The 127,935-nt window shown below is 55.3% G+C and overlaps 2 protein-coding genes across 3 annotated transcripts; both read right to left on the bottom strand.

Annotated features, from left to right (window-relative positions):
* Nucleotides 1–6,443: 6,443 nt before the first annotated feature.
* On the bottom strand, nt 6,444–30,180 carry LOC123816091 (myosin heavy chain, embryonic smooth muscle isoform-like). The gene is made up of 18 exons (XM_045834834.1): nt 30,054–30,180; nt 20,144–20,305; nt 19,667–19,795; nt 18,820–19,005; nt 18,480–18,584; nt 18,041–18,193; nt 16,747–16,974; nt 14,377–14,625; nt 13,144–13,356; nt 12,810–13,022; nt 12,348–12,509; nt 11,150–11,278; nt 10,207–10,295; nt 10,009–10,132; nt 9,565–9,773; nt 8,881–8,989; nt 8,612–8,784; nt 6,444–7,703 (listed from the first exon to the last, which is right to left on the bottom strand). Exons 2-18 carry the CDS (start codon nt 20,255–20,257, stop codon nt 7,616–7,618), a joined length of 2,673 nt encoding a protein of 890 aa, XP_045690790.1. The 5' UTR covers nt 20,258–20,305; nt 30,054–30,180; the 3' UTR covers nt 6,444–7,615.
* Nucleotides 30,181–33,218: 3,038 nt separating this feature from the next.
* On the bottom strand, nt 33,219–122,238 carry MYH9 (myosin heavy chain 9). 2 transcript variants are annotated; one of them, XM_045834833.1, is made up of 41 exons: nt 122,047–122,238; nt 92,515–92,866; nt 87,415–87,571; nt 74,012–74,039; nt 73,179–73,272; nt 69,100–69,192; nt 68,527–68,590; nt 67,864–67,962; nt 67,300–67,443; nt 66,393–66,488; nt 65,476–65,594; nt 63,714–63,866; nt 62,364–62,537; nt 60,551–60,724; nt 58,656–58,770; nt 56,356–56,549; nt 55,894–56,015; nt 54,838–54,907; nt 52,867–53,027; nt 51,938–52,046; nt 50,315–50,446; nt 49,666–49,872; nt 49,003–49,140; nt 47,830–47,953; nt 46,713–46,884; nt 45,670–45,882; nt 45,126–45,270; nt 43,604–43,810; nt 43,269–43,373; nt 42,829–42,981; nt 41,487–41,735; nt 40,190–40,402; nt 39,856–40,068; nt 39,400–39,561; nt 38,179–38,307; nt 37,220–37,323; nt 37,038–37,161; nt 36,594–36,802; nt 35,915–36,023; nt 35,646–35,818; nt 33,219–34,771 (listed from the first exon to the last, which is right to left on the bottom strand). In XM_045834833.1, exons 2-41 carry the CDS (start codon nt 92,845–92,847, stop codon nt 34,654–34,656), a joined length of 5,898 nt encoding a protein of 1,965 aa, XP_045690789.1. In that variant the 5' UTR covers nt 92,848–92,866; nt 122,047–122,238; the 3' UTR covers nt 33,219–34,653. The 2 variants fall into 2 exon arrangements, with proteins under 2 accessions (XP_045690789.1, XP_045690788.1); XM_045834832.1 differs by lacking the exons at nt 33,219–34,771; nt 35,646–35,818; nt 35,915–36,023 and having other exon boundaries at nt 36,662–36,802; nt 37,236–37,323.
* Between the last annotated feature and the right edge of the window lie 5,697 nt (nt 122,239–127,935).

Raw genomic sequence — 127,935 nt, 5'->3', positions numbered from 1 at the left:
GTGAGCTCTTCCAAGATACTGAGTCGAAGGTGCAGACAAACCACCCAGGCCCCTGGCCCTGTCAGATGTGCTGTCAGACTTGGGACAAGTGTAAGGTTTTCTTAGACCCTGCTGAGCAAATAAGCAACCAATTAGCCATGAAATCAGGCAGATGAGCTTTATTTTGGAAGTTTGTGCTCCCAAGAGAGATTTCTTCTGCCGGTGCAGAGAAAGGGCCAGGGAAAGTCTGCCTGGAGAATGGAAAGCCTGGGAGTTTTATATGGCTTCACTTGGTGTGGCAGCCAAGGATTGGTTCTTGGTGAACAAAGAAGAAACATATCACTGGTGGTTCCTGGTCTGACAACAGGCACCACTTCCGGGTCAGAGTTCAGCCGCCATATTACTTGTAGTCCAAACGGCGGCCATATTTGTAGACCAAACGCTATAATTGTAATTAGGTTCCCAATTGTCCTACCCGCCCATCCTGACACCCCAACATCTTTCTGATAGGCTAAGGGGCAAGGGACGGGGTGGTCTAATCTGCCTTTTTTCGGCTGTCAGAATGGGGGTGGAGGGGAGGGCCGAGAGGTCGGCCGTTTCTCCTCTATCAGGGATGTGGGGAGGTAGTTTTGGGCCTGAAGCAGCATCTGGTTGAAGGTAACCCAGGAGGCTTCACGAATTTTTTCCTGGAGAAAATTTAGGAAACAGGGCCAAACGTTAATAGATGCAGATTATTATCACTGGCCCTAGGACCAGGGCCAGGGTGGTAAAGAGTAAAGGATGTCAACATGGGGTTATTGTTTCGAGAGAGGCAGGGTCTTGGTGTAATTTGTCCCTGAGGTCCTGTAGGGTATTAACATTTCCCTCTACTAGGCCACTTTCATTCATATAGAAGCAGCACTGTCCCTTCAGAAAGACATACTCCTCCTTATTCTGCTGTTAGTCGGTCCAGGGCTCTGCAATTCTGGAGAGCTACCTCGGCTACCGAGGCTATCTGTCTCTGCAAAGATGCTAGAGAGGTGGTGAGGCAGGAGATAGTCAGGAAGGAAGCTCCAGAGGCCCCGCAGGGCTGAGGTAGAAAACATCTATACATGACAAAGACCCCCTAAGATGGGTTGTTCCTGTTTTCTGGGATAACTCTGAATCATGGAATGCACCTGCCTGCGCACTACCCCTGATTCATTATAATATCATTATAATGAAATAACATTGTGGGACTCCCTTCTCCAGTAGCCAATCAAGAAAATCATGGGAAACCACACATGCGCAGTAGCTTTGAAATCCAACTCCTTGTACCTGCGCAGGAAAAGCCCGCCAAAGACTAGCCAGGGAGCTTCTGCCCTATAAGAATAGAATCCCCCCAGCCCACGTGTGCCTTCTCTGTTCAGAGTTGGCCCACTCCCATGTCCTGTGGAGTGTACTATCACTTAATAAATCTTCCCTCTTTCTTTATGCTGTAAACTTTGTGTGTTTGGTTCAATTCTTTGTCCTCGATCACTAAGAACCTGCTTACCTGTGCACACCTGTGACAGTGGCAGAGGCATTAAGGACCTGCTTCAACTCAGCCTGTAGTTGGCGAGTGGCTTAGAGACTGTGTGCTAACCCAGCGCTGCCTATCCCAGTTGCTGGCAGGGTTGTGAAGGTTGTACCTACTAGTATGAGCAGGAAGACTGGCCCGTTTTTCTTCATGCCTGGTTAGTTTGTCCCTGAGCTTCCCCTCTCCATAAAGCATAAGCTGTGGGGTCAGCACGGTCAAGAAGCAGGGAAAGGCAAAGGCAGAGTTAAGGGTCCACAGCAGCATTCCATTGCACCAAAAAAAAAAGTACCAGGGTGCTGTTGGTGGTTCCTGATATGGGAATTATCGCAGGGGGAGGTGCTACCAGTGGCATAACATACCTGTAGCTGGCGTCCAGGATTTTGGAGAAGAGGTACATCCTTTAAGAGGAAAGGTGTGGGGGAGTCAGTGACCTTGAGAGGATTAGGGATGGAGACCGCTGTGATTGGAGAACAGTTGAGATAAGCACATAAGAAACAGTAATATTTCCTATATCAGTAAGGTTTAGGAGGGAAATACCTTGATGTGGGGTTTTAATCCATGGACCTGGAATGAGAGCTTGGTATATTTCAATAGAACTCCTGGGATGCAAATAGGAGAGGCTTTGGTACAGTTTTCCCTTTACTCCCTGCTCCCAACTGGGAGTCCCACGGGTTATTAATAGCAAAGCGCCAAGACTGGAGAGTACTCCATTCATGGAATTTGCAATAGTAGTAGGGGCAGCCTCCATATGTGTCTGGCCAGAGTGTGCAATTACTACCCATCTGATCATAGAGAAAGCAGAGAGCATGCCATCCATATGGGGCAATCCAGCTGTCTAGCCCTTTAAAGCTACTTTTGGAAGCAGAGAGAAGGATGGATGTAGAGCAACTGGAGGGAGAGAAATCCGAGGAAGTGACTGGGTGAGAAACCACCTGTCCATCTTTGTTACAGGTCTTACGTACGAAGAATCTCCAAATGTATTTGCTTTGTAGTTTAGGAATAGTCTCTGACAGGCATGGGTGACTAAGGAGGAGGAGAAGGAGGATCAGTAAAAACTTAATCGGGAGAACCTGGTGTTCGAGTAAAGCAGACTAGGGTATTTCTTATGAGCTGCGCTGACCACTTCTCTGAGACAGAGGCCGGCTTAAGGCAGATTTGGACTGATTGGGCAGTGCTGGCCTGGCCAGGAACTCCAGAGTTCCAAACTAAGGGATTTACTTTTTGTAAAATCTGCTTTGGGATATTATTTTCCTTCTTGTCTTTACAAGCTAGCATAATTATAAGGACCTTATCTGAGTCCTCCTGAAACTGTAAAATAGCTTCCAGTCTGGCCAAGAGGTTTTGTCCTAGCAGTGGTATAGGGCATTGTGGAATAATCAGAAAAGAATGCTTTAAAAAGTTGGCTTTTAAACTGACAAGTGATAGGGGGCATGTTGGAGTTCCGTCAACCCCCATGACTGAGATCTGGGAAGGGGTAAGGGGACCAGAATGTGATGGCAAGACCGACTAGGTAGTTCCCGTGTCCACTAGGAATGAGATGGCCTTACCCACTATTTGTAGCATTACCCTGGGCTTGGCAAGGGTGATGAGTGTCTTTGAGTCTGGGCCGTGTCAGTTACCCATGAAGCCAAGGAGCTTTAAGGCCTGAGAGGAGTCCTCACCTTGGCTAGCTGGTCACCCTCGTAGAGGCACCGGGAACAAGCCTTTAAGGGAACAGGCATCTCTCCAATGGCCGAGCTGCCAGCAGTCAGAGAATGGTTTTGTGGGCGGTTGAGGGTTTGGACATTGGCAGGCCCAATGTCCTTCCTTACCACATTTGAAGCAGGCTCCTGGCAGCATTCTTTTTGATGACCCAGACTTTGACTTGTGCCCTGGGATGATGTCCTGGGTTTTCGGTTAGCCTCAGAGCTGCTACTATAGCCTCGGTCTGCAAGGCTACCTTCTGCTGTAGGCGTGCTTCGCGAGCAGCCTCAGCATTTTTGTCCCGGTTGTTAAAAGCTTTGAATGCCATGTTTACCAGATCTCGGATGGAGGTTTGAGGACTGTCCTCTTTTTTTTTTTAGTTTTTTCGAATGTCTGGGGCTGACTGAGTTGTAAAGTGTTGACGTATTAATACCTGTCTCTCTGGAGACGATGGGTCTATACTAGTGTATTTCTGAAAGGCCTTTACCAGTTTGTTGCGGAAGAGTGCAGAGTTTTCTTCCCAAATTGCTTCGAACTATGTAAAGGTCTTTCCAGGCCATATTAAAGACAAGGGTTAAAATATGGAAGTTACTAATGAGTTGCAAGGGATTTTTAGAAAAGTTTCCTAGGCTTTCCTTGTACTACTGCTGGTCAGTGATTGAGAAAGGCACGTATACCCGAGTAGGGCCCTATTTAAAGGAGGGGAAAAAAACGCCATAATCTGCTGTTTGCCAGCATTACGAAAACTCTGAGTATTGCAGTGCCCCACCCCCTGCTCTTCTCAGGACAGAGGCTGGAAGAAAAAAACAAAGAAAAAAAACAACGCAGAGATGTTAGGCTTAGGACTCAGGCACAGCTAGGGAAAACAAAACAAAAACCACCTCAGTTTAAAATGTTACCTTCTCCACAGCACTGCAGAGGCAGGTACCCGGCTGTTTTTAGCAGCCAGTTAATTACTCTATTGTTTTGAGGACCTATGGTAGTTCCCAGGTTTAGAAGTTTACAGTGCTCCAAAGACTTAATTCCTCAGTTTCCTTTCTGAGTTTTACAGTTAAGGAGGGAATGAGATTTTCCTTTTTTGTACCCTTCTTTGTAAGCAATGTGGGCATAGTGGGGCCAAGCCCAATAGAAAGTTGAAATTGACTGCAAGGCTTGGGTTAGGCAGGTAAGGAATATCATCACCTCCTGCTGTGTATGCATTAAGAATGAAAGGCATGGTTTTACAGATTAGATGGCTGCCTGGCTAGAAAATAAACACAGCAGTTACTTGGTAAAGCAGACAGGCATGAGAGTAGTCCGAGATGCAAATGTAGTCAGAGAAAGGAGCCTGGGAAAGCCAGAACTTCCACTGCAGGCTAAAATCTCCATCTCTCTTCTCAAAGACTACACCTAAGTGGGGAATGTGCCACAGGGATGACACCGAGTGTGCTTTTACAGTGTGCCTCTAGCTGCGTGGACATTCACTTGCAGTTGCCGGGAAACCTAGTGTTCTTTCCCAGTTCACGTTTAACATAACCTCCCACAGGTGTTTTTGTTGCTGCGAGTGCCCCTGTGGCTTTTAAATGCTTGAACCCATGCCCACGGGGTGCAGTGATTTCTTGAGAGAGAGACAAAACAAGACATTTGCCCAGCAGACATAACATTGTCCACCCCCTTCAGTTTTTTTCAAGGGGTATTCGGATGCAAATTGAGTTGTTTGAAGTTACTGGGGTAGCTGCTGCAGGCTTACAACTGGCTAATAATTCAAACTGACTTTTTTTTTTCCTGGTCAGGTTTGGAGGCAGAAAAGGCTAAGAAATGCAAGTAGTGGGTTAGATTGTGTTGCTTGTGTGCAGGGCTTCCAAAAGCCATTATTCCTTTGGTTATCCCTCTAACTTTTTTTTACATGTTTTGGTTTCTCCAAAAGCTGTCTAATACAGCCAGGGGGGCTCAGAGTGCTGGGTGACCAGCCCTTAAGTGCACTTTCCCGGATGAGCTGGAGTTTAATTACCATGATTGGAATTTCCTGAGACCCCTGCACGTCTCAGGGATTGACCTCAGACACCCCAGTAAGGCCCCCACTTACCTAGGGCCACTCAAAGATTTGGGCCAGGGGGACGTGGGGAGCTGCCTCTTTTCTTCGGAGTCCGGCCAGAACCGGAGTACTCATTTAAGATCTCCTTGTGTTTACTTCCAAACATGGGCTTAGCACTTTGAAATTTCCAACCCCCACAGCATAGGATCTCCTTAACTCCGAAGGTGAGATTATACTCACTGTGTTTCAAAGGACTGGACACAAAGGGTTAAGTTTTCTGGCACAGCCTTAGCTTTTTCCCCCCTGGCACAGGCCTCTTACTGGGCGAACGAAGGCCGCTGGCTGGAGGGAGCTGATAAAGCAGTGGGTAAAGGAGGAGGGAGAAAGGCCCTCAGAGGGAGGGGGAGAATGAGGAGGGAAACAAGATGTTCAGGAGAGTCAGAAAAAGAAGATAGGAAGCTCTGGAGCAGTTAGTTTTGGAGAGAGTGCAGATTCAGAATATTTCCAGGGCAAGAGGACTTGTGCCATGGAACAAGGAGTGCACAAGTCCGGGCAGGAGCACAAAGTTCTGAAGCTCTGAATGTGGGGGAGCCTTAGACTATTTTTCCAGTCCGTCTGCAAAAGTTATTTAGGTAAGGGTAACGAAATCGAAAGTGAATTAAGGGGGGCCAGGTTTTGCAATTACTGAACTGATATAATGGCCAGGCCGTAGCGGACAGAAAAATCAGTCATTTCTGTTTGAGGCCAGACACCCTAGAGGCGACTTAGGTTCTGGTTTGAACCCCTGCCCTCCCATTCCTGGTCCCAAGGACGGAAGATCAGTGACTGAGAATAGGCGTTTCGCAACTCAAGTCACACACCAAATCAGACAGAAAGGGGAACCCAAGCCTACAGGACGTCTGCTCCTAGACATGAATCCCAGGAGAACAGTATCTCCCGGAAGGGCTACTCCCAATGCAGCGCCACCATTTTGGTTAGAAAAGCAGCCTTTCCCATGGATGGGGACCCAGAACGGAATCCAAGGACCAGGAAGTTGAGGGAGGGTGGCACTAACTCTGATTCGGTGCTCACACTGGTGGAGTATTCAGAAGGCTCCTCGAGGAGCCGGGAGAGGGGCAGTCTTCAGCAGACAATGACTCGTCCCAGGTTTCGGCACCAAATGTAAGGTTTTCTTAGACCCCGCCAAGGAAATAAACAGCCAATTAACCATGAAAACAGGCATATGAGCTTTATTTTGGAAGTTTGTGCTCGCGAGCAAGATTTCCTCTGCCCCTGCAGAGGAAGGGTGGAGGAAAGTCCAAACTGGAGAAGGATAACAGTGGGAGTTTTATATGGCTTGACTTCACGCATGAGCCAAGAATTGGTTCTTGGTGAACAAAGAAGCAACATATCATTGGTATTTCTTGGTCTGACGTCATCCACCTTTTCCGGGTCAGAATTCAGTCGCCATATTCCTTGTAGTCCGAACGGTGGCCATATTTGTAATCCAAACGCAATAATTGTAACTAGGTTCCCAATTATCCTACCCCGCCCATCCTGACAACACATCCCTTAACCATTACGTATATTTTGTCCCCAAGAGAGTTGGGAGAACACACTGCTGGCCTTTCCAGCTTGGCCCCTAGGCCCTCCCTGTCTGCTCGGCCCAAGACCCCCTGGTGACAGGGCTGGCCGCACTCAGCAAAGGAGGGATGGGGTCATCTTTGCACTTGAGACGTCTTAGGATCGGGAGGGGGACGGGGCACTGCCCAGTGTGATTGGGGAGGAGCTGCCTCCCTGCCCACGCCTGGCATTCTGTGCCCTGCACAGAGGGGGCACCCCTGGGTCTGCCCTCGCCAGGCCACCCAGAGCCCATGGGAGGGGGCTGATGGGGCAGAAGGTGTGAGGTCACCGCGTGTGATTGCCAACAGCAAAAACGGGGGTGGGGGAAGAGCTGGTGGTGGAGGCGAAGAGGTGACCACTCTTCGGGGGTGCTGGGCTCCCAAAACATCAGAGGGTGAATAAAATATAGATTTGTAGAAAACTCTCTGGCCCACCTCGGTGGCCTTCCTTCTTGCCTCACCAACTTGTGCTTTTGGCAAGAGAAGGCCGAAGGTCCGGCAGGCCTCCAGTTTCTGAGCCCAGGGCCAAGGACCCCAACTCTTTTGTAACGGATTCTGGGGTACAGGGAAGGGGAGCAGGAGAGCCTGCAGCAGTGAAGCCAAAGGCCCTCAACAGGGCCTGGGGGACCAGGGAAGGAAGCACAGGCATGAGGTCCCCAGGCCTGGTGGGAGGGGCTGAGAGTTTGATCACAGCAGTCCAAAGAGGGTGGGGGGCTGGGAAGGGGAGGCAGAGTCATCCCTCTGTAGGTCATCCTTTGTTGGTTGGTTGGTCAGTCTGTGCTTCTTGGGCAGCAGGAGAGGTTATTTGGCAGCTTTGGCCTCACGTCCCTTGACAATGCCATCCATCTCCTCATCTGAGCTTTCACCAGCCAATGGCAGGTCCGCACACCTGGGGGCAGAGGCAGAGGTCAGAGGGCTGGCTAGGGTGGCCCAAGCACAGCTCGCACATTCCACAGCGACCCCTAGAGAGAAACTGGTGCCTAACATCCCATGGGACAAACTATGCAGGGCCTCTGGGCCACTGTCTCCAGGCAGGACAGGGCAGCTACCAGAGCAGGCTGCTAAAGCTTTCCCTTCACCCCACGACACTAGCAAACACCTCCAGGAAGTCAGGACAGACGAAAAGGGGGGAAGGCAGAAGAATAGATGGAGTCGCCTCCCACAAAATGCCACCCTTTGTGCAACTAAGTATAAGACGGGAAACCGAGAGCTGCAGACCCAGTGTGCGCACACCGGCGCGTTCTTCCATCACCTGGAGAACATGAAATTAACCACTGATGAGAACGTCTGCTCGTGCTGACTTGGCTTTGAGAGAGGACTGTCATGAAAAGGTGGCAGAAATGAGGGTGGTGTGAGGGGAAGACCCCTGCCTCAGCCATTTCCCGCCTCCTGGACATCAACATGCCCTGGAGAAAGGAGGAGGCCCCTCTCTGTCCAGAGGCCCAGTGAGGTGACAGCAGCCTCTGCCAGCGAGCGCTCTCCCTGCACCAGGGCCAGTCCGGGGCTGCCTCTGCACAGCAGGGTGGGAGCAGCCCCACCAGCAGACTTCCCAGCAGGATGGGCTGAAAGACCCAGAGTTCATGGTTTATGCCACAGGCTGGGCCACAGCCCGGGAGGCAAGAAGATCCCCGAGGGGCAGCGAGCCCTGAACCCACTTTCTCCCCTCCAGCGCTATGCTCCCTGATGCCCATCTGAGAAAGGGAACCGCTTTCACGGGGGCTTCGCAGTCTGCACAACGAACGAGCATTTGGAGGGAGAAAGACGGGAGAAAGACATGCCAGGTGGAGGCAGGCTCACCTGAGCTTATTCTTCAAGAACGTGATCTCCCGGTTCAAGGCGTCTGCGGTCTCGGTGGCATCCTCCAGCTCGCGCTGCAGCTTCCTGCGGGAGGCGTTGGCCCTCTGGGCCTCCTCCTCAGCCTTCTCCAGCTGCCGCTTGAGCTGCTTCAGGCGGGTGGATGCCTTGTCAGCCTGTGGAGAGCAGTGGCCCAGGTTAGGGGCTCCTGGAGAGTGGGGCCCGCCCAGCCCCACCAGCCCCGGGCCAAACTGCTCTGCCCACAAGCACACCTGGTCCTTGAACTGCTCTGCGTTGTTGTGCTCGTCCTCCACCTGCAGCAACGTGTCCTTCAGCCTCTTCTCAGTCTGAAGCACCTGCTTGCACGCCGCCTGGCGCTCCCTGCCAGGTACAGAGTGGCTCAGAGGGGCACTGTCCTTCAGAGGGTGTGGCCCACAAACCGCAGTCTGGACCGCCCATCCCAGGGCCTCACTGGGACTTGCCCTCTGGGGAGGCCTTGATGCCCAGGTGGCCCTCCTTGACTGAACACCCACTGTGAGCTTGTTTCTCCCATGAGAAGGGTAATCGGCCCCATTTCTCAGATGGGGAAGCTGGGGCTTTGGGAAGGGAAGTGACACCTCACAGCATATGTGCAGTTAGGAAAAAGGGACAGTGAAACTGGGCTCCTGTGTGGCCTCTGTTACCTACAAACAAGTCTCTGTCTTGCTCAGCACAGTTATCCCCCAGGGGGCTGGGAGCCCCTACCTCTCTCTCAGAGAGGGTCCCCAAAACCCACCACTTGGCCATGGACAGCTACTCCAACTCCAAAGGACGCAGGGAAACAGTGGACAGTCCCGTCAGGAGGGGGAAACAGCCCCTGGGACTCAGGGACAGAGAGCTGTTTCCTGACTGGACTCAGGGACAGAACTGCAGATGGGCTTGGACACTGCTCCAGGCCACAGGACAGGGACACCTACTTGGTCTCCTTCTCCAGCTGCTCTTCCAGTTGTGCAATCTTGGCCTCCAGGGCAGTGATGGAGGCCTTGTACTTGGACTTGACAGTGCCCTCCATCTCCTGCAGCTTGGCCTTGAGCTCCTTGTTCTGGCGCTCGAGCTGCTGCCTGGCGTTCTCGTTCTTCTGAGCGTGGCTGCGCTCCAGGTTCAGGTCGGTGTTGATCTGGTCAATCTGTGGGAAGAAGGGCCAATGACCTTGAGGAAAGCTGGGGATCCTGCTGGGGACAGATGGGACAGCCAGGTCCTGCAGAGCTCCTGATAATAGTGGGTCCCCAAAACCTAACAGCAGCTAGGACCTCCTCCCCTAAGCAATCCAGAAGCTGCTGACTTTGCCCAGGTGGTGTTCAAAATCTGAAGCCCTGAGCCGGGTGCAGAGGAAATGCCCGGGAGACCCCTGCCCCGCCCACCTGCAGGTTGGCCTTCTTCAGCCTGTCGATCACCAGCTCCGTGTTGCCCTGAGCCTCCTCCAGCTCCTCCTCCAGCTGGGTGATGCGGGCCTTTAGGCGCTGCTTCTCCTCCAATGCCAGTGCCCTGGGGGAGGCCAGAGGAGTGAGCAGAGGCCCATCCCAGAGGACCCTTTCCCCACAACACCCGCCTCTGCTCACCCTTTCCCGCTGCTGTTGGCAATCTCATCAGCCAGCTCATCCCGCTCCTGCTGGGACTGACCCTTGGCACGCTCGGCAGCTGCCAGTTCCTGCCAGGAGAACCCAGAGTGTGACCTGCTGGGCAAGCCCACACCCTGAAAGGCCACATCTTCCAGGCCGGGCCCTCTGCGCTACCATCCTCCCCAAGCCCTGGCCCTCTCCTCCATGCTTTCCTGGGCCTGCCTCCTCCATGAATGAAGTCCTTTCAAAGGAGCCCCCCTGGCTCACAGGGCTGACTCCTCCCTCTGAGGTCAGAGCTGGGGCCCAACAGGTCTACAAAGCCCACTCATCTGAGTGCTAGGAACCAGGCCTGGTGCCAGGGATGTAGAGATAAGTCAGAAACCATCCTGGCCCAATGGGGCATGTTGGACCCTCTCCACCCCGGGCAGACCAGGCACTGGGAGTGACCAGAAAGATGTGTACTAGGACCTGGGACTGAGGACCCTGACACCCAAGGGAAGGAAAGGGGCCTCACCCCCAGGGCGAGCCCCCATGGACAAAGACCCAAATGTCACCAAAGGAGAGCACAGCCAATATGGCAAGGGCAGAAAAGGGCAGGACTGGATGTGGGGACCAGTGAGAAGCAGAATGCTTCCATATGTGCCTCCTGTGTGACAGACAAGGGGGCACTCAGGGCACAGGAGCCTGGGAGGGACCCCTCCTCTCCAGACCCCATTTCACAGCAGGAGGTAGTGATCACACAGTATCCTTCCCCTCCAGGGAGGCCTGCTACTTAGTGGAGCCCTGCAGGGACTTCTGTCACACAGAGCCACCCCCACTTGTCCCTGGAGCTCCACTACTGTGTTTCCATCCCCACCAAACACTGGCCCAGGGGAGGCCCTGAGCTGCCCTTCCCACCACAGGGCAGCAACCCCAAGTCTCCCACACTTTGGCCCCGGACCACCTCCTGTAGCTGATTCATCTCATCCTCCATGCTCTTCAGCTTCTTCTCGTTCTCCTTGGCCTGAGCCAGGATCTCCTCACGGGACGCACGCGTGTTGTCCAGCTCATGCATGTAGTCCTTTCTCTGGGCCTGGGGGCGGGGAGAAGATGCTTGACACCCCCACCCCAATGGCCACCATCCAGCCCCTGCCCCACCAGCTGCCCTCCCACCCCGTCCAGGCACAGCATGGAGCAGGACCTTCTGGCTACTTTTCACCCTGACACAACCATTAAAAAGGGTGAAGTAGTAGCTAAGGCAAAACATCCCTTTTCCCTCCACCACCTGGGCACTTTGTGGCCATTAGCACCCACCACCTCACCCTGGGCATGGGGGTCTTGGTGCACGTATTGGCCCCACTTTCGAGGCTTCCACTCCCTGCAGCCCCTGGGCACGGGGACCCCGCGCTGCTGCACCTTCCCCAGCTCACGCCTGCTCCCCTGCCAGATCCTCCCGACTACAGGGAGGGTGCAACTCCTTCCTTTCTCCGACTCATGCTGTTGCTTTCATTCCAAAGATTTTGTGAAACACCTTTTTTTCTTCTTGGGCAGAAAATCCCAGATTGACGCTCCCCATGTCAAAGGGTACGACTCTTGGTAGCGTCACCCAGGAGCCAGGAAGAGAATGCCAGCAGCCTGCGGGCATCTGTGCCCTGTGCCCTCACCAACCACGGACGTTTAAATGTGTTCTAGTGCTGCCAGGGGGCTGGGTGTGACAGGGCATCTCAGAACTCTTTTAAATTTGTTGTTTCTTAACTGGGGGTCAGGTGAGATTGTCCCGGTGTGTCCCTGCTCCGGCTGCTCCTCTGAACCTCCAGCCCCAACCTTCTATCATCGCCCATTAGGCTGCAGGGCGTCACCCAGGGCCACAGCAGGTTTCTTCTGAACAGGTGCCACTAGGTGACCCCCTCCCCTGACCCCACTACAGAGCCGGGTGTACACACTCCACTCTCGCACACACTCAAGGCACAGGCCGTCCTGCCATTTAGCCTCTGGGCGTGAGTCTCCAACTGTGAGACAGGCTAAGGGCACCAAGGCCTTCCCTGGCTGGGGGACAGCAGCACTTGCCAGCATTCACTGGACACCCACTAGTGTCCCAGCCCCACACTGAGCCCCAATCCACCAAGTCCGGCCAGCTCCGGTTTGTTCCGGCCTGACCTCACCTGCAGCTTCCGTAGTTGTTTGATGGCTTCGTCGCGGTCCTTGTTGGCAGTGTCCATCTGGGCCTCCAAGTCCTTCAGGTCCATCTCCAGCTTCTTCCAAGCGGCCACGGCCATAGAGCGCTGCTTCCTCTCATCCTCCAGCTCTGCCTCCATCTCCCGCACCTGGGGAGACACCAGCAGCTCCAGAAGCCGGACTCACACACACCCAACTCCAGCTCTGACCCAGGTAGCTTCGGCCAGTTCTGGGATCCATGCAGCCTCCAGTGGCTAATTGGAGGACTGAGCAGAAAACCCTGATAGAGCCACTGACTCCGCCGCCCTTCCTGAGGACAGAAGACTGGAAGAAATGGTCCAGGAGCCCTGGACAATCAGGTGGTAGGATAGAAAAGATGCCTGCCCGGAACATGGGGGCCAGACTGGGGGCATGTCCCTGTCCAGGGGAAGCAGGAGGGACATACACACCTGTCTGACCAGCTGCTGCTTCTTCTCCTCACTCTGCTCATCCCGGCCCTGCAGGTCCTGCTCGAACTGGGCTCTCATGGCCTGCAGGTTCACTTCCAGCCCAAGCTTGGCATCCTCGGTGGCCTGAAGCTGGTCCTCCAGTTCCTCGAGCTGGGTCTTCATCTCTTTGACTTGTTGCTCCAGGGCCCGCTTCGACTTCTCCAGCTCATGGACCTGCCACCCGAAGGAACCAGAGTCATGAGCAGAGGGACAAGAGGCCCCCGAGATCCCTGCCTCAGTGTCCGCTCACCTGGGCGACCTCTGCACTACCCCCTTGGCCCCTCCTGGGACTCACACTCTTGCCCAGGTCGTCCTTGGAGCTCCTGAGGTCCTCCATCTCCATGCGGAACTGCTTGTTGAGCTGCTCCAGCTCTGCCTTCTGCTCCACGGCCTCCTCCAGGGCCCGGGCCAGTGACAGCACCTTGGTCTCCCTCTCACGGGCTTCTGCCTTAGCCCGGTCCCGCTCCTCCGCATACTGGGCTGAGATGGTCTTCTCCTTGGCCAGGAGCTGGGACACATATGGGAACCATGAAGCTCAGGCTACAAACTCCTAGAAAAAGCTCAGAACCTGTAGACCATCCAGACCCAACTCCTTGAGGAAGGAAGAGCATGGTGCTGGCTCTGAGGGGTGGGGACCAGGAAGAGCAAGAACCAGGTGGCTCTGACACCTAGCTTTAAAGTCTGTCCTTGTTACCACTTAATGAGAGTTCTTTATGTCACGCAGCACCCCTCCCATGAGAACCCACAGGAATCTTCACTTGTACCCAATGGAGAAAGGCTTTGGAAGTTCTTCTGAATGAATGGACGGCAATTACCTTGAAGCCTGTGACTCTGGCTTCTTAGAAGCCTGAAGCCCAAGTGTGGCTGCCTCCAAGTACGTGAGTTTAAATCCCTTGGTCCACGTTGTGCGTGGGCTACCTTAGTTTGATCTTGTATTCCAACCTTCCTATGCCCTTTGCACAAACTATTTCTCAAAAGGACCAGGGAGGAAATGCTTTAGACTTTAGGGATCGTGTCTGCGTAGTAACGATGTGACTCTGCCCTGACCACACGACAATGGCCTGAGGTGACAGGAGAGGAGTCAGCAGGGCTGAGCCCCAGACACCTCCATTCACTATGATGAGCACCAGGTGGCAGGACCCTGGGCCCTGAGCCCCAGCTTATTCCATTTTGCTGTCCCAGCCCTGTGTCGGCATGACTGTAAGCCGCCTCAGATCCTCTAGAGTGAGGAGGAGGTATTGACACGTGAACCAAAATTCAAAGTACTTAAAATTGCATCATTATAAAAAGTGTGAATAATATAAGAAATAGAAGGCAGAACATTCGGTCCTGAACCTGCGGTGTGAAGACGGCCTGTTTGGAGCACATTCCTGGCAGACCCCTCAACCAGCAGGAAACCCAGCCAGACCTCCCAGTGCCTGCAGGAGGTGATGGGATCCCAGGGCCCGCTCCTGCTCAGTGGCCTTGGCCTGAGGCAATGGAGCTAGAGGAAGAGAAGAAATGAGGAAGAGCTGCAGGTAGCACACACCTGGTCAAACCTCTTCTGCTTCTTCTCCAGCTTGGAGATGCTCTGGCGCTGGTCCTCAAGGTCCATGACCTTGTGGTCCAGCTCCCGCTGCAGCCTCATCTTGGTCTTCTCCAGGTTGTCATAGGCGGTCACCTTCTCCTCGTAGCGCTGCCTCAGCCCCTCCAGGTCCTTCTGGATCTTCCTCTTGGCTTCCTCCACAGTCTCGAGACACCCCACGCCATCCTCCATCTTCTTCTTCATGTCAGTCACCTGGCCAGGAGCAAGGAATGAGGACACACCCAGGATGGCACCTGCTCAGGGAACAACCTGTGCCTGAGGCAGCTGGGAGCTGGGCTGCTCCTCATGAACACAGACCAGGGAGCCAGCCCAGGTGTGGGGCTCCCCCCTCCAGCAGGGCAGACACACGAACGTTGTGCCGAGGGCGCTTTCTCACTCCATGGAGCTGAGGGCAGGTCAGCTCTGGAGGGCCTCTCTGCTGAGACCTGCTCCAGGCTGCTAGTTTAGAAGGACCGATGCCCAAGCAGGAGCGTCCTTTACTCACTGTGCTCTGACAGCAAGGCCAGTGTGCACTGGGAAGTGTGACAACGGGGGGTGTGAGGACCATGGGCACCTGCCCTACAGCCGCACCCCTTTCCACATGGACAGAAAACTGCCACCCACAGCATGTGCTAGCTAATCCTACCCAGACCTTGGAGTAGACCGTGGGCCCATCCTGTGTGTAGGGCACATCTGGCCTGGCGCACTTAAGTCCCAGGACAGGATCTAGAATGGGGGCTCTTGGTCCACTTTAGGCCATGGACCCGATACAGTGTAGAGCAGACTGGGACTCCTCCTCCTCATCCCGATGTGACACACAAAATACACAGGACGATGGGGAAGGTGAATGCAGACAAAGGCGGCTGTCAGAGGTTCCACTGAACTGGTGAGTGACCCTCGTGCCTCTCCATGAGCACCATGGACAGCAGCCCCCTGAAGTGCAGGGAGCTCAGTGACACCCCCGAAGCCCTGCCATGTCTGGACGTGGTGACAGTGACCTGGTTCCTAGTGACCAGGGCGACAAGCACTGGGACTGCTCATGGTCTACATTTATCAGGAAGCAAATGCTAGATGGTCTTCTCCTCGGCCAGGAGCTGGGACAGATATGGGCGCCATGAGGCCAAGACAATGAAGTCTTACAAGGGGCTCTGAAACTGCAGACCATCCAGACCCAACTCCTTGAGGAATGAAGAGCATGGTGCTGGCTCTGAGGGGTGGGGACCAGGAAGAGCAAGCACCAGGCGGCTCTGACACCTAGCTTTAAAGTCTGTCCTTGTTATCACTTAATGAGAGTCCTTTATGTCACAGAGCACCCCTCCTCAAGAACTCAGAGGAAACACTGCATGGACCCAATGTGGAAAGGCTTTGGAAATTCTCCTGAATGAATGGATGGCATTTACCTTGAAGTGTATAATACTTGCTACTTAGAAGCCTATGACTCTGGCAGCTTAGGAGCCTGAAGCCTGAGTGAGGCCATTTCTAAGGATGTGCGATTAAATGCCCCTGGTCCACTCTCTCAGCCGGCCACCCCTCGTTCGGCCTTGTATGCCACCTTCCCGCTCCCAATGCCCGGAACTCTCCCTTAAAGCCCCGGAAGGAAATGCTGTAGCCCTTGCAGGCTGAGTCTACACAGCAAGCACGTGAGTCTGCCCTGACAGCACAACAACAGCCTGAGATGACAGGGGAGGAGGCACCGGGGCCCACTCCAAGACACCTCCTTCTAAAATGATGAACACTGGGTGGCTGAGGCAGGACCACGAGCCCCGACTTGTTCTATTTCGCTATCCCAGCCCTGTGTCAGCACATCGGAGCTGCCTCAGTTCCTTCAGAGCAGGGGTGTCAAACTCATTCTCTCTAGGGGCCTCATCAGACTTGCCATTGCCTTAAAAGGGCTCAAATGATTTCAGGACTATGTAACTGTAACTACTCCTTAACTTCTAAGGAACTGAAATGATATTCAGCCCTTTGAAGGCAACCTCAAGGCTGATGTGGCCCCCAGGGAAGATGAGTTAGACTCCCTTGCTTTAGAGTGAGGATGAGGTATTGACACATGAACCAAAATTCAAAGTATTTAAAATCAGATCATTTAAGAAATGTGACAAATATAAAAAGCAGAGAGCAGAAAACTCATTCCTAAACCTGCGGTGTGCAGACGCCCAGTTCCAGGCTCTACCTGAGCAGGCCCTTCAGTAAGCAGGGAGCCCAGCCAGACCTCTGAGGACCTGCTGGTGGTGATGGGTTCCCAGGGCCCGAGTCATGTCCATGGCCTTGGCCTGAGGCCCTGCTCTGTGAGGAAGAGAGGAAATGAGGAGCAGTGTGCCCACGACTGCACACCTGGTCAAACTTAATTTGCTTCTTCTCCAGGTCAGACAGTCTCTGCCGCTGGTGGTGCAGCTCCTGCTGCAGCCGCGTCCTGTCCTTCTCCAGCCTGTCGTAGGCGGCCACCTTCTCCTTGTAGCGCTGCCTCAGCCCCTCCAGGTCCTTCTCCAGTGTGCTCTTGTCCTCCTTGGCAATCTCGAGGCACCTCACACCATGCTCCATCTCCGTCTTCAAGTCACTCACCTGGCCAGGAGCAAGGAATGAGGACACACCCAGAATGGCACCTGCTCAAGGACCACACCTGTGCCTGAGGCAGCTGGGAGCTGGGCTGCTCCTCAGGAACAGACACCAGAGCCAAACCAGGTGTGGAAGACCCCCTTCCACCAGGCAAGAGGGACAAACTTTGTGGGAAGGGCAGGGAAGTTCTGGAGGGTCTCTCCTCAGTGCCCTGCTCCCAGCTGCTCCCTTACAAATACCAAGGCCAGACAGGAACATCCTACAGTTCACTCACAAAGTGAGCCGGGCAGGGACCTCTGGGGAATATGTGTTCTGGGAGCACAAGAACCCCAGGCACCTGCCCCGCAAACTCTTCTCTTTGCACATGGACAGAAAACTGTCACCCACAGCATGTCCTAGCTGCTCCTACCCAGACCATGGAGCAGACCATGGGCCCACCCAGTGCGTAGGGCACATCTGGCCTGGGGCACTACCTCCCAGGACAGGATCTAGAATGGGGGCTCTTGGTCCACTTTAGGCCCTGGACCCTGTGGCAGCACAGAGCAGACTGGGACTCCTCCTCCTCATTCCAATTTGACAGAAAATATGCAGGATGATGAGGAAAGTCAATGCGGACAAAGGCGGCTGTCAGAGGTTCCACTGAACTGATGAGTGACCCACGTGCCTCTCCGTGAGCACCACAGAGAGCAGCCTCCTGAAGTGCAGGGAGCACAGTGACACCCCTGAAGCCCTGCTGTGTCTGGACATGGTGACTGCTGGTTCCTAGTGACCAGGACGACAGGCACTGGGACTGCCGTGACTTGTGGTCTACATTCATCAGGGAGGAAATGCTAGGTGTCAGCTGGAGACTGGTGAAGGCAAGGGTGTTCAGTCTGGTCCCCCAAGGTCATGGATCCCAGAATTCTACCGGGGGACCCAGGGCTAAAAGGTCTGGGCTGGAGAGGATGGCAACTCCCTGGAGACAAAGGGTTCCTGGCTCAGGCAGACCAGGGCAGACCCATCCTGCAGAATCTGAGCAGTGTCCCTGAGCCACCTGGCACCCCGTGGGTCTCGAGGGGGATCTAAACCAAACCTGGGTGAACAGGGTGGCAACCTGCTTCTCCAGGTTGTGCTTGGCCTCCTCCTCCTGCTCCAGCTGCTCCTTCAGGGACCTGTTCTCCTCTTCCACCTGCTGCAGCCTGGTTCTCAGGCCCTGCTTCTGCCAGTCCTGCTGCTGCAGCAGCTCCTACTTTGAAGACAAGAGGCATGCAGGGCTCAGGAGGTGCAGCGCCAGACCCTCACTGTCCCCACAACCTTGGTGGGAGGGAGCGGCTGGTACCTCCAGTCAGGACTGAGATGGTGAAGACCCAGTGGGGAGCCGGGGGGACCCAGAGACCCCATGGATGCAGGGGAGGACTCAGAACCAGAGGAGCCCTGGGACGGGACACCCAGAGGTCTGGCAGGGGCTGCCATGTGGGCACCGCGTCCTTCCAGGGAAGGTCCAGCTGTAGAGCACTGCTGCCCCCGCTCACCTGCGTGTCCTGCAGCTGGGACTCCACAGTGGAGACGTCCTTGGTGAGCTGGCTGCACTTCTTGTCAGACTGCCTCAGAAGGCCCGTCACTCTGCCCAGCTCCGCCTGCTCAGGGATGGGACAGACAAAGGCCCAGGGTCTGGAGCATGACCCCTCTGGCCCCACCTGGGTGCCTCTAGGCTAAGGTGGACCTGAGTCCCAGGCCAAACCCAGAAGCCTCGCTGAGTGGCCACTGTGAAGCATGACACAGGGCAGGAGTCCTAGAGAACTGGAGGCGCTCCACACCCAGGAGCCCCTGAAGGCACCACCGCCCAGCCCCGGGTCCCAGCAGAGGCCTCACCTGCAGCTGTGTGCGCACTTGCTCTTCCTCCTTGAACTTCACCTGCAGCTCCTGCAGCTGGGCCTCTGCTTTCTGCTGCCTGTGCTCTGAGTCCCGTTTTTCCTGCAGGAGGACCTTCACCTCTTTGGCCAGCTCCCCTCTCTCATGCTCCAGAGTCTGCTTGGCCTTCTCAAGGCTGGCTTTCACCTGGCGGGGGAGGAAGCAGAGCTGTGAAGAGGGGCATCTGGGCCCTGCCACGAAGCTGCTCTTGCCAGTGTCCCAGGAAGGACCGCGGCGTTCGCAACCAGACACGGGGGCCTCTGCAGTAACAGGGATGTTGGGCAAGTTTGGGAGGTGGCGTGCTAGCAAGTGTCCTGGTCTCAGAAGTCCCACACCTGGCCTGTCCTCACTCAACTGGAAGATGACACCCAGCCTGCATCCTCCTCTCTGAAGGCCTCAGAGTGGATGAGAACATGCTTGGGTGTTGGCCAAAGTGACAGGGACATCAGGAGCCGTGACCCCACACTGCGGAAGACCGCCCGGAACCTGGGCCCCGCTTCCATGCGTGCCTAACGTGTGCCACGCAAAGGGGCCTCCCAGGGCACAAGCACCCGGGAGAGACGCCCACCTGTCCAGGCCCCATTGCACAGCAGGGGGTGGTGGTGACACACAGTCTCCTTCGCCCCAGGGAGCCCTGCTACTCAGTGAAGCCCTCAGGGGACTTCTGTCACAGAGAGCCACCCCCAGTCCTCCCTGGAGGTGCCCTGGCTTGTTTCCAGCCTTGCCCAAGGCTGGCCCAGGGGAGGCCCTGAGCTGCCCCTGCTGCCCAGTGGGCATCGACCCTGAGTGCCCCCTGACCCCAGACTACCTCCTGCAGATGAATCGTCTTGGCCTCCATGCTCTTCAGCTTCTTCCGGTTCTCCTTGGCCTGGGCCAGGATCTCCTCAAGGTGAGTTCGCACCCCCGGCAGTTTCCTCATGCAGTCCTTCATCTGGGCCTGGGGACGGGGAGGAGACCTTGGCACCAGCAAGCCGGTGGCCACCCACCTGCCCCAGCCCCACACTCTGCCCTCTAACTACATGGCATAGTTGGGCATAGACACTCTGCTCTCTAACGCACTCAAAGGCACACGCGGTCCTGCAGGTTTGCTCTCCGACTCTTTTTCCCCCTCAGCCTCTGGGCCTGAGTCTCCATCTGTGAGACGGCTACGGGCACCCAGACCTTTCCACCTTGGGGAGAGCAGCACTTCCCAGCATCCTCTGGACACCCCACTAGTGTCACAGACACAAGCTGAGCGAGTGCCACCGTGTGTGACCAGCTCTGGTTTGTTCCAGGCCGACCTCACCTGCAGCTTCTGAACCTCTTCAGTGTCTTCGTCATTGTTCTTGTTGGGTGAGTCGGTCTGGGCCTGCAGGTCCTTCAGGTCCATCTCCAGCTTCTTCCCAGCGGCCATGGCCATTGAGCGCTGGGTCCTCTCCTCCTCCAGCTCTGCCCTTAGGTCCTGCACCTGGGAGGAGACGCCAACAGCTCAGGAGGCCAGAGCCCCTCACAGACCCGCCTCCAGCTCTCAGCCCAGGTGCCTTTGGCCCTGCTGGAGCCACTGAATCTGCGCCCTTCCAGAGGACAGAGGACTGCAAGAAATGGTCAAGGCACCCTGGACAATCCAAGCACAGAAGGACAGAAGGGAAGCCTGCTGAAACGTGCATGGTACCTCTCCAGGGGGAGAGGGAGGGACATATGCACCTGTCTACCAGGTGCTTCTTCTCCTTGTCACCCTGATCATCCTGACCTGGTCAGACCTGTTTCAATTGACCTTCAAGGCCAGAAGCTTCACCTCTAGCCACAGGTTGGCTACCTTGATGGCATGAAGCTCATCCTCCAACTCCTGGAGCTGGGCCCTCACCCCTTCCATCTGCTGCTCCAGGGCCTGCATAGAATCCTTCACCTCATGGAGCTGCCACCCAAGGAAATCCAAGTCACAACCAGAGTGACAAGAGGCCCCCCAGTCCTCTGCCTCAGTGTCTGTTCAACCATTAGTCCCCTGTACTGTCCCCCTCGGCCCCTCGTGGGACTCACACTCTTGCCTATGCCAACCTTGTGGCCTGTTGCCAGAGTGGGCAGTGAGGGGCCGGGTCTCTGCTGCTGCCCTCTGGGACAGATGCAGGGGCCAAGGGGGGTCAACCCAACGTATCTCTCTGTGTGCTGGGCTCTGCCCACTCTGTTCCAGGGAAGTGGCTCACCTCCCTCCAGCGCACTCCTGCTGTCCTGTAGGGTCAGAAGGAGAAGACGACCAGACAAGGAGACAGACATCTGAGAGGTCTGATCCAAATGAGCAATAAAACCAAACACAGAAGAACAGACAGGAAGGGATGTTTTGGAGATTTCTTGAGGCTGGAACATTTGTGTTTACTAATCAATAAAGCCAACGCTGACCGTGATCTATGGCAGCGTCCCCTCCTAGTTCCCTCACCAAGTGCTCTCACACATTTCATGGGGTGGGCACCATGGTGGCTCCCATCTGACAGGGGAGGGAACCGGCAGAAAGTGCAGGTTTTCCTCTGCACTCAGGCTAGCGCAAGGCTTCACAGCAGTGCAGGGGCCGGCACTGGACCCGCAGTCTCTCTGACCCAGATCCTGTGTCCATGAGGACCATGCTCTACTCTCTCTGACACACCGCATGCTCACCCGTGTGCATCTGTTTACTTGTCAGTGACCCTCTCATTCCCAAACTGTCTTGCACTGCATGCCCTCTTCTCTGTCTTGATAAGTTTCCTGGTGCTGTCACTTCCCAAAATCTGTGCCCTCCTTGCTTCTGCAAGATCCTTGTCCCCTAGGGGCCTGGGGGCCTGCCGCCCTGGCTATATCCCTGCAGTGGCCAAGCCCTCCTGAGGAGGACCAGTCCTCTCTGCTGTCCTCCCCCGCTGCTGGGCAGTATCTTCTTTCTAATTCTTGATGAAAAGAGTGCAAAAACATTCTTCTTACATAAAAATTTTGCCTGCATTTACGATCACTTCCTTTAAGATATTTCTAGAAGTAGAATGACTGCATCAGAGCATATCAATATATAAAAATGCTTTCGTACCTAGAGCCTCACATTTATGCAAGCAAATCGTATCACTTTACACTTATTCTCACAGGATATGAGGGTGTCTATGTCTACTATCTTCCTCTTCAATAGTCTTTTCTAAAGAAACAGATTTCTTACGGTAAATGATGTACAGCAGGAATTTGCCGTCTCCCCCATGGGATGAGTGCTGTCCAGGAGCGCTCAGTCCTTTCCGCCCTCGTGCGTCTGGTCTCCAGACCCCGTTCCTTCTGTCCAACAGAAACTCTGCACCCACTCAACCCTAAGTCCCCACCCCCACCTCCCAGCCCCTGGAACCTGCCACCCACTTCTTGTCCCCCTGGACTGGACCCCTGTAAGTACCTCACGCACGAGGAATCCTAAGGTATTTGTGTTTCTGTGGTGGCTTGTTTCACTTAGCACCGGGTCCTCAAGGTTTGTGTGTGTGATAGTGCAGGAGGGTGCAGCCAGAGGGCCCCCAAAAGAAGGATTTGTAATGGGGTTCAGAACTCAAGGTGTCCAGGAAATATTAGAAAGATATATAGGGTGTCCTCACCCTCCACCACAGGTGTGAGTTGGGGGAAGGGCCACGTGGAGCAGGGCCATTCAGAGCTGTTTTGCATAACAACTAACCTTTGCAGCTAACCTCTGGCGTGGTCATTTAACATATCTATAACATTTAACTGGTTGCATAGATATGTTAAATAGCTGTGGCCATACTCTGAGCCAGGGGAATGGAAGGAACTTCCCCCCAAGATGTCACTGGGAGGCAACTCCCCCTAGTTATAGCACAAACGTGAGAGCTTGGAGATGATTGGCTCCACGACATGGGGCCACCCCTGCACAGACTCATGGATAACAGCCCAATAAATCTAGAAGGATATTTAAACCCAGACTCGGCAGCCCTTGAAAAGAAGCACGTGGCTGCAGCAATGTAAGGAGGACCATGCACTTTTGGCACAGGGGGACCCATGCCCCCCCAGAGCCATGAGAAGAATCACCACGTGGCTTTACCAGACAACCACCACACAGCTTTAGCAGAGGACCACCAACCAGCTTTAGCTAGAGATCCTGGCAACACAGCTGATGGTGCTGAGAACCGAGGAAGGTCTACCAGCCCAGCATGGATTACTGGGAAGAACCGGGAGCTGCCTGAGCCATGGACTTCTATTTCTTTTCCTGAGATATGGTACCCCAAACTGGGCAAAGGGGGGAAGGTAGGACTGTGTGTGTTTTGGGGGGTTTTAAGGGAATTTCAGATTTTGACAAAGACATTAAGTCATTACTCTTAAGTCTGTATAACTTGAATAAATAATTCCTTTTTTTTTTTTCACCAATCTCTAACATGGAGAGCTATAATTCTCTGGTGAAGGGAAAGATGAACCTAGTACAGGGAGACCCCAGGAGAAGGAGTGGTAGCTTTAAAGTAATACAACTACTTGTACATACTCAGTAAAAGCCCACCAAAACTAGCCAGGAAGGATCTGCCCTATAAGAATAGAGTCCCTCCAGCCCATGAGGTCAAACTCTGCTTGGAGTTGGCCTGCTCCCATGTTCTCTTCTATAAACTCTCAGTGTTTGATACAATTCTTTGTCCCAATCACTAAGAACCTGGTTACCTGTGCCCACCTGTGACAGTAGCATGGGCCAGGATTCCCATCCTTTTTAAGGCAGTAATAGATAGATAGATAGATAGATAGATAGACAGACTTTGAGAGTACATTCATTAAGGCTGGGGACAGTGAAAGGAGGAAGGCCTTAGGATAGAAGGAGCAACAGGAGAGCCCAGGCAGGGCTGCTGTCAGCTGACCGGGACGTCAGACAAGAGATGGCCCTGGAGACAGGGTCGGTGGTGAGCCCAGGAGGAGCGTCCATGCCCATCGTTCCCCTGGTGACCAGTCTCAGAGTGACCCTTAGAGTAGAGGACACAGGCACCCATGGGGGAAGAAAGGCGTGGGTGTGTCCCCCGAAAGGGAGGGCACCAAGGCAGTGATACTTTTTTGCGAATTTCTAGGGAAGTTTATTTGAGCCCAACTGAGCTCTGGAGAACAAAGTTTTGCACTTTCTTTTCTGCTTTTGAAATTCAGGAGGGGACACAGGGGAGATCACATGGAGGTGGGAGAAAGCAAGGTGCAGACTGGATAGCAGGAAGTTAACAACACTTACAATTATTTCAAATGTGTGTTAACCTAGATGCACAGGACAATGGACAGGGCTTCCTTATAGAGAAAATAAATCTTTTACTAAAATGTTAATTGCTTGGGGTCTGCCCATCCACCATGACCTGCCCAGTTAAGAATTTATGATGAACTTCCGGCCAAGATGGAGGCATAGGTACACACACTGTGCCTCCTTGCACAACCAAGATAGGGACAACAACAATTTAGAAACAGAATAACAACCAGAACTGACAGAAAATTAAACTGTTTGGAAGTTGGACAACCAAGACGTTAAAATAGACACATTCATCCAGACCAGTAGGAGGGGTGGAATCGGGCAGCAGGGCTCAGGTCGCAGCACAGAGAGCAGAGAGTGATGGCATGTAAGGCATCTGGGGCACTCAAGACCACAGCAGGTGGACCCTGAGCGGGCAAGCACCACCAGGTAGACCCTGGCTGAGGGGTGGCAACTGGCAGACCCAGCCAGGGAGGAATGGTGAAGCAAGGCTCTGTGGACAACCCAGGATCCCAGAGCTGGGAAATAGAGCCTCGGGACACTGATTGAAAACACCTTTGGGAGTTGAGGTGCAGGGGGACACTCCCAGCCTCACAGGAGAGGTTGTTGGAAAGACCCATGGGGTTCACAAGCCCACACACATGGGAATCAGCACGAGAAAAGATCCAGTTGCTTGAGGGAAGTGGCAGAAGGGATTGAAGTCCACAGAGAGCGGAGCAAGTGCCATTGTTCCCTCTTGGAACCTGCCTCCACATAGAGCATCACAACCCAGCCACTGGGTTGCCTCACCCTGGTGAATACCTACGGCTCCGCCCCTCATACATAACAGGCGTGACCAGACCACGCCCCCTCCAAAAAAAAAGATGGCTCAAACAGAAGAAATGAAAGCCCCAGAACCAATCCTTTTAAGCAACCAAGAGATAGCCAACCTATCAGATGCACAGTTCAAAACACTGAGAATCAGGATGCTCAAAGAATTGGTTGATTTCGGTCACAAATTAGATGAAAAAGTGAAGGCTACAATAATTGAAATTAAGAAAAATGCACAGGGAACCAATAGTGATGGAATGAAAGGCGGGTCTCACATCAATGGAGTGGACCAGAAGGAAGAAAAAAACATACAATCAGGAAAGAATGAAGAAATAAGAATTTAAAAAAAATGAGGAGAGGCTTAGGAACCTCCAGAACATCTTTAAACATCTCAACATTTGAATTATAGGGGTATAGAAGGAAAAGAGAAAGAGCAACAAGTGGAAAACTTATTTGAACAAATAAGAAAGGAGAACTTCCCCAATCTGGCCAAGGAAATAGACTTCCACAAAGTCCAGGAAGCTCAGAGAGTCCCCAAGAAGTTGGACCCAAGGAGGAACACACCAAGGCACATCATAATTACATTAGCCAAGATTAAAATGAAGGAGAGAATCCTAGAAGCAACAAGAGATAAGGAGACAGTAACCTACAAAGGAGTTCCCATCAGACTGTCAGCTGATTTCTCAAAACAGACCTTGCAGGCAAGAAGGGGCTGGAGAGAAGAATTCCAAGTCATGAAAGGCAAGGACCTACATCCCAGGTTGCTCTATCCAGCAAAGCTTTCATTTAGAATGGAAGGGCAGATACAGTGCTTCTCAGAGAAGGTCAAGTTAAAGGAGTTCATCATCACCAAGCCCTTATTTTATGAAACAGTAAAGGGACTTATCTAAGAAAAAGAAGATAAAAAACATGTATAGTAAAATGACAGCAAACTCACAATTATTAACACCCACACCTAAAACAAGAACAAACTAAGCAAATAACTAGAATAGGAACAGAACCACAGAAATGGAGATCACATGGAGGGTTAGCAACAGGGGAGTGGGAGGAGGAGAGAGGGAGAAAAGGTATGGAGAATAAGTAGCATAGATGGTAGGTAGAAAATAGACAGGGGGAGGGTGAGAACAGTATGGGAAATGTAGAAGCTAAAGAACTTACGACACATGGACATGAACTAAAGGGGGGAATGTGGATGGGAGGGGGTGTGCAGGGTGGAGGGGAATGAAGGGGACATAATGGGACAACTATAATAGCATAATCAATAAAATATATTTTTAAAAAATAATCTATGATGAGATCACCTCGTGCAGTTCTTTTTTCACAGACCCCCCTTTTCACCCACAGACCCCCTTTCAGTCACAAATGAATCTGAAGGAGGCATTGACGCCCAGCCTTTGGGTGGATGCTGTGGTCTCAGCACTAGAAGGCTCATCCCTAGGGAGGCTCAGGGTGGACATGGGCTTGACCCCTGGGGATGGGGCCACACTGTCACCATGGGGTCTGAGTTGAGGTCGAATTGACCCCAAACTCGAAGGGGAGGTGAATGGAAGGCAGTCAGGTCGTATGGCTGTCACCAGGGAAAAGCAAAGTGAATAATTTCCATTCTACACCCTGTCCACTCCCTGCTGCCCCTCCTGTCCCTGGGCCCTCCATCCACCGCCACAGCTGGGCTCAGTCCTCAGGTGGGACCCATCACCTGGAATACAGCCACCAGATTCACTGGCAATTGAATAATTCTATTTGTTTTTCCTGTGGATCTCAATGAAAAGCTCTTTCTGGCAGAAAACAGATAAAACTAGGGCTCAGATTTCACACACATTTCCCCACTGCTTCAGTGTACTCTTGACAGTTCCGTCACATTTCTGGGGGTTCCATTTATTTCCCCCGTCTCCTTCCTGCAGCCATGATGTCTTTATATGAGGAGGGAGAGGAACAGTGGAACGTGAAAAAACATGGGTCCCCCTCTTAAAACGTGATGACGATGGCCAGGCCTTGAGCAGGACACTCCATAGCCTCCCCTCCCCCAGATGGACAGCCCAGGTCTGGGGCTCCACCCAGTTCCCTGCAGCCCCTCCCACTGCTGCTCACTGAGGCTGCCAGGTGCAGTGCTCACTGCCCAGAGGCTCCTGTGAGGGCACATGACGGGCGCTGCTCCTTCTGCCCGCTGTGGGCACCCACTGAGTGTGTCCCACATTAGCCAGAAGATGAAGATGGAGACACAGAAGAGGAGGGGGAGAGGAAGGAGAGGAATCAAAAAGCTCCTATGAAACCAATCAATCGATGGATCCATCAATCCCAAGGGAATCTAAAGGTAACCCAGAAGGCACCAAGTACAGATGTGGGGGAAGAAATGATAAAACCAATGCTGAGATGCAGAAACATTTCGAATCAAGACGCAAACCCCAGAAGCCAGGAGGGGAGAGTGTGAGTGATTGGGCTCTGAAGAGTTAACTCTGCAGCGGCTGCCACCACCCAGTCAGACCCACGGGAGACCAGGAGCCACTGTGAGCAGCACGCCCGTAGACAAACGGTGACGGTCCCCCTCCCACTGGACCCTGCGGGTCAACGTGAAATGACCGACACCAAAATTTTATCATGGGTGACAGTGTCGTCCCTACACCGAAAAAGGTTGCAGGTTCGATCCCTGGTTGAGGCACATACAGGAGGCAACTGACCCATGCCTCTCTCTCACACGGGTGCTCCTCTCTCTCTCTCTCCCTCTCTATCTCTCTCTCTTCCTCTCTGCCTTCCCTGCTACCACTCTCTCTAAAATTAAAAAACATATCCCGGGTGAGGGTGAAAAAATACATAAGTAAAAAATAAAATGGGTGAGCGATAAATTCTCAGAGCAGTGACTTGCCCGGCATCTCACAGCTCTCAGAAGCCGGTGTAAAGGCCAACGCCTCCCGTTGCTGCTGGTACTTAGGAGGGAAGCGTGGCTTCAGTAACTCAGAAGGCTCCAGGTTTCCCTCTCCTGCATAAACACCGAGACGGAAGGCAAGACTCCTCCAGTCGCAGCCACATCTCCAGCCAGTTTGTTAAGGTGACAAAGCGGGGGCCGTACAACGCGCCCACCTCACTCCCTTCGTCTGGGACTGTGAAGGGTGTGGAAAGAGATTCGGAACCGGGCGTAGGCTGAGAAGGCACAAACTGCCCCCCACCACACACACACACACACACAAGCCTAGCAGCACAGTGATGGAGAGTCACTTTGCATGTCCATATTAGCAGACTAGCTTCGTAATAATTCTGAACAGTTTGTTAGATACCAGGAGACGGGTGTGACTCTGACCCACGAAGTAGCTGAGAGGAGGCTCCCCCTGTTACAGCACCTGCCTGAGAGCTTGCAGATGGGTCTCTCACCTCCACAGGGCCATGCCTGCCAGGACTAACAATGGCAGCCAGAAAGGCAGAAAATTCCGGAGTGCCAGCAGGTATAGCTAATTGTGAGAAAAGTCGGAAATGGGGTGATGCACAAGGACGCAGGCTGGGATTCAAAGTAAACTGGGGGCAGCCCTGTGTAGCGGAAGGTGAAAGGGCTGTTGCTGGGCGGCCATGGGGAGGTGCTGCGTGGTCTGGGGTTTGGAACTGGAGATCACGGCTACGGGGCTGATGGTGCTGGGAACCATGACACGCCTGCCCAGCCGAGCACCAGTTACTGGGAGGAACCGGGAGCAGCGAGCCGCAGACTTCTGTTCCTTTTGTTCTGGACGCCAGTGCTTCTCACTGGCCTGGGCTGAGATGCACCTGCCTGGGCAAAGGGCGAGGGCAGGACTCTGTGTGTGTTTGTGTGTGTTTGTGGGTGTTTTCGAGTGTTCAAAGGTAATGACACTTAACAGCAAAAATCAGCCATTACTCTAAACCTGTATAACTTTTAATTAAGTACTTCCCTTTTTACTAAATTCTGGCATTGAGAGCCACAATTTTTTATTGGTGGCGAGCACAAGAATCCCAGAGCAAAAGACCCACTGTGGGTTTCTGTTTCAGGACCAACTCTCCCTTCTCCCCTCACCCCATGGCCCCAGCTCCAGCCAAGGGCAGGGGGCAAAGTCCGGGCCATCTTCCTGCTCAGTCTGCCATCACGGTTCCCTGGGCTGGTCACTCCCCGCTCAAGGCCTCAGTTTCCCCACTCCTCACGGCCCAGCACTGAGCTGACGGTGGGAGAAACAACCTCTCAGGTTCCCAAATCTCAAAAGCAACCTTTTGCCCCCACCAGTCTCAGCAGCAGCCCTGGGGAGGCAGCCTCAGGATGGCCGGAACCCCACAAATGGGGGCAGGGGGAGGGCTGGGTCTGACCTGCCTGTCCTTCTCTACCTCCTCTACTTTGGGTAGGGGACCCGAGAGGGGGGAAATTCTAGTAAATAGTTATGAGCCTGGCAGGTGACACATATGGTAAAGTGTGGTTTCAGCAGCTGCAGAAAAGGCCGATCCTGACTCCCAGGAGACACAGTCGGCCTCCTGGGGCACAGCTGGGGACGTCCAAGCCATTGTGTCCCAGGGAGACACAGAAGCCTGCCCACCTGCCCAGGGACAGCTCACTGCCCAGGGGAAGAATGCTACAGTTGTTTTTTGAATCTAATTTTTCCCTGAATTCCAAAACCCCTCACCGCCCACACCTTCTTCTCTGGTACAGAAAGGCTGACTTGGAAGGAAATGTCACACTGTCCAGACCGTGAGGCCATCAGCCTGATTCTTCTCAGACCACGGTTTCTGGGGTGTGGACAACTGTCTGTTCCCGTGTGCCAGCGCACAGCTCTGGGGACCGTGGTCTCTGGGGAACTGACGGTGTTTATGCCCAGAAGCCCCACCTGCCACGGGCTCCTCTGAATAAAGCGCCCACAGAGATTCATCCCTGTCCCTGCCTATTGGGGTCCCTGGGTGACAGGGAGCAGGAACGCATTTCTTTTTCTCATTTCAGCCACCTTCTACCTGGGGTCCCTGCTCATGACTCAGGGAGCCCAGGACCCGAGCTCAGCTGGGGGGAGGTTTGTGAGCCCACCCCAGCCGTTTCCCCTCCTCTCCAGTGTCCAGGGCCCCAGGGGAGGGAGGAAGCCCTCAGACACAGCTGGGGGCAAACCCAGGCTCTGAGCTTCAGCTTCCCTCCTCTGCAGAATAGCGACACAGCCCCTGCCTCAGGGAGGTGTTGTGAGGATGGAAAGTGGGGGAAAGGGGTTTGGGGTAGGTGCTCCTACCCTCCCCAGCTTACCAAGGACCCTGCTCTGGCCGAGCTGGAACAAGACCTGGTTGCTCTTAGCTGTGCAGATCTGCTTGCCAAGTGAGTCTGAGCAAAAAAGAAACACCTCTTCTGGCCCCAGAGGTTTCAGAAAGCAAAAGGGAAAGCAAGTGCCCAATTGTGAGAAACTCACCACCAAACAAGCACGTCACCCAAATGGCGTCACCCCACTACACTGATCACAACCTCCCTGCTGACCCCTCTGAGGAGCAACCCCAGGGCCCACAGCCAGGGCTTTCTGGGTCCCTCCCATCCTGCCTTCTGCTTCTGGAAGACCTGCCCCCGACACACTGGGGGATCCCAGACACATTACGCCCCCCCCAAGGGGCTTATCCCCAGACTCCTGTCCTTTCATGCTCCCCACAGCCCTCAAAATGCCTGCCCCGTCCCCCTCTCTGTCAGCAGCAGTCGGCACCGTCTTGGACCCTGCAGGTGCTCCTTGCAGACCTGCTGCACTGCACTGTGCTCCTTCTACTATTGGAGGCCTCGAGCAGGCAGCTTCCAGACTTCTCTATGTGGGCCCTTCTGCCAGCAGCAGCAGCTTCCACAACATGGAAATTGATGCTCATCTTTCAAAGCCCAAATGTGGTATCACCTCCTCCAGTCAGCCCTCCAGCATTAACTCCACAGGGTCCCCTGTCCCCTGTTGGCTCTGCCCCCATGGCACCTGTAGGAGGGGCCTGAGCCCTCAGCAGGGCCACTGTGTAGATGTCTCCCCTGACCCCATTTGATCAGGTCCCTCTCTAGATTGTGCCTGGTGGCAGGGACAGTGCCTTGGTCTTTGAGCCCGTCCCTGGTGGTAAGTGCTGTTTGGGTGCAGACAGAAGTCTGTGGGAGCGCTCAGAGGGGCTGCTGTTGCCTTCCCTCCTGGCTCGGTTCCTCTCACCCCAGATCCCTTCCTCTCCTGTAAAAGGGACTTGTTTCCTATAAAACAAGACTTTTACAATAGGGCCATTGTCAAGGGAGCACAGGAAGGTCTGACAAAAGGAAGCAAGCCTGTTTTCCTGTTTGTTGTTACAATGTACTGGGGTGTGGAGGACCTAAGTCCCCGCCTGTGCCCGAGCAAAGAAGGGTCCTCACCAGCTGAAGACCTGAAGCAACTGAGGCACAGCCTCGGGCATCCTGCTGGAAAGGGTTTGCATCCTCACTGCCCCTCCCCTCTCCCTGGAGCTTCTCCAAGACACAAGGCCCATAAATCTCCCAGACTTTCACTGATCAGCCATCCCTGAGCAGAGGACTTTGTCTTGCAAACACCTATAGCCTGGACACCTGGGACAGGTGAGCAGGGTGACTTGCCCTCTCTGGGGGTCTGCTACACTCCCTTGAAAACCCTCCCACCTTCTCCCTTGCTGCCCCAGTCGTTAGGCTCTGCCCGCTGGGCCACTGTGTCCTGGCTCGAATAACAGCCAGTAATGGGATCTGGGCTCCCTAGTGCTCGACTCCTGGCTCCTGAGCAGAGCAGCCACCGAGCCGCAGCGCTGGGGGCACGCCGGGCTCCGTGCAGGTACCTGCATGCCTCTCCCATTCAATTCACACCCCAGCTCCAGGAGTCATCAACCCCATTTCACAGCTCAGGTGATGGAGGACGATGATCCACGGCCTGTACATCCTGCAGATGCTGGGCTTCTCTGCCTCCCCCCAGGCAGGGGTGGTGGGGCCGGGAGTGAACCACACAGGCCCACCTGGCCCTTCCTTCAGACACTGTTCATCATGGGGCAAGTGTCCATGGGCCATTACGGCACCCTGTGCCCTGCTCTATAGGGAGGGGCAGCAGAGGGATGGACAGTGTTGTGTGAGGACACACAGCCCAGTGTGCTCTCACACTGGCCCCACAGACTGCGCCAGGATGCGGCCTCCTTTGCAGAAGAGGAAGCCGCGGTGAGGGGAGAGGCCAGGGCTCCCACCAGGCAGCTCAGGGGAGGAGCCAAGACTCAATCCAAGGGTCCCATTTGACCTTTGATACTTGTTTCCAATTACTTTTTGTCATTTTCCCCCTGTAACCTCCCTGCTTCCTGGTTCTTCTCCCTTTCTCTAGCATGACGTCAGCTTCACACCCAGACAATCCCGTGTGAGATGCGGAACTCAGCTCAACATCCATCGGAGCTGCGGTCCTGGTACCGCGGGCGTCCTCTGGTGACAGTGCAGAATGGGCTCCAGAGGGACACCCCTGGCCTCGAGGGACACAGTCTCCTGGTGGGATGACAAAGGTGGGGGCTCCAAAGCCAAGCTGAGGTGAGAACTAGGCATCTCCTGCCTCTGGGGCCATAAGCGGAGATCACCCCACTGAGGGACCAGGGACCCAGTGTCGGGGAAATGGGACTCAGCTGGACAACCCACATCACAGAGGGTCACCTGGGATGGCAGAGGCCTCAGAGTCGGGGTCTGGGCGAAAGCTGTGGTTGACAGCTAGCAACGTTCAGCCCACTGTGAACAAAATCCAACTCAGGGGAAAAGTAACCCCAAAGTCGCTTAGAAAGGCATCCGGCCTGCACCAGCAGCATCGCCTGGTGGAGGCGGGAGGGGGCACCCAGCCAGAGGCACCCAGCGTGCACCCTCGGCCACCCCGGCCCATCCCAGGCTCTCCCACAGGAGGGGGGGCACACGTGGCTCAGACACGGTGGGCATGACAAGTGCTGTGCTCCAGAACAGGGGCCCTGTCTCCCGGTCACCCTCCCTGTCGTAGGGACGGTGGGGTGGGCAGGGAGCCTCACACTGACATGTGACAAAGGGGTGGCTTCCCCATGAAGGTCAAACAGGGGCCCAGGGCTCACTGCTTGGGTCCAACCTTCGGTCAGGTGGGTCCACATCCCAACCCTAAGGAGAGACGTTCCTCCCTCCCCCGACCTCTTGCTACTGTGGGGGCATCAGTCTTCATGGGCCAGGTCTCCACCTTGTGCCAGCTCGGTGTCAAGCACAGAGTAGGTACGCAGTAAGCAATGAGCCAAGGCTTATGGAGACGCGCTCAGCGTCCCTGGCCCTGGCCCCGCCTGCCTTTCTGGCGTCCTCCCCAATCAGACCTGTGCCCAGCCGCCCCGCACCACCACAGGCTCCCATGAGGCACAGGGCAGGCGCCTGCTGCCCAAAGTGGCTGTCTTCAGGCCGCCCTCTGCGGCGCACAGACACCACGAGACACGCGGCGCGGGGCACGTGGTACTCTTTATTGTGACGCCCAGTGGGAAACACGGTAAACCAGCTTCCTGTGGTGGTGACGGCTGCAACACACGCTAAGGCACTTTTATTCTATGAAACAGGGCGGGGCTGGGAGCGCAATTCGCTCCTTTGTGACAGCAACTGGGACCCGGATCAGAGCTCTGGAGGCACGTGCAGCTTGTATTCAGCTTCATGATTCGTTGAGTTTGTTTTCCTTAAAAAGAATGCCTTCTTTGCCGTGAGTAAGTCTACATGCAGCATATACAGAACAGTTGGGAATACAGGGAAATTCAGCAACCAGTGTAGACCAGTGCAGGGCACGCTACTCTCTTCTAAACGTGGTTCCGGAGGAAGGCAGTGACAAAGACTGGGGGTTTCATCAATTATCACAAGAAGGGGGAAGAGAGAAAACCTTTTTTTTCCTCCTTTCCAAAAAACATCTGTGCAGGTGGCGAGCTCTTCCACGATCCTGAGTCAACGGTGCAGACAAACCACCGGGCCCCAGTCCTGGAGCAGGTGCAGGGTGGTGTGGGCGGGCCTCTGGCCTGTCTGGTGCGCTGGCTGACAGACTTGGGACAAGTCCCTTAACCACTATGTGTATTTGGTCCCCAAGAGTTTTGGGAGAAGACACTGCTGGCCTTTCCAGCTTGGCCCCTAGGCCCTCCCCGTCTGCTCGGCCCAAGGACCGTCTGGTGACAGGGCTGGCTGCCCTCGGCAAAGGAGGGATGGGGTCATCATTGCACTTGAGACATCTTAGGATCGGGAAGGGGATGGGGCGCTGCCCAGTGTGATTGGGGAGGAGGTGCCTCCCTGCCCACGCCTGGCATTCTGTGCCCTGCACAGAGGGGGCGCCCCTGGGCCTGCCCTCGCCAGGCCACCCAGAGCCCACGGGAGGGGGCTGCTGGGGCAGAGGGTGTGAGGTCACCGCGTGTGATTGCCAACAGCAAAGACGGGGGTGGGGGAAGAGCCGGTGGTGGAGGCGGGAAGGTGGCCACATATCTGGGGTGCTGGGCTCCCAAAACTCCTGAGGGTGAATAAAAATAGACGTGTAGAAAACTCTCTGGCCCGCCCCGGTGGCCTTCCTTCTCGCCTCACAGCCTTGTGCTTTTGGCAAGAGAAGGCCGAAGGTCCGGCAGGCCCTGAGTTCCTGAGCCCGGGGCCCAGGACCCCGACTCTTTGGTATTGGATTCTGGGGTGCAGGGGAGGGGAGCAGGAGAGGCTGCAGCAGAGAAGCCGAAGGCCCTCAACAGGGCCTGGGGGGCCGGGGAAGGGAGCACAGGCCTGAGGTCCCCAGGCCTGGTGGGCGGGGCTGAGAGTTTGGTCACAGCAGTCCCAAGAGGGTGGGGGGCTGGGAAGGGGCGGCGGAGTCATCCCTTGGTCGTAGGTCGGTCTATCTGTCCATCTTCGGCACCAGGAGGAGAGGTTATTCGGCAGCTTTGGCTTCAGCCCCATCGGCTTTGCCATCCACCTCCTCATCTGAGCATTCACCAGCACCTTTCCGGGCCATTCGGCGGGGTACGACAAATGGCAGGTCTCCACGCCTGGGGGCAGAGGCAGAGGTCAGAGGGCTGGCCAGGGTGGCCCAAGCACAGCTCACACATTCCACAGCGACCCCTAGAGGGAAACTGGTGCCTAACATCCCATGGGACAAACCACACAGGGCCTCTGGGCCACTGCCTCCAGGCAGGACAGGGCAGCTACCAGAGCAGGCTGCTAAAGCTTTCCCTTCACGCCACGACACTAGCAAACACCTCCAGGAAATCAGCTCATATGAAAAGGGGGGAAGGCAGAAGAATAGATGGAGTCGCCTCCCGCAAAATGCCACTCTTAGTGCAACTAAGTATAAGACGGGAAACCGAGAGCTGCAGACACAGTGTGCACACACCGGCGCATTCTTCCATCACCTGGGGAACATGAATATTAACCACTGACGAGAACATCTGCTCATGCTGACTCAGCTTTGACAGAGGACTGTCATGAAAAGGAGGCAGAAATGAGGGTGGGGCTTGCTGGAAGACCCCTGCCTCAGCCATTTCCCGCCTCCTGGACGTCAACACGCCCTGGAGAAACGAGGAGGCCCCTCTCTCTCCCCAGGCCCAGTGAGGTGACAGCAGTCTCTGCCAGTGAGCGCTCTCCCCGCACCAGGGATGGGCCGGTGCTGCCTGTGCACATCAGGGTGGGAGCAGCCCCACTAGCAGACTTCCCAGGAGGATGGGCTGAAAGACCCAGGGTTTACGGTTTATGCCACAGGCTGGGCCACAGTCCGGGAGGCAAGAAGATCCCCCAGGGCCAGTGGCCCCTGAACCCACTTGATGCCCAGTTGAGAAAGGGAACCGCCTTCACAGGGGCTTTGCAGTCTGCACAATGAACAAGCGATTGGAGGGAGAAAGACGTGCGGGGTGGAGGCAGGCTCACCTGAGCTTGTTCTTCAGGGAGCTGACCTCACGGTTCATGGCGTCGGCGGTCTCGGTGGCGTCCTCCAGCTCGCGCTGCAGCTTCCTGCGGGAGGCATTGGCCCTCTGGGCCTCCTCCTCAGCCTCCTCCAGCTGCCGCTTTAACTGCTTCAGGCGGGTGGATGCCTTGTCAGCCTGTGGAGAGCAGTGGCCCAGGTTAGGGACTCCTGGAGAGTGGGGCCCGCCCAGCCCCGCCAGCCCAGGGCCCCACTGCTCTGCCCACAAGCACACCTGGTCCTTGAACTGCTCTGCATTCCTGCGCTCGTCATCCACCTGCAGCAACACGTCCTTCAGCTTCTTCTCAGCCCGACGCACCTGCTTGCACGCCGCCTGGCGCTCCCTGCCAGGTACAGAGTGGCTCAGAGGGGCACTGTCCTTCAGAGGGTCTGCCCACAAACCACAAGCTGGACCACCCATCCTGGGGCCTCACTGGGATTTGCCCTCTGGGGAGGCCTTGATGCCAAGGCCTCCCCTCCTGACTGAACACCCACTATCAGCTTGCTTCTCCCAGAAGAAGGGTAATCGGCCCCATTTCTCAGATGGGGAAGCTGGGGCTCTGGGAAGGGAAGTGACACCTCACAGCATATGTGCAGTTAGGAAAAAGGGACAGTGAGACTGGGCTCCTGTGTGGCCTCTGTTACCTACAAACAAGTCTCTGTCTTGCTCAGCACAGCTTTCCCTCAGGGGGCTGGGAGCCCCCTACCTCTCAGAGAGGGTCCCCAAAACCCACTGCTTGGCCATGAGCAGCTACTCCAACTCCAAAGGACCCAGCAAATCAGAGGACGGCCCCGTCAGGAGGGGGAACAGCCCCTGGGACTCGGGGACAGAGAGCTGCTTCCTGACTGGACTCAGGGATAGGACTGCAGATGGGCTTGGACACTGCTCCAGGCCACAGGACAGGGATACCTACTTGGTCTCGTTGTCCAGCTGCTCTTCCAGTTGTGCGATCTTGGCCTCCAGGGCAGTGATGGAGGCCTTGTACTTGGACTTGACAGTGCCCTCCATCTCCTGCAGCTTGACCTTGAGCTCCTTGTTCTGGCGCTCCAGCTGCTGCCTGGCGTTCTCGTTCTTCTGAGCGTGGCTGCGCTCCAGGTTCAGGTCAGTGTTGATCTGGTCAATCTGTGGGAAGAAGGGCCAATGACCTTGAGGAAAGCTGAAGATCCTGCTGGAGACAGATGGGACAGCTAGGTCCTGCAGAGCTCGTGATAATAGTGGGACCCCAAAACCTAACAGCAGCTACGACCTCCTCCCCTAAGCAATCCAGAAGCTGCTGACTTTGCCCAGGTGGTGTTCAAAATCTGTGGCCCTGAGCCGGGTGCAGAGGGAGAGCCCGGGAGACCCCCGCCCCGCCCACCTGCAGGTTGGCCTTCTTCAGCCTGTCGTTCACCAGCTCCGTGTTGCCCTGCTCCTCCTCCAGCTCCTCCTCCAGCTGGGCGATGCGGGCCTCCAGGCGCCTCTTCTCCTCCAATGCCAGGGCCCTGGGGGACACCAGAGGAGTGAGCAGAGGCCCATCCCAGAGGACCTTTCCCCCACAACACCCGCCTCTGCTCACCCTTTCCCCTGCTGTTGGCAATCTCATCAGCCAGCTCATCCCGCTCCTGCTGGGCCTGACGCTTGGCACGCTCGGCAGCTGCCAGTTCCTGCCATGAGAACCCAGAGTGTGACCTGCTGGGCAGCCCACACCCTGAAAGGCCACCTCTTCCATGCCAGGCCCTCTGCACTGCCATCCTCCCCAAGCCCTGGCCCTCTCCTCCATGCCTTCCTGGGCCTGCCTCCTCCATGAATGAAGTCCTTTCAAAGGAGCCCCCCTGGCTCACAGGGCTGACTCCTCCCTCTGAGGTCAGAGCTGGGGCCCCACATGTTTACAAAGCCCACTCATCTGAATGCTAGGAACCAGGCCTGGTGCCAGGGATGTAGAGATAAGTCAGAAACCATCCTGGCCCAATGGGGCATGCTGGACCCTCTCCACCCCGGGCAGACCAGGCACTGGGAGTGACCAGAAAGAGATGTGTGCTAGGACCTGGGACTGAGGACCCTGACACCCAAGGGAAGGAAAGGGGCCTCACCCCCAGGGCAAGCCCCCATGGACAAAGACACAAATGTCACCAAAGGAGAGCACAGCCAATATGGCAAGGGCAGAAAAGGGCAGGACTGGATGTGGGGACCAGCGAGAAGCAGAATGCTTCCATATGTGCCTCCTGTGTGACAGGCAAGGGGGCACTCAGGGCACAGGAGTCTGGGAGGGACCCCTCCTCTCCAGGCCCCATTTCACAGCAGGAGGTGGTGATCACACAGTCTCCTTCCCCTCCAGGGAGGCCTGCTACTTAGTGGAGCCCTGCAGGGACTTCTGTCACACAGAGCCACCCCCACTCCTCCCTGAAACTCCAGTACTGTGTTTCCATCCCCACCCAACACTGGCCCAGGGGAGGCCCCAAGCCGACCCTCCCACCACAGGGCAGCAACCCCAGGTCTCCCACACTTTGGCCCCAGACCACCTCCTGCAGCTGAATCATCTCGGCCTCCATGCTCTTCAGCTTCTTCTCGTTCTCCTTGGCCTGCGCCAGGATCTCCTCGCGGGACGCACGTGTGTCGTCCAGCTCACGCATGTAGTCCTTCATCTGGGCCTGGGGGTGGGGAGAAGATGCTTGACACCCCCATCCCAGTGGCCACCATCCAGCCCCTGCCCCACCATCTGCCCTTCCACCCCGTCCAGGCACAACATGGAGCAGGACCTTCTGGCTGCTTTTCACCCTGACACGACCATTAAAAAGGGTGAACTAGTAGCTAAGGCAAAACATCCCTTTGCCCCCCACCATTTGTGCACTTCGTGGCCATTAGCATCCACCAGCTCACTCTGGGCGTGGGGGTCTCGGCGCACGTATTGGCCCCAGTTGCGTGGCTTCCACTCCCTGCAGCCCCTGGGCACGGGGACCCCGAGCTGCTGCTCCTTCCCCAGTGTTGGCCTGCTCCCCTGCCAGGTCCTCCCGACCACAGGGAGGGCGAGAGTCCTTCCTTTTTCTGTCTCATGCTGTTGCTTTCATTCCAAAGATTTTGTGAAGCAGCTTTTTTTCTTCTTGGGCAGAAAATCCCAAATTGACACTCCCCATGTCAAAGGTTACGACTCTTGGTAGCATCACCCAGGAGCCAGGAAGAGAATGCCAGCAGCCTGCAGGCATCTGTGCCCTGTGCCCTCACCAGCCACGGACGTTTAAATGTGTTCTGGTTGCTGCCAGGGGGCTGGGTGTGACAGGGCATCTCAGAACTCTTTTAAATTTGTTGTTTCTTAACTGGGGGTCCAGTAAAAATGTCGTGGTGTGTCCCTGCTCCGGCTGCTCCTCTGAACCTTCAGCCCCAACCTTCCATCATCACCCATCAGGCTGCAGGGCGTCACCCGGGGCCACAGCAGGTTTCTTCTCAACAGATGCCACTAACTGACCCCCTCCCCTGACCCCACTGCAGGACCAGGTGTACACACTCTGCTCTCGCACACTCAAGGCGCAGGCCGTCCTGCAGGTTTGCTCTCAGGCTGTTTTCTCTTCAGCCTCTGGGCCTGAGTCTCCATCTGTGAGACAGGCTAAGGGCACCAAGGCCTTCCCTGGGCTGGGGGACAGCAGCACTTCCCAGCATTCACTGGACACCCACTAGTGTCCCAGCCCCACACTGAGCCCCGGGCCACCGAGTCTGGCCAGCTCTGGTTTGGTCCAGCCTGACCTCACCTGCAGCTTCCGTAGCTGTTTGATGGCTTCGTCGCGGTTCTTGTTGGCAGTGTCGATCTGGGCCTCCAGGTCCTTCAGGTCCATCTCCAGCTTCTTCCGAGCGGCCATGGCCATAGAGCGCTGCTTCCTCTCATCCTCCAGCTCTGCCTCCATCTCCCGCACCTGGGGAGACACCAGAGCTCCAGAGGCCGGACCCACACACACCCCCATCTGCAGCTCTGAGTCCAGGTGGCTTCGGCCAGTTCTGGGATCCATGCAGCCTCCAGTGGCCAATTGGAGGACTGAGCAGAAAACCCTGATACAGCCACTGACTCGGCTACCCTTCCTGAGGACAGAGAAATGGTCCAAGAGCCCTGGACAATCAGGTGGTAGGACAGAAAAGAAGCCTGCCCAAAACATGGGGGGCAGGCTGGGGGGCATGTCCCTGTCCAGGGGAAGCGGGAGGGACATACACACCTGTCTGACCAGCTGCTTCTTCTTCTCCTCACTCTGCTCATCCCGGCCCTGCAGGTCCCGCTCGAACTGGGCTCTCATGGCCTGCAGGTTCACTTCCAGCCGAAGCTTGGCATCCTCGGTGGCCTGAAGCTCATCCTCCAGCTCCTCGAGCTGGGTCTTCATCTCTTCGACTTGCTGCTCCAGGGCCCGCTTCGACTTCTCCAGCTCATGGACCTGCCACCCGAAGGAAACAGAGTCATGAGCAGAGGGACAAGAGGCCCCCGAGATCCCTGCTTCAGTGTCCGCTCACTGGGTCATCCTCTGCACTACCCCCTTGGCCCCTCCTGGGACTCACACTCTTGCCCACGTCGTCCTTGGAGCTCATGAGGTCCTCCATCTCCGTGCGGAACTGCTTGTTGAGCCGCTCCAGCTCTGCCTTCTGCTCCATGGCCTCCTCCAGGGCCCGGGCCAGTGACAGCGCCTTGGTCTCCTTCTCACGGGCTTCTGCCTCAGCCCGGTCCCGCTCCTCCGCATACTTGGCTGAGATGGTCTTCTCCTCGGCCAGGAGCTGGAAGAGACAGGGGGGCCATGAGTCTTGGGCAACAAACTCGTACAAGGAGCTCCAAGCCTGCTGACCTCACACAGGCCGACCATCCTGACCCAGCTACTTGAGGAATGAAGGGCCGGGTGCCGGGTCTGAGCAGTGGGGACCAGGAAGAGCAAGCACCAGGCGGCTGTCAGAGGAACCCCACTGTCCCCAGGGTGACATGCACTGCTCATTATGTCCCTGTAACCGGACAAGGGTAGAGATCACCCCTGCCACCTTAGTGAAGGTCTGTCCTTGTTATCACTTAATAAGGGTTCTTTATGTCACAGAGCACCCCTCCCACGAGAACCCACAGGAAACATTGCACGTACCCAATGCGGAAAGGCTTTGGAATTTCTCCTGAATGAATGGACGGCGTTTACCTTAACGCCTGTGGCTGTGGCTGCTTAGAAGCCTGAAGCCCAAGTGTGGCCGCCTCCAAGTACGTGAGTTTAAATCCCTTGGTCCACGTTGTGCGTGGGCTGTCCTTTGATCTAGTATTCCAACCTTCCCATGCCCCTCGCACAGACTATTTCTTAAAAGGACCAGGAACTAAATGCTTTAGACTTTAGGGGTCAAGTCTGCGTAGTAACGACGTGACTCTGCCCTGACCACACGACAATGACCAGAGACGACAGGAGAGGAGGCAGCAGGGCCGACCCTGAGACACCTCCATCCAAACTGATGGGCACCAGGTGGCGAGAGCCTGGACCCCAAGTCTCGCCGCGTCGGCGTGACTGTAAGCTGCCTCTGATCCTTTAGAGTGAGGAGGAGGTGTGGACACATGAACCAAAATTCAAAGTACTTAAAATTGGATCATTATAAAAGAATGTGAAAATTGTAAGAAGCAGAAAGCTGAACACTTTGTCCTAAACCTGAGGTGTGCAGATGGCCCATTCTGAGCATGTCCCTGCCAGGCCCCTCAACAAGCCGGACACCCAGTGGGACCTCCCAGCACCTGCAGGTAGTGATGGAATCCCAGGGCCCACTCCCAGTCAGTGGCCTTGACCTGAGGCCATGGTGCTAGAGGAAGATAGGAAATGAGGAGCTTTTGGGTGGCACACACCTGGTCAAACTTCTTCTGCTTCTTCTCCAGGTTGGAGACGCTCTGCCGCTGGTGGTCCAGGTCCACGAGCAGGTCATCCAGCTCCTGCTGCAGCCGTGTCTTGGTCTTCTCCAGCTTGTCGTAGGCGGCCACCTTCTCCTCATAGCGCTGGCTCAGCCCCTCCAGGTCCTTCTGGAGCTTCCTCTTGGCTTCCTCCACAGTCTCGAGACACCCCACGCCATCTTCCATCTTCTTCTTCATGTCGCTCACCTGGCCAGGAGCAAGGAAGGAAGAGACACCCAGGATGGCACCTGCTCAGGGAACAACCTGTGCCTGAGGCAGCTGGGAGCTGGGCTGCTCCTCAGGAACACAGACCAGGGAGCCAGCCCAGGTGTGGGGCTTCCCCCTTCCACCAGGCTAGAGAGATGCACTTTGTGCTGCGGGAGTCTATGCACTCCATGGAGCTGAGGGCAGGTCAGCTCTGGAGGGCCTCTCCGCTGAGACCCTTTCCGGGCTGCTGGTTTAGAAGGACCAACGCCCAGGCAAGAGCATCCTCCACGCACTGCGCTCCCACAGCAGGGCTGGTGCCCTCTGGGGAATATGTCTGCTGGGGGCACCAGGACCCCGGGCACCTGCCCTGAGGCCTCTCCTCTTTGCTCGTGGACAGAAAACTGCCACCCACAGCACATCCTGGCTGCTCCTACCCAGACCATGGAGCGGACCGTGGCCGTCCTGTGCATAGGGCACATCTGGCCTGGCGCACAACCTCCCAGGACGGGATCTAGAATGGGGGCTCTTGGTCCACTTTAGGCTCTGGACCCTGTGGCAGCACAGAGCAGACTGGGACTCCTCCTCCTCACCCCGATTTGACAGAAAATATGCAGGATGATGAGGAAGTCAATGCGGACAAAGGCGGCTGTCAGAAGTTACGCTGAATTGGTGAGTGACCCACATGCCTCTCCATGAGCACCACGGAGAGCAGCCCCCTGAAGTGCGGGGAGCACAGTGACACCCCTGAAGCCCTGCTGTGTCTGCACATGGTGACTGTCGGTTCCTAGTGACTAGAACAGGCACTGGGACTGCCGTGACTTGTGGTCTACACTCATCAGGAAGCAAATGCTAAGTGTCATCTGGAGACTGGTAAAATGAAGGCTGTTTAGTCTGGTCTCCCAAGTTCATGGATCCTGGAATTCCACCCGGGGGACCCAGGGCTAGGAGCCCTGGGCTGGAGAGGACGGGAACTCCCTGGAGAGGAATGATGCCCCGCTCAGGCCAACCAGGGCGGACCCATCCTGCAGAATCCAACCAGTGTCCCTGAGCCTCCCGGTAGCCTGGGAGTCTTGCAGGTGATCTAGCACCAAACCTGGGCGTGCAGGGTGGCAATCTGCTTCTCCAGGTTGTGCTTGGCCTCCTCCTCCTCCTCCAGCTGCTCCTTCAGGGAATTCTTCTCATCTTCCACCTGCTTCAGCTTGGTGCTCAGGCCCAGCTTCTGCCGGTTCTCTTCTTGCAGCAGCTCCTACTCCGAGGGCGAGAGGGGTGCAAGGCTCAGGAGGTGCAGTGCCAGAGCTTCAAGGAACCCACTCCCATGGCGTGAGGGAGTAGCTGGTTCCTCTGACCCAGGGAACAGCTTATAAAGACCTGGTGGGGAGCCGGGAGCACCCAGACACCCCGTGGATGGAGGGGAGCATGTGTAATCTGAGTAGCACTGGGACAGGACACCCAGAGACCTGGCAGGAGATGCCATGTGGGAACTGCGTCCTCGCAGGAAATGGTCCAGCTGTAGAATCCTGCTGTCACCCTTACCTGTGTGTCCTGCAGCTGCGACTCCAGAGTGGAGAAGTCCTTGGTGAGCTTGCTGGACTTGCTGTCAGATTGGCTCAGCAGACCCGTCACGTTGTCCAGCTCAACCTGCACAGGGACGGAGGAGACAGAGGCCCAGGAGCTCAACCGTGACCACTCTGGCCCCACCTGGGTGCCTGTAGGGTAACCTGGTCCTGAGTCCCAGGCTGAACCCAGAAGTCTTGCTGAGGAGCCCATGTGAAGCATGACAAAGAGAAGGAGTCCCAGAGAACTGGGCCGAGACCGAGGAGTCCCTGAAGGGTCCACCACCCAGGCCCGGGTCCCAGCAGAGGCCTCACCTGCAGCTTGGTGACCTTGTCAGCCAGCTCCGTGCGCACTCGCTCTCCCTCGTTGAACTTCACCTGCAGCTCCTGCAGCTGGGCCTCCACTTTCTTCCGCTTGTGCTCTGAGTCCCCTTTGCCCTGCAGCAGGACCTTCACCTCATTGGCCAGCTCCCCTCGCTCATTCTCCAAGGTCTGCTTGGCCTTCTCCAGGTTGGCTTTCACCTGGCGGGGGAGGAAGGAAAGGAGTGAACAGGGGCATCTGGGCCCTGCCATGAAGCTGCTCTTGCCAGTGTCCCAGGAAGGACCGCAGCGTTCGGATTCAGACACGGCTGGCTCTGCGGCTAAAGGAATGTTGGATGAGTTTGGGAGGTGGCCTGCTAGCAAGTGTCCTGGTCTCAGAAGTCCCACATCTGGCCTGTCCTCACTCAACTGGAAGATGACACCCAGCATGTGTCCCCCTCTCTGAAGGCCTCCGCTTTCCCATCTTTAAAACAAGGCCCACCCAGCCCCCTCATGGGTAGAGGGAACATTCCAGTATAAGGTGTTGTAACTGCAGATATTATGATTTTGGTTAGGACCCTATAAAACAAGGGAAATTATAATTTTCATAGTTAGACACCCAGTGAAGCCCTTTGAAATTTGATACTCAGAGTAATAATGTAATATTATTCCCAAAAATAAAGTGGAGTTTATAGAACCAACACGACAATCCCATTGTAGTCTGCACCAAGTGGGCCACGGGGTCACAGGCAAGTTCAAAGGTAAGCCGCAAATGCAAAGAACGCTGGGTAAAAACAGCTAAAGAACAAAGACAGGTTTCAACCTCCACAGAACCCGGTGGAAATTGAAGGGAGACAGATGAAAAGGGACTGTTTGTGAAACATTTTATAGGCTGCCACATGGAACAGCCTTGGGCCTCTTGAGCTGCCACTGAGAGTGTCTGCGAGCTGGGAGCCGAACGAGGCAGGACGTGTCCTGGGAAGGAACCGCCGGGCCATCGGCTGCCAGGCAGAGAATCCTGCTGGGCCTGACATCTGCAGGGTTCCCCCGAGAAGACTCCAGCTGACCACCTCTGGTGGTGTTCTGGAAAGGACCCAGGTTTCAGAAAAGGGACCCTAAGGCCCTGGGAAACTCAGTTTCAGGGGAACCCCAGTTCCTGGAGGCGCTCTGGTCTGGCCAGTTGTCTGATGAAACAGTAAGGATGACGGGGATGGACAACTTACTGAGCCCACGCTACCCAAGTGCTTCACACGTCATCAGCGCCAGCTCAGCGCACATGCGTGCGGGAGACAGACCTACCGGTAGCCTCCTTTACGGACGGGGAAGCTGACGTGCAGGGGTGCCATCTGTCCAAGTACTCAGCCACTAAGGGCTGGAGCTGGCCTCCGACCCAGGCAGTATGGCTCTGGAGCTGCTCTGTCCTACAGGCCTGGCCTGGAGCAGCAGCTCGTCTCCAGGAGGGCTCCCCTTGCAAGGAACAAGACTGCCCCCCTGCCGCCCAAGTGCCAGAGCAGGTCCCCGGGGGAAGGCCACACACCCGTTTCGTCTGCTCCAGCTGCTCGGCCAGCTCCTCCACGGCCTGGGAGTGCTTCTGCCTCATCTCCTGGATCTGGGCCTCGTGCGTCTTGGCCTCTTCCTCGAGGGTCTTCTTTAGGATATTCACTTCCTGCTCACGTTTGGACCTGGGGAGAAATGCCCTCAGAATGGAGGCCAGGGACCCTGGAGCGATGCTGCCCCTGGGGCTCTTCCCCCACTGCAGGGAGGCCGGCGAGGTGCACCGGCCCCCTCAGGCTGCTTCTCTGCCAGGGCCCCCTCCTCAGCGGCCCACCCTCAGAGACACTGTAGAGGCTTCTGTGCCCTCGCAACCTTCCAGCCCACCCTGTTTCCCCCAGACTTCAAGCCGGGCTCCTGACTAGGCCTTCTCAGCAGAGAGAAGGTGCTGCGGAGCCGCGGCTCCCCCGCTCTCCGGTCGGAACGCGGCCATAAGGCTGCTGTGCGGGTCAGAGGCCTAGGATCCACCACCCGAGGCCAGGGCCTCCTCTTCCCCGTCCGGGCCGCGGCCAGCCGGCCCCCTGGCACACCTGAGCTCCTGCTGGGCAGCCGTGGAGTCCAGGGTGTCCTCCAGCTCGGTCTTCAGAGCCTCCAGCTCTTCCCCGAGGTCCCGCTTCTGCTTCTCAGCCTTGTTCCGAGAGGCTCGCTCGGACTCCAGGTCTTCCTGCAGTTCAGAGATCTGAGACTCCAGCTCGCGGATCTTCTTCAGGGCCATGTTCTTCTGGGTGGCTTCTTCCTCCACTCTGCCAAAGAAACAAACCTCAGGACGCGGCCATTTCTACCTTTAAGGGGCGGGGTCGAGTGTGCGGGAAAGGAGTTAGGAAGAGGCAGCCGAAGCCACTCCTGGCAGGCGGAGTCACGTCCCTTGGGGACGGCGCTCGGCAGAAGGAGCATCGGAGGCCTACCACGCGGAAGAGCCACGGGCAGCACCACCGTGAGGACTGCAAAGCCTCCTACAGAAACCATTTCATTTTCCAAATCAGAAGTCAGTAATTAAAACATAATAAGAAGTTCTATGTGAAATAAGTGAAGGAAAAGGAAATAAAATGTTACAGTTCATCAAGACTGCAACAGAATAAAAACACAAATATGCCACAGATTTGGGGTGGTGGTGTTGCATCGATGCAGGTGCACCAACTGCAACAAATGCACCCCCCACCCCGCCGGTGCCGGGCGGACGGCTGGAGGAGGCTGTGTGGGGGGCAGAGGAGACCCACCAACATCCTCCACACTGCTGCCTCACAGCCTTGCTGTGAACCTAAAACCGCTCTCAGAAACAGCCTATTGAAGAGGGGAAAAAATGCCTGTAGCCGGTAAATAATAAGAAGATAAAGAAGTGAAAGGACTGTGGGCAGCTACATGCCTGCTTGAGGATCACAAACAAACAGACGAGTGGCGGGAAACGTGCCTTTCGTAAACAGAGAAGGTTTCGCTGCGCAATGGCCTCCACGACCACAACAGCAGGGCGCATGCTCCCCGCCCGCTGACAGGCGGCGCCAAGAACCACAGCAGGGCGCCGGCAGGAAGCGCTGGCTCAGGCCACCTGGCCACCAGCTGATGCTCCGGCTCTCACCTGGCCAGGGCGGCCTGAAGCTCCTCCTCTTTCTTGGCCAGCTGCATCTTGAGCTCGGCGATCTGGGCCTGGAGCTCGGCGATCTGGTCGTTGAGGTCTGTGGAGTCTCCCTCCAGCTTCCGGCGGGTCTTCTCCAGCTCCTGGCGCTGCTTCTCCTCTCTTCGGAGGCGCTCTGAGAGGGAAGGACGGGGAGAAGCCGATAGAGCCGCCAGCGGCCATAGGCTGGGCCGTCTTTGTTTTTAACTCTTACATAAACCCTGCATCCTTATCAGAAGATCTACGTAAGGTTTGGAGAGTCAAAATGCAGACTCTCGCACCAACTCCTGGGTGAAGGGAAAGAGCATCACCAGCAGCTGCCAGGTCCCGTGTCTCCCCTACTCCACCCGCTGCCCAGGACACAGCAGGCTGCCCACATCTCCGCAGAGGACACAGTGGTTTCTGGCACAAGCTCAGAGCTCCGGGATTCCCCCTACCCCTGTGTCCACTCCTCTCAAGGGGCAGGGGACAAGGGGTCCACAGACGACCACAGATCTGCACTGCCAACCCATCCTCCTCACCACAGATCCCCAGGGCACAGGGAGATGAAGACAGGACCTGTCACCCTGCCCCAAGACAAGCAATGGCCCTGAAATATCAGTCTAGCACTTAGCAGAGCACACGGCATGTCCACAAGCATGAGACAGTTTGGCTCTCACGAATGCCCTTCCACTGTGGTGCCTTAGAGGTTAAGAGAAACTGAAGCTCACGGAGATGAAGTGCCAGGTACAAGGTGACACAGCTAGTAAGCGGCAGAGCCAGGGGGCCAACCCGGTCTCAAAAGCTTGTAAAACGCATGGTGGGCAGCAACGGAGAATCACGAGGGCTTTACTCCGGGTGTTCCTCACTTGGGAACCTCCCCCCCAGCCACACAGCGCCGGTGCCTGGTGCCCAGGGTCCTACAGGGACTGGGTGCTGAATCCCAGGTTTTGAGGCAGCAACCGGCTGCTGTGGACCCTGAGCCTCGCGCGTGTGGAAGCGAGCATGACTCCCGCCTGGTGCTACCACTCCCGGCGGCGATGACCCTGGAAGGTGTGCGCCTCGGGCTCCCGAAGTCAGCTCCTGCCCATCACCCTCTTACCCTCCAGGTCAGTGATCATGGCCTCGTGTTTGTTCTTGAGCTTGGCCAGGCTCTTCGATTTCTCCTCCTCTTCCGTGAGGTTGGTGGTGAACTCAGCTATCCTGTCTTCCAACAGCTTCTTCTCCTGGGGGGTGGGGAGGGGGTAGGGGTGGGGGTGTGAGGCCGGGTCGGGGCTCAGCGTTAGCTGAGCACAGACACTTCAGCTCTCTTCAAAGTACGGCTCGTCCAGAAACCCACCACTGAGTGGAGGGACAAGGACTTAAATAACTGGTTCACGGGGACTTCCTGGATCAAAGGGGTCACTCTGTAAGGTCACTAACTCCCCTTGAAGAGCAGGTAAGCTTCCTTGACCTACAAATGTGGGTCCTGAAGCCCTTCCGGGGCCTGTTTGATCCCTTTGGGCCCAGGTAAGGAAGGCTTCCGGGGGCAGCGAGTGTCGGGGAGGGAACTCAGGCACCGTCTTCTCCAGGCCCCGTGCCTGTCCGCTGGGGGGCTGTGGCCTCCTGCCCCCTCGAGCCCACAGAGTCCTCACTGCCTGTGCCGTGTGGCCCCCGCTGCAGTCCTAACCTAGCAGGCCCTCCCCAGGACAGCACAGCCACTGAAGTCAGTGCACACTGTCACTCAGCGTGAGCATCCCGCTGCCTGAGTCACAGGGCTCCGGGCAGCCACCCCGCCACCCCAACCCCGCAGCCTGCCCTCGGCGTCGGGGCGGCATTCTGACCGAGTCCTTTCTTCTCCTCCAACACACCCCTCAGCTTCTATCTGCCGTCTAGCTGACAGAGACCCAACTTGGTTCTCAAAAGAAACAGCCACCCCTTGGGGAAGGCTGAAGGAGAGAGAAGGACCCACACCTCACCCCCAAGGTGCCCGCAGCACCACTGGGGACCCACACGCAATGCCACGCAGATGGTTCAGCTCTGCCAAGTCTCGGGTCTCAAGAGCTTACGAAGAGCTCCACTAAGATAGGTCAGGCCCTTCCCTTGGGCCCCACTCAGGTACGAGAGCCATCCCTTCAAACGACCCTGGCACCCAGAGGCCCAGGGACACCCAGGAAGGAGAACCTGCTACAGAGCAGCAGCCACAGCACCTCAGGCAGCAGAGGCGGGACGTGAGGCCGGGCGCAGGGCCTGGCTCGCTCCCACAGCCCACGTCCCCGCCCGCCGAGGGACTCACCTTGGCCAGCTTGCAGTTCTGATCTTCCAAGATGATCTGGTCTTCCTCCAGCTTCTTCAGCTTGGCCTCGGTGGTCACCTTCTCCAGCTGCAGCTTCTGGCGGGCGCTCTCCTCCTCCTCCAGCTGCTCCTCCAGTTCCTGTCACAAAGCCGAAGGGGCGGTGAGGACTGCAGGCCACGCCAAGCCCAGCGGTGGGGCTGAGATGTGGCCCAACCCCGACCTGTGGGGTCACATATTTAAAACTGGGGTACAGGGACAAGAACCCAGGTCCGATCACGAGGTCGCTTGTTCTGAGGTGCTTCCTACAGAGCACGCTTCCCGCCAGTGACAACGTGGGCCAAGAGCAGAGCTGGTGGCCCTCCGCTCCTCAGGCCAGCCGGGACAGGACCAGGGGAGGGGACCGAACCTGACTTCCATGCTCAGCTGGGCAGTGCACACGGAGAGCTGAGACACGCGTGTGAGAAACCACCGCCCCACAGACAAAACCTCTCAAAGGCTGCCCCAAGTGGACAAAATGGGGAGGAGCTGGCCCACCCTGGCACCTCCATTTCTGTGTTCTCTCCAGTCCCTGTGTCCCCGCTCCTCGCTGCACCCTGTCCCCTCCTCCCTGAGCCTGGTGTCCAGCCCCGCCCCTTTCCTCCAGGGGGCAAGAAGCTGGGTTACCTGGATGTTTTGCTGCATTTTCTTCTTCTCCGTCTGCAGGTGCTGACAGCGCTCCTCCTCCTCCTCCACCCTGGCCTCAAGGTCGTGGCAAATCTCCTCCAGCTCCTGCTTCTTGGCCGTCAGGCGGGCCCGGAGCTCCTCAGCCTCAGCACACAGTTCTGTTTCCGCCTGGAGCTGCTCCTGCAGCTGCAACTTCTCTGCCATGAGCTGCAAACAACAGGCGCACAATGCAAGTTCCTTGCAGCCTCCTCGGACCACTCCAGGCCAGGTCTTCCCTAGCTCAGGCTCCCGGAGGGAGGACCATGCTGACCAAGGAGTTTCATCTGGGGAGTGCCTACGCTCCCAGGCATGCTCCATATACCATGTCCTTTATGCTTTACCACTGTGCCATGAGCTGTACACCAACATCCCCAGGAAACAGGCTCAGAGAAGTTAGGCGCTGGAGCTGGGCCTCGAGCCCCACACTCAAGAATTTTCCATCCCATTAGGCAGCTTCCCTACATCATATAACCCTGACTGAAGTCTACAGAAAAACTAACTGTTTTTCTGGGAAAGTATCTCCTGAAACTCCAACATGCCTCGTCTATAGATGGCCAGCAGGTGGCAGCACTGGCACCAGCTGTACTACACTGGGACCAGCTGTACACACCTGCGACTGGAGGGTCTCCATTTCCACCAGCCTGTTCTCCGCAGCCAGCTGCTTCTCTCGGACCTTCACCAGCTCCTCCTCCTTGGCCATCATCTCCTCTTCCTGGCGGCTCACCTGCAGCAGCGGTTTGACCTGGGGAAGGAGATGGAGACGGACATGCTCAGCTGAAGACATCTGTCCCAGGCGACAGCGACGAGGCTTTTTCCCCTGTGGACATGTGAGCTCCCGAGGGTGCGGGTAACCAGGCCCACTGCGGGGTACAAATGCGTGCAGCCTTTCTGGAAATCAATTTGGCGCTGTGTGCCACAGGCTTCTGACATTTCAGAGAAACCGTCCCTCTGTAGGCATGAAGATATGCACAGCAGCATTGTTTATAATAACGAAAAATCAGAAACTAGATCAGGCCCTGGCTGGTGTGGCTCCTCGGGCTGAGCGCCAGCCTGTGAACAGAGTCAAGGGCGCGTCTGGGGTGCGGGCCAGGTCTGCAGTTGGGGGCGTGCGAGAAGCACCCAATTGGTGCTTCTCTCACACACATTGAAGTTTCTTTTCCTCTCTTTCTCCCTCCCTTCCACTTTCTCTAAAAAATAAATAATAATCTTTTTTTAAACAGAAGAAATTAGATCGAGACCCATCATTGATAAAGTAGCCAGGTAAATTGTTAATGTCTCTAGGGAAACTTATTCTGCCTTTTTAAAAACGATGCTCGCCCTGGCTGGTATGGCTCAGTGGCATGAGCATCGGCCTGAGAACTGAAAGGCTGCCAGTTCAATTCCCGGCCAGGGTACATGCCCGGGCTGCGGGTCAGGTCCCTGGTTGGAGGCGTGCGAGAAGCAGCCTATTAATGTTCCTCTTTCGCACACTGACATTTCTCTCCCTGTCTTTCTCCCTCTCTTCCCCATCTCTAAAAATAAAATTTTTTTAAAATGATGCTCATAAAGGAATTTTAAATGAAAAATGCAAAATACAAGACTTTATACGAGCCATAGCTCAGCTAAGTGAGAATATATATGGTTTACACAGCAGAGAGACTTACAGGGAGTAAAAAAATGACAGCAACAATAAATATTGAAACAACTATTGAATGTTGACATTGGCTTGGCATTGACAAGATTATGGGTAAATATTCATTTTCTTCTTTATGTATTTTGCAAGCCTAACTTTTCACAATTACTACGAATTAGTTATTATAAGCAGAAACAGATTAAGTGACTTATTAAAAGGGATTTGTTAAGGGCTGGGGAAAGCCCGTCTAGCTGTGCGCAAAGCTTCTGACCGACTGTCCGTGGGCTCCCGGGAAGGCAGGCCCGAGACGTGCGTGGCCGTGGCAGGCGGGGCCTTCACATCCTAGAAGCTGCTGTTTGAGCCGCCCTAGCACGGCCCGACAGCAGGCTGCGGCCTTCCAACCCGGACAAATGCCACAGCTCACATGCCCCTAGACCCCATGGGCAGGACCACCCTGGAGTCACGCTGCCAGGCCCGGGGAGGCAGAGGCAAAGTGTCCCTCCCAGGGACACGAGTCCCACATTGAGCCCCACACTGAGGCCCACTCAGCCCCTCTGCCACGACGGAAGCTGGCAGAGCACGGGCCGGGCAGCGGTGCGGGAGGGCCCTCCCAGGACCCACCTTGGTGAAGAGACGCCACCACTGCCAGTTGCGCAGCTTGAGGTAGGCGGCGCAGTTCCTCTGCAGGACCTTCATGGCCGTCAGCTGCTGCTGCCGCTTGGCAAAGGCCCTGTGGGTGAGGGGCACGGTCAGCACCTCGCAGGGGGACGGCAGACCCCTAAGCTATCAGTCCAGACCTCAGTCCTGGAGGTTTTTCTGGAGGGACGGCCCCTGCCGGGGGCACCTCAGGACAGAAGTGGAGGGAAAGAGGCTGGCTTTGAGCGAGAGACCTTGCAGACAGTGGCAAGGACCCAGGTCACAGGACCACCCTCCTGCACTAAGGGGCAGGAGAGTTCACGAGATGGAAGAGCCCTGGGCAGTAACTGCAGATCCAGGCCAAGCATGACCGCTGCCCATTCAGTTGATCCAGACCTCGGCTTCCCACCCCACCGACATCCGCTAGTGCAGCTTCTAGATAAACAGAGGCTCTGGCTCCCGGCGCTCAGAGCTTAGGCTGCAACGTGCCCCTGAGCACAGACACAGGGCTCAAGAAACCAACGTGCGGCTGCCTCACCCACCGCCCTGCAGCAGGCGAGGCCCTGATCCCAAAGAAGCTGCTTGGCCTAACTGAAGGGCAGCCTCCTCCCCTGGGAACTCAGGGCACTCGGGACGGCCAGGCTCTGGGTACTCTGGGGACAGCGAGGAGTATCAGTGAGCGGGAGCCTTCAGAGCAGACAGATCCAAGCACAGTCACCTCCTGTCAACCTGGTTACTTTAAACAGCAGGCAGAAACCCAGGAAGCAGGGGGTCGGGGAGAGCCACGTGGGTCTCCCTCAGGCAGACACCTGACCAGCACTAGGACTCCCAAGGCCACGGCTCCCTAAAATGCCCGTCTGCACCAGGAGAGCTCGGAGGGGCGTGAATGCGGGGCCAGTGTCTCAGGAACTCACTTCCTGGCCAGGTAGCCCCTACAGCAGGCCTGGAACCCGATGATGACGTCGGTGATCTTCAGGTCCCTCTCCTCCTCCAGGTGGGCCAGCACGCCGGCCCGGAAGAAGACCTTGCTCTGGCCGATGCGGTAGAGGTTGCTGTCGAGCTCCAAGGCTTTGATCTAAACGGAGGAGAACAGGCCATTTACTGCGGGAAACCCAGAGCCCGCGAACAATGCTGACAGCCTGCTTCGGCGGGGGTGGGGGTGCGGTTAGGGGTGGGGGTGCCAAAGGGCCAGTCCTGGCGCTGCTGCTGCTCTGTTGCTCTGCTGGGCAGCCTGTCTCCTGGAGCCCAAGGGGACACTAGGAAGAGGGGCCAGGGGGTCCCAGCATGGGGCAGGGCGACAAGTCAGACCTGAGGAGGAACACAGGACCTCAGCACTAAAGGGAACTGAAAGGCCCTCTCCTCCTTCCACCTCCCGCCTCCGCACGCTGCAGTCACGCTCGGCGAGCGCCCAGCATGCCACCCTCCGACCGAGCACCACCATCGCTGTGGTCGCTGAGAGCAGCACGCACCCCGGAACGGGCCAGGGCCAGGTTCAGAGAGGCGATCCTGGGCCTTAACCCCCACGAGCCCACATTTCCTAAGCCATAAAATGGGAGTGGCTTCACTTGTAAAAAGTTGACAAACAGAGCAAATAACAACACCCCCTTCCCAGCAGAGCTGCGGGAGGGAGTTCACCGAGGGAGGGAACGCAGAGAGTGCGAGCGCAGGCTCCGGCACGTCCCGAACACTGAATACAGGCTGGCTGTCGTTATTATCCAGCAGCTTCAGAGCGGGAGCGGGGCTCTCTTGTGGAGCCCGCTGGCAAGGGTCTATCTGCTTGGCAGAGAAGGGGTGTAGAGCAAGCTCTGACACGGCAGAGCCTTGCCTGGGGTCTGGAGAGCCCCAGAGACTACAAACGGCCTGGCAGGCCTGCACGAGGAGGCCCTGGGAGGAGAAGGCAAAGCCAGCGTGGGCACCTCCCCTCCCTGCACAGGGAGCCTCGGGAGACTCCTCCCACCGTCCCTGCAGAGAGGGGAGGGAAGGGGAACTGCCTGTGTCTTAAGGAGGGACACCCCTCACCTGCCAGCAACCAACCAAGTCTCCTCCAAGAAGGGTGGCCCAGACACCAGCTGGAGGCACCCCCCCCACCCCCGTGCTTCACGCCTTCCTTCCCATCAGCTGGTGAGCATCAGCGAGCAGACAGCTGTGTTTTATCCCTCGGTGGGGCGCTTTGCACACAGTAAGTGTTGAGTTTTTCTTCCCTTTTCTCTCCCACCCACTCCCCACCCCCAGGCTACTGCCAACCCCCCTCCCCCCCAGTCCCAACTCTTTGGAAAGAGTGCAAAGCAAAGCAAAAGCAGTAGCTGCTAACCCTGGACACGTCGGAAACAACAGGACGCCTACAAGGCAGGGAAACTGACAGGCAGGACACAGCCCCAGCCCGGCCGCTCAGTCACCGCAAGGCCCTCACTCGCTCCGTGGAGTTCAGAGTCTCCACCACCTGTTAAGCTCTGCCCTAGGGGTCAGTGGGGAGAGAGGGAAGGGCCAGAAGCGTAGACTTCGGGGGCTCTGGGCTGGTCACAGTGCTCTGGGCCCGCCGCCCGGGCTGCAAGCTGCCCTCCCGAGCACACTGGACGTGACTGTCGGAGACGTGGGCAAGCACAGCACGTGCCCCGAAGGGAAGGAAGCACCCTGTGCGGAGCCCTGCACGCCGCAGCTCCAGTCTCCTCCACGCCCCCTGGCCCCACGCGCCATCCCCGGCCAGCCGAGGGCCGAGGAGGCTGCCGCTCAGGGAACCTGGCAGCACCAGACCTGGAGCCCCAGAAGGCCAAGAGCGCACGGGTGTCATCTGACCCGTGGGGCGCCCTCCAGGAAGACAGGCAGGCACGGGCCACGCAGGCGTGCACCAGCCCAAGGTCCTTCCCGCCACAGGGAGCTCAACTCACCATGAGCACACACGCCTGCTTCCCATCCATGAAGCCCTTGGGGATGGAGTTGGGCGTCAGGATTTCGTATCTGGGGAAGAAAAGAGAAGCCGGGTCAGTTCGCCCCTGGCTCCAACCCCACGTGGCCTGGAACCTACGCGCAAGAGGACCGTCCCGACAGTGCAGCAGACAAAGAAGGCCTTTCGCGTCTCTTCGGAAAAAAGGGTATTTGGCCAGTCCCGCCCTGCTCTCCTCTTAGGCTGAACGGCACAGGGAAGGCTTGGTGTTTTCCGGAAAGCGAATGGAAACGTGCGCCGGACTCACTCACTCAAGAGTGAGCTTCAGGCTGGGCTGCCTCACTGCTAATTGCCCGATATCATGTCCATAACCCCGGAAAGCCACGATCTCTTCCAGGGATGCTGCCGGGCGCTGCTAATAAGCAGGATGGTCCAGACAGAGGGCTGGTCATGACAGCAACTGGCACTAAACGCAGCCATTAGGCAAATAGAGTGTCGTTAATGTCCCTCTCAGCACACACGACAAGAAGCTGCAGTGTTCAGTGACTTGTTTCTACAAAGTCCCTTTAATGCCCCAGTCTCCAGCTGATCTTGGTAAATTTCATTAACTCCTCTAACTGTACAAACACTTGCCAGGCCCCAGAGTCACTCAGCATGAAAGCGAACAAGATTACTTTCATTCAGCATATAAAAGGAGGGGCCCTGGCTGGTGGGTGTGGCTCAGTGGACCGAGTGCCAGCCTGCAAACCAAAGGCACACTGGTTCGATTCCCAGTCTAGGACATGTGTGGGTTTTGGGCCAGGTCACCAGCAGGGGGCGAACAAGAGGCAACCACACATTGATGTTTTTCTCCCTCTTTCTCCCTCCCTTCTCCTCTCTAAAAACAAATATTTTTAAAAGATAAATAAATAAATAAAAATAAAAGGAGGGAAACCCCTTTTCACGTAGGGGGAGGAGCAGAGAAGGAACGCCGGCCAGCCCTCAGCTCCAGGCGGCCAAGGAAAAGGCTTCCCTATCGCAGGTCCCTACCGGAAGAGGCGGGCTGCAGGCCTTGGCTCACCTCTGCCGGAACTCCTGGAAGACCACCCGGTTGGGGAAGCCCTGGCGGCAGATCCGAATGCCCTCAAGAACCCCGTTGCAGCGCAGCTGGTCCAGCACCAGATGGGGATCCAGTTTGCCAGACTAAAAAAAAAAAAAAGCGGACGTGTGTGGTCTTGCTTCTGGGCCTAGGGATTCGTGGAGCAAGGGTGGGCAGGCCCCTCCGGATTCAAGAAGGTGGACGCCTGGGAGTCCCGGCAGCCCACAGGCTTCGATGCCCAGCTGCGCGATGCAAGTCCTAGAGAGGCTGTAAGACAGCGTCACCAGGCGGGAACACGGGCGACGAATGGAGCGCATCTGCGGGGAGAGGCCGGGAGCCAGGCTGCGGAGGGACTGCACTGAGGGGCTCTGCGCGCTGCAGGGGAGGAATCACTGCTGCCCGGGGGGGACGGACAAGGACGGACGTCCACAGGTGTGGCCGCACCTTCTTCTCGTGGTTGGGGATGATGCAGCGGACAAAGTTGGGGTTGGTGTTCCTCAGCGTGGCCATCAGCTTGGCCAGCTGCTCCTTGTAGAGCTGCCCCACGGTGCGGAACATGCCCTTCCGCGTCTTGAAGGCCCCGGGCAGCGCCGTCTCCGACATGCCAGCCACCTGGTCCAGGCCGATGATGCGGTCCACTGCAAAGACCATGCAAAAAGTACGTGACTTTCCAGCAGTCCCAGCAGGGCCAGGCAGAGACAGACATCTGGACAGAAGATGTGAGACCACAGAATGGCGGGACCCTTTCTGCTTCGAGTCCACACACAACCATCCACAAATGTTGAACACACTTGACCTCATGAGCAGGGAGCAGGACAGGGGGGGCTGCACAGCCACTGAGCCTGCTCTCTCCTGGGGAGCAGTCCCTCAGCCTGTTCACATCACCTGTCTCCGGCCCACTTCAGAAGCTTCTGTTCCCCCAGAGACACAATAAAGCCGATCATGTATTTTGGAATAGTGAGCCTGGCCATTCCGCCAGCCTGGTGCCGAGGAGGGGTTAAAACTTGTCTTACAAAATTCTGTACTCCCGTGGCCACTGATGCAAAAACAAAAAACAAACCAGGACCCTGAGCTCCCACTGCCCTTCACCTAGAGCTCAGGGTGGTGGTCAGGAGTGGGCACACTGGGGCCACCCTGCTGTCATCGTGCACTGGGCTCTGGGGACCCCCCATCTGGGACCCGCCCAGGCCGCGCGCTCTGAGCCAGGGACTAGAACTGCGCAGGCTGGTGTCAGAGGCGGAGGGCTCCGAAGACCACTCCCAACGGTGCCGGCCCAGAGGCAGGGCTCCTCGCGCTCTGCAACGTGCTCTGTCTCTGAGCTCACAGACCTTTGCCATCTAAACCAACCTCCGAGGAAGTTGCCCTTGTCACCGTGACTCATGCCCAGAGCAACAAAATGAACCGCTTCCAAGGCATAAACAAAACGACAAACAGACCCAAAGTGGCCAGCGGTTTGAGGTCAGTGTGAAGCAGGAGCCCGCAGTAACTGTGCAGCCTTCCACCGCTAGGTGCAAAAGTTAAGAATTCTGTGGCAATCCATTTCATATTCCTTTGTGGCCAGATCGAGATTATTTATTGGAAGACAGCAAAAAGGACAGAAACTCAAGACAGAAGCCGGGACTGACGATGAACCTGGGTGAAGCAATTAAAACGGGAGGCATTTTGGGACTTCTGCGCCCAGGGCCCATTGTAAGGGCCACCAAAGGTTTCCTGGGAATGGCTCGGCTTGTCGAGGCCGCTCAGCTTGCCCAGAGGAAGATCAAATACGCCCCATAATAACTGGTTGTTTCGTGGGCGCCTGTCCTGCCCCCTGGAAAACCAGCCCCCGGGGAGCAGGTGCTGGCCGAGTGCTTGGCGAATGGACACACGAATGACACTTCGGCTCTCAGGCACGCACACACAAGGCAGCGTGCACAGCGTCCAGACCTCATGCTGAGACACCCGCGGCCATTCACGCAGCAAGACGGCGCCTCTGCCGAGTGGAGCTCGGAAGATGATACGGGTTTTTTAAAAATGACTTTTTTTCCTTTTAAGATCTATAGCAACGTGAAGTCTCCTGATTTGGCCGGTTTTCCACCCGAGGCCTGCAGTGGGTCCAGGGGGGAGGAGCGTCCCGCAAGTCCAGGGGAGACCAGGGCAGGGGCGCAGTCCGGCAGGAAGAGCCCACGGTAAGAAACACTCAACAGAAGCGTTTGTCGCACAGGCCTGGATGCACCACACACGAGGGACGCCACTCTGGGTGGCCCGTCACCTGGTTCTAGGTGAAGAATGGGAAAGCGTTGGTAGAAATAGGCTCTCTGAGTATTCTGCATCTCTGCAACAGAGAGGTTAAAGCAAAACCCAGGCAGAAAGGAGGAGAAACCGGCAGAAACCGTGAGAACACACAAGTCCAAAGCCACCAGCCTACCCAGGAGAGGCGGGAGCAGTGAGGCCTGGGACAGGAACCTGGGCGGCCAGGCTCTGGGCCACCGGTGACTCCCCGCACGTGGGAAGTGCTGTGGCTTGTCCGTGGACAGCAAAGCCCTGAGGGGAAGCGGCTATGCAGTACACTCAGGGGCAGCCTCGAATCGACCTTTTGGGTCGAGGAGATGCCGTCGTGGGAGCTCTGGCGGATGACAGCCCCCCGCGGACTGTGTCAGGTGGACATGTGCCCCTTGTTTGGTGGCTTAGCCACTGCAAAGGTGGGGAGAGGCCCAGCTGCAGCCATGGAAGATGGGGGCGTTGGGGGGAGGGCAAAGGCCTACCATCCTTCCACAGCTCTGAGACAAACTTGTCAGAGGACTGGTGCAGAAGCGTGGCGATGTTGTCGTTCAGGGGGTCCATGTTCTTCATCAGCCACTCATCGGCTTTGTAATCCACCTGCCAGACCAGAGTTCCAAGTCACAGGCCGCTCTGGGGCCACGAGCACGCGCCAGCTGGCCCCAGGTGCGGCCAAGTCAGCACCCGGCCCGGTGCTCCCATCCCTAAGAAGGAAATGACGAGTGACGGGGACTGGAGCAGCAACAGCAACAACAGGTAACGCTGCAGTGTTACAAAGGCAGCAAACAAGTACGTACAACAGCACAAGTATCTAGCAGAGCAGACTAAGAAACTATGTTGCAGCAGCTACGCAATAGGATATTCTTGGTTGTTCTTTATTATTTTTCGGCAACATGACAAGAAAGAAATATCATAGGAAGACACAAGCCAAAATGTTATGATGTTTCTTTTTAGTAATAGGACAAGCAGTTTTTGCGTTTTCTTGGTCTTTCAGGGTGTCCAAGTTTTCTCTATTGAGCATGTATTATTCTTATCTTTTCTGAAACATGTTCTTAAAGGTACAACTAACATGTGGCACATGCTCTGCAAAGATCCCAGAACGACACAAAGAGAGCGGCAGGCCGCCCTGGCCTCTCCGCCCAGCCCACACCACAGTCGCAGTGTGCCCACTGCACTCTGGCTGGCGGTCCCCATGTGCACTCCTGTCGATGGCCTGTGCGATGTTGGCCTCTCTTTCCCTAGGACCAGAGTTACCTTCTGGGAGACAACAAGCTCAAGAACACAGCCACCCGGACACAGCCAGCCTGCTGACCCTTTCAGCTGCAGCAGCGCCGCCCAGTGCCCAGCTGTGGACGCACACAGCCAGTTTCATCATCGCCCAGACACCCTCCAAGGGCTTCGGGTGCGCCTGTTTTCATGTCATAAACAACATGCGATACAAGCCTCCTGTGAGCTCTCTGTGCGTATGCATTTCTAACAAGGGCGGAAGTGGAGATGCACGTTCAGGGGCATAAACATAAACACTTTTTCTGATGGTAAAGTCAACCCTTGCTCGAGCAGCAGCCTTAGGAAGCCAAGGAGCTAAGTGGGAGAGGCTGGGCAGTGTGTGGCCACGCGCAGAAGCGGTGGACAAGGACGGCGTGTCTCTCAGTGGTGCTGTGAGAGCTCCTGGCTCTCCTCACCCGGTCGCCTTGGCGGTAACAAAGCGACTGCCGGTGGTGGCTCTCAACCAGGGAGGCCGTGCCACACCCCTAGCCCCACCACAGTAGCTGTTTGGCAATGTCTGGAGACATTTCTGGTCTCGGGAGGGTGGGAAGAAGCCAGCGATGCTGCCAAACATCCTACAACACGCAAGCTGGTCTGTGACAACAACGAGCGACCCAGCGCTGGCAGTGTGGAGGTTGCGAGGCCTTGCCCTGGAGCACTGGCCCTCGCCCAGCACTGGGCCTCACAAGCTCATTTGATAAATGCAACCCTGTACAGTGTAGTCACCCCCATTTTCCCAACGAGGCAATCAAGGCTCAGAGAAGTTAAGTGACTAGCCCAAAGTCACACAGCAGCAGAGATCTAATTTACAACCCAGAGCCCGAGCCTTCAGCACAAATCTCATTTCCACACTGGGGAACGCACCGAATAATAATACAAATAACACTGTGCCCGAGTACCTCACAGGACTGCTGAAAGCTTCTCGTGAAATGGAACACGGGACGGGGCTGTGCAAGGTGGGCAGTCGTGTGAACGTTGATTATTGCCTCCAGGCACGTTATGGGATGAGTCACTGTCCCGTGCCCCGCGGCTGCCCGGCTCACGGTCCGAAACTCACTTCCACCTCTCCGGAGAGAGGGCCCCGCTGGCACCCTCCTGGGTGCGCCCTACTCACCTTGCCCGCATAGTGCATGATGCAGAAATCGGCTTTGTCCTTCAGCTGCTTGGGCTTCTGGAACTTGGGGTGGGTGCCCTGCTCCTGCACCACCTTCTCTACGAAGCTCTTGTCAGTGGCTTTGGGGAACCAGCACTCCTCATCCAGCAGGGCCAGGATGCCGGGGGGGCCTGCCTGCGGGAAGCACAGCGTCGTTCAGGTGAGTGTGACCTGGAAACCCCACCCCACCCTGCCCTCACAAGAGGCTGAAGCCTGGGGGTTTCTGGGAGTTTTCAGAACCCAGAGAATCTCACCAGAAGGTAGGCAGCACTCCCCCAGTAGGAGGAAGAAAGCATGATGGAGAACACTCAGTGCACGAATTCTAATTTACAAAGAAACTTCTGAGGTTCAGGCTGTGGCCAACACACCTTAACCCAATGACCCATCATGGGGATTCTCCAACCTCAGTGCTCTGAAAATCACCTGGCGGGCTAGATGGGCCGTGGAGACCCCTGATCCATGCGCTCAGAGGCTCCCCTCGCCTGGCGCCCCTGCCCCTGCCGTCACTCTGCGACACCGCCCCACACACTGTGTGTCTGCACAACTGTGTGGTGAGACATGACACGCAGGACAACCTTCGAGGAAGAGAAAGTACACAGAGCCCCGGAGCCCTCGTACACCGAGTTCTTAAGGAAGCCGATTCAGACCCCGCTGAGACCGGCTGAGCTGACGAGACTCGAAGCCGGGCGGGCCCTTGTTCATTGGAAAACCCAACTAATTACAACAACTCATCACAAAAGTAAATGGCTTCATGTCAGGATCATGGATGGTTTCAACCTTCCACCTTTGAGTACAAAACGCACAAACTTCTCTCTAGGCCTTCTGATCAATTAATACCTCAGTGTCACTCTGGTGTACATGTTCTCAAGCAGCCCAGGATTTGGGGGAAATGTGAGCTCAGTGAAATTTAAATTCAATCAAGACATAACCCAGGGCCCTGGCTGGTGTGGCTCAGCGGGTTGAACATCATCCCGCAAACCAAAAGGTCACTGGTTCAATTCCCAGTTAGGGTACGTGTCTGGGTTCCAGGCCAGGTCCCTGGTTGGGGGCATGCAAGAAGCAACGAATCAATGTTTCTCTTGCACATCAATGTTTCCCTCCCTTTCTATCTCCCTCCCTTCCCCTCTCTCTAAAAATAAATAATATCTAAAAAAAAAGACATAACCCAGAAACAGAAACAGCTCAGGCTCCAAAAGAACACCGCCCCCAAACCTAACCCAAACTGCACCAGGCAAGAGCTTTCGGTATAAACTGACGGCCCAGGGGAAGGGCTTCCAGCTCCCGTACCGCCAGCAGGCAGCGCAGTGGCTGTGGGACAGAAGTCCAGGGGCTGTGTCACTGCTATGACAGGATGGGACAGATAGCTTCAACACACGCACCAGAAACAGCATTCAATGAATGCCCTGGGCACGCACCATCCCACACTACAATGATGGCATCTGGGGCCGGGATCTCCCTACATAAAAGCACGCCTGTTTCTTTAGGACAAAGACAGGCTTGCTGAGCCCATGAGCCTGTCCATCAGGTAGATGCTGGGTGGTCTTCTGAGACTAAGAGAGGAAACCCGGGCATCAGCCACATCGCCACCTGTCGGCAGCTGTCCGAGGCTCCCAGGCACCAGATCTGAGCCCCAGAGCTTATCCCGCCAGGTGGCGCCAAGGGGGGAGGACCTAGACACCCACGACCATCATGCAGTGGGAGGTGAGAAGAGGGTCCCCAGAGGGGACGAGCGAGGCCGGGCCAGGTCTGAGATCCGAGCAGCGTTGGCTCTTACTGGCTTCTCGATGAGGTCGATGCAGGGCTGCAGGTCCAGGCCGAAGTCGATGAAGTTCCACTCGATGCCCTCGCGCTGGTACTCCTCCTGCTCCAGGATGAACATGGTGTGGTTGAAGAGCTGCTGCAGCTTCTCGTTGGTGTAGTTGATGCACAGCTGCTCGAAGGAGTTCAGCTGCAAGGAAGGAGAGCAATGTCAGGGAGCTGCCACCACGGGGCCACACCCACCACGTGGCCCCCCGGGACCCAGAGCCCCTGGGGAAGGAGTGGGACAGGGACTCAGAAAGGACCTCCTGGGGCACCTCAGTGCTGGCCCCTGTGGAGCCCAAACGTTCAGGGGGCTTCCCTTAGCACACCAGCTGTGGGGGGTCTTCACTTGCAGAGGCCCACCAACCTCTCCAGCAGCCTGGCAAGGCGCTTCTAAGAATGTTTTAAAACCCATACAATTACATACAAAGAAAGAAGTTATATTGAAACATAATTACCAAAATATTGAGACACAGTAATACATTATGCTTCTTTATTAACAAGCCCCAGCCATGGGCTTAACTTCTAAAATGTTGAAGTTAAGTTTTGAAGCAGAGCCCTGGCTGGTGTAGCTCAGCAGCTTGAGCTTTATCTCACAAACTGAAGGGTCGCCAGTTCGATACCCAATCGGGGCACATGCCTGGGTTGTGGGCCAGGTCCCTGGTTGGTGGCGTGCAAGAGACGAATGATTGGTGTACCTCTCCCTCTCTTTCTCCCTCCCTTCCCCTCTCTCTAAAAGTAAATAAATAAAATCTTAAAAAAAAAATAAAGTTTTGAAGTAGAGATGAACACAAACAATATTCCATCTCTGCCACAGCACGCGAGAACCTGATTTCTAATGCACCCGCGGTCTGTGCGGTTTTGCTCAAGTCACAGCGGAAAACAGTGTGGGGTTTCAACGAGGGGCTAGTGAGAAATGAGGAGGCATTGTTCACCCCACCTGAACTCATGCCGCTCTGGAACTACCATCGTAATGAGCAGTTTTTTCCTACGAGGGCTCAAAGTCTTTATGGGTAGGGGCAGTGTTTTGTCCCAGTGCTCAACACACACACACTAGAAAAGTAAACCCACGGGAAGACCTGCCCAGGGAGCCCCCCGGGCTGCCATCTGAAAGTCCGATTCTCGCCAGCACCGCTGGTTGGCAATGGGCATGCTCCATTCGGCTTAAAATACGCCCAACTGCGCTCTCCTGTCCCCACAAAAGAAAGACGGACGACCCAGGTGGCTGTGGAGCCACTGGACAGAGGACTCGGGGACAAGGAGAAGGCGGTGAAGGGGCCACGGAGGCGGAGAGGGGGCACTCAGGCAGGAGGGAGACACTCACGTCGAAGATCTCGAAGCCGGCGATGTCCAGGATCCCGATGAACGAGGCGCCCTGCCGCTTGGTCTTGTCCAGAGCCTTGTTGATGCGCAGCACCAGCCAGCGGAACATGCGCTCGTAGGTGGCCTTGGCCAAGGCCTCGATGGCAAAGTCAGCCTGCGGGGAGGAACGCCCAGAGAACAGAGTGTCAGGTGCAAGGAGCCTTTAAGTAAACCTGTCCCCTCTGCCCCAGTTACTTCACCTGTGGGGCACTCCCCGTGAGAAACAGCCCTAGAAATGGGGGGGAAGCTTCCTGCACAAACACGTTTGTGGCACCCTAACTATCCAACAGTTCAGAAACAGGAGACTTAGAAACTGACATTTGCAAAGACCTTTTTAAAATAAATGGAGACATAACTAAAGTACCAACAGAAGAAAGGACACGACATCTGAGATTTACTTCAAATAGTGCAGTCGGGGCGGGAGCTGGGGAGCTGGGGTTAACGATGGGCCAAGATTGACTGGCCATGAGACAGTCACTGTTTACGACACCTGTGTGGCCCTGGCTGGTGAGGCTCAGTGGATTGAGCACCAGCCTGTGAACCAAAGGGTTGCGGGTTCAATTCCCAGTCTAGGGCACATGCCCAGTAGGGGGCACATGAGAAGCAACCATACATTGATATTTCTCTTCCTCTCTTTCTCCATCCCTTCCTCTCTCTAAAAATAAGTAAATAAAATCTTAAAAAAAAAAAGCGACGCCTGTGTGATAGGCACACACGCTCATTATACCATCCTCTCTGCTTTATCTGCCAGCGTTCAGACAGCTCCATAATACAAAGCCAGGGTGACAATTAAGTTTTTTAAAAGAAAGGAGAGGCCTTGCAGGAAATAAAAAGTGGCCCAAAGACTGCCACCAGGTAGGACCACGGCACTGTTTTCCCTTCTCTAGACTTCCCTGTATTTCCCAAGTCTACAGTGTTTGTCTGTGTAGCGTTTTCATGGGGGAAAAAATAAAGGTTCTAACTGGCAGGAAAATGAACAGTTGGGAACAATTATGCACGCTGTCTCAAAAACAATGTTCCTGGCTCTGGTGGGACGGCTCTGCACAGAATCACCCGCAGGCTGTCGGCCACCAGCATGAGGAACAGAGGATGACACTCTTTGGGAAAAAGATTCATCAACTTGAACTTCCAAATATTTTTGAGAGATGAGGGTAGCACCTTAAAAACGCCCCTTGCCATGACAGAAACTAGAAACCACCAGCAGAGGGGAAAGCAGTGCCCCCCTGGGAGGGACCTAAGCTCCCGGGGCAGGTGGGCACATCCGCAAGGCGCGGCCCAGGAATAGGCTCCGGCTCGCCTCTCACCACAGGCAGCAAGACAGCAGGCGGTGGAGAGACGGCCACTCGACACAGGCCCCGAGGACAGTGGGTGCCGCCACTGAGGCACTGGAAACCTCATGTTCTCACTTTAGACCAAAACGAGACAGGCTACATCCTCGCTGGCCAATCAGTCTGAACACCGACTCGATGCAGAGACGCCCAGCACAGCCTGCAGAGGCCCCACCTGAGCACGGCCCTTCCTAGGCGAGTCGCCGTGGGGACGTTCCTGAACTTCTCAGGATCAGCTCCCTTGCATTCTTAATGGAGTAAACACCACCCTGCTCTCAGGGCTGATGTGAGGGCTGGATGAGGGAACCCACGCATAGCGCCTAACACAGCGAATGCCCTCAAATGGGCCGCTGCCACGGAGGAGCAGCCCGACCGCCCTGCCGGGGGCCTGCGTACCTGTTCCTTGGTCTGCGCCTTCTGGACATAATCCCGCCCCACCTTGATGCGAGGCGTGAGGATTCCTCTGGTGAAATCGGTCACATTGATACCCAAGAGGTGGGATACTTTTTGGGCAGCTAATGTTCAAAGAGAAGGGAGTGAAAAGTGTTAGTTAAACCCAAGAGAACAAGTTCCTCTTCTCAGTCTGGCCGTGAAAAAAGCTCTGATGGCAGCTGAGCAACCATTACCAGGAGGACTGATTCCGGAACTTTCTCAGCAGGCAGACACCCAGCTCTCCCCCCCTTCAACCCAGCGGGCAGGGCAGGGAGGCACGCGTCCTAACCGGGGGCACATCGGGTCCTCTGCACACTCTCGGCCGTGTGCCCAGTGGGCAGTGGGTCCCACCCTCAACGAGGACCAAACACAGGCAGCCCCTCCAGGCCCCGATACGAGGGGCCCAAACGGCACACGTCCCACAGAAATATCTTTTCATCCACGCGCCCACACCTTAAGTTTTTTTCAAAAGCCCCTAAAAGGGCACATTAAGGCTGATAAGTTAACTGGGGTCATGTGCAGTGACCCAAAGGAACAGCAGCGGCCACGGCAGACGGAGCGACAGCAGTGACCCAGGGCCCTAACGCCTTTGAGGGGAAGTGCGCACTGAGCTGGAGCGGTGACACAGACCACTGGTCTGGTCTCGGGAACGGGTGAGGGCGACCCTGGTCCACAGGACCGCAGGCTTCTGACTCACTCTGGTGCCCACTCTGTGAGGAAGGGTCTCGCTCCCGGGTGTTTTAGACAAAGTGTGGTGACAGCCAGCCATAAGCACACACCACGTGACAGAGAGGGAGGAGTCTGGGTCTCTACAGGGCTTCCTCCCGAGCTGACCCCAGCCCAGGCACCTGCCCCGAGTCTCGGGGAGACCCCCGTGTTACCTGTATTGTCGGGCATGGACGCCTGGTCGGTGTTACGCTCCTTCTTGAAGACGATGTTGCCGAGCTGAAGAACCCCCGAGATGACCCGCAGCAAGCCTTGGGATGCAATCGAAGGCAGCTCAGAACCGGGCGGGGGGGTGGAATAAGCCCTGAGCAGGCCTTGGCCTAGTCCACGTGGACTAGGGCTGGGGCGCAGCACCCCGGGGGGCTCACGCCCCCCCTCCCCCAGTGCCTCTGGCAGACATCAGCCTGTACTTAGATACAAGCTCTGTTAATCTTCCCAACACATCCAACATGTCTAAATCCAGGCCAAGGATATGCCTCTAGCCCAGGGGCCACTGTCTGTTTTCATACATAAAGTTTTATTTAGAACACAGCCGGCCCATCCAGTTGCGGTTGAACAAAGGTGGCTCCAACCTTAAGGCTAGGGAGTGAGCACACCCTCTGCTACTTTCTAAAAGAAAGCCTCCCGGCCCTCTCCGCACCCCCCCACACCGGGAAAGGAGAAGACAGAGGCGGGTTTCACACCCCGATTCATTCCAGGCCTCACCAATGCAAAGATCCCAGGCCCAGCCCATTCTACATTCCCCCAAAACAAGGCAGGAATATTCTACTTTCGGCAAATGACGAGGACGACAGCAGTGCACCCAGGCCCTGGGCAGGCAAGCACCTGTGCTTTGTTCCCCTCTGCGCAAACACCACGGGGAACCAAACAGCCCTGGAACTCAAACCCGAGGTACCATCTCCCGCACACTCGCGGCCTTCCTCCTGGCTGCGACAGGGCTCCCCAAGAGTCCGAGACAGCGGGAAGCTCTCCCCAGGCCCGTCGGCTGCCCTGACAGCCAAGAGGACGTGGCGACCAGCCTCCGGCCTCCCTCCCTCACCCACAGGAGGGCCAGCCCCGTACCTATTTGCTCCTCTTCTGGGATGCCCATAATCCTCATGGCCTCCATGGTCTCCTGGAACATGTCCTTGTCCTGCTGACCAGGAATGGTGACGTGCCCATTGGACAGGAAGCGGTATTTGTTGTATGGCTCCAGCAGGAGATCCGCTGTGAGGGGTGGGAGGCAAGGGCGGTCGGTGAAGTGCTAACACCAGAGGTTCCGGTCAACGCCAACACATCAGCGGTTTGGGAGACCGGGAAGTCCCCCGGAGCCCCGCGGTACCCCAGAACCGCGGAGCAGCCAGGAACGCGGCCTGTCTGCAGTGTGTGAGACCGGCATGCATGGAGCCTGAGAGCCTCGGAGGCCGTGACTCACAGACGCACATGCAGCCTGCCCTGGCTTTGCTCTGGTGCGGTCAGAAACAGAGGCCGGGCCCTCAGGATGGCCCGGAAAATGGAACTCATCTGGCTTCTCCTCCCCAGCCCAAGGCCAGAGTGTTCATTTCCCAGCGGGAGCCTGTGGCCAGACCGCGGCTGGAGCCCCCGGGCCTGGCAGCCCACGCGTCTGGCCGTGGGCCCTCTACTCACTCTTCAGGTGCTCTCCAGCCCCGGACAGGAGATAGTAGAAGATGTGGAAGGTCCGCTCATCCTTGGCTTGGCGGATGGCACGAGATTTCTCCAAGAGATCTTTGCAGACGTTGAGGAGCTGTGCGAGCTGGAAGGAAGGCAGCCCTCCCCATTCCTCCAACTCCCACCAAAAGCCCCTGAGCTTCCCCAGGTGCCAAGAATGGCACAGAACGGCCAAATGAAACAAAAGCATGCTCTCGTGGCTCTATCCTTCCAGGGTGCAGCCTGTCCAAAGAACAGCGCTCACACTCGGGAGCCTTGTCTACTTCAAGGGCCCCCTTCTCAAGAGCTGAAGGAGCTCAGGAGACTCCCACTGGCAAAGGCTAATAATGCTGGTGTAGGGGAGAAATAAGTTAGTCTTCACCCCAACGCTGCCTCTCTGGGCACCACACTGGATGAGCTCCAGCAGTCCCACCCACTCGAAGCGGAGCCTCATCCTGCGAGTAAAGAAACTCCTGGCTCTGGCTGGGTTTCCAAAGGGCCTCTCCTGGGCTTTTCCTGAGGCCACAGGGGAGGTGTCATAACAGACCCATAAAGGGAAGCTGCTGGAATCGGGAAGCAGCTTCTCCTCCATCAAAGTCACTTCCCCCACAGCATTCTTACTCCAATTAGCCACAAGGATACAAGTCTCAATATTGGCTCCCACGATGTAGCCATTGACGTCGAAGTTGATGCGAATGAATTTGCCCTAGGAAAGAAAGACCACGATGAGATCAGAGGCCCCTCCCTCCAGGCCCCACCTCCAGGTGGTAAAGCCTGGAGGGAGAAACCCAAAAGACTATGTCACGTGCCTGGTGGCCAGGGGCCCCGCACCCCACACTGTGTGGGTTCCCGGGACTCAGAAGGGCCACACTGCTTCAAGCCTGGAACCAGGATGAGGTCCGGTGGCACCCAAGTTCCTCAGCAGGGGCAGGGGAAGAAGTGTTCTTCGCTGCCTGATCGGGCCTGGGGTTCTAAAGGGTCACTGGCTGCACCGGCACAGCCAGAGGCACCAGCAGTGAAGAAACCACTCACACAGGCGCGTACTGGCTGGGGCACAATCCCGACTGCCCCGCACAATGGGCCCAGGAAGCACTAAGTCCGAATCTCCCTCACTCTTAAAGCCAGGGAGAACACCCAGCTGGAAGGCACCACGTGCCAAAGCTCTGAGTAGGAGCGTCTGCCCCACGAGCTGGGATGCGGTCGGCCACTACTCACGAATCGCGAGGAGTTGTCGTTCTTCACGGTCTTGGCGTTCCCGAAGGCCTCCAGGATGGGGTTGGCCTGCAGCAGCTGCCGCTCCAGCTCGCCCTGGAAGGGAACCCAGAGGTGCAGTGAAGGCCAGGCAATGGCTTAGGCTGCCAAACCTGCTCTGCCAGGTGGAGGGGACAGCGGCAGAGCCATGTCTACAGGCCCAACAGGCCTGCAACAGAGGCTTCTGGTGGCCCTCCACGCCAGCCTCAGCCTGGGCCCTGTGTCACTCAAGAGCAACCTTCCTGCCAGGCCTCCAGAGACCTTGGCTGGTTTGAACATAGTTCCCTGGACTGACCACCAGCAGTCCTTAGCAAGGAAGGGAAAGCGCAAGTAACCCAGCTCCAGGAACCTGGTACAAGGACCCCAGACCAACCCGGAGGATACATTGGAAGACAGCACATGAACCAAAAAAGAGACAGGGGGGCTCTGTTCCTTCTCCCTCTGCCCTCCTTGCCTCAGTACCCACCAACACGCCACGTTTTTCTCTGCTTCACAGGACAGATCTATGAAAGATACAATCTCACCTCATCCGTGTCCTGCTAAACACTGCACTTCCCTTGCTGGTCCCATCCTGCCACCCCCAAACCTGCGTCCCAGCACATCAGGTATCTGAACTTGGGACCAACAGGACTCTGATCTGCTGGTCAACACCAGTAAACTCTCCTTGTAGCCTCGTGATGCTTTGCGGTTAGCAAAACGCACCCTTATGCCTTCTTCTCCCTGGAGTCTCGTCGTACCCGGGGCAGACAAAGCAGAGTAGCCCCATTTCAAAGAAGAGAAAGCTGAGGCTGAGGGAGGGAGAATGATCTGACTGAGGTCATGCAGCTATCAGCCGGCAATGCAGGTATTTATTGCATTTGAGTCTTCTACCAACAGCTGTCAGTCACTGACATCCTCTCGCCCTGCCCCGCCCCCCTTGAGGGCTCTACCTGTCAGGTCAGAAGCAGCCATTGTCCTCCCAGCAGGCCAGATAATACCTGGCACTGGCCGAGGAAAACATGGGTCTCATTCACCTTAATACCTGGGTACCCTCTATGGGAAAAGACAATCCTGTGAGGGCCAGGCTGGGCTCTGTATTTATTAGCAACGCTGGAGTCAAGCCAGGACTTGACGGGAATAAAGGCTGCCTGTGAGTGATGAAGAGGAAGACCGGTAGCAGCGGGACCTCCCGGGAGAGTCATGAACTAGACTTCCAGGCACACCTGCCACAGACGAGGCCTGGATGCACAGCGCTGAGCAGGCAGGAAATGCACCAGAGACCAGAAGGGGTCTGGCAGACCCACCCCCTCCTGGGCCTGGGGGAGTCTTCTATTCTCAGACTGTACGGCCAAGTGAAGGAGGACCAGAGCAGCCAGGTCAAGGGGCAGGAGTCCAACACCCACAGAGCAGGCTCTCCATATGCGCCTGGTACCAGTGGTCACAGCACAATGGACTGCCTGCTCCTGGGACTCAGGCAGACCAGGAAGTCAGCAAGGCAGCCCACGGGGCCAGATCTGATTGACAGCTGCTCCCCCACCCACTAAAACATCCTCTCAAAACACGTGCCAGGCACTGGCTGAGCCACTCCCATTCCCGCAGACAGATGGGAGCGTGGCCCCAACTATAATCTGCCACCACCTTGGCTTGGAGGCAAACCTAAGGCCTCTGTCTCGGGACCATGGGTTGTTGCCATGGAACACAGGATAGCCAGACCAAACTCAGAAGCAACCATTTGGGATCCCAAAGGCCAGCTCCCTGCTGACGATGGTGATGACTAAGCTAGGGGGTTTTCTTTATTGATACCTATTTGGGCACAGAGGACTTACTTTTTCAATGAAATTTGCATAATATGAAAGTAGGAGGTACTGTAGGCAATGTATTCTCATAAGGTTTGGGATTACCCATCTGGTTTCTGAAAGGCTTCACTGGGGGGTGTTGCTGGCAACGAACTACAACTGGTGCATAAAAAACAGAGGAAGGATGGGAGGTGGGGACAAAGGTCACTGTTCAGACCTCGGAAGTCCACATGGGCTGGGAAGTCCCTTCGCTCAAGCCCTACTTTGCCAACGTGCAGCCCCGCCAAAGCCCAGCCTTCCCACAGCAAGGTGAGGCCGGGGCCGTCCCGGTGGGTGGTCTTGGGACAAGCAACTGAGTCACTCACTGCACGGGGGAGAGAGCTCTGCCACGGCATGCCACAGCAGGCCTCCAACTGCAAGAGCAGTAAACCACGTTCAAGAGTGTCTCGTGGCCCAGCCGGTGTGGAAAATCACCTTACAGCTTCAGGCAAAGAAACAAACCAACATGGTCAATGACCTTTACAACCGGGGGCCTGGGCAGTGATCAGAGACCAGAGGCAACCTGTTCTGTCACTGGGGTGGGACGTGGAGTCGGAGACAGGGCACCCAAAAGCCTAAGGAAGAGGATGTGACACATTTGCTTCCACTTATCACGCCCCCTCCACATGCCATCTTACCTCGGGGCCGGGGCCTGCCTTCCCCTCTGCAGCCGGAGCCCCGCGAGTAACACAAGTGGGTCTACATTCCTGCTCTCTAACTGTGGTCTCATCTCAGTAGGGACTCCAAGGTCACCCTCCAGAGGCCCGGGCACATACTAGGCATTTAACAAATAGTTGGGAAGTGGATTTTGCAGCAAATTCAGAGAGGGAAAACCATAGCTAGAGAATGCCTAACCTCACAGCCCTGTTTTTAAAATAGGCCTCCTAAAAAGAATGGAAAATGGAGTGGAGGGAGGGAGCAAAAGAAACTTTATTAGTTTCTAAATATAACTCCTGACGCCCCATGGAAAAAGATTCAGAATGTCTTGGGAAGCTTGGCACATGAAAAGTTACTTTTGGTTCCGTTCCAGAAGACTGTACTCATCAGGACATTCTGCAGCACACGCCCAGGTCCGCATGCACGGAGACACACACCACCACTTACTTACGTACGCTGCACACAGCGGCCCGCCGGGGTTGGGGGGTGGGGGGCCACCCAGAGAGCACAGTTCCCCTGGCAGCTTGAGGGGACACCACGGACACTTAGATTTCACAGGGAAGTTTATGAGTGTGTGTTTAAGAAAAAGAGAGAGAGCACCACACAGGCATGCTTAAGACTGACCACCCCCCACTCTGGCGAAGTCCACCATAGGCCTTCCAGGCACTGCTTCTGACCAGCACAGTGCGGGCAGGCGAGGGGGCCGGCCATCTCCACCCTGTCCATAACACCGAGCTCATGGGGCTGTGGGAGAGCATATCCCCATCCCGCTGTGCCAGGGTCAGGGCTCTGCACGGGGCGTTATGGCTGTCGTGCGCGTAGGGGGTTCTGGGCGGGCCTGGGATTTCTGAGAACAGCTAGGTGATGAGGCCCATAACCATCCTGCAGGAGCCGTCATTTCAGAGTGCACGAGAGGTCACCATGTGTCACATCCAGCCCCCCACCTCACAAGACAGTCAGTGAGCCGAGCCGATGAGAAGAGTTCTAGCCGCAGAAAGTGACAATGGTGTGGAGTGAAAAGCTGCTTAGGAAAAAATACGTAATTCAAGGGCACACGATGATCAGAACACGCATTCCTGGTGCAGAACGTGCAGTAAACGTGCAGCTCACCTAGCGAGGACACTGCTGAGTTCGACCATAATCCACCAAGAGGGAGAGGGAGAAAAAGGGAAGTGAGAAGACTTTCCAACTGCCCTTTCTCTCTTCTCTGGGGGGCTGTCCACCCAGCGGCATGTCAACGGCAGGGAACCGAATGCAGGCCTGCCCGAGATCCTGCAAGACTCCATCATCTTGAGAACCAAGTTTTGGAATCCCTCTTCCAACCTCAGAGGTGGAGACCACATGGCAATTAGCTGCCAACCCCCAGTGGGCTCCAGTTTCCATAGCAACTCAGAAAGTTGGGAGGCCAAGGGAGAAACGAGCTGGCTACCGATGGACGCCCCCAAGATGGCCACACGGCAGCTTCGATGAAAGCGGGCCCAGCTACTGCCTCGTTCCCCAAATGCTCTCATTTTAAGCCGAGCCACGAAGCATTAAGTGATCTCCCTCGTGGGGAGGAAGGCCCCCACTCACCTGGTCCTTCTTGCTCTTGTGTGAGGAGGCCACGTGAGCCAGGTACTGAATGACTTTCTTGGTGTTCTCGGTCTTGCCGGCTCCAGACTCACCCCTGCAGAGAGAGACAAGAAGTTCTCAGGGCGGAGGTGGCCAACCCCTGAAGCCTGTCCCTCCCCCACTGCAAGCGCTACTGCCTACCTCTCTTCTGAGTGTCAGTGAGGCACCCAATGCCTAGTGGCAGAAAAGGGGACAGGCAAACAAGTGCTATTTCTGGAATCCTCACTCAGGCCGTTTCTCATGGCCCCGCTGCCTGCCCTGGCTATTTGGCAGCCTCGGCAGCCAAATGTCTTAGGAATCGGTTAGCGGCAGCTGTTGACCCAGGGGTCACAGGCGCTCATGCATGTTCCCTCAAACTGCACTAGAAGGAATGTCCTGTGCCGCTAACTCCCTCTGCGACGGGGCTTATTTATCTCCTTGTTGAGTTCAGAGGATGAGGGGGCGGGGCCCAGCGTCCACTTCCATCCAGGTAACGGGAGCCACCGCTCAGAGCCAGGAGAGACGTGCTCTGGAGGGGCCGACCGCTGCTGGCCCTGCTCTGTGGGGAAGACCCTTGCTTCTCCCCTCTGCTATGCACCTGCCTCACCGCCCGTCAGCTCCTTTGAGGAAGGCGATCAAATCTGGGCCCCTGAAATAAAGCTCATCCCCACTGCGGGACGCTCAGTAGCCCGTCCCTTGGGGAAGGGGCAGGGCTTGAGTCGGGAATAGAAGTCATCGGCCTGGGTTTGCGTGGGTGCCCTCGAGGGTCAGAGCAGAGGGGACAACACACCCAGCACCCTGACAGGAACACTTACGTGCACAAAATGGACTGGTCCTCTCGGTCTGAAACAGAGAAGGCATCGGGTTAACTTCTACCAGATACGAGAGCCTCCCCCCGGCTTCCGACGAGCTGCCGCACACGCTGACCCACGCCCCACTCGGAGAAGGGGCGCACATGCTGACCCACGCCCCACTCAGAGAAGGGGCATTCCTCGGCTCAGCACCACTCACTGGGCAGCAGCTCCTCCTCCAGGAGCTCCGGCTGCCACCCACACTCCCTGCCTCCCCGCCCCATGACCCCAGACACAGTTCTGGCTCTCTCACTTTTGAGAAGGTCCGTCTAAGAAAAGCTCTCCAGGAGTCTGCTTTCCTGAGTGCTAAGGTGGGGCGTGCCCTGTGTGTTTATAAGTGGGGGTTCAGGCTGCTGGAAATCGGGCCTGTGGCAGGTATTTCAAGCACTGTCCACAGCCGAGTAAGAAGCACCGGTGAAGAGGCGCGGAGAGGGGTGTGGTAGATGGGGCTGGCTTTGCAAGGGGACAGCCCTGGGGCGAGGTGCTGCCTGGGACACGTGCCCAGGCTCCCGGAGCCCAAGCCTCCTCCTGGGATGGGGAGTAATCATACATGTGCAAATAGCGTTCATGAAAGCACCAGCACGGCACCTGACACGTGGGAACCGCTCAGTCGTGTCAATTTAGGCAACTTGGGAGAAAAACAGAAGTTCACCAGAATCACAGCCTCTGGCCAGTCTAGTAACAACTGGGTCTCCAGGGCTGGCTGGCAGGAGCTTTCCGCAACTCTCCCCAGCGCGTGAACCTCCCCGCAAGTGAAGATATAAACGACGCACTTCCCCCGGGCACAGCGGGGACAGTAATACCCACACTTCGAAGCTGAGTTTGACAGAAATGCTTTAAGACCTTCGAGCCAACCAGTGCTAGTGCTGGGAGTCTAATTTTAAGCAATGTCTGAAAATACAAACTCGTGTTTTCCCCTTTCATCCCACCCGATGCAACATGCCCAGCTCAAGAAAGTCAAATCAGCCTGAATCCGGGACCCGATTACTCACTAACATTGGAGCCATGGAGAGTAATCCCTCCTCTGAATTGCCTTATAAAGTGAATACACCCCCACCTCCCTGGGAGGACTGGTTTGCAGGACAGAAACAACACAGGAACGGACCCAGGCTGCTGCCCATGTGCTTCCCCAGCAGGAGGCCGCCCGGACCGGCTGGCAATGGCACTGTCCGACCAGCAGGAGCGCTTCTAGCTGTCGGCACAGCTACTGGGCAGAAACCCACGCTGGCCATCTGGAAAGACACACTCACTGGCCCCCACTGCCGGCCAGGCCCTGCAGGACAGGGCCCCGGGAAGTGACTCGTGCCTTCCTGTGTGCATGGCCTCAGGGGGCAGAGGTGAGCCACCAGCACCCCCGATCTCTCAGAGCACTGGGCTGGGCACTCACTACCCTCTCTCTTCTGGTCTGCAGGTCACTCGGGAGGGGAAGAGGGAGTGGGACAGAAAGGGGGAAACTACACCTAATAGCCAACACAAGCAGCAGCTGCCCATCCTCCTCCACAGCCGCCCCCGCCCCCACTGAGAAATAGCAGGGTGGGGGCACGGCGGGAAGTCAGCCATTCCCCTTCGCACAACCCCACCCCCATCCTGCTCCCCACTGCGGGCTGCTCAGAGCAGGCCCCAGAGAAGCTGGTAACCTTGCCTCCCCTATCTCGACTTCCCCACAAAACAGGGTCCCTCAAGGCTGCAGCCAGGGCTGAGGGCTAGCGGTTGGGGAAGACAAGCAGTTTCCATCGCCCGCCTGCTAAGTGCAGTGTGGCAACTGAGAAGGGTCTGGGACAAAAACGCTGTGATCTGGGGCCCCGGCTTCCCCACCACATCTTCCTGGGCCCGCCCCAGCTGCAGGCATGTTTAGGCACCGCTCACGAGGGGGCAAGACTGTACCTGCGAGTGCTGGCAAGTCGCGAGACAGCAGCAGCCGGCATGACCATAAAAGGAAACGTTCCCATCCCTTCCCGAAGGAACCGTTTCCCAGAACTGCCTAGGCCTGGTCCCTGGGATGGCTGGAATTCCTCTAATTGTGTGAGGAGCCAGACGCCAAGCTGCTGAACAACAGGAAGCACAGCCCTCCCTGCCACACTCGCACACGTGGGTTCGAGCACATAGGTGCATGTTCACACACAGACACACACGCACACACAGGGACATGGGCAAGCTGCACACGGACACTCATGCACACACAGGGGCATGGGCAAGCTGCACACGGACACACATGCACAGGCACACATAGGTACATGTGTAAGAGATGCATATGCACACAGATCCCTGCACACATCAATTCCAATTCCAGACCAGCCTCATTATGTAACCTCCATGTACCCGATTCCCGGACCCCAGCTCTTCCTCTCCTCTGACCGTTCACCTCCAAGTCCTGAATTCCAGATAGCACTGTTAACATGGGCTAAGAGGAAAGACTCCGAAACTTCATTTTTCACTTTCAAGAGCCCTTAATTCACTGTGCCAAAACATTCATATGGGCAGATGCTTTCGCAGAGGAAAACTGGTGGGAGGCCTGTCCCATTTCCTCAACTCTTGTCCCCACCAGCTGGTGCCCCAAGTCCACCCGCCTACCATGCATGATACCATGGCCCCTACACATCAGGAAGGTCTTTTCAGTTCGTACAGCAGCTTTGGGTCTGTCATCTTGCGGCCTTACAGGGACCCGAGGGGCAGGCCAGGCAGGCAGTGTCCCCGCTTTGCAGAGGCCTACTCTCGCGGCAGTTCCTGTTTCATTCCCAAGCTGTCCCTGGGCTGGCAGGAGGGTTAGAGCTCTCGGCCACCAGTCGGCTCACCCCCTGACTCCGGTAGCTCCACATCCCATGAGGACCCTCCTTAACACTCACTCCACAGGCCCTTCCCCACACGGGCGTCTCCGTCTCACAGGACAGGGACACCCAAGAGTCCAGCCCGCTAGGTCGTTTTGGTTCACGGCCTTATTTGGGCCCGTTCGGACTAATTAAGGGCTTATTTGAAAACACCCTTCCTTCCTTCATTCATTCACACCAGAGGAGACAGGAACCCTGTACCCCGGCCCGGGGAAAGCACCCCCCAGGAACAACCCTGTTCTGGGAAACAGGCTCCCCGTCGGGATGAACTGTAGCCTGACCTCAGAGCCCAACCCTCCTCCTGCCCAGCCTTACCTAGGTGGGGAGAGGGTAGGGAGGCCAGATTATGACCCTCTGCACTGCGCGCTTTAAAAAGAAACAGCAGCCTTTCCTCAGATTAAATCTTCCCGAATCCCCACTGTGAAGACCAGTTATAAAATCCAGAGCTGACTGGGAGGTGGATACAGGGGTTCCTTAGAGCACACTTTGACAACCCCTGGTTCCCGAGTCTGGAGTGGTGCCAGGTACTCCAGAGCCGTGGTTCTGATCCTCGCTCTGCACCCCGCCCCTCCTCGTGATGCCTGGCCCTGCTCCTCTTGGGGAATCAGGGGGCAGGCCTCGCTGGCAGGGCCGCTCTGAGGCCTGAACGGAGTGGGTGCCTGATACGTGCAGCACGGCACCAGCGCTCAGGAACCCTGTCCTTCCCTGACCGGTGTGGCTCAGTGGGCTTAGCATTGTCCCGCAAAGCAAAAACTCATGGATTCAATTCCAGGTCAGGGTGCATGCCGAGGCTGTGGGTTCGGCCCCCAGTTGGGACGCATATGAGAGGCAACTGATGGATGATGGTTCTCCCTCACATACGTGTCTCTCTCCCTGTTTCTCCCTGCCTTCCTCTCTCTCAAATAAATAAATAAATACAATTTGGGGAGAGAGAGAAAGAAAGAGAGAGAGAGAGAAAGAAAGAGAGAGAGAGAGAGAGAGAGAGAGAGACACTGTCCTTAACAACCTGACCATCCACGCCTCCCAGCCCTCCCCGCACACCCCTCAGAACGACAGGAAGGGTCTCCAGTACGTGTTGAGTCCAGGCCATCCCCTCTCCTGATTTTATTTTAGACCCCGAATGCCCTGAGGCTTTCTGGATCTGAAGCGGTGATATCCAAGGGCGAGTGTTTCCGGGCAGTTTAGAAGACCCTGCTCAGGTGGATGCAGGGGGACACCTGACCACAGGTATTTCAACCCAGGTTCAGACAGCCATCTGCCAGGGGGGCCTTCTCTCTCACTTCCTGTGTAAGAGGAGCTGCCGGTTCTTGTCCATAAAAGGCCACGAGGATCACACAGCGGTGACATCAGCCCCCACAGGAAGTTACGGAGAGCGAGCCTGGTTCCCCAACAGTCGCGGCGGGGCTGACTCACTGCAGCAGCGCTCACTCAGATAAGGCCTCCTGGGGTTCGGCCAGAGCTGCTCTCTCAGGAGCACACCTGGAAGAGCGTCCTGCCCCCAGGCCCCATCTTCGGGTCCACCAGGTTGCTTGAAACAAGAAACAAAGACTCCAAGGACAGTTTCACACTGAGAGACATGGCTGCATGGAGAGAGATGTTGAGATGATCCATGACAAATGGGCTGAAGCTTTCCACCACGGAGGGGTCTGTCTTTCACAAAAACTGCAGAGCAGACCCCGGGGCCGCTCACTGGGTGACCCCTGCTGCATGTCACCTGGGCGGCAAGCCTCAGGCTGCCCAAGGCAAACTCCTGGGCTCCAGACTTCCTTCCCCCAGAGCCTCTCATGGACGTATGGGGGGCTCATGGGGCCACAGTGCAAGTACACTTGGGACAAAACCAAGTATAAGGCGTGGAGACACCTGTGGGTTCAAGCTCAGAACCTGGGGGTGGGAAGGCCCTAGAGGGCATCCAGTTGCACCATCTGTGTCTAGAGGCCAGGACACTGCATCCCGAGAAACCCAATGACTTGATCAAGGTCACACAAGCTGAGCCAAGAACCCAGGCCTCGGGACGCCTAGCGCTCCTCCAGAGAGCTCCGACAGGGCAGGGCACTGTGCCACCAGCAGCCCTGTCTCAGCGCTGCACAGAAAGGGCCATCCACACTCATTAGGTGTCACATGGGGCCTTGCAAGCTGTCTACTACTTTCTCCAAAGCCAGCCCAATTCATGAGCTTGGGTTACAAGCACTTGGGGAGCAGAGAGGTGAGAAAAAGCAGGTGCAAAAGAACGCTTCACGTTAGCAGACGCTGCGGGTGGATGCCAGGCCGCAGAGGCCTGTGTCATGGAGCCTCTGGCGGCCTGCTCACCTAGCAGTCAGCCAGCGAGATGGCAGTCCCCGCCGGTGACTCCCAAGCACACAGTGTAGTCACCGGCAACGTTCTCTCCAAGGCACAAAGCTAGGCCCTGACCAGAGCTACAATGCAAGCCAGAAGCCCGCTGGACTTGGCCCCATGCCTCCGCCTACCCACTCTGCCACACAGGGCCGTGGCGTGAACCCTGCTGGAGAGGCCCTGTCCCCAGTTACAGGAGGCAGAGAAGAGACAGCCCTCCCCACCAGGCGCCCTTGATAATTAGAAAGAAGCCCAGGGGACTGCACTTAGCTTCCATTATGTGGGAGGGCAAGCAAGGCCCCAAGCAAGCCTTCTCTCAGCCACCATGCACCCAGCAGCTCACACGGGTGAGCTCCCAGAGCACAGCCAAACCTGCCGGAAACCACTGTCTATCCGCCTTTCTCATGGGTGGGGCCAGGAGCAAATGTCCTCCCACGGGGTTGCTGCTCTGACAGGTCTGCCAGGGTGGAGGGAAATTCAAAAGCCGCACGCACGTTGAGTGCTGACGGCCCACAGCAAATGCCCCCAGGACACCGGGAGGGAACAGACACCCTGAGAGCAGGTCTGTCCTGCTCTTCAACAGCGTTCCCCTAGGAGAAACGGAAAGCGGGGCAGGACCCTGGGCAGAAAGGACTAAGCCAGGACCACAGGTCTGCAGAGGGCTGGGCGCTCAGTGGGGGAGAAAGGGGAGGACAGGAAAGGACAACAGGCCACCAACAGGGAACAAGACAGACACTGCCAGGCAAAGCTCAGGACACACGTGGCTCAACGCTGGAGCACACCCAGCCCTGCAAAGAGAACAATGGACTTCGCGAAAACACCCTTTTGATGAGTTGGGTCAACCTTGCTGGAGAATACCAGGAACTTGAATGCTGGGAGAGGAACAATAACGGCACATGAAGACGCTTCCTGAAGAAGTCGGGCGAGAAGAGGTCACTTTGGAGAAGGGGCAATCAAATGCCCCGAAAGGCCTGAACTTGCTCCCAAAGCATGGCTTCCTTCCTCGGCTTTCAGCTTAGAGACCTCTGCCCCATTGTATTTGTGAACCAGCTTGCGCTGGAGAAACAAGGTCTTCAGCAAGAGCCAGGAAGCCCAGCTGGAACGGCACCCTGAGCCCTGCCCGTACTGTCCGTTCGCCTGCAGGACATCTCAGTTGCTCAGAGTTTATTGCAAAGGTGGACCAACTCCTCAGTCGAGAGGAGAGGAGTTTTTTTTTTTAGAAGCCACTGATAGGATCCTTATTTTTAGCCCTGCAACTTGCCGCTCTCCTTTCTCTTTGGTTTTAGGGAATTCTTTTTCTCATCTGATAACGCGATTACAGAAACCGGGCAGGGACGGAAAGCAACTCTTCCCTCCGAACACGCCACTGTTCAGCCATGACAGTGCAGCACGGCCGGCCCTCTGAGAGCAGCAGAATCGGGCTGGTGAGCGGCGTCCCCTGGGCAGGAAGAGGGGAGCGCGTCCAGGGGGCCGAGAGCCCAAAGTGGCCTCACCGTTGGAGACCTCACAGGTGAGCTTTTGTTGTTTGTTCTGGGGGAGCGATAACACAGACACTGGGCCAAGTTCTCAATCACCCCCAAAGCTGCAGGTTCCAAGAGGGCACTTCTTTCTTTTCTTCTACTTCAGCGGGCACAGAGCAAAGCACAGTGGGCCTGTTGGGTTGGAATAAGAACAGAACAACAACGCAAGCCCAAAGCTGAAGTCCCGAGAAGGATCCATTAACCACAGATTCCTCTTGTAGAAAGAACGTTTTACAGAAACGAGACGGACAGACGTGACCACATTATAATTAAGCAGCCTCATGCCAGGGGCGGGGCTTCCTGGGGGGGGCGTGACAAAGCAGCCTCCTAGGGCTGGCCCCAGGATAAAGTGCCTCCTGATCCCGGCTCCGCATCCGGGGGAGCCCCAGGAGACCCCCACAGCACCTCACTTCACTGAGGCTAAAGAACCGCCTCGACATCACACACACCACATCCTCCAAAAGGCCCAGCACGCTCTCCGGAAGCCCCACGGACGCCATGTTGGCCCAAAGGCCCTCTCCGGCTCTGTGGACTAGATCAGACAAGTCGGAGACCCTGTGTGCCAGCACAGGCCTGCGTACTACGGGATCACTGCAGGAAGGCAGCCTCGACAGGCCACTTCCTGTGCGTGCTGCTACCAGGGCCTGGCCTCTCAGAGACTGCTCTTTGAGGAGAGTAAGACGCCCGCCTGGAGGAAGCAACTGGTTATCACCTTCATTGAGCAGCGGGAGTGTGGGCTGAAGGAGCGCGCTACTTGCAGACGGTCACAGTTCAGTCCGGAAACTGCCTTGCCAGACTCCTCCTGCTACCTTCTAAGGGGTGCTTACCGCAGGCCAAGAAGCCTTCTCTAATTCTTACAGTAACCCTGCCAAGCACGTTTTATTAAGCCCAAGAGGTAGACGAGAACACGAGGCCCAGGAGGAGTAAGTGAGCGTGCCAGAGCCCGGTTCACAATCAGGGAAGTGGCAGATTCTGACACAAACGCAGCCCAAACCCCACGCTCTCTTCCCCACACCATACTTCCTGTTCGCAAAGCAAGTTTCTCCCTGCAGCTGAGGTCCAGCAGACCCTTTTGGTGACCTGCCACAGAAGGTTATGTCGTTATCAAAGCCCCCCGCCACCCCAGCACCCTCGAAGCTAGATGGGGGGCCCCTCCGTGCTAGACTCTCACTCTCCTCCTAAAGTTTATTTACCTGCCTCTCGAGGCTGGCCCTTGACCTCCTCCAGGCAGGGCCACAACTAGCACACAGTAGGTGCTCAGTTAACGTGCAGAGCCACTCGCAGGCAGAGCACGCTCCTCTGGGTGAACCGAAGCTGTGCCCACGGCACATGCGGGCGAGCGGCCCACCCCAGACCTCCCTGCAGACAGCGCGCCTCTGTGTGCAGCGGCGGCAGCGGGCAGCCGAGCCTCCTGGCCGGCACATCCCTGCTCAAGTGCATTCATCGTATCTGTGGCTTCCACAGCTGCCGGCCTGGCGGGTCTGTTCCAAGCCACGCTTCACTGTACCTTCGAAGCATTCCCCGGCCTCTCGCCGACACAGCACTTTTCCTCAGAAAGACTCTGGAGAACAGAGCGCCCCTTGGGGGCGACAACCACCAGGGCAGACGGAACGCGGACAGAGGGGAAGTGGGCTGCGCCTCCTCCAAACCGGCGGGCCGGAGGGGAGGGTTCCTCCAAACAGCAGCCCCAGAAATGAGGGCCAACGGCGGCGTCCCTGGGGAGCGGGCACCGGGACGGAGTGTGGAGACCCTGGCTTCTGGAGCTAACCAGCTTCGGGCCTTCAGACAAGGCAGTTATCGTTTCTGGGCCTGTCCCTTGTCCTGGGAATGACAAGCGTCGCGCTGAGATGTGAAGGCAGCGCCGAAGCTCTACCCTCCACTGTTTCCCCGAAGGTTAGGCAACCGCCGCGAGGAACGGGGACACCCACCGGGCACTTGGAGCAACGGCCTGGTGACCAGCCACCTCCAGTGCAGCTTCCGCTGAGAAGCAGAGCCAAGGGTTAAACGGCTGAGGTTAGTTCAGGCCAGGAGTGAAAGCAGACCCTGCCGCCACTGCCCCAGACACGCCAGAGCTCATTAAAATACCATAAAGCCACCGAAAGTGACCGGCACTCTAAGGAACAGAGGAGAGGGGGGTCTTTTCTCCCCACTCTTACTGGGGAGATAACTGGGCTCCAGTCAAACTTCTTCACCAGCTGGTTCTGTAAGAACACGGGCACTCTCACGCACAGAGGGCAGCCCCTTGTTCCCGCGCCCGACGGGCTCCTCTCCCCCTCCAGGGCTCATGTCTGCCGAGCAGGAGGCAGCTGCACAGAGTTTATATCCTCTCCTCCTCGCACAGCTGGGGCTTCGCTGAGTCCTGAGGATTGGTTCAATCCCCAGGACGGGAGACCCATTAACAGCCGTGACAACAAATGAGCCAATCGGGAAAGCCAAGGTTGGGAGGGTGAAACAACTACGTCACCGCAACTTTAATTAAACCCGAGGCTGGGGATTAAAACAACAAACAAAACCGTGCCGGGCACGTCTGGGCTGCACTATAACCGCTTATTGACAGAACCCTGCCAGCCTTTCCGCCAGGCCCAACCACCACGGTGCCTGTCCAGCTCTCCCAGGCCTCGGTGCCCACACCTTCCGGAGTTCCCCAGACACCTGGCTGCAGTCGTGTTGGCACCAGGTGTGGGTAGCAACTTGTCTTGTCACAGAGCCATGGCCACAGATCTCTGTGGACAAACACATCTCGTCTCTCCACTTGGAATGCCAGAGCCTCCAGGGCCAGGATAAAGTCCTAAACCTCTGGGTATTCTAGGACTTTCCATCTCTTATCTCCAAGGCCTAATGCAGAACACCATACCCTGCCGTGACCCATCCCGCGCCCACGGCAGACAGCACTAATCTATCCCAGCATTCCTTGGCACTGAATCTCAGGTCCTTGCCCAGGAGGGCAGGGCGAGCCACTACTCATTGATGGGAGCTGATGCTCAGAGTAAAACCAACCTGCAATGCTTCTCCGGTGCAGTCAACGGTTCTCCAGTGGGGGGAATTTTGTCCCACAGAGGACATTTGGTAGCTGTACATGAGGACAGAGACGGTGGGTGGTCCTGGCGTACAGTGAGTAGAGGCCAAGACAGTGCAAACAGCCAGCAATGCACAACACGAGCATCCCAAAGAGAATGGCCTGACCCCAAATGTCCAGTGTGCCAGTTTAAGAAACCCCGACGTAGGTGGAGTAACCACATGCCTCATCATCTACACCAGGATGCTTCTCTAAGTGACAAGGGGTGCTGTGATACCAACTCCAGGACAACAGGCATGCGCCAGGGCTCACAGGCAAACCAGGGCACTTCCGAGAGGAGAGACAGAGGGAGGTCCCTTGAAAGGGCCAAACAACTCATCTCATAAAAGTCCCCAGACAAAGCCACCAACTACCCTATTTGCCAGAATAAATGCTAGTCTGTCATAAGCCACAACCAGCAGAGAGGAAATCTTTTTCTTCTTGTTTAGAGAAAAAGCAGAAAAGGGACTATCTGGCGTGCCTTTTAAGATGTGAGTGGCAGAGAACAAACCTGCTCCCCTCAAATCCAGGGGGGCAGCATGTGCTAAGATATGCTCTCGAAAAGAAAGGAGTTCATTCTAACAGCCTGCTGACCCTGAGGCTCCCTGCTGACACCCGACTTAGGGTACGAACCAAAGGCTCCTCCTCAAGAACCTTCTTCACTACGAACCATTTTGTCATAACAGGGGCAACTTCTGTTAATTAACTTCCTCCCTGCCCCAGAAACAAGAGGCCTACTGCTAATTGCTTTGCAGGTCAACTGTGTTTAACAAGAGGAACTTGGAAATGTCTCAGTCAGTCAACACGGGAGTGTAAGAACTACAGCAAGGCAAAAATTAACTGAAGGTGAGCGAGAGCCTCTCAGACAGAGGGTCACAGCGTATGTGGACCCGGCACCTGCACAGACCGTTACAGAGAAGCACCAGGATCTCAGTTCCCCGTACCCACAAATGAATGTCCTATCTCTGGTCTCCAGAGGACGAAACACCCATGCACTTGCCCTCATAATTTGGGGCCGCCCCTCGGTTAGTATCAAGGCCATTCTGTTATGGCCAAGACTTCCTCCTGGTCAGCACAAAGGAAAGTTCTAGCCCTCTGCGCAGTTTTATTTTTTAAAATGATCTCCAATGTGTAGAGCTGACGTTCACCCCTGCATTTTTTGTTGTTGTGGTTGAACAAACGAAACAGGGACGAATCTCTTTGCAAAGGGATCGAACAGGTTGTCGGGGAGTCCAGTTCCAAGAACGTCAACTGCAGGGGCCATGTTTGCATCATTACTTTTGTCACAACAGCTCGTCTGAAAATGAAGCAAGCCCACTCGATGAACACGGTTCATTCCAGCACCCAGGTGTGGGCGCATTCCCAATTCAGGAGTGCGGAGCGCAGGAATACTCCGGATGCACGTCCTGGACCTGGCCAATTACAGGAGCCAGGAGAAAACGGACACCCAACTTCTAGAGACAGGACTCGGGCTCTTCCGGAAACTCATAGAATATTCTTCCGCCAGACTGCTCTAGTTAGCGCTTTGAAACAGACACACCACCTTAACGCTGAAGGGCTGGCTTCCGCAAGGAATTCCGATAGACGTGACCGTAAGCCAGAGGCTGGGCCCAGCCTGTGCACCACTCACAACTCACCAGCCCGGGAGCCCAACGCCTTCTCCTCAGCGCTGCGTGTGTGTGCAGTACACACAGACCGACGTGCTACCACTGCATTTACTCTTAAAGATTTATTTATGTATTTTATTGATTTTGGGAGAGAGAACGGAACATCGATTTGTTGTTCCACTTTTCGTGCACTCATTGGTTGATTCTTGTATGTGCCCTGCCAAGGGATTGAACCCACAGCCTTGGTGCCAGCAGGACAACACTCTAACCAGCTGACCTACCCAGCCAGGGCCAGGCTACCATTTTAAACCACTAAACCGAAGACAAAGTTGCTAACACCACAAGATGCGTCACTGTCACTGCCTAGGTTAATTACAAAGTTTAAAGAAATAAAGGAAACACGTGTAATAGGACATGAAAACCCACTACCAATGTAAGATAGGAGAATATGGCCCTGCCTGAAAGTTGCACTTGACTCCAAGGTACAGTAAATGCAAACATATGCCCGTAGCCCAGCTAAGCACTGGGAATATAAAGGCAACACAAACCCTGTCCATGTTTAGGAGAGAAAAACAAATATGTAAACAAACATCTAATTCAAATAAAGTATTGCCAGGGCGCTTATGCAAACCGAGCCCACACAGCCTCCCTGTGGGACAGTAATGCTTCAGTCAGTCGCGTCTTTAACAAAAGACGGGGACCTGCCAGGTGCTGCAGGCAGAGGGACGGGTGTGGCGGTTTGAGGCAGAGAGGCTGTTAGAGAAATGTAAGGGGTTCCGTGCCACCGGGAAGCTGCAGAGGTTGGCGGGGCCGATGGCAGAGGGCACTGTGTGTGCTGGAGGGCTGCAGGGGTGGGCCAGGGGCAACGAGGCGCCTTTTCAAGATTTTAAATTGGGATATGATCAGATTTGCATTCTAGAAAGAGGCCTCTGGTGGAAACAGAGAGAGGAACTCCACTAAAAAGTGAAGGTGAGGAGGCCATAGCAATCATGCAGACGAAATACTGTGGGGGCCTGCACTAAGGCCGGGCCACGGGGATAAGGAGGGGCAGGAGAGCAAAACGTGACGAGAGATGGAATCTGTAGGAAGTGCTGAAGGGCTTGGAGAAAGGGCTGAGGAAGAGAGGACAGTGCAAGATGAGCCAGCTTCCAGGCCTGGATGAAAGGCTGAGCGGAGAAATGGCAGCTGGGAGCACAGGGGGCTCGGACGCCGGTGCCAATCCTCAGCCAGAAAGTGATGGAGGGGCCAGCGGAGTGAAGGGTGCCATCCTCCAGAGGAATACGCAGAGCGAGCGGACAAGACCTTGGGGAGCACCAACGTGCAGGCGGAGGGAAGGAACAGGAAAGAACTACACAGCTGGGGAGGGCAGAGATTAGGAGAACCAGAGAGAAGGTCACAGGAAGGAAGGGCTTTCGAAAGGGAGTGGTCAACACTGTCCGATGCCGGGGAAAGGGCAAGTAAAATAAGGACTCATCAGTACAATGGATTGCCCAACACAGGGGCGAGGGTGACCTTTGTGGGGCAGTCTCAAGCAGTGGTGGGGCCAGCCGTGCAGGACGCTTCCCCTAGAGAACCCTGCTGTGATGGGACGGAGGCAGCAGGGACCAGCTGGAGTGGGGTACAGAATTCAGGGGAGCCTTTATGTCTGTTTTTTAGTGGGAAAAACTCAAGCATGTCTCCAGAGCTTGGGGAAGCGAGTGAGAGGTAAAAAACAAGGAGGAAAGGGAGTAACAGGTAGAAGAAGGGGCCTGGAAGTGAGAGGACTGGTGCAGGAAGAGCTTTTGACAAGAATGAGAAATTGGGAAATCAAAGCTTCTACAACTTTCTATCAACATAGAAGCATGCCCTTTATAACTGTCAGTCTTGACTCTCACACAATGGCTTACGGACCTCCATAATGCACAGCCCCATCACCAGTGCATCGGCCACCAATCCGGCCGCTAGATCACCGGGACTAGCGAGTGAGCCCCTGCGAGGGTGCCGGCCAACGGCAGGTGAAGAGAGCCACCTGGAAGGCCGTGGCACTCACCTTGCATCATACTCCTGTAGGCGGTGTCTGTGATGGCGTAGATGTGCGGGGGCATCTCGTGCCTCTTCTTGCCCTTGTACATGTCCACGATCTCTTCAGAGTAGATGGGCAGGTTCTTGTAAGGATTGATGACCACACAGAACAGGCCCGAATAGGTCTGAAGAAAAGAGCAGCAAATGGGAACGGGTTAGGAAGTGTCACTCTCAGCGGCGTGCAAACTGGTGGCACAGATCCGCTGCCCCCGAGGCCCCCGGGCCAGCCTGATGGGAAAGCGCTGCCTGGAGGCCCGCGCTCCCTGGGCCCCGCTGCCCCGTGGGGGCACCGGCACCATCTCTGCTGTCTTTGGGAGAGGGTCCTCCCTCAGCGGCAGGACAGCGGCAGGCTTTGCCTGTGGATGAGCGTGTGCCTTGGGCAAGGTCCGTGGCGAGCTTCACAGAGTGCATAAGTTCAGTTACGGAACCTGGTTCCAGGGACAAAAGGAGGTGTTCGTCATTGTGACACGCACAAAGAGAAAAGGGTTCAGCTGCAGCGAGTAAACTGAGTAGAAACACAAATCATTCTACCCCGAAGGAGTCTCAGAGACCCTCCAGGCTACACCCTCCTGGCACCGTGCTCCTTAACCAGCAAGATCTTTTGTGGGCTGGCAGACCACAGACAGGTACCTGCCTCCCTGGAATCTTCTGGAGACAGTCACATGAAAATCTCTGCAAGGCTTAGACCACTTTCATGTCCCCTGTGACCTTCTCCAAGACTCAGGGCTTCTCTTAAAGGGAAGCCCATCAGTCAGTACCCTTAATGTGAGGCACCCAAACACACTCTCAGGGCTCCAAGTCCGACCTGACCAGGTTAAAGTCAGGCCCTGGGGGCATGTGTCCCAAGTTCAAGCCCCAGCAAGGGCAAGTTTCTGAACCTCTCTCCCCCTCCCTGTCTCAATCTGTAAGAGACAGAAGACAGGGACAGAATAAAGCAGGTGAAGGGAGGCCCAGGTCACGACTCACACACACCTGCAGCCCTGGACAGTTGATGACGGAGCTAGGAGCAGGCCCAGTGTCACGCCCTGCACTGCAGACCCCTTTGGTCGTGGAGGCCAGTTCTCTGAGCTCCTCACATCTTCTTCTTGATCTCATTACAAGTGGCCTCCGCCCTCCCTGTCCATGGCTTTGCCCCTGGACCCAACAGCAGCCAGAGTCTGAAGAGCTGCATTACGGGTCAACCCAGCCCCTTGTACCTCTGCCCTCTCTACTCCCACCAAACCTAAGGATGGACCTTGCAGCTGAATGCCCAGACAGGGTCCGCCCAGGAACCAGCCATGAGGACACAGGCTCTACCCAGCGTTGGCCAAGGGCTGCGGCACTTGGACGTTCCAGGCATAAGTTAGACTGAAAGCAGAACTCTAGGGGGACCCAGCAACCCTATGCTGGTCCACGTGCAAAAAGGCGGCTGAGTTTGGACGTGAGCAAGTGGGCCTGGGTGCCTCTTCTGTTCGGGGGGAGGGGTGCAGAGCCCTCAGTTTCCTTCTTTCCTGGGATAATCAGTCATTTGTTTCCCCTCCAACTACTCTTTACAGAAGGAGCCAGGAAAAGCTCTGAAGCAAAGAGTCCCCAACGTGGTGTGGGCGGGCGGAGGCTCAGGTGCAGCGGGGACTCCTGTTACCCCTCCCTGTGACTGCAGGGTCGGACGAGATAGAAGGCCAGGGAGCAGCAAGGTCATCCCAGGAGCTCCGAAACAATCGAGCTTTGTTCCCGGGGGTTTGAGAAAACCCACACTCCAGGGAAGTCCAGCCCAAGGAAAGTGAAGGACACACAGCCACACGCTTAGGGCATGCCACGGAGCCAGATGTTTGGGAACAGCTGGCGGTGACAGCAGAAAGGGCTGGGGGTTACTAGGACAGTCTCTCTGACAGCTGGGTGGGCAGATGGCCCTGTGGAGAGTTCTCTGGGCTAATCCCACCGAATGAGTGGATTTGCCCAAACAGAGCCCTGGGGAGTGAGCGCAAGCAGCTCAGGTGGGAGAAAGAGGTTCGGCCAAGAGCCACCCTCTCTGGACGCCCGTGAAGGCGCAGACACTGAGCAAGTGGCTCTGCTCCCACACGGGCCACGCCAGGAAGCAGCTCCATTCACGGGCCACAGAGGCTCTTTGTGTCCAGCTGCCCCCGTCCCAAGGCCTCGCCCACCCCGAAGGAACAGACAGAGCAGCTGTGGTGCAGAATTAGCCACACCACCCACGGAGCCAGGCAGACATGCTGCACAGAGGCTCCGGGTGTCGCAATGCGGGATGTCGTGTGCGGAGAGGTAGACTGTGATGGGGGTGGTGGTGTGCCCCCTGCCCAGGCAGCCCCACCAAGCGACTCTGACCTACCCACAGCTCGGCACCTGCTGGGCTCTTCGTTAGGGCAACCACAGGGACAATCAACTCCCCCTCTGGAGGTGACACCTCAGCAGAGGCTGGGCTGCGGCAGGAGGAACTGCACACGGGAGGCGACCGCGGAGAGGCCAAAGTGGGAGTCTGTGCCTCTAAGCCAGCGAGTTCCAGAGAAAAAGTGCAGGGCCACCCACCGTGCCGGCCTGAGGAAACCCGCACTTTCAGAGGGAGGATGAAGCAACCGACGCTGAGTGCATTTTGAGAACTAATTTCCCCTTGTGTGCGCCAGGGAAAGACCATGTGCAGCCAGCCGACACAGGCAACTGCAGGCCAACCGCTCGGCTCCCGCTCAGCAAACCTCTAGCAGGGCCCAAGGTGAATGGTAACACCCACAGAAGACCCAGCAGAGGGAGACAGGTGAAGCTTCCTTAGAGTCCCTTTGTTTTTTGCAGGTCACTAATTCTGAATTTCACTGGTGAATATCCCTAGGGGCAGGGGTTTTCAATTTGGTCCAGACAGTATTCTCACCAAGAAACAGAGATAACTGGGTGGGTTAGGAAGCCGAAACTCTAGTCCCAGCCCTGTCACCCTCTCTGTGTGAACTCTGCGTGAGCCGCCTGCCCGCTCTGGGCCTTAGTTCTTCCCACCTAGCTCTTCCAGGTAGATAGTTCTGTGTATCACCTTACTGACAGGTCCTTGACTAATCAGGCCCATCCCCAAAATGTTGGTCATCGATAGCAGGAAACAAGGACCTCATTATCACAGTCCAGTTTAGCAATCAGCAAGGTAAGACAGCCTGGCACAGGGCCCAGCCCGGTCAGGACTTCTGGACAATCCCAAATGGCCCATGGCTCAACAGCGGGCCTTGGCACGTTGCAGGGCACTCAGAAATACCAGTGCAGTGACTCAGTAGATTGAGTGCCGGCCTGTGAACCAAAGGGTCACCAGTTCGATTCCCAGTCAGGGCACAGGCCTGGGTTGCAGGCCAGGTGTCCAGTAGGGGGCGCTCGAGAGACAACCACAGATTGATGTGTCTCTTTATCCCTTTCTCCCTTCCTTCCCCTCTCTCTAAAAATAAATAAATAGCCCTGGCTGGCGTAGCTCAGTGGATTGAGCGCGGGCTGAGAACCAAAGTGTCCCAGGTTCGCTTCCCAGCCAGGGTACATTCCTGGGTTGCAGGCCAAAACCCCCAACAATTGCACATTGATGTTTCTCTCTTTCTCTTTCCCTCTCTCTCTCTCTCTCTCTCCCTCCCTTTCCTCCCTAAAAATAAATAAATAAAATCTTTAAAATAAATAAATAAATAAATAAAATCTGAGAGAGAAGAGAAGAGAAGAGAAGAGAAGAGAAGAGAAGAGAAGAGAAGAGAAGAGAAGAGAAGAGAAAACACCAGTCCAGGGGGGTAAGGGTAGCACCCCGGCGAAACATGTGCTGAAGTCAGCCTGAAACCATGTAGAAAAGAAAAGAAATGGCTCCTTGAGAGCCTCTCACCAACCCCATAACAGGATGAGCCCAGTGCCTCCTTTCATGACACATGTGGTCACAGGTAAACCCCTCGGAGTGAGATTTAGTATTTTTTTTTTTTTAGATTTTATTTATTTATTTTTAGAGAGGGGAAGGGAGGGAGAAAGAGAGAGGATCAATGTGTGGTTGCCTCTCAAACGGCCCCCACTGGGGCCATGGCCTGCAACCCAGCATGTACCCTGACTGGGAATCGAGCCTGTGATGCTTTGGTTTGCAGCCCGCGCTCAATCCACTGAGCTACTCCAGCCAGGGCAGATTTAGTATTTCTATCTATAAAATGATAGGGTTGTAATGACCAAAATGCTTTCTTCTTCCCGTTCCAAAAAATGTTGAGAACTGTTTTATTCAGCTCCAAGACCAAGAAAAACAAGGTGAATATAACAGCATAATTAAATAAAGAGCTATTTTAGGAATAATAAGAACCAGATATTTCTTCCCTACTGAGGATAAAACTAGAAGGAGATGTATTTAAAGTGAACAGAAGAAACTGGGATAGATATTACAGAAAGAACACTGGGACCCTAGGGCCATAAGAGCTTGGAACCTATTACACCAAGGGAATGGGGGTAATGCTCACCTCTTGACACTTTCTACAACGGTGATGGGCCGTCCGTCTGCAAACACAGCCCTGCGAGCTAGGGGGAGGCGAAAAGGCCGCTCCTATCTTTTGCATGCTGCACGCCTTTGCCCGTGCTGTCCTCCGCGCTCCCCGCCTGGCACAGAACCAGCCTAAAGTGCTGAACAAACTGGCGGTCCAAGTCTTCCTCTAGGTAGCCCGCCTCTGCTCAAGGCACACTCCCCAGGGAAGTGAGCCTTACGGACAGATGGTGGGGGGGGACCAGGGGGTGCAGGAGGAACAAGGTGGGACACCAGGACACGGCATTCCCCTCCTCGAGAAGGAACCGACCACACTGGCCTGACACTTCCATCTCCGCCAAGACTGAGGACCAGGGCCAGTGCCTGAACACACCTCACATGCGTCACGTTCTGCCTACGCCTGGTCCGAAACAGGTTCCTGTTGTGTTTTTGGCTATGTAGAGGGGAGATCAAAGTAATGCTATCGGAGTATTCCGTTAAGGTGTTCAGTCGCTGAAGTTTGAGGATGTCACCCCAGCATTCCTTTACGCCCCCTTCTCTCCGGGAGAGCCAGAGCCCGGGGTCGAGAGGGCTGGGGCAGACCTGGGGCCCCCTGCCCCAGCACCCAGCCCCACTTACGTAGATGAGCCCCGAGTAGTAGCGCTCCTTGAGGTTGTGCAGCACGGAGGCTTCGTTGAGGCACGTGAGCTCCGCCATGTCCTCCACCTTGGTGAACTTGGGCGGGTTCATCTTCTGGATGTCATCCTTGTTCACCTTCACCTTCTTCCCGTTCTCCACCAGCTCCACGATGGCCTCCTCACCCACCTCTTCCTTGAGGCTGGCGGGCTCAAAGCCATTCTTGTCGGAAGGCACCCATACCAGCTTCTTGGCGGCCCAGTCAGCCTGGGCCAAGGGGTTATTGATGACATTTTTATCCACATAGAGATACTTATCAGCAGCTTGCTGCGCCATGGTGACTCACGGCCAGGACCTGAGAGAGAACACAGGATAAACATTAGATATATCCAACTCCATGAGCCACAGGAGAAAACTGAACATTCACCTCTTATCTTTGCAAACTGCGTAGCATTATAGTGCAGTAAAACTCCATAAAACCAGGCTGCACAATTTGCCAGAATTTTCCTGCTTCTACTTTTGGGAGAAAGATGTACATCACAGGGAAAACAAGTTGGTGTCAGGGCTGCTATAAGAATTTAATGGTAAGCTATATCCAAGAATCAACACACAATCAAACTAATTATACACAATTGCTATGCCAAATGATGAGCACTAAGCATCTCAAAGACAGATGCAATTACACCGACTCTGCTATGCCTGCAAAGGCAGGACAGCGACCGTACAATTGAAGAGATCTTCCAACATAAACAGGTTCCTCACTAGCCAAAAAATGGGCTACTGGCTGTCATCACACAGGGTGGAAGTTTCCAGTTTAAAAAACTTTTTCTTCTTTTCAGGAGTCAGCCAAAAGAAAATAAAACCACACATTGAAAGAAAGAACCAATGTGTGGCCAATAGATTTTAATTCCGTCATGATAACACAGCCCCGAGAAGCAAGGCGAGAAGAAATCAGGTCCCAGTAAACCTCGCGGAGCACAGTGGGAGGCGTTCTGCCTCCCTCTCCGGGGCACTCATGTGAAAAGGCAATCCTCACAATCAGGGGCCAGGAAAACTTGAAGCACATGTGTGTTTGCTTTTATTGAAACTCATTTGCAAAATAAAGATGATGAAATAATAATCCCTTACACCTGTGTGGTTTTAGTGCTCATAAAAGGCTTTCACACGCATTTCGCCATCTGGAAAGGTCCCTGTCACAACCACCCTGAAAGGTGGGTGAGCTGCGTGTTATCAGCCCACTGTACAGGTGAGGAAATAAAAGCCCCGGGAGGTGAGGGGCTTGTGCGGAGCCGCCCAGGAAGCCCCCCAGACTCCTGGTCCCGTGGCCTTTCCACAGCTCAACCACGGAACTGATTCCCATTCAAAGGCACAGGCTCGGGTCGGCTCAGAGGACAGCTGCCCCGAGCGAACCAAAAGCAGGACTCGGAAACCCTGAGTCTCAGCCAAAGCCAGCCCTCGGCCACCAGAGGGGCAGCCCAGAAGCCCGCTGCCAAGCTCACAACACAGGCAGGCTTTTCCCTTGTGAGATCAAGCCCCCTCACCCCAGGCCCAGGGAGCCAGGAGGACCCCAAATCCAAATCCAGAGTCACACAGGTTTTCATGCTTCCAGACTCCAAAAGGGACACAGATGCCAAGGAGGTTGGAGGCTGAAGATGGAGAAAACAAAAGGAAAAGTCTGGGCTGCCCAGGCCTTCTTATCTGGGCTCATTAAATGGTTTCCAGATCAAGGCTAAGGGGCTCCCCTGGACTCGCTCCACGAGAGGCTGTTTTCCAGGAAATCTGCCTGCTGCCCCCATGGAGGGGAGGCAAGTCCAAGGAACAGAGCCTGGCAGCCTCCCCAGCTCCCCCAGCTGGTGGCTTGGTTTATATTCCCAGCACAAGCAAACCCCCCCAGCAGCCCCTCTCAGGGGACCAGGGCCACCATCCACCTGCAGGGACCACCCCCAATAGAAAGCAGGGTCCAGAGTTAGGCAGCAGCAAACTAGGCATGAACAGGACAGCTATAAACCACCTGGCCAGCCCTTGTCTTCTGTGAGGGTCTGGGGGCGCGGCAGGTGGCAGCACCCCGGGCACCATCAGCTTACTTCCAGCTGGGCTGGCTTCCACACTGGGCAGTCCATTCAAGCAATCAAAGGCCTCCTTCTGCCAGCCTGAATGCCAGTTGTCCTCTGCCTGTCTGCCGTTTATCTGACCACAGGCCAGCTGGCCTCTCCAAAGTCTCAGTACTTGGGGTCCCAAAACAACAGTCTCCCCATCATGTCACTGCCCTGCCCAAGAATTTGCAACAAGCCCTGCCAGGTAGCTCAGCTGGTTGGAGCATTGTCCCAGTGCATCAAAGGTTGTGGGTTCAATCCCTGGTCAGGGCACATGCAAGAACTGCCGATGAACACAGGAAGGGGTGGGACAACAAATTGATGTTTCTTTCTCTCTCTTTCTTTCTCTCTCTCTCTTTCTCCCCCCCTTCTTCTCTCTCTCTCTCTCAAATCAATAAATAAAAATTTTTTTAATTAAAAAAAAAGAACTTGCAATGATCACAGAGCACAGGGCCTTACAGGCTGCTGCTGATTCTCAATCTTTTTGCAAACTTCAAACCCATAAACTTCAAACACAATCTCCCATCAATCTGCAAAAAGGGAGTCACCTGAACCCTGTCCCCCCAAATCCTAAGTCCACCACTGGATGTGAGTGCCACTGACCCAGCTCCGCGAAAACCCCTGAGGACATCCCACGCCACGTACAAGAGCCCTCCAAGAGAAGGAGGAAAAGGGACAGTCATTAAGTATGCAGATACTGCCAATATCAAGTTCTGTTTATCACAGCCTCACTTAACCATCGATCACCTGGGAAAAGAGCTTTTATTACCCCAATTTATAAATGAGGAAACAGCCTCAGAGACAGCAAGTCATTTGCCCAGAGTCTCCCAGCCCAGTCATGACGCAGGATCCTAACCCAGACCCGCCTGGCCCCTGGGCCTGGGCTCTTCCCAGCACACCGTGCCTGGGGTCTCACGAAGAAGTCAGGCTGGCGTTGGAGCTGGGCCGAATCTGTTGATAAGCTGAGTGGGACCTGGGGAGCACAGAGGTAGGCATTCCACAGCTTTCAACAAACATTTACTGAGCAAGCAGGTGGGGGCGCTGAGAATGCGCCCTCCCGGCGTGGACCATGCGGCCAGTCAAACAGCAGAGCACAGTGAAACCGCATTCTCACGCCCATGAGTGCTGATCAAATAAATCTGGCCCTCCTCGAACTCCATTTCATTCCAGCAACGCCACCCCTGGTGGGCCCCACAGTAAAGAACCTGTCTGGAGGCCTGGCATCGAAGCAGCGCCTGGGTTCCCCTCAGGCTGCAGGCCCTGGGCACTTGGCCTGCTCTGGAAATCCGGTCTGCAGAGCCACAAACAATGCAGTAGCTGTGGGGAAATCCACCCAGCCCACCACCCCCCTCGGCTGGTCCCACCCTGCCTTCAGGCCCTGGAAGGAGGGAGCGGGCAGTTACAGGCCAGCACTGTCCCCATCTGACAGCTACCAGAGGCCCAGGGGCCAGGCCATGCTTCCTGTAACAGAGGGGACACCCTCCATTCCCTCAGAGCTGGACCCACACAGAGGGCTGCGGTGACAAGGCACCCGTGGACGGTGGGCTTGAGGTGTGCCCACTTGCCTCAGTGCCTCTCTCTGCGCAGAACTTCTCTTTAAACACACAGGGCCCCTGCTGAGCCAGGCCAAGGACAGAGCTATCTGGTTTCAGCAATTCTGCTGGAATGACACAGGGGAGCAGCAGCACCAAGATCGATAGGTGGGCTGGACTGATGGGGAGGACCACAGAGGTCGCAGTACACAGCGGGACCCAGCCCGGACAGGCACACCCATATCCAAGGCCACAGGGCTGCAGCCGAGCTCCACCTGTGTAAGGTACAGCAGCTGCCGAGTCGTGTACACCCAGTGGGGAGGCCGGGGTGCAGACAAGTTACCTCCTCTCTAAGGACGCAGGCGGACGGAGCAGCCACTGCCAAGAAGTGTTAGAAATGAAGTCAGGGCACTGGGGAAAGGTAGTGAGGAGGCAGCCTACTCAGCGCAGCAGCCGGCAAGCTGCCACTTCCCCCGTCCCATCCTGGGACCCTGCTAAGTGAACTGAAAACTGAATGTAACATACAGGTTTTCAAAATAAAAGAGAAATATCTCCCTAGATTCCTGACCCTTTCCCCCCTCCCCACCCCCAAAATCAGTTTTCTCTTTTTTAAATGGTTCCTTCCAGTCCTGGTTCATAAGAAACACTTGAGTTTTAACTATCTTAAGCAAGGAGTGGAGTTTCCTATTCTACATTTCCCCTACTTCTTATGACCATTTCCCTATATGGTCACAGTTTGTTTGTTAATCATTTTTTCAAGATTTTATTTATTCATTTTTAGAGAGAGGGGAAGGGAGGGAGAAAGAAAGGGAGAGACATTGATGGGTTGCCTCTCACATGCACTTTGACAGGGAACTGAACCTGCAACCCAAGCATGTGCTCCGACAGGGAATCGAACCAGCGACCTCCTGTGTTGTGGGACAACACTCAAACACTGGTCAGGACTGTTCACCGTTTTTACCCAAAGGCTTCGCTTTACAGGTGACAATGCGCAGGCTCTGGGAGGGAAGCACCTCCATTCAGTCACACAGCGGACGGAGCAAAACCTCACATCCAGGACTCCTAACTCCTAACTCCAAGGACTCCTAACTCCAAGGACTCCTAACTCCAAGGCCTGGTTACTGGCCACTTTGAATGGCTACATAAGATTCAAAAGCAGTATTTTTAAAGATCACTACTTACTAGCGTTTCTGCCTCTTATCTTGCAGACCACCTTGAGATCAATTCCCAGAGAGGGAGTTACTGGACCAAAAGTCACCAGGACATTTGTATGGCCCCGAGATGTGTTGTCAAAACGTTTGCCAAAGGGCTCGTTGGTGTGCACGCCCGCTGGAGCAGGGAGTTCGTGTGGTGGCAACCGCACCAGCACGTAGGGCACTGTCTGCAGGAAGGGACTTGGTGGCCCAGATTAGGGGCCCTCAGGAAGCCCTAGGGATCTGCGGGACTCGGCCGGCCGGCCACCCAGGAGTTAAGGAGGAGGAAAGCAGCTCTCTCCCATTGGAGATCCGATCAGGCTGAGGCAGGCCCTTCCAGGCCCTTCCCATGCGGCTTCCTGTGGGTGCCAGTCCAACTCCAAGAAACCCAAGTAGTTGCCTTTTTAGGCCATAATCGAGAGGACACAACCAGAGGCTAAATTAGGACACTCAGGAAATGATGAAACTGAAAGTAAATAGGTTAACCAAAAACCTCTGCTTTCAACCCCAAATGTAATTCCTCGATTATTTGCCTTCTCCCCTTTCCCCCCAAACATCCATTTGGACCTCTTTATCCCTTCCTGTTTTCCCAAAGAATCCCCTCCCTCCCTCCCTCCCTGTGGTTCTCTTTTTACTTACTTGTGTGCTTGCCTGGAAAAGAAACTGCTAGCCCCTTAAAGACAGAGTTTGTTCTACGAGGACAGATCATTGGTCCAGAGACTGTGAGCGTGTCCATTCCTAGATAACTAGGATTATGTAAAGCCTTCCCTCCATGGGCCAACTGCTAGACTTAGGGCTTAAGTCAGCCCAAGTCGTCTTAAAGACACCAAGTGCGGAGGGCCTGCTAATAAGCTCTGTCTTCTCACTCAAGCCTCCCAATCATTTCCTAGGGTATACGCCACCCCATTCATTTTACAGGTGAGAGAAATGAGGCTCGGACAGGTCCCAAAACCCAGGTTCAAACTCAGACCCATTTAGCCCCAATGCCCTGCTCAGTTTCCACTTATACTGGCCATGGGGGGGGGGGGGGCGGGGAGACTGAGACCACTCTGGTTAAGCAAACCGGTAAAACAGACCTTAATTTGCCAATTTAAAGCTGCAGAGCCCATATTCTTCTTGTGCTGATCTGTACAAGGGACTCTTCACACTTCCGCCTTAAATTGCTGAGCTAAAAGACTAGGGTGAGGGGCATTACTTGGGAAAGCCTTTTAAGTTCTCTGAGCCAAGGTTCCAGCACAAAGACCCAGGCGGCCTCAACCCAGAGGCTGGAACCCAGCCCTGTTCCAGCTTAATCGCTGATGGCAGTGACCAGGCCCCTCTGACTGTTCTTCATGTGTCCCCCATCCCGGAGAGCACAGGTGAACGCGTCCCTTCTCTAAGTTAAATAAACTACTAAGGAAGGTCCTGTGAAAGCAGCTACTGAAATACTACAGAACTTTTCAAACCTGTGAGACTGACCTATTCAGTCAACCAAATCACACCGCGGATCTGTGCACCCAAACATCGTGACGAAGGCATAAGGGACACAAGCGACGACACGTACCACTGAAGGGCCAATGTTGGACTTCATTATTGCATGTAGAGAGCAAGTTCCTTGGTTTTGTGTCCTGTTAACTGCTGCGCCCAACACCAACCCTGGTGGGTGCCCAACAGACAGCCGCCATGAGGATTAAGAAGTACTTGCTTGTGACCTTGGGCACGTGCCGCCTCTGTGGCTCAACTGTGAGTGCAGCTAATATCTCGTGCCATCTTCCCTACCTCACAGAGCTGTTCAATTCAACGTGAAATGTATGTAACAAGGAGATAAAAGCCTTGTCTTTGCAGCACGCTCACAGCAGAGGGAAGACCGTGCAAACAACAGCCCTAGCATGAGACTCTGCAGGAGTGCAGGAGCAAGTGGCTTGCTGGAGAGAATAGAGAGAAAGGGGCAATTCAGTGGAAAACTTGGAAGCTCGAGGGACAGTTTCATGGAGATGACATTTAAACTGGGTCCTGGAAGATGAATGGGACATTGATGGGGGCGGGACAGGGAGCGGGGAGAAGATAGTAGAAAAGTATTCCAGGCCAAGGGAGAAGAGGGTGCGGCTTTTCAGGGACCATAAAATGCTGTGGTCAGTGAAGGCAGGGTTTCTGAACCTCATCGCTGTGAGCATTTTGGGCCATAGGACTCTCCGTTGTCAAGGACTGTGCTGTGCACTGGAGGGTATTTAGCAGTGTCTCTGGCCTGTGCTCACTAGTCAACAGCAGCACCCCATCCCGGATGTACAACCAACAATGTCTCCAGACATTGCCAGAGGTGGGGACTGGAGAATGGGGGTGCAAAGTCACCCCCAGTTGAGAACCACTGATTTAAAGGGTTAGCATGTACGAAAGTTGCACAGAAGCCAGAGCTCAGCTTACTAAATACTCTCCCAGCTGTGAAGCTAAATGTCTTTAAAACAGAGAAGTCCTCAGAGCGAAATGATTCCTAGGGCCCTCACAATGACCATCATATGGATGACCCCATCACCAAGGGGTGACTGCCCCCTATAACACACTGTATTTTAAGGGATCTGCCCACAACCCACTACTGGACTGTTCTTTAAAGACCCCTAAATGCCCCATTTTTTAAAAAAGAATCAGGCAAAGGAGGCAGACGTGCCTCCCCCTCCCGGGCAGGGCATGGATCTCCAGAGCCTCGGACACAGCAGCTCAGACCATGACTCCCAAGCAAAGTTCGCCAGCACAAACGGATGGTCCAGGCAACTAATGGGAGGCAGGAGCTCACCCCATCAGATGCTATTCTTTGAACAGTTTTGGCAAATCTGGGTTAACCCCAGGGATGACACCCAGATAAGCGTTTTGCACCCGGAACTGTCCTCCAAGCCCCTGAGCACCAGCCAGATGGATGTCCCACCTGGAGGACCCACGAGCACCTCATACCTGCCCCACCCTCCTCTCCCCCACCCTACACTCTCTTCTGGGTCTCCACCTCTGAGAGGGGCTGTCACCCAAGACAGTCATTGTAAACATCTCCCTGGTGGATTAGAAGCACTCTGCCAACCCCACCACTGGGGCCCCGGCCGGGCCAGGCCCGCATCCCCTCCTTTCTAAGGCGCACAGCTGCCTCCTCACTGCCCCTCCCCGGAGGCTTCCACCCCCCTGGGTACCTTCAGGATGACTCGGCGGCTCCTTTCCCATTCACGCTCCTTCCTGTTTTACTGACGTTACCGCCAGTTCACAACAGTCCAATGGCTCTGCATCTCCAGGATGAAACCTAAGCACCCTTGCCTGGTGAGGAGGCCCTCTGTGAGTGCCCATTAATCTCCTCCAGCGCTCCCAGCCCTTCCTCTGCCTCTGCCCTTCTTCACCGGTGCTTAATCGATCCCTGTTCACACCCCTCTCTGCTCATGCCTCCAGGCCTTGGGAGGAGCCAGTGTATCCTCTGCACCAGGAAACCTCTCTCAAACCCCAGCCCAAATGCTCCCTGTCGGGAAGGCCCTCCTTGATTGCTGCAAGAGTACTTCCCTCCCCTCTGTGCTCCACACTGCCATAACCAAGCAACTCGACTGCAGTTTTATCTGAGGACAGGGGTGGGGTCTCATTCATTTTGATTTCAAATGTCTAGCACAGTGCCTGGCCCAGAGCAGGGCTCGGCTAAAGTTTCTTGCATGAATTATCAGCACATGGGGAACAAGGTGAAAATGAGGAAGGAAAGACAGGGAAGGACGCTGGGACGCTGGAAAACCCGGATGAGCTGTACAGAGGCCGGAGAGTTGGAGAGCCGAAGTCAACGAGGAGGCCCAAGGTGAAAGCCTGCACAGGTCATAGCCACCTGCTCTGTTACAAAATGCATGCCGCTTATGGACTAATTTTTATATCCCCAAAACGATAAGGGAAAAAAAGTATATTGGAACTTCTTTTCAATCCCCCAAAAAAGAAATATGGCTGAAAATAATTTACTGGTCCCCAGGAAGCTTTTCATAGGCTGAATAAACCATCTCAGTTTTCTGGAACCTTCTAGTGTCCCTTGGTTAACTATGGTGGAGGTACCTACCATCTACCACCAGATACACCAGAAAGGACTGCAGCTGGCACAGGCCAGCAGGGTGGGCCGCTGCCCTTGCTGGGATCCATGCAAAGGCTTCAGGCTGCCCTTCCTTCCTGCTTCTCCTGGAGCACTCGGTTGCAAATACCCAGCAAGTGCCACAGGCACCAGTCTTTGGTACCAACTCAAAAGACAGTGACAGAACTCAGGAAAACCGATGCCAGTGGGGCACCGATTCTTCAAACGCCAACCTAAGTGCTTGTAACACACCCCAATGGAATGGAACAGGGTTGAGTTTGGAGTCGGGCATTCTTGGGTCTGCATCTCCCAGTCACAGTTCCTGTGATCTTGAAGCCGTTAACACCTCAATCTCTTAGCTCTGGAATGAGGGGGAAAGGCCCACCATCAAAGTATTGTAACTCAAGCTCCCAGCAAAGAAGCCAACGCGTGATGGGAACTCCCCTCCCGATTCCTCTCCTGTCCTACTGATCTAACTATAATTAGTCTTAATCCCTCCTAGAATGACATCTGGGGCCTAGGAGAAGCTCCTAGAAGTCTGGTGACTCTCCAGGTGACATCAGTCCACAGAGAACAATGTGGCACAGCACGGTGACCCCCAAACACGGTGATTTAGCATGAGGAAAGAGGGTTTCTGGTCCCGGCGAGGTCGGACGCGCTGCCGCCTCCCGGCCCTCCCACAGAGTCACGGCACACACGGAAGGTTCGGAGAGGCCTACAGTGAGGGAACCGCTTCCCCACGTCCAGCCAGGCTTGCGCTCGGGAACGTTCTGCAGGAAACCATTTCCCAGTGCTGGCCTGGGAAACGCTGGTCTGGAGGGGCGCGCACGAGGCCAGCCGCACGCAGAAGAGCGGGGCTCGAGTCTGGCTTGGCACTGACCGGCTGTGGGACCCTGCACAAGTAAGTCACCTGCTCAGCATTCCAAGGCCACTGTCTGGCCCAAACAAGGTGATAAACGCACAGGCACCCGCCCCCTGTATAAACACCAGGGCTACTAGAGCGTTTATCTACAGGGAGGTGTCAGCCATTCTGCACCCAGGGCCAACCTGACAGCAGCCCCGCACCCTAAGGTGCTCGTTCTCCCCAAGCTGTGAGATGGGGAGGACCCTCCCAGCTGCCCAGAGGCCACAGGCTGTGGAGAACTGGGAGGGCTGCACAGGGCCCCTCCCTCCTGACCTCAGGAATGTTATTTGCTTACAGAAGAAGCTGGGGCTTGTTTCCCTTAGCAGTATTCCAACCCCAGCCCGTGCTGATGCTTAGCAGATAAGAAAACCAGACCAGAGACAGAGCAGAGAGGAATTTAGCACCAGAGCCCCCAAACCCACCCGTTTTGCCCTTCCCCCACCCTGAGGCCCAGAGAGGGACTTTCCAGAACTCCTCAGAGTCCTGGGAACACTGGAGTTTGCCTGACTGCAGAGAGCGAGGCCTATGGTCATCTTGACTTTGCCCTGGCCCCAACAACCCAGACCAACAGAAATGACACCAGAATTGTGTGCAAAGGTTCCCCTCCCCCCAGGAGGGTAAGGAGCTGGGGGCGGGGAAGGGGGAGGAGCTAAAGATGAGGCTGGAGGGGTTAGTACAGCAGTTTACCCAGGATCTTATCAGCCTGGTGGAGGAATGTGGTCTTCCTTCTGGGGACAGGGGGAGGGCACCACAGGAGGTGGGACTAGGGGAGGGTGACATCATGAGATTTGTATTTGTAAAAGATCACCCTCCCTGACCTCAGTTTAAGGAGGCAAGGTCAGCAGTTGGCAAGCACTGGACTGGCCAGGGGGCAGGAGGGTTTCTAATCTAAGAGAAGAGGAAAGAGAGCCCTTCAAGGAGGCTGGGGAGAAAGTGACCAAATGCCACACAGAGAGGGACAAATGAGGCGGAGACATCACCCTTTGATCTGGCTCAGACAGAATCCTGGGAGACCCTGCCGCACCCCCATCATTTCCTCCTTCGTGAGAAGCGCGCCAGCATCCTAGGAGCTTTTCTGCGACTGTGGATCTGATGCGTCACGTGTCACAGACCCGAGTGCCCCCCAGCCAGTCTCCTCCGCTAAGATACCACCCCTGTTCTCAAGGCCACAGACGCACGGCTGTGGGCGCAGCCAGGGCACAAAACAATTAGAGCTTGAAGGCAGCCCCATTCAGAATGACACTCCTTCCCACCTGGAGAGAAAGATGCCCATGGACTTCCGAACAGAACTGTCACTCCAGCACCCCCTCTCCTGCCAGCTGCCAGGCACCCTCCATTCCAGCTGTGGCTCCCGGAGGATCGCCTTGGCTCCCAGATGGCCCAAGCCAGCGGTTCCTACGCGCCCCCTCCACCCCCACCAGGCAGCTGCAGTACAATCTGCCTGGTCCCAGAACCACTGCTCTTGGTCTCGCCGTCTTCCCTAGAACTCCTTGAAGGCAGGGACTGTCCCCCACTCCTCACTGAGGGGCCGACGGAGCCCAGGGCACTGCACAGACAGGTTCCTCCAACCAGTGCTTGCTTACATGGAGTGAACGCTCCAAATGCTCGGGTCCACACTCACACGGAGAACCTGGCTGTCCAAGAGATCACCATTCCACAGGTAACCCGTCCTCACCCCCTCATGTCTAATGTCAAAGGTGAGAGGGAGAGGCAGGCAGGTGCATCAGCAACAGGTTAAGCAGCCTGCACTCAGCGGGAAGAGGCCAGGCCGCTGGCTGGGTCTGTGGGTCTGCAGGGAGGTCACCTACACTGGACCCCTGACTTTGCTTTCAAAGTCCTTCAACATTTGGGTGGTGAGGTCACACCTGTGTCTCACCCGCCTGGTAGTGAGCTTTCACTCAGCAGTCCAGGAGAAACCGCAAAGAGAAGCAGAGAGTTTCAAGGGGCACCGTCCCCTCCCAAACAGCCTGGATCCTGCCCCCAGTCTGACAAGGCTGACAGCTGTTCAGCTGCCTGCCCCTTAGGGATGTTCGCCCAACTGCTGCCCCACAGACAGCGTGTCCCGAGCTTGCTCGAGCTTCCCACACCTGCATGAGGGCGACCTGGACCCTTCAGGTTCCACAGTGAAGTTGTTCCTCCCCTTTGGTTCTGCTGAGAGCACAGTTTTCCTTCCCCTGAGCATGCAAACAGTGTGCCGAAACCCAACGCAGAAAAATAAGCACACCACAAGGATGTAATCACCCGGCCACTGTCTCCACGGGAACGCGCTGGCTTCCTACATCCACATCACGGCAGCTGAGAAACCCAACGCAACATCCAGAACTAAGGATGGTTTTTGAAAACCACTCAGCCCAGAACCCACCCGGCCTTCGGCAGCTTGCTACTCTGAGTCATGTTCAAACAATAGCAAAAAAGAACAGCAAAGCCGCTCGCACCGACAGCCATCCCGACCCTAGTCCAGCTGCTCCGCTGACGGCGGAGGCCTCAACGGCTCCCAGCCCCCACTGGGTCCCCGCTGCCGGATGTGTCGGTGCTGAGTTACACCCGGTCAACTAAAGTAAAGGGGTAGGTTCCAGCCTCCCGGAAGGTCCAAACTCCACACGCTCTCTGCCATCCATTCTTTACTGATTTGTTTAATCCTCACCTTAGGATATATGTACTGATTTTAGCGAGAGAGGAAAGGAGAAAGAGTGGGAGGGAGAGGGAGAGGGAGAAACATCAGTGTGGGAGAGAAACATGGACTGGTCGCCTCCCATTTGCTCCCCAACCAAGGATCGAACCGGCAACCTAGGTATGTACCCTGGCTGGGGATCAAACCCGCAACCTATTAGAGTGTGGGGACACCGCTCCAACCAACTGAACCACCTGGCTAGGGCTCTGCCACCCATTCTCAAAGTGCCTAATGCTAAGCCCAATAGTCCCACACCTTATTTCAAAGGTAAGGGACTCTCTGTGGCTCATTTCCCCCTTTCGCACTCAGGGCAGCGAAAGCCTGGAAAGGGCCAAGGCTCCCCTGTGACCACCAGGGCCACCACATCACCGCCCTGTTCTTCTCACCCCCCCTTTCCAGCTAAATCTGATGTTCACAGTCTTTACTCCGTTTCTAAGACACACACGACTAGCCAGGCAGTCAAGGACGATCGTCCCGAACTGATCGAGTGGGGCACTCCAGTCACTCTGCTCCTGAGCTTCATCACCGAGAGGGGAGAGACCGTCCAAACGGTGCTAAACGCATTCCTGGCCTTTACAGGAGGCAGCTTAGAAAGGACCAGACTCGCGAGGCGGACGGGCTGGCTGTGGGGTTCCAGGCCCACCACTTCACGGAGCAAACGTGGCCCCCGGGCCTCTGTGTCTCCGTTTGTACAACGGAGGCGCTCCCAGCCGGCCCCGAGGACAGCTGCGAGGAGCCGTGCGGAGCACCAGCCCCGTCTCCGCCATGCGGTCGGAGCGCGGCCGACTCACAGAACCATTGTGAGCGACGGAGGAGGAGCGGTGCTTGGCGGCGCCCTGGGCCTGCCGGCTCCCCGCCCCCACGGTCTTTGCCTCTTCTCTCAAGAAGTCTGTGCCGCCACCGAACTCATAATGAGTCACTCACAGGCGCTGCCCTCACACAGCCCACTTCGGGGGTTTGAAGTCACATCCTGCCTGGCCTAGCTCAGCATGATTTATTCCACCCCAGGAATGCAGCTCATTTCCCAGAATTTTGTCAAGAACTTCAGTTAAAGGCTTTGATTTCCAAGGCGCTCCATTCGCAGGCTCGCGTGGAACGGCGGGAGGAGACCCAGCTCCACTCAAGACCTGCAGGTGGGAACCAAAGTTCAGGCGGAGAGAGACCCTCCCCAGGGCAACTAACTCATCCTGGGGGTACCAACATTTCCCTTTTTATTTCAAACCACGGGGGGGGGGGGCAGAAAGTAAGAACTTTTTATCACAAATACACACAAACATGTCAAACAAAATAAATTTCACAAATATATCCTAGGCATTCTGATATTTCCCATTCAAATCTATTTTATTTCATTTCTAAAAATGCTGGCTGCCACCCAGTCCATTTCACAACCCACCGATGAGTCTCAGCTGGCAGACTGAGAAACGCCAGTCTGACTCAGCCCACACTGGGCAGAAGAGGCTCAGACGGGTCCGAGACTCCCCCATGGTCACACGGGGAGTTAGGCCAAGCACAAGTGCAAGTGCCCAGCCAAGGCAAGACCCTGTGGGGGCCACATTCCCCTCCCACCGCTCCCACCATTTGATCACGACCACCTCAAAGGTATTCTACCCGCCCTGTCTTTCCCTGCTTTCCCCCTCCCCCTTAAAAAAGAGAGACTCAGAGACTGCGAGGAGTGAGTGAAGGGACCTGCCCGGATGCCGCTGAGGAAACACCCTTTGAGCACCTGGAGTCCAGGTGGAAGATCACAAAGACAGAAAGGAAGAAGAGCCCAGTTTCCTCAGTCTCCAGAGTAACAATGGATCGACTCTCCTACAGTCAAGCCATTGGAAGTGCCAGCCCCAGCCCCACGCTGGGGAGGCACCCAGAAGTGGCACACCGCAGTCTAATACAAGAAGGATGCGATGGGACAGGAGGCCACTGCACAGAGATGAGACTGTGAAAGGTGCTCCCCACACTTTCATCTGCCTGGGGCGGCGGGCCTCACCCCGTGATGGACAAACCCTCGTGCACGACAGCAGCCTGCTGATCTGTTCTCTCTCTCTCTCTCTCTCTCTCTCTCTCTCTCTCTCTTACACACACACACCAGGAAACCCAAAGTTCCTGTCCCCCCAGATCAGTGGTTCTTAACATTTTCAGCCATCAAGCGCTCCTTGAAGGCTGTGACCCCTTGGCATCCCATTTTAGGGGGCTCACAGACACCCTCCAGTTCAGTCTAAGGACTTTCAGGAGGCCCTGGTCACCAGCTCAAAGCCAAGGTGCACGGCAGCAGCCTCCTCTCCACCAAGGCAACGTGAACGAAGACGAGAGGATTCCGTCCTGCGTTACCCCCCACAGGTGAAGCAGAATCTCACAAAAGAGGTCTGGGAGCCCAGCCGCAGTCCGGGCACCCAACGGCGACTCTGCGTGGGAAGCGGAGGTCACCTCCCCGGGGCAGCTCTGCATCACCCTGGACTGCAGGAACGAGGAATCCAAAACTGAACGGCAAACCACCTCTCCTCCCTGCGTTCCCGTCCCTCGGGCCTGTTCTCCCGGTGCCGGCCCTGGGCACACAGGGCACGGCCAGCTCTCCAGGGCAGCCAGGGTGGACAAGCAGCATTCGAGAGCCTGCAGCCACCCTGGGGAAAATGACCCCAAAACAAGCCACTGACTGAAAGTAAAACCCACTTATTTCATACTTAATAAAAAAATTAAACTGCAGTTTCCTAGAGCAGGCTGTAGTAGAACCTGGTCTAAGAAGCTGGCCACTCCGCTGTCCCCGAGCTGGGAGCCTGGCCACAGGGATGACCTCACACTTCCCTCACCAGGAACCTGGCCGCTGCTTATTTTACCACCCGCCGCGAGTCACTCCTCTGCCAGAGCCACAGCCCGGTTCCCAAGGGGCCAAGGCTGAAGGGGCAGGTGAGAGAAGGAAGTGGCCACAGCACCTGCCCTAGAGAGCGGCAGGTTCAGGCCACACGGTCCTGTCCTGGACCCCCGCAACCTGCCAGCTTTGTGCACACATGGACATATGCGCACACACGTGGACATGTACACACAGACACATGTGCACATGCATACACACACAGAGGGTGCGAGGTCAGGACAGAGCACGACACAAGCCGGGCCGACCTGGGTATGAGCGCCGTGGTCGCTGCTCACGGACCAGGAAACTGGCACCTGCTGTGTAAAAGCTCTAACCCTCCCTCTCCTCACCTGTCGGGTGGGACTCACAAAGCCCGCCCCGCAGGACCGCGCTGACAGACAAACAACCGCTGACGCTTGGTTCCGGGCGCTTGTCACCTGGATCTCACTTGCCCACTGAGAGGTAGCTGCTATGAGTGGCATCCCACTTGCAGACCAGGAAACTAAAGCCCAGACCAGTTCGGGGACTTAGCCCAGGACGCAGGGGTGCCGGCTGCGTGTGGTATCCGTTCCCTGGAGGGAGCATCAGGATCCGGGGTCTCTGTGCCCGTGCACCTGGCCCACGGCCTGAGGGCCGACGCAGGGAGGCTGCCAGCGCTCTGCTTGCATCCAGCAAGGGGGACCAGCAAGGAAGACGCACGAGCAGCAGTCAGCCATCAGTCAGGAAGGGGACGGGACCGAAGCTGACCCACAGCGCTCCCTGTCACCCAAACCACAGCGGCGGTGGCAGTCCTCCCGGCTGACACCAAGCTCCTCGGCAACCCCATTCCTCTGCAAACTCTTTTTAACCTGGTTTCTCTAAGACGAGAGTGTTGGGGTGGGGAGTGCTTATCTCCCCCACCCCTCCCAGCTGTCCCCTGTGGGTCCCGCTGAAGAACCAGGACCCACCAAAGAGCCAGGACCTCAATGCTGCGGCGACTCACGACTCCTGACCAGGACCAACTGGGAAAGTCCCGGGCCCAGGAGCACAGAGCACAGGGCTGCCGGGTTCGGCCCGGAAGAGCCTTGATTCCTGCTCCAGCCCCTGCTCTTCGCTCAGGTCGGCGATGGAGCGTCACATTCTTCAGATTCTTGCTTGAAAGCCAGAATGGGGGGAAGGGGGAGGGGGAGTCCACTATTTCCACCTAAGGATAATTAAAGCAGAGACTTGTTTTATTTACAGGAAAAGGAGGCTACCCTTTTTCAGCCTCCCTGTAATACGCAGCTGGTCTGCCCCAGGTGTGTGATACTAGGAAGTTCTGCCCATGAGGAGCTCTAAACCTGCAAGTGCCCCAGCCCGGTGTCCCCAGAGCGTCCTCGCTTTGAGAGTACCGAGACTCCAGGGCACACAGCTAACAAGTGGCAGCCCTTCAACCTCCGCCTTGGAGGGCACACTGTCTGTTCCTTCCTCCCTGACAGGAGGTTTACCGTGCTGGCCAGGAAGTCAGCAGAACTCAGGTTTGGAGGAAGAAGGAGAGACAACTGGACGTGAGAACTCAGCGCTGGCGGGGCCTTGTGAATTCCACACCGCTCGGGAGCGAGTAATTAATCCCGTAACGAGGCGGTTTTTATGAGCACAGCCACCTCCTCCTCACCCTGGCAAATGCAGGGAACAGTGGGTGGGCGGCAGGACTGGCTGCGGGCAGAAGGCGGGCGGGCTGAGAACAGCATGCTGGTGGGCTGGGAGGCTGAGGGAGAAAAGCTAACGCCCCCTGCAGGAACCAGGCTGGCCGCCCCCGCCCGCCTCGCCCACTGGGCCGCCCGCCCCCACCTGCTCGCCAACCCCTGGCAAGTGACCCAGGATGAGGACAGAGGGTCTGACTCCAGAACTGCTGCCTCGGAACAGCGGCACTCAACAAACACATCGTGGTGGGTAAGCCTCAGACCCCAAAGAAACACGCGCAGCCTTCTACCCAGAAGGCTGTCTGACCCACACTCAGGCACGAGTACACTCACCCACTTCTCAGGCACACAGTTAAGTGCCTACTACCATGGGCCGGGCCCGCTCAAGGGGCCCAGGGGCGACACCGCCAACAAGGGAAGTGAGAACCACACAGGGAAGTGTGAGCCGTCGCCTGTGCCCGGACGGGGAGCGCAGACGCAGCAAGGGGGCTCTCCCCGGCAGCCACCCCACGCCCCGGCCTGCAGCTGGCACTTTACGTGCATAGCCCTGCACCCGTTTTCCCCAAGTGCCACTCCCTGCTCATGGAGAAACCCTGTTTACGGCTCCCCAGCGGGGAGAGCCGCCTGCAAGGAGGCATGGTCCCCAAGAACTGGGTGAGGGTGCCCTCACCCCTGTGAGGGAGGCAGCCCGGGGCCAGTCTACCCCATGGGCCCACTCACGAAAGCACCCTGATCAGAAGAGGAACTCGGGAGCAGGGAGGATGGGAGAGGGATGGAGGCAGAGGTGCTGGCGAGCCAGCCCGCAGGTGGGGGTGGGGGTGGAAGGAGAGCCTCTGAGGGCTGCAGTTGCTGGGGGCCGGCCTTCCACACGCCAGCTCCCCAAAGGGCACCGGAGGCACGTTTCAGAAACCATATTTCGCAGGTGAGGAAGCCGGGGGCTCAAAGCGGTGAGGCACGCTGGTAAAGCTGACCAAGGCCTGCAGGGCTCCTCCCCACACCCAGCGGAAGGACAGAATGTCCCTGAATGAGACAGGCCTCCACTGACACCGCCCCCCCCCGCTCCCTTTTCCCCTGTTGTGGTAAATCATGCCCCCCCCCAAAAAAAAACATGCTTATGTTGATGCCTTAACCCCCAGGAGCCCGGAATGTGATTGTATTTGGAGACAGAGTTTTTAAAGAGGTGAGTGAATTAAAATGAGCCCATTAGGATGGGCCCTAATCCAATGTGACCACTGTCCCTTTAAGAGGAAATGTGGACACGTGGGGGGACACCAAGGATGCTCATGCACAAGGGAACGGCGTGCAGTGAGGCAGCAAGGGCACAGCCATCTGTAAGGCAGGGAGAGAGGCCTCAGAGGAAACCAACTTGCAGCACCTTGACCTTGGACTTGTAGCCTCCTGACCGTGAGAATGCATTTCTGTGGTTTAAGCCACGCCGTGTGTGGTACTCTGCACGACGCCCTCACCTGTGTGTTGCTCTCTTCAGCACCTGCCGCCGCCCTGACCCGCCATGGTGAGTGAGCTTGCTCGTCTGACTGCCAGCATGGAAACTGCAGAGACTTGGGTTGTTTCACTCCACCGGGAAGCCCCAGCACTTGATGCACATTCAATCAACTCGTAAACCGAGTGAAAATGGGATTTAAACCCAGCTGCTGCTTCTAAAGTCACCCACTCCCTTCCCACGCCCGGCAGTCTCCTGCTGCTTTATCTTCTTCCCTACTCTTTGCACCCACCTCTCCTCCTCCAATATAGCTGGTCAAGAATTAAAATTAGCACAAACCCGAAAGATCATCTCTAGCCTATAATCACCACCAAATAATAGTGTAAACAAGGTGACAGAAGGCAAACAAACAAGATACACAGAGGGCCTCACCTCGACCACCAGGGACCCTCTACCACGTGCGGGAACCCCCAGCTTCTGTTTCATCTTCGCACTGATTTTAAGTCAATATGTAAAAAATAAAGTGAGGTTAAGTGCAGGGTTTCTTTTTGGTTTTCTGAGCGTGCACGAACGGGGGGCATGGAGGACCGAGACAGACAGGGCTCTCTCCCAGTCAAACCCCACACCCGAGCGGCCTGGAACTGAGCCAAAGCCCCACTGCAGGTGGGAAAGGGGACTCGGAGGTCGATAAAACCCAAAATACAAACCAGACTGTGCAAGTGTCCCAGTGACCACGACTGGGGCCACGCCCAGACTGCTCTCTCCCGAGGTGGGTGGGATGGGTGACAATAAATAACCTTTGGCTCCTTTCAAAACAAGTGACTTCTCCTGCTCTCCAGGAAGACAGCAGCATTCAGGTCAGGCTCCCTCGAGCCGGGAGCCGGGCTGAGGAAACAGGGACAATGAGGGCTGCAGGGAGGAAAGGACACCGGCAAGGAGGCCATATAACTGGAATGACAAAAATTCCAGAGCAAAGACACTGCATTCCAGTTGCTAGACCCCTGACCACCCACCTTCTCCCCTCCTGCGCTCCCAGCCCACCCCCAAACAGCTCCCTTACCACTGTGAACATCTATGTAACTGCTCAAAAGTAGCCACTAGGATTCTGAAACTTCCTCTTTACAACAAAACTAAACTGTTGCAACTTGTTGCTACAATCCAGCAGGCAGGAGCCACAGCACCACCTAGGTGGCCTGCCAGTAGCTTCTGGACATTTTGGAGGCCACCCCACCCCACCTCACCCCTAGCTGCCTCCTACCGGTGGTCACGGAGGGGTCTCTCTCAGTAGGGCCAGGGGTTATTTTCCCAGCCTCCCTGTTGACAAGGGCCCTGGGAGCCTCTGCCCCCTTACGTCCTCCGGGCTTGTCTCCTGGCCCAGGCCTGTGCAGGAAACTACTCAAGGAGGGGGGCAGGTGGTTGAAGATCTTCCCCCAGTGAGCCCAAAAAGATCTCCCGGATCCACAGGCCTAAGCTTTCTCACCACAAATGACAAAGTGGTTTTACCTGTTTTCCATCAACTCAAATTGGGCATCGAAGCTGCCACTTTCTCCCGGGCTCACCTCTATCACAGCCCCGCTACACCAGAGTGGCATGATCCTTCTCTGGGTCTACACCGGGAGCCCCTTGAGGGCAGGGTCTGTGGTGTCTCGATCGTTCTACATCCTAACCACCTAGCAGCTTCTGGCCTGCAACAGCTACTCAGGATGTATTTGCTCAACAAATTAATTTCCAAGAGTCAATAAAACCTATGGAACTTTATAGCAATGTAAACAGTGGTTCTTCTCTGTGGACCGTAACATGGCCATGAAAATAATAACTGTGGCAATATGGACAGGAAGCCCAGAAAGATGCAAACTGTGGAGGGGGTATGCGACAAATCTTCTTGCCAGCTTTGTCGTCATATTGTTGGTGCTATAAACAATGCCTCCCTTTTTTAAACTTTAAAAGGGGAACTGATTCCAGGAACAACTATGTCTCTCTCAACACTCCATAAAAAAGTCTCATCCCAAGCCCTTCAGCTGGGAACAGCCTGCTGACCACACACCCAGAGCACACACAGGCAGAATTCCCAGCAGCCACGCAGGGGGTTAAGGACCTCAGCGTGGAATCCTGCATTCCCACATTTCCCAGGAAATGGCCCAGAGAAGGAGGTTCTAATGGCCATTTGGGCTCCTTAAAAGGCTGGGAGAGGGGCTCCTGAAGAGAGGAAGTCTTTTATCAGCTGCAGTGACTCAGAGGGCCTCGGCAACCTGAATCATCCCTGAACAAAGCACCACCAGAGTCTGAGCAACTAAACAAGGTCCCGGACCCGCTCCCTACTAGTGCTGTGCCACATCCCTCACTTGCAACCAGCTCTGATGCCGCCTCCTCCAGGAAGCCTTCTCAGACCCTCCTGGGCCCCCAGCACACTGTAGCTGGCAGGACACCATCAGCTCTCGGAATCCGCTTCCTTCACCTCCAAATCCCCCGCACCCAGCCCAGTGCCCAGCACCCAGAGTAAGCTCTGAGGGGCGGTTACTGAATAAAGATGGACAGATGAATGAAGGAAGAAGAAAGGAAGGAAGGAAGGAATGCCAGTTTGTTGGATGCGAGCAGGCTGAGGTCAGGAGGAGCCCGTGGTCAAGATGGCGGCAGGCCCGCTGGCTGGCCGGCTCTCCAGGGAGGACCAGCCAGGGCCCAGCCACCAGCAGGCAGGCACAGCAGCCAGGATTTACACTGCCTGGCTGTGGTCTGTCCACCTGCCCTCCCTTAAGACCAGCCACACACATCTGACAAATGGCTGGCTGAGGTTAAAGGTGAAGTCCGTAGCCAAGGCAACACCTGCAACCTTGCTGTTGAGTAGCCAACTGCACTGGAGAGCAGGAGGCCCCGTTGTGCCGTGGCCCCACGCTCTGCTTCTTTCACTGATTTCCAGTCACGATGAGGAAGGACGCCCCAGGGACCAGGGCAGCCCCTCACTACCAAGCCCAGGAGTGACGGACGGGCATCTACAAGGTCACACTGGGGTCTGGAGTCAGAGCACCTGCGTTTGAATCCCTGGTCAGTCTCCATATCTATAAAGTGGGCATAATTTCCTCCCTCATCATGAGAATGAGGGAGGAAATGAGGTAAAAGCACTGGCACAATAAAATTTGTTATTATTACTATTGCTATTATTAGCAGAGCCAGGAGGCCTTCAGCCCAGACATCCTGATCCCCACCCAGTGAGTGCCCTTCCCCCCAGAGCCTCTTCCCTTCCTGCCCACCATCCCCACCTGCCCTCCTCCTGCCGGGCAGTGCCAGCCTCCACTCGGGAGGCTCAGAAGTCCCCAGCCACTCGGTGCAGCAGGGGCCCGCCTCCTGTGGCAGACTCCTCCCAGTGTCCCTGCCACATGCGAGGGTAAGGCTGCAGAGCACAAGGACGGCCTCTGCATCCATCCCCCTGCAGCCCAGCGAGCAGACGCAGTGGTCTGCAGTGCGGGCCACACAGCAGGAGCCCAAGGAGTCTCTGCTATTGACTTGGCAAAGACATGTGAGGTAAATAATGGGCTCTTCAATGTTTCAAAACTAGACAAAAACTTTTCAGTGGCTCCTTGCCACCACCTTTCTCGCCCCAGAGATTTCCAGACAAGTTCCTTGCATCCGCATTTTCTGCAGTGGAGAGATCACTAACTGAATGGCATCCTAAAGCTTCGCCTGGGCCTCCGTGTCCCCAGGCCTACAGGCACCGCTGAGAACTGAACTCCACTCACACTACAAGGACGGTGGCGGGGGGCGGGGGGGGGGGGGTCCCAACTCTGAGCCAGGCTCTGGGCGAGAACCTGGGACCCAGGGAGGAAGAAAGACCCCACCTGTGGTCTGCAGGTCTGTCCTCACAGTCCCGTGGGTTCTAAAATCTTCCCCCGCCCCTTCCAGACCAGTTAGATTAAGTCCCAAAACTGTTCCAAGTGCCTCATCTTTATGTTTATCAGACAGGAAGCTGCCTTCTCCAGCCCAGTGACTTCATGCAAAACACAGGAAACTCGGTGGCTTTTGAACACAGACGACTCTAAATAAAGGTGCCTCTGCTGCTTTGTAACAGCCCTTTTTAAAAATGCCTAAGCCAGCTCATAGCCGGCTCCGACGTAACAGGCTGAGTGGTTTTGTGTGGTAAGAAGAATGCAAAGGTTGCAGGCCTTGAAAACCTCGGCATCCGAGCCCAGAAAATCTTTTGGCAGGTTCCTCAGTTATCTTAAGTCACCATACCTTTGTTGGCGGTATGGGAACAGGCTTGCTGGACAAATTTCAACTCTTCAAAACCTGAACATATATTTTCTACGGTCTGATGATGGTGATAACATAAAAAGAAAAAAAAAGTGGGAGGGGGAGAGAGAAAAAACTGCACCGCCTTAGATATATTTATGTGTGAATTGCAGCAAGCCTAAAAAGGCAGGGATCTCCACGTTGCAGACGCAGCGACGGAGGCTCCAGTGTGGCAGGAGAAAAGGCGAGGCCGGGTCCCAGTTCTACCTGACCCCAAGGCTCTCGTGGTGTTGGCCCCTCTGCTGCGGGTCTCAGACTGAAAATACAACCAAACGATCATCCCAGACAGCGATGTTCAACCTTTTTCATCTCATGGCACACATAAAGTCATTACTAACATTCTGCAGCACACCAAAAAAATATATTTTTTGCTGATCTGACCAAAAAAAGGTATAATTCTGATTCACTCACACCGGATGGCTACTGTGTTGGGTGTTGTCTTTTTCATTTGGCAACCCTCGGGAAAGGAGGTCAGCGCCGCTGACTAAAGAGTCAGGTACCGCATGCTTTAAAAGTCCTTGCGGCACGCCAACCAAAAATCACTTCTCCGAGACATGAAATGACTTGAAATTACTAGAAGGGAGGACTAGCTGAGGGACACCGGGCTCCCAGCACGGCCCTCCCTGCTGCCTGACCCTCCCCGACGTGAGATATTGATTTTTGAGCTGTGGGAACTTTCGGCCTAAACGGCCCTGTCCAGCTGGAAGAAGTTCAGAGAAACCCAAAACACCTCCCACCCCCTTTCTTAACCCTAGTGCTCACCCCCAAAAAAAGAAAAAGACTAAGGGTGTGGAAGAACAGACTCTTGAGGAAAGATTAAAGGAGCTAAGTATGTGTTACTTGGCTAAACAGCACATAAAAGGGATGATAACAGTTCAAAACCACTTTTAAATGAGGCCACATGATTTTGAGTGAAAGGCACTGGGGGTGGGTGAAACCGGGGGGGCCCAAAGCTTTCTTCTACCCCAAAGCTTTCTTCTACCGGTTGACAGGTAAGCTCCGGCAAAGCACTCCTTCCCTAATGGAGGGCAGGGGCACGGGCAGGGGGATTACACTGTCCCAAAGATCCCTACCAGTGCAAACATTCTCTAATTCTTAGTCCGTTCATAGGGAGATTTTACTGTTTTGCCGATTTTTCTTTTAAGCAGGGTGTCATTTAGAATGAGTTAAAACGAAAGGAAAAGAAATCTTAAGACTCAAGTTCCCAAAATGTAAATACCCATGGAAGTAAGAGAGGGACCTCCCTCAGAGGCCCCTGGTCCTCGGGGTAGTCCCGCAGGGCCAAGGACTTGAGGGTGGGGGAAGATCAACTCCACCTTCAACTTCTCCAAAGGCCCAGCCCAACCTGCCCAGGCAGGAAGCCACACCCTTCGGTGGCAACTTCCGGAAGGACCTGCAAGCCTCCCTCCAGCCTCAGCCTCAGCCTCAGCCTCAGTGGGAAGGGCCCTAATGGAGTAGCCAACAGGGCTGAAGAAGAAGGTAGCCCAGAAGACGTCCACGTGGGAAATGCAAGGTCAGGCTGGGGAGAAGCCCCGAGAAGGCCTTGCCCTCAGCCAAAGGCCAGCCAAGAGCCTCTTCTGGGCACCCCTGCCCAGGGGCCAGGATGTTGTGTCCCATTCGAGGAGCTGAATCACCTCGGGCTTGAGAAACTAGTCAGCAGAATGAGGGCCTGACAAATTCCAACAGAGAGGCCAGCCTGTTACTTTTTAAAGAGACGTGCATCAGACACAAGAGGGCAGCTCCCCTCCTGCCTCCCAAATATCTGGTACCATCAAGAGCACGAGGGGCAGGTGGGGGCTGGGGGGCAGTGAGGGATGGGGGTACATGCCAGCATTCAGCCTTCAGCCCCATGTGCTGGCCGGCCCATTTTAGACCCAGGCTCATTCTCTACACTCGTGTGACTCATGCCGTTCCTCCAGGAGGCCCAGAGGCTGCCTGGCAGGGACACAGGCCTGGCCAAGACCCTGAAGGGGTCTTCCGCCACCTTTGCCACGGAAAAGAACCGGCAGCAAGCAGAGCCGGCAGCCTCTCCAAAACCCACACCACGCAAGACCAAGATGCTCCTCATTGAGAAGGGGATGGGGTTCGAAGCACCCTTCTAATCCCATTTCCAGGAATGTGGGCTTTTCCACTGTTAATACAGCAGATGCCTGGGGGATAACTGGGGAAGGAGTAGGAAGGGGCACGTTAGTGGCTGCAATGACCCCAAGTTTAGAGGACCCAAGAGAATAAAGGCCTGGTGTAGACTTCTGGTCAGGGTGGACTCCCCAGGAAAGGACCCCAGGTGACTGGGTGCCAAGGGAACTGTGGGGAATCTGGCAAAAGGTTACGCTGAAATACTTTCCAGACACATACTGTGGGGGTTCCTTTTCTCGTCCAGCAAAGAAAAAGCAATCATCTACCATTTTCCAGGCTAGGAGGGAGTGGATCAGAGTAGACATTTGTTTAAGGGGTTACTCTGGTGACAATGTGACATCATGGAGAAGAAAACAGGACCCAGAAATGTTCCAACCACAACAGCAAGTCAGTCCATTTTTAAAACCTTCCCTCCTGCCTCGCACACAGTAGGCACTCAGTGTGAAACTTGGAATCTGGAGCAATGCATTTTAAAGCTGAGACCTACAAGACTGGCCGGCCAACCCCCTTATTTGTATAGGTAATAAAGATAAGAGAAGTTTAAATTTGTGATGATTTAAGGGCCATATACATAAAAAGGCATTTAATGAAAAGGAATACCCACCCCCCACTGTACTTCCTGGGTCCCCAGAAGAGGCAACCACCATGACCAAAGTCTCCGTGTCTTCCCAGGCACCAGGCCAAAGCGACCCAGCACGTTTCACACGGAGGGACCACCATGCATACTTGTCGTCTCTCTAGCTTTTCCACTTGTAATATATCCCGGAGAGCACGGCCTCTCCGTCCAGACAGACCAGCTTCATTTCTTAACAGGCTGCAAGGGCTGCCGCTGCACAGCTGTGTCAGGATTTATTCGACCCTTCGAATGGACAGTGACCCTGCTTCCCGTCTCCGTCTATGGTTATGCTGCAAACACTATCACGGACATTTCCTTTTGCACATGAGTTTGTCTGTGGGGTGCATTCCTAGAATTCAGACAGAAGGACTGACTAGCCTTGGACAGACACAGCCAAACTACCTTCAAAAAGGCGAATGGTTACAACTCATGCTCCCATCGATAGGGCATGAGAGTGCCTAAGAAACTGAACCATCTTGGAGAAATTAAAATTAATGGATTTTTCAGTCCCCCAGCCCTCTTGTGCATAATCAGCAGTCTCGTAAACCAGTGTGATGTCTTTGTAGATGATAAGGGCACTTTCGACCAACATCAAATGTTCTCGCAGGTACGGCTAGAAGCCAGGTCTCCAGACACCCAAGGTTCTTCCTGTGCCAGCCTTGGTTACATCCCAGATCATGGGAAACCGTGTTTTAGAGTTAAAACTGCAGTTAGTCCACGCATCTCCTGCCCAGGCCAGGGCCCTGACTGAAATGAGACTGCCCAGCACAAGTGCATGACCAAGTGCATCTGAAAGCATCAGCAGACAGGCCCCAGAACCACCTGCAGTTTTACCACTTAGGTTTCACAGTGCTGCACACACACATACGCACACACTCACACACCTTCTCAGAAGTACAAAGAGCACTGAGCCAGGAGCCAGGAAAACCATCTACCCCTCCTCGTCTCTTTCCAACCCTGACAGCCCAGGGAATTAAGACTGAACAATTATGTATTTTCTGAAAAGCTTCACAAAGCCACTTTACATTCCTTACATGGGCCCTTTACGTACCTTATGTGTTTTAACTCTCACTTCTAACCCTGCACGGTAGAAGTCCTGATTCCCACGCAGGTTATGTGACTTGTCTAAAGTCACAGAGCTAGTACCTGGCAGGTTCAGGACGGGAATCCTGTTCCAAAACTCACAACCACACAACTCCCAGCTCGGAGAGTGGGAACGCCGTCAGTCACAGGAGGGCTCCATCCTGTCGTCGCCAGAAAACCTGCGCCCAGGGGCTCAGCGCACCAAGGGTTAAGGCCCGGGTGGAGAGTCAGGGACTCTGGGACTGCACAAAGAGAAAAAGCACTTCCTGCCCCTGAGGCAGAGATGCTGTGTTGTGCTCAGCAAATTAGGACGTTTGTTTAATTAGGAGGACACACAGATTTTGTTATTCTAAATATTTCTGGAACATGATGCTTGAGAGGAAGCTGCTAAGGCTTGGATTTTTTTTTTTCTTTTTCCTTTGCTTTGGGTTTCTTTCTCCCCCAAGAGAAGGGTAGGGCCCTGCCTCTGAGGAAAACAACCGCCAACCCCTCCTCTCCTTTTGAAATAAGATGTCAAGCTGGTAAGGGCTGTCTTAAGTACTTTACTGCAGGATTAGCGACAAAGAGGAAATGAAGAAAGCACAGGCCAGCCTGGCTGCTAGCAATACCCTACCAGGCTACACAACAATGCTGCATTTTTCGAGTGTGCTTCTCTCCTTTTAAAAAGCTAACAGATCCTTGTTTTGTTTTTTCTGGAGCAAGAACAGGCGACAGGCAGGCTGTGATTAACATGCATCCTTCATCCTGCAAGAGGGAAGTTGTCCCATCTCCAACCCTGAGGTTAAAAGTTTAAAAATAAAAATCAGAATTCCAAGGCCCTGACCCTCTGTTTCCTCTCTCGTCGCGTGCCCTTCAGACAGGCAGCCCCACTGAACGCACCTCTCGGGCGGCCCTTCCCCGAGCAGAGCCTGCCAATCCGGGCGCCTGCATCTGCCAGCACCTGGACCTGCCCACAGGCACTGCCAGGACTTGCTGAATGTGAAGAGTAGAGCTCTTTGGTGTCACCCCGCAGCCATGTGGGGGGCACGGCGGCTCTCAAATTACACTGAGCAATCTCTTGACGCTTTTAATTACCCCTCAATTACCCACTAAATGAGTCCTCACTTTCCAACACCCAGTGCTTGTCCTCCGTTCTGCAAACCTGCAATGTGCTCCCTCCTCCAGGCAGCTTCCCTCCTGGCCCCAGACAGAAGTGGCCCCTCTCGGAATTCCTGGAGTCCTTTGTCTATGGCATGCTTGCGACACGCATCAGAGGCTGCCTTTGTATTTCAGTCACTGGGCCACTATTTCCTCTTGAGGACTGTAAACTCCTCAAAGGCAGAGGCCTAAGGATCTCCCCAGGAAGGGATGGCTCCTTTCTCCCAATCCCCATGACTCACAGCACCTTTCTGGGGTCTCTGTCATCCTCGCCTCACACTGGAGTCATCTACGGATTTGTCTCAGCGCTCCCCTAAGTGCCCAAGGGCAGGGACCAGGTCTTACTCAACCTCACATCCCCCACCACCTGGCAGAGTCCCTGGCACACAGAAGCCAGTTAAATATTTGCTCAATTACACATCTGTGTACCCTCCCCCACCCGACCACTAGCAGCCTTGAATATAAACTAACATTAATCGAGTGATTGGCCAAACAAGCCTTAAAGCGGCCTCTCTCCTTACCAAACAGGTAATAAACCACCAGGTGAGTTAGCAGGCGGGCCTCGGACAGTGAAATCAGAAATGGTCACAGTGCCGCAGGAAGGAGCTAAAGCTCTTCCCCTTCCCCAGTTACTCAACAGTTACTTTGAAATCTTGTCAAACCCAGAAGAGAGCGGTGGACGGAGAAGTGGCCCTGCGACGGAAGCCGCCGGTCTCCAGGACCTGGGTGGGGGCTGGGTGGGGCCGCAGACAGCAGCCCTGGCACTCACCCCGCCGCCACTTCAAGACAGCCAGCAGCCTTGTCCTGGAGGACAGTCCGTTTCGAGGGGCTTCGAGGGGCGAGGGACAGAAGAGGGATACGGTCCTGCCCTGGGCGTGGTCCCAGGGCTGGATGGGGTGAAGACCCCTCCCTGCACAGGGACGAGGGGGTTGGGAGGGGTGTAGAAAACCCCGGATCTGACCCACAAAGGAACGATTAATAGCCCGGGCCTGCCTAGTCCTAAAGGCACAGGACCCAGACCCCCCAGGTGCGGCGGCATCAGGTGCGCGCCTGGGCGGCACGGAGGGCTGCGGGCACTCCCGGGCCTTCCTCTCCCAGGAGGAAGTCCCAAGTCAAAGGCCGAGGGGCTACTGGAGAGCAGGGAAGTCTTTGCTGCCTCGCAACCCGGTGCCCGCCTTGTCCCTCTTTTCCACGTGCCCACTCGCACCTCGCGGGTCCCCTCCTCCGCCAGCCCGCTCGCAGCCGGGCGAATGAGGAAGTCGCGCGCGGAGGGCGGAAACCGAGCCGAGAGCAATGTCTGCGGCAGGGTGGCCCGATTCTGACTCAGGAGGACGCCCTGACAGCTGCCCAACGGTCCCCGCCTGCCCGTTACCTCCTTTTCGAAAAGGCCTAGAAACTTCCAAAGGAACCGCAGCCCCGGGCCCCCCACCTGGTCCTCATCCCTCTGGGTCCAATGGACACACCGGCTCCCCGGAAGGGGTTAAAAAGTTTGCCCAACTTGGGCACTGGGCGAGGCGAGGGCGGGGCGCGCGCCCCGGCAGCAGGGGGAGGTCGAGGCTCCCGGGTGCCCCGCCGCGAGAGTGCGCTGGGCAGGGGTGGGGGTTGGGGAAGATGAAGGGTTTCCGGGGAGCGCTGGCCACGAAGCGTTTCCTCTGCTCCCCGAGGCCGCGCTTCCAGCGGCGCCTTCCCGGAGCATCCGCGTAGGGGTCCCGGTGCCCCTCAGGAAGGATGCGGTATCCCCGCCCGGCCCCGCAGCGTTCCCGCCCGCCCGCGCCTGTCGCCGGCCACGCCGGGGCCGAGAACTACACGTCGGCCCGCCTTGCCCCAGACGCCGCGCGTCCCGTCCCCGCCGTCCCCGCCCGCCTGCCCCTGTCGGGACAGGCTGATGAGGCTCACTTACCTGAACCTGGATGTGCCCCGGGGAACAGGCGCTGCTTCTCCCGAGAAGGCTTTCTCGAGCGCTCGGGCGACGGCGGAGTGGGGCGAGCGCGCGAGGCGGGAGCTCCAGCAGGTCAGCCTGGCTCAGTCTTCGGTGCCCTGCCCAGGAACCGCGGTGATCTGCGCGCCTCACCGCACCCAGCCCCACCGCCTTCCCGCCACGCCCCGCCCTCTCAGCCGCCAGCCCATTCCGCGCCCAGCACCGCCTCCGAGGCGAGGAGGAGCCTGGACAGACGATGCCGCCCTCCAGGATGTCGCACCCACTCCAACCCGTTCCAGGCCTTGATGGACGGACATCTTGACCTATGGGAATGGTGGGAGGAGCCTCTGTGCCCAGAGGGGTGGAGATTCATCCTCTCCAACTCTCCACCCTCTCCACCTACCCTCCCGCTTCCTAGGCGGGAGCCCCGCCTCCAAGGGCGGTTCCAACGGACAGCCGAGTTCTAGGAGAGGATTGACACAGAGAGAGTCCAATCGGAAGAAAGAAGCTCTCAGTCACTTCAGAGCCGGGATGTTGGTGCATTGCCGGGTTGCGGGTGAGGCCGGGCGGGAGCTGCCTGGGAAGGTCTGGGATTCTGACACCCCGCCCTGCGAACTCTCTTCCTTGACGCATGTCATCCCACCAGAACGGATTATTAAGTACCATATATGGAAAAAAGTACTATTTTACATAATTATGATGGCTGTGGGGCGGACCAGGACCCGGCCCCGGACTCCTTGTGGGCGCCCTGAGTTCGACTCCTGCGCGTCTCCTCCATAGACTGGGCACACCTGCCTTCCTTCTTTCAGCCTCGAGACATTTGCTCCAGCCGGGTTCCCTCTGCCTGGAATGCCCTTCCAAGCCTCTCTGGCTCTACATGTTAATTCGCACATTTCCCTTTTAGGTGTTTGTTACAAAATGTTTTCTTGATTTGAAGTTGTTGTTTTTTTTCTGCTTGTCTTTTAATCCATCTGGAATTTATGTAGTTTTCGGAGGAAGAAATCAAATGTAATTTTTGTAACAGCCGGTACATCATTTCTTCCACTGATTTCAGGTACCACCTTCATCACCTACCTAACTCTTACATGTGTGCATCTGTTTCTGAGTGGTATCCATTGATCTTCCTGTGTGTTCCACGATACTTCAATGTTGGTAGTTTTTTTCAATACATTTTATATCTAAAAGGGCAACCTTTTCATTACTTTTCCATTTAGAATGTTCTTCCTATCACAACTAAACTACTCTTCCAAATGAACTTCAGAAAAAAAGTTTATGATCTAAAGGTAAAAGAAAACTGGGAAAAAGATTTTGCAACGCTGTAACAAAGAATTACTATTAACAATATATTAAAAAGCTTTTCTCGGTCCATAAGAAAACAAACAGTGCTAGGTCAATGGTTAGGGTCAAGGTTAGGGTTAGGGTTAGATCCATATGTGGAAACATGAATCTTGACCTTCCTACCATTGATAGAAATAGTTTAGGATGAATCAGAAACATAAATGTGGAAAGCAAACAATAAAACTTCTAGAAGAAAGCTTAGGGGAATATTTTCATGACCTTAAAGTAGACACAAATTTCTCAAAAAAGACCCCAAAAGTATAAACCATAAAAGATTGAACTTGACTAAAATTAAGAAGTGCTTTTCATCAAAGACACATATGTGAAAGCAAGTGAAAAATCAAACCATAGACTGGGAGAAAACATTTGTAATACATAGATATAACAAAGGACATGTATCCAGAATTTATCAAAAACATCACTAAGAAGACAACAGACAATGTGATTTTTTTCCAATGGGCAAGGATTTGAATGAACACTGTATAAAATAGAACATCTAATTAGCCATTAAGCGAATGAAAAAGGTGCTAGATATCATTAGCTATCACAGAATGCAAATTAAAACCACAATGAGACAGCACCATCAATCCCCCATCAGAGTGACTAAACTTAAGATACCAGGTGTCAGTAAGGCTGGGAAGCTACTGGAACTGTCATACATTGCTTGTGGGAGTGTATGTTCCTAAACTGCTCTGGGAAAGTATTTGGCTGCACCTGCTGAAGTCGAATGTACATGTGCGCCCTGTGATCCAGCGATTCTGCTCTTGAGTAATACACAACAGACATGAGTGTGTAGGCCCAACAAAGGCATGTACCAAAATGTTCATGGCAGCTTCACATGGCCAAAAATTAGGAGAAACATCTATAAATGGTAAAATGGAGAAGCTGATTATGTCCATGCAATTGACTACTACACAGAAATACAAAAGAACAAACTAGTGTTACATGGGAACAACAGGATGACTCAAATGTCCGTGAAGTGCTGAATGGATGGATAAACAAAATGTGGCAAATCCATGCAATGGAACATTGTTCAGCAATATAAAGGAACGAACTACTAATACGGACTACAACATGGATGACCTTTAAAAACACGCTAAGTGAAAGGAGCCAGTCATAAAAGGCCACTTGCTGCACAATTTTATATACATGAAATGTCCAGAATAGGCAAATCTATAGAGACAGAATATAGATTTGTGGTTGCCAGAGGCTGGGGAGAGGAAAAAATGGGAAGTTACTGCTAATGGGTATAAAGAGTATTTATGAGGCAATGAAAGTGTTCTGAGTTTAGATCATGGGGATGATTACACAATGCTGCGAATACACTTTAAAAAACACTGAATTGGCCCTGGCTGGTGTTGCTCAGTGGATTGAGCGAGGGCTGCGAACCAAAGCGTCACAGGTTGGATTCCCAGTCAGGGTACATGCCTGGGTTGCAGGCCATGACCCCCAGCAACCGCACATTGATGTTTCTCTCTCTCTCTTTCTCCCTCCCTTCCCTCTCTAAAAATAAATAAATAAAATCTTAAAAAAAAGATTTGTCCATGTGGTTAGTAGCATATGTAAAAATGTCCTTCTTTTCTAATGCTGAATAATATTTCATTGTACAACACACCACAGTTTGCTTATCCGTTCACCCATTTACGGACGCTTATGTTGCTTCCGTGTTGTAGCTGTTACAAATAAAGCCACTATGAACATGGTGTACAAATACCTCTTCGAGACTTGGCTTTCACTTCTTTGGGGTGTATACCGACAGGTGGAAGTGCTGGGTCAGACAGCAATTCCAGTTTTAATTTTTTTGAGAAACCACCATATTGTTTTCCATAGCAGCTGTAACCATTTTACCTTCTCACTAACAGTGCCCAAGGATTTCACTTTCTCCAAATCCTCACCAACACTTGTCTTTGGGGGCTTTGTTTCGTTCTGCTTTTGACAGCACCCATCCCAGTTGGTATGAAGGGGTATCTCACTGTGGTTTTCACTGGCATTTCCGTAATGGTTATTGATGTTGAGCATCTTCTCACGTGCGTATCGGCCATTTGTATACCTTTCTTCGAGCGATGTCTATTCAAGTCCTTTGCCCATTTTTTGAATGGAGTTGTTTGGGGTTTTTTGTTATGGAATTTTAGGAGTTCTCTGTTTATTCTGGATACTACTCTGTCATCAGATGTATGACTTGCAAGCACTTCTCCCATGCTCTGGGTTGCATTTTTTCTCTATTCCTACTACATTCTGATGCGCAAAAGCTTTTAACTTTCACGAAGTCCAATTTTTCTTTTGTTGCACATGCGCTTCAGTCTTTTTGTTTTAATCCACAGAATGTTTTATGATGAAGTAATACATCCTAGACTAGACACAGAATATCTTTGGAAAAATATACAAGGAGCTAGTAACATTGGCTGTTTTCAGAAGAACTGATTGGCTGGGAAATAGTGGTAGAAGAGGGACAATTTTCACTGAAAAAAAAAACTTATATCTCTTAACTTTAGACTCCTATGAGTTATTTTCTCTACTTAAATGAATCTGATTTAAATAGGAAGGCACAGGCTACACATTTTAACAAATATACAAATAATACACATCTATTTTTTTAAGTTAGAAAATACTTTAAAAGCCTGAAGAAAAACACCTAAGTCACCTCTAGTTCTATTGCTAAAGATTCTGAGCGTGTTTCCCTCTCATTCAGAGCCCAACGACGAACTCCCACCCTCCCAGTTCTTGCCAAACCTGTCTGCATGCCTGGCGGCAGTTCTGCTCACATTTCTGGCTTCTCCATGACAAATGGGCTCAAACCCAGAGGCCTCCCCAGTCCTCCCTCTTCCCTGGTCCAGGTGCCTCTCACCCCCGTCTCACCCAGCCCTCCTTCCTTTCTCCTGGTCCTCTCCTCAAACCATCAAATTCCTGTCCTTGCCCTCCCTCCGTCCCCCTCCAGACCACGATCTCAGCTTCATCACAGAGCCCCCCACCCCCACCCCCACCCCCACCCCCACCCCCACTCCCACCCCGTGTTTTCTGCACCCTCAGGCTGATTGTCCTGCAGCCCAGCTATGAGGATCAGCTCGGCACAGACTTACTGAGCTCCTATTCTGTACCAGGTGTGGTGCCAAGCACGTGGAACACGCCTTGCCTTATTACATCCTCATCTCAGTCCTTTGATGTGGGCACTATTATCCTCCCCCATTTCATGGAGGAGGAAACTGAGGCTCAAAGGAGTTAAGTAATTTGCTCAAGACCACACTTGATCTCTCGGGTTCCAATAATATGAGGATTAGTATTGCTTCATTACTTTCAACAACCCTGTGTTTATCACCTCTTTTTCCTTCCTTTACAGAGGAGAAAACCGAAGTGCAGAATGTGAAGTAACTTGGTCAGGGTTGTTTGGCTAATAAGTGGCAAAACTGGGATTTGAACCCAGATATGCTGGCTACACAAAAGCTAAAACCTCTTCTTCGGCACTGTCCCGGTAGACTCAGCCCCAATCCTGAAATATCCTAGAGCAGGGGTGTCAAACTCATTTTCACCAGGGGCCACATCAACCTCACAGTAGCTTTCAAAGGGCCGGATGTAATTGGAGGACTGTATAAATGTAACTCCTCCTTAACTAGGGGCAAGGAGCTCGGTGCTGCTGCCGGGTAGAGACAAGGCGCCAGGCGGGATAAAACAAGGTGGAGGGCCGGATTCAGCTTGCAGGCCTTGTGTTTGCCACCTGTGCCCTAGAGCACATCCTGCCTTTCTCCAGCTCAAGGATTTTTCTGGCACTTTATGTGTGAATCCCAGACTCCTAGCCAGGTATCCTGGGCCCCCAACCATTGCCTCCCACCTCCTGGCAGCCCTGTCTCTCCCTGGTCCTCTGCACGGCAGCTCACTGCCCACTGAACCTGCAGTTCTGCCCCCTGGGCACCGTCACACCGCTGCGTTCACACCTTCTCTGGTGATTCTGCCCACTGGGCCCCACCCACCCTTCAAGACCCAGACCCCAGGGAAAGCGGCTTCTCCCGCCACCTGCCCGACGGCCTCTATGCATTCCTCTGACAGCACTGTCACGTGTCTGTCTTGTGCTGCCTGGTCAGGGTCCACACTGCCACCCAGAGAGCCTGCCTGTGCCTCAGAGTACATGTTTGCAAAGTGGGGATGAGAGTAATCCTTGCAAAGTTGGGACGCTGTGAAAATGAGATGGCTTGATGTATGTCAAGTGCTGACAACAGAGTTAGCAAAGAGGAAGCGCCAAAAAGTGTTTGCTAATAGGACAGTGATTATGCCTCTTCTTATCTTATCTTCTCTGCAGGGTTCGTTTTTCATTCCCTGAATACTTCCTGAGGACTTGTTCGTTGCTGGACCCTGTGCCAGTGCTGGTATTCGGTGGCAATCGTAGTCTCTGCTCTGATAACGCCCACACAGGACACAGGACGTCATCAGATAGGACAGCCTGGGAAGAGCTACAAAGACATAAGCACTGGTCAGGGCTGCAGGGGTGGAAGGGCGGCATCCGGGTGCAGGTGGGGGAGAAGCTCATTGCAGGCAGGAAAACGG

Source organism: Phyllostomus hastatus, unplaced genomic scaffold, assembly GCF_019186645.2.
Source record: "Phyllostomus hastatus isolate PE091 unplaced genomic scaffold, TTU_PhHast_1.1 phas_contig_198, whole genome shotgun sequence".
NCBI classification, from domain to species: domain Eukaryota; kingdom Metazoa; phylum Chordata; class Mammalia; order Chiroptera; family Phyllostomidae; genus Phyllostomus; species Phyllostomus hastatus.
This window is presented reverse-complemented; position numbering and strand designations above follow the sequence as displayed.

Bases quoted from the DNA above. Each gene is read 5' to 3' on its own strand.
- LOC123816091 (XM_045834834.1), bottom strand. From the start codon at position 20,257: ATGGCCATGGCCGCTGGGAAGAAGCTGGAGATGGACCTGAAGGACCTG. The intron at 16,975-18,040 runs GTTTGGTTTAGA...GCTCCTGGCCAG, and splicing joins TTGCCACCCTGTTCACCCAG to GTGAGTGACTTGAAGACGGA. The intron at 8,785-8,880 runs GTGTGCTTGTGG...TGCTCTCCACAG, and splicing joins CAGAGCAGTTCAAGGACCAG to GCTGACAAGGCATCCACCCG.
- MYH9 (XM_045834833.1), bottom strand. From the start codon at position 92,847: ATGGCGCAGCAAGCTGCTGATAAGTATCTCTATGTGGATAAAAATGTC. The intron at 49,873-50,314 runs GTGTGTACAGCT...TGTTGTTTGCAG, and splicing joins TGGAGACCCTCCAGTCGCAG to CTCATGGCAGAGAAGTTGCA. The intron at 37,162-37,219 runs GTTGTGGGGGAA...GGTGTCCCCCAG, and splicing joins AAGGGTGAGCAGAGGCGGGT to GGCCCTGGCATTGGAGGAGA.